The sequence below is a fragment of the Dromaius novaehollandiae genome, chromosome W, assembly GCF_036370855.1.
Source record: "Dromaius novaehollandiae isolate bDroNov1 chromosome W, bDroNov1.hap1, whole genome shotgun sequence".
Lineage (NCBI taxonomy): Eukaryota > Metazoa > Chordata > Aves > Casuariiformes > Dromaiidae > Dromaius > Dromaius novaehollandiae.
The window spans coordinates 67,622,024-67,743,919 of record NC_088130.1 but is presented as its reverse complement, the minus strand read 5'-3'; the positions used below and the strand labels follow the sequence as shown (position 1 = coordinate 67,743,919).

At 43.3% G+C, this 121,896-nt stretch overlaps 1 protein-coding gene across 4 annotated transcripts; it reads left to right on the top strand.

The window, feature by feature from the left end:
- The first annotated feature begins 13,471 nt into the window (after positions 1 to 13,471).
- Positions 13,472 to 64,725, top strand: LOC112994477 (mothers against decapentaplegic homolog 2). 4 transcript variants are annotated; one of them, XM_064500959.1, is made up of 12 exons: positions 13,475 to 13,541; positions 14,187 to 14,247; positions 24,831 to 25,123; positions 49,048 to 49,137; positions 50,278 to 50,471; positions 50,990 to 51,124; positions 54,326 to 54,400; positions 55,704 to 55,757; positions 56,922 to 57,134; positions 58,928 to 59,065; positions 59,280 to 59,424; positions 62,798 to 64,725. In XM_064500959.1, exons 3-12 carry the CDS (start codon positions 24,888 to 24,890, stop codon positions 62,919 to 62,921), a joined length of 1,404 nt encoding a protein of 467 aa, XP_064357029.1. In that variant the 5' UTR covers positions 13,475 to 13,541; positions 14,187 to 14,247; positions 24,831 to 24,887; the 3' UTR covers positions 62,922 to 64,725. The 4 variants fall into 4 exon arrangements, with proteins under 4 accessions (XP_064357028.1, XP_064357030.1, XP_064357029.1 ...); XM_064500958.1 differs by lacking the exon at positions 14,187 to 14,247 and having other exon boundaries at positions 13,472 to 13,541; XM_026118844.2 differs by lacking the exons at positions 13,475 to 13,541; positions 14,187 to 14,247 and adding an exon at positions 15,332 to 15,442.
- Positions 64,726 to 121,896: the final 57,171 nt, after the last annotated feature.

Sequence of the window (121,896 nt, the reverse complement as noted above, 5' to 3'; positions counted from 1 at the left end):
ACTAGTTGTCATACTTGCCCATTTCTGTCATTTTGGTGCTTGGGGAGCTCCCCAAAGGGCTGCCTGTTTCTCCTTGTCACTATTAGGGCAAGCAGTGTTATATCTGCAGGTGGCCATGCGAGGTGGAAGATGGAGTCAGTGAGTTCAGTACAATTTATACAGTCACAGGAAAAATGTCACGTCACCTGATTCTGCTTGCACATGTCAAACCCGCAAAGTACTTTGGGATCACGGGGTTTCAGTTCACAGTAATTTCTACATGCTGGCACTAGGATATCACCTCGAGACAGGGAGTGAGGAGTTAAACTCTTGCCCGCAGAGACCAGGCTGTAGGGGATGGTGTTTAGGCAGCTCCTGAACCGTGGCCATTACCAACCTGCCCATTAGCATTGCTGGAGAAGGCATCCACATTTTCCTATCTAAAGTAAAAATAAAAGCAAGAATTGTCTGAAAAAATATGCTTCACCTGCAAAAAACAGTCCAGTGGGAGATCTAACTCCAGCCCTTTTGGTTTTCTCGCTGTCTAAGTGGTCAGGGCGCAGAGGGAGTGGTTGGGTGCTGCTAGCAGTCATAACCACACTGGTTAATGTTTCAGTGCTCAGTCACGTCTGGTTTCTAGCTATTACCTGCTCTCCCTCAACTGATTTTTAACTCACTTGGCATTTTCTCTGTGTGCAAGATGTTTGGTTAAGTTCCTAATGCTGAGTGTGTGGAAATAAAAGGCCAGTTAAGAACAGACAAGCGATTAGGCATTAGGTGAGGTATAATCCTCCCTAATCACATTTCTAAACCTGGTAGTTGGAGGTAGGATTAGAGTTATTAACATGCGGGCACAAGAGCATATAATTTATTTAACAATTACTGGCTCCTTGTGAAGGGGGGGCATACACAAGCTGCAGTCTCAGTTCAGCTCCTCTGTCTTGCATAAGGTAAAGCAGAATAGAAGCAGAAAGAAATCGGAAGTCCTATCCCAGGACCCCTATGCAATGCTCTAGGAGCATACCTGACATGCAGATGCTAAGCTGGGTAAATATAAATAAATAAAAAGAGGATAAGGTCAAGAAATGTCCCCAGTGTTTCTTAGTCCTCTCTTTTCCTGAACAACCTGTCATGAGAAGGTACAACAGGTTAAAAAGAAGGTCGGATGAAAAGCGAGAGGCAAAGGCGGACAACCGGCAAGCAGTGACGTTGTGCAAGAGCAGCGGGGAAGGGAATTCCACAGCTCCTGCACCAAACCCTGTCCTTGAGCACGTCATACAGTTTTACCAGCGTGGTTGGGTGTTACACCAGAGATTTGCGTGCCAGATAGACATCCTGGTAGTTTATAGATCTGTTTTAATTCTTCAGTCTACTATGCGGTGCCTGTCTGCCTTAGGAGAACTGAGGTTTGACTTTGTGATTTTGCCGAGCTTGTTTGGAATAGCAAGTTCTCTTCCCAGTTTGTAAAAAAACGGGGTGTGGACAGCCCACCACAGGTATAACTACAAAATCCCTAGCTCTTCCAGTCCAAGGCCCAGCCCATTAAGCTACTCCTCTTCTATAAATTTTGGATGGATGAAGGATAATTTCAAATTGCAGTGTCAGGTTTCCTTGGATTTGCGGAAGATGAGCAGAAAGAGAGGATGCCAAAGCCTGGGGGGCTGCTTAGTCTGATCCCAGAGTACCCATAGACACCAATGGGATGTTCCAGGGAACAGCCCAACGCGCTGCAGCTCCGTTGTTCACGCTCTTCAGCCGGACCGCTCCTACCAACAGCTTGGCCCAGGGCCAGCTGCACTCTCCCAGACAGGTCTTAGGCATAGTCTGGGATTTAGGTCAAGCGAGGGACCATTCACAACAACCATGTGCCCGCCCTGTTTTGAAAGCTGAAAGTCCAGTTCTCTGGGCGTTGCCCGTTCCATGCTCACCGGCATCTCCAGCCATGGCCAGCTGGCATGGTGCAAACACCATGCATGACTCCGCACGGGTACGGCTGCAGCGAGAGCACTGGGGGGACCTTCCCGTGGCACTGTATGGAAAAGAAAACAGTGGTATGGTCAACGCAGAGGGTTATTCATCCGATCCTAAAGTGAGCTCTAAAATAGGCCAGATGTACTGTCCTCTGGAGATGCCCTTTTTTCCCTGTTGACTGTAAGGAAAGCTTAGGATGACTAACTTATGCTCAGACATTTAACTTTTAGAAATCTAATATTTGGTGAAGTGCATCCCACCACCACAGTCTGCAGGGACAAGGGGTTGGTGCTGAAGGCAGCCTCAAGGCACGCCCTCAAAAGACACCAGAGATCTAGCATATGAAATCATGCAAATGCCTTTATTTGGATGCATTGCAGAGCAAAAATACGTTCCAAATATTCTTTTCCGGGGCTGTAAGTATAACAGCATGGCTAGAGAGGTTGGCCCTGTTTCTCTGTTTTCCCTGCTCTAGGTTTTGTTCTGCCCCAGCCAACAGCCCTACAACAGCTCCTGTCTCTCCGGGCTCAGAGAGCTTCCAGGTAATGCCTCATCTGCGCAGCTTGATGTCCTCACCAACATTTCGAGCTGAGACTGTAATCGGGCCAAGTCACAGACTTCAGTCACATCAGCCGCTGTTATGTTGTCATGCTCCAAAAAGAGCAAAATATCAGGAGGGCCTGGAAATGGCAAGATTCCTTTATGCGGACAATCTTATCTTTTTGGAACTGTAAATGACCCTGGGACCATTTCTGGCAGTTCCCTTTCTCCTTTCCATTCCTCATTGTTTTTCTGGGATAAACAACCTAAGAAGAAAAACTGATGATGTGTTTCAAAACAGCTGTTTTTCCAAGCAACAGGCCTTCATTTTTAAATTTAAGCCAGGCGTAAAATGTCTTGGCTTTTCTTCTGGCTTTATCTAGCAGCAGGAGACCATTATCTCCTGACATTACCAGTTAAATAACTGCAAACTACCTGTAACTGCAGCATGCAGCGCTTGGAGGATTTATGTAAGCCTCAGCTTATGTCATGGGTGGACTTTGGAAAAAACCTAGAACATCTTAAAAAGGCAGAGTTGATTAATCAAATCATGTCTTCATCTGAAAATGTTGTACCTGCCACTGACACAAATAACCTCTGAGATGACGACTGAAAGAGGATTCACAGGGAAAACATTCTCCCCTATCATTTTGTTAACTTTGTGCATTTGACAGCACATCACGGCGTCTAGACAGTTTCACAGGTAGGCTGACAATCAGCTGTCTCACACTGACACACAGTAGGTGAGAAACTACATATTCTTTTCCTCTGGATCAACTGGAAGAGAAATAACAGGAACATCAGCTGAAGGATGAGAAGATAGCAGCCAGGACCTGATAAGCAGAGAGAAGAAATCCCAGCACGCTGGCTATCACTGCTCTGAGCCTTACCAGGAGAGGGCAATTTTACAACCGGAGCGTCGTAACCGCCAGGTCCCAGCAGTGGGGTGACGAGGATTTGTGCTGGACACTTTTTTTGGGCAGAATGATGCCTGGACTCAAAGCCTGCTCAAGGCAGGTGTCCACTGTGTGTCTCAAGGGTGGACAGAGTTCAGACTGACATTCCTGCTTCTCTCACTCCCAGACAGGGGAGTCACCTGTAACACCAAGTTTGGTGGATTGCAAAATCCACCCAAGACCTGGGTAAGCAGCCAGCCCTAAACTCTGTGCTACTCTTGTTACAGCACTCACAAAGCCTGGGCTATCGAGTTCAAACCAGGAGGTTTACACTTCTGATTGAAATATAGACATATGCTGGAAAGGGCCTTCCAGATGCTGCTTCTTTCTTTAACTCCAGCAGGGCTTTTTTTCTCACTTGTGGGCCATACTCAACACAGTTAGGGTCAAAACTACACACAGATGGCAGCTGGATCCTTTGACTCCAAAAATAACTGCCAAAGCTTACCTTAAATCCTTCCATCAGATTTACCTTTTGTGTTTTTGCAATGGACTTGCATTCATTATGAAAAGGAAGCCACCATGTCCTCGTAACATCTCTAATACCATGTCACAGAATCACAGAATAGCTGGGGTTGGGAGGCACCTCTGGAGATCATCTGGTCCAAACTCTCTGTTCAGGCAGGATCAGCTAGAGCAGGTTGCCCAGGATCATGTCCAGTTGAGTTTTGAATATCTCAGGGATGGAGACTCCACAGCCTCTCTGGGCTATCTGTTCCAGTGTTCAACCACCTGCACAGTAAAGAAGTGTTTTCTTATGCTGAAGTGGAATTTCCTGTTTTGTGGGTTGTGCCCATTGCCTCTTGTCCTGTCACTGGGCATCACTGAGAAGAGTCTTGCCCTGTCCTCTTGACACCCTCCCATTGGATATTTATGCACATTAATAAGATCCCCATAGCCTTCTCTTCTCCAGGCTGACCACTCCCAGCCCTCTCAGCCTCTTCTCATATGATAGATGCTCCAGTCCCTTACTCACCTTTGTGGCCCTTTGCTGGACTTGCTCCAGTAAACCTGTCTTTCTTGTGCTGGGGAGCCCAGAACTGGACATTGATATGGCCTCACCAGGGCTGAGTAGAGGGGAAGGATCACCGACCTGCTGGCAATGTTCTGCCTAATGCAACCCCGGATACCATTGGCCTTGTTTGCCGCAGGGGCACGTTGCTGGCTCATGGTCAACTCGTTGCCCGCCAGGACTCCCAGGTCCTTCTCTGCAAAGCTGCTCTCCAGCAGGTCAGCCCCCAGTCTGTACTGGTGCATGAGGTTATTCCTCCCCAGGTGCAGGGATTTGTTTTTGTCGAACTTCACAAGGTTCCTCTCTGCCCATCTCTCCAGCCTGTCCAGGTCCCTCCGAATGGCAGTGCAACCTTCTGGTGTGTCGGCCACTCCTCCCAGTTTCGTATCATCTGCAACCTTGCAGAAGGTGCGTTCTGTCCATCGTCCAGGTCATTAATGACAATGTTGAACAGTATTGGCCCCACTACCAACCCCTGGGGGACACCGCTAGTGACTAGCCTCCAGCTGGACTTTGTGCCACCGTTCACAGCCCTCTGAGCCTGGCTGTTCAGCCAGTTTTCATGTCTTGCTAGTGTCTGAGGTGCAAACCACTTCTTTTGCTCTATTCTTCAAGCCAGCGTATGGGGAGCAAGACATTTCTCCTGAGGGATGTTTTTGTGGGTCCTCAGCTGCTATAAATTACAAATCGCTGTAGATCACAAACTCCTGTTTGTGCAGGTTTGCAAAGTGATTTCTCTTGAAATAAATGTATACAGCACTTTAGCATCTTTCATTTCTTCCTTGCTCTGCTTTGCAGGCTACTATTTCTATTTCAGTTGGTGCTGCTATTTATTTGTGCATGATGTGTATCTTCAATGTTTGCTAAGACTTCCATTTTTTGTAGCTCTTTCTCGCCTCGTTCCCTGCTGTAGGATATATCAACAGGCTGATTAAGTTCTGAATCTGACTTTTGCAATGTATGTGCTCTGTCTTCACTATCTCTAGTGCTTAAAACTATATGATCTGTAATATGTTTTCCTGCAGTTCTGTCAAACTTGCATGAAGAAGCTAACTAGTACAGACTGTAGTTTCACATTTGGTTTGGTCACATACATCAGAAGACATACCTCTCTGCACTTTCAGTGACAACACTATCCTAAAGCATTTAAGATTTCGGTACTGTCTGAACTTTCTTCACCTGTTAGTGGTAGGGTCTGACAAATCAGAAGCTGTCTTTGCCTGTGGCTGTAAGCTGGGAGGCTTTTCCTGCTGCCATGTTTCATAAATATTGACAAATTACTTTTATACCACGCTCTGCACAGTGCAGTAAATGTGGTAACTCAGTGGTGTTTTTAAGACAGCTGTCTCAAGGAATCAAGAATGCACATCTCAGTTTTAAGAGCAGGGACTGCGTTCTGGAAAGCAGCGACTCTAAAAAGGATTTATGGGTCACTGTAGAAAACGTTGTGAACATATATTCCCAGTTTTACATAGTAGCCAAGAGAGGAAATGAGGCAAATGAATGTATAAGCAGAAGACAACTGAATAAAGGTGGAGAAGTGTTACAACACTGTAAACACACTAAAGGACTTTTTGTGGTTTCAGTGTCCACACTTCAGAAAGGAAGTTGCAGAGCTAAAGAGGATTGAAAGTAAATGTTGAAATTTGGGAACTCACCTTATGGTGAAAGACCAAAGAAACTCAGTCTAGTTCACTTATCTAAGAAAAACACTGAGGTGCAGCTTGCTCCAACTCACCTTGCTCCTACTCTCCAAACACTTACATGTCTTACTAAAGACATCAGTCTCGCAAAACACAGCCGAAAAAAAAAGAAGGTATAATGAGATCTAATGGCAGGAAGTTGGAGCTAAACAAATTACTTACAGATAAAAGAGAAAAGCACTCATTTTCATGGGAACAACCTGCTAGGCAGGTGGTGGATCCGTCCCACCGCAAGCCTGCAAGCAGAGCTGAGTTGCTTTTTCCTTTGTTGATAGGCAGCAGCTCACAGCAGCAGAGGTTATGGCTTGCAAAAGGATTCTGGAGGGGAAATGATTTGGCCTTTGAAATACATCACATAAAGTAGGTGGCTGTAATGCTCCTTCTTAGTCATAAATCTGAAGACTTTGGTAAAATTTTGATTTTTTTTTACCTGTCAGTTCCTTAATTCCTGCCAGAACATGGCATCAGGACCATGTCCTTACCATGTACTGGTGAGAAGCTGGTCCGGATTGCCAGAAAGGCTCTTCATGAGCCCAACAGGGCAAAAAATTATTTCTGCAGAGGGTAGATTTCAGTGTGCTGGGGCCTCCAGAGCAAAGGGCTCGTTTTTCTGTCACCCCAGTGGAAGAAATCAGCCTGCCTCCCTGGGAACGCGGGCTGGCGAAGATGGAGGCTCTAACACACACTTCCCTGCGGATTACACAGAAGCAGCGATCAGCTTCAAGCGTTGTTAGACGGATAAGAGATTTCTGCGTCGGTTATTCATCATGATAAATGTCAAGATCTGAAATAAACAACATGACAGTTTTGTGATGATAAAGTCCTGCTATATTTTTAAAGCCTAATTTTTTATTATGGCAACATTTTTAGTTTGTGATGTCTTCACCTGTGTAACAGTAATATATGTTTTATACCTCTAAATAAAACTAAGCAAGGAAGATTATTTTCTGGTTCTCTGAAATCTCGCTTGATCTGTGCCGCTCATCAGAATAACAATAGCTATTTAAATGATACTGTCAGAAATCACTAGTTTCTGAAAGCACAAAGAGAATATTCAAAATCTGTAACTAAAGCTTTGCAAGACCAACAATAACATATAGAAAACTTTTACCTCAGAGGAGTCTAAATACTTCACAACCTAATGTAGAAAATATATACAGAGATCACTTCCAACTCGGCTACCAATCTTGCACAGATGGTGTAGAAAACTGGGGTAAATCTCATTGAGACTAATCTACACAAACATATGCTTAATTAGCATAGTGCATCTTACACAGTGTAAAACAGAAACAGACTGTATTGCAATAACTGATCACAGCATAAATTGGTTTATTTTGATCCTTCCTACAGAGGCACAAACTATTTTTTTATTGTGCAGATTTCACTGTAATGATGAATTAATTTCAGCTTCTTGGAAAAAGAAAGTGGAAAAAAAGGGAATAAGGATGATGATAGAAAAATTAATCATCCCAAGGTTTACATTTATGCTGAATTTTATTTCCGTGAGTGATCCCATTGCCTTCAACCACCTAATTCATTGCATAGATTTAAACATGTACACAAATCCTTGCTGGACCAGGGCCTACTATTAATTCAGAAACAAAGCTCCTGTCCCCAAGGCCTACTCACAAATTACACTTGTTTATTTAAGACAAGAAAGATAAACTGGTGTAAATCTCTCTGCAAACATGACTATTTCACGTTAACAATGGCTTGCATGGGGTTAGCATAAATGTGTTCCTAATCAACTTCAAGTAATCCAAAATAAAGGGTGTAGGCAGATGAACAGAGTAGGATTTGGAACAAGGAGAAAGGAAAGAGGCATAGCCAGAAAAATAAGAAAGAAAACAGAAATTCTGACTACACAAAACATTTCTAATCTATGTAAAACAGGAAAATGGAGGAATGAAAAGCAAACGACTATTGACAAGCAAGCGTGGAGACCCCCGGCGAGCGTGTGAACGGAGGCGGCTCCTCGGGATGCTCCAGCCGGGCTTGGGTGGCAGCGGCAAGGCAAGGAGCAGTCCCAGCCGCACCTCATCTCCGGAGGAAATAGCTACGCGGCTGCAGGACCCAAGAGAGTTCACGCGAAACCATCTCGGAGGCTTCTGCAATCTGCTTGCCTGCAACCTAGACTGGCATTCAAGCATAATTAAGACGTGATCTGGGTTCACGCAGTTTAAGAAGTTGCCGGTCCTTAGCCATGATTGACCACACCTAAAGTTAGGCATAAAGCCGAGGCACTCAAGCCAGGAGACTACTGCAAAGTTCAGTTCAGCTGGCTTAAGGTATGTGTTTCATCTGTGATTGTATCTGAGCTACCGAGCTCCCACTGTGGATCCCGGCCTCCGGTATTTTCCCAAAGTGGGATCTTACTGCCCTGACTGTACGAGAGTTCCCGATCCAATCCAGCACAACGTAAAGCAAACTAGCTCAGCACCTCAGTCCAGTAATTCAAAAGCCTCCCAGGTGCTTGTTTGAATATGCCAAAGATGTCTATTTAACTAACCATGCTTTTGGTTTCTTAGGGGAACTGCGTTCATGCGCAAATAGGCACTAGCAATTAAGATATCTGGATAAGTTAAGACAGTTAAATCATTTGCTCATGAGAATTATGCACTGTAAATCCAGACTGTGAATGAATATATAAATATCATGGAGTTATGAATTTCTTACAATAGATGTCACTTTAAAGGATTATTGTTTACCTCTATTTCATCTGATAAATGTAATGCACTAAAATGTACTTTATAACGTAAATGCCAACTAGTTTGCATTATAGGGGGTCAGAAAAGCACTTCTTTGCTTTTAAAACATGATTCTGAATATCATTTATTTATGTCCACTTTGACAAGGGTATAGGACAGAGACTGCAGGCTTATATCAAGGGCTGAGAAGTTTTCTGCGCTGTGGAACTCTTTCCTTTTTTTCTTTTTTTGCTTTGCTTTGAAATCTCATAACAGGCCTGTCTGAAACTACAGTGATTTATGAAATATTGGAAATACTTCTGCATTTTAGAAGTGGTAGTGAACAGATTTGAGTTTCAACATCTCAGAGAAATTTATTTACTGAAAAGATAAATAGAAGAGTAAAAATACAAAAATGCTTCTTTTATGTATTTTGCTGTTCCCCTCAGCCTTCACTTGCAGCCTTTTTTACAGTTTGAGGAGTACTGGCCCTTTGCACATACTGAGTAGATTATATGCCTGTGTGACTGAGTAGAAGTTCCCGTTCATTTAGGAGTCTAACGCAATAGCCTTCTTTTCATTTATGATGTTAAGGATCTTCTCTGGTCAGTGGAAATGCCTGTTTGGACATTACAAAAATAGCTGCTAGTTGTCTTTAAAATCAACTGCTCCTCATTATTTGTTGGGAAAAGCAAAATGTGGCTTCCTCTTTAACCCCCCTGCATGCTGCCACGCAAAGTGATACGATCTGAAGTTGCTTACAAATTTCATGTGATAAAAGGAGAAGTGGCTTAAGCCCATATTTAGCCCTCTGAAACATGCGGGAGATGCAGTCTTAATCCGTTGTTCTAGATGAATTGTTTCACGCTATTACCTACATGGGGGTAGTGTCTGCAGGTACTGCAATGTTAACCCTGTGGCAGGCAGTCCTTCAATAACATGGAAAGACTGTTTTCATGCTGTTTGGCCACAACATAATGTAAAATGAAAGGGAATCAGTCGCACTCACAATTTCTAGACCCAGCCTCTCTGTGTTTCACAATCTTGCAGGCTTGTGGAAGATGGATGCCACCTTTGCATAAGTTTAGAGCAAAAATAATTTGCTCAAATGGCATTTACAGTAAGCAGGGAAGAAGCACTGTTGTAAGAGACTTCTAACAGTATATACTTCTTGAAGTATATGCTGGAGTTTCAATAGCATGGGTTGAAGAAATTTAGCAGCATTTAATAGTGGTTCTCCATGGATTTCTGGTCATTTTCAACAAATATTTTTTCCTGTCTTGAACACACTGGCTGATTTTTTTGTGTCTGAATGCTGTTCAAAGCTATTCCTTTATTTTGGTTTAACAGGTCATTCTGACATATTGGTAATAATGACTTCAATGCAAAAACTATCTGCTCGCTCTCCAAGCCCTGCCTTCCTGGCATTGCACTTCATGCTTGTCTTCTTCACATGGTGATATCTGATAGCGTCAGGTCATTTAGAAATCCTAAGTGTCTCTGAACTGATCTAATATGAGTGTTATATTTCTTTTACCTTTTAGCGGATTTGGTCACAACCTTTGGGAATTCAACACGTATCCTCTCTAGGATAGTGCAGCCAATCACAGTTTCATTATGTTTTCTTTAGATCTTAGATTATTTCCCTCATCCTTTCTAACAGACAGGTGAAACTGTGACCGTGAAATACCACCATGCTGTTTCTGTGTCCCTGTACAAGAATGCCATTTGTGAGGATTTTGAGCCCTCTGAGACCCGTTAGCTAGAGATGCTGATGCTCTTCTGCTGCAGGTTCATATCCAAGTGGGACTGTCAGCCAGCTGACACAAGCTGTACCTAACTAGCAATGTCCAAAATGCGGTGAGCTACCTGCTTGATTTACTTAATAGCATCTAGGAATACCCAGATTTGGCATCAGAGAGTGGGTTTTGCTGTTTCTTTGTTTTTGCCAAGTCGGGTAGTGTTTCTGCAGTTGCAGGAATGTGGCTGGAAGCACTTTCTAGAGCTGCGTTTAAGTTGCAAATGCACATCTCCTCTGGCTTCTCCACGGCAACCATGCTTCTCAGGTAACTTTGGGCTCTGTGATTCGTAGCACTGATGCCTTCTTCCCTTTGCTTTATTTCTCCTATTGCTTGCAATTTCCTTTCCTGAAGAAATAAGGTTTACGCAACTGCTGTTTTCTTCAGAGTCACCCACACACAAGCTTTTCAACCTTTTGGCCTATTTCAAGCCAATTTGACAGAGATGCAGAGGCTTTGAAAATACGAAGGTCTGTCAAGTTGTGTGACAAGCAGTGGCTGCACTAGGAAACACAAAACCTTGTTAGCGCTCCACTCGGGAGAAAGGCAGGGAGAGCTCAGCCCTTATCAGCACTGTTTGGCTTCCTTGGCAGTAGAGAGACAGTGGGCAGGTGGCCAGCCAGCACATGCATAGCCCTGAACCAGCCGTAGCACGTGTTGCTCCGTGCCCAGACAGCAAGCCAGTAAAAGCAGGTTGGGGACATGGAAGGGACCTGAGGGTATAGCAGAAGTCGGCCATGAGGATGTAAGAGGAGAAGGAGCTGGGGAGTTATTGCGGTGTAGAGGGGAAGGGAATGTCTGACCCAAATCCACGGAAAAAAATGACTTTAATTAACATGCTGCTCATAGAACAAATTCTCCCTGAGTGCAGTGAACCCTCCGCAAAGCAAGTGCTGCATTGGCTGAATAGCCTGTAGCTGCTTCCAGGTATAACACGCCTGGACACTTCCTTATCATTCAAAAAACACGATGGTAATCTTTTAGCAGCTCTGCATTGCCTGCAGTGGACATCTTCTCAGACTGATGGAACTGAAAAGAAAACCAACAGACTGAGTGAAATGGCTGCTTCCAGCTGGAAAAGGTTTCTGGGAGTCCACCTCTACCGCTGGGTCCGAAGGGCTGGATGACGGGAGAGGTGTCTCGCCTGACTCCTGGGCCCGGCAGGACTGTGGAGATGGGACACCTGCCCAGGACACTGAATCACGATACCTGCGTCACCGAGTGCAGAAACTGTTTGGGTCTGGAAGAGAAGCGTGTCGAGGGAAAGCAAGTTGTTATGCTGGTGAGATGGGACCTAAGGTACAAGGGAAGTGGCTTGCAGTTTTGATATATGCGGGAGGGGAAAGAACAAAAAAGGAAAAGGATGAAAAAGAAGAAGTGAAAACACAGGGCATTTCCAGCAAGCTTACAGCAAAGTGAGCACAGCTCTTTTCACCCAAAGGGAGCCAAACCAAAGCCCACCAAACCCTCATTTCGTGTTCCCCTGCTCATGCTCCAGTGAGCCCGTCGTGGACGGAGCAGCGGTGGGATGCACGGTGCTGGTGTTTTCCAAGGTTTGGGCCAACGGCCTCTAGTTCAGCTGTGGTGAGCTGGTGCGTTTACTTAGGCACAGAAATTCAGGTATATCACTTCGTTACCACATCACGGGTGGCTAAATTTGTGAAAAGCCTATTAAAGGCAACTGGAAAAAAAGGAAAAAAAAACCAAAAAAACCAGAACATGGCAAGCAAAGAACCACTCAATATATACTGGAAGCGACCGGGTGGGTCCTCGAGGTGGAGGCATTGCGTACCATGACGCCTATAGCCCGGAGGCTACTGCAGCTGGCGGAAAGAGAGACTCAGGAGGGTTCAGCACCACCTTTTATTTCAGAAATCACACCTTGGGGACCGCCAGGGCCGAACTGGTTCCTCAGGACCCATCACATCCTGGGGGCTTTATGTGATGAACAGGTAAAATCCTTTGCTTTCGCATGGCATGGCGCGAAACGCTGAGCAGCACTAGAAATGAGTTAGCCAGGGACTGAGTTTTTAGCGCTCAGTTTTCGGGTGTTGGTGGGGAGCTCTATGCCCATCCCTGATGCCCACGGGGTCCCAGGAGAGGCCACCATTTGCCCGGGGGAGCCAGGGCAGGGGGCAGCTTCGTGCCCATGGAGGGGTCGCCATGGCCGCCGGGTCGCATCGCAGCCCCGCCCAGGGAAGGGGTTTTTCTCTTCCCTTGCCCAAGGAGGTTTTAATCCCCGATTAAATTATGTCTTTATTGGCCGCTCGAGGGCAGACAGGGCCGGGGGTGTCACTGTGCTGGGGCTGCCGTGGGGCGCGGAGGGTTTACTGGGGTGTGGGGGGGCACTACTTTTTCTCAGCTCCCACCCGGCCCTACGCGGAAGGGCACAGCGCCCCGCGGAGGAATCCAGTGCGCCGCCAGGGCGGCTGCGCAGTGCGGGTCACTCAAACCGGCGCCGCGCTTCTCCTTTCGCGATCAACCGCCCCCAATGGGCGCGTTCGGCGCGGAGTGACAGCCGCGCGGCCAATGAGAGCCCGCCTCTCCCGCCCCCCCCAGCGCGGCGCACGCAGCGCCGCCGCGTGCCCGCCCACCCGGCTCCTTCCCCCTTCGCCTCGCTTCTTTTTTTCTCCTCCCTTTTTTTTTTTTTCCGCCGCGGACACTCGATTGGCGGCCCAATCCGCCAATCGGCGGCGCGGGCCGGGCCCTGCCGCCGAGCGCCCAATGGCGGCGCGCCTCCGCCCCGAGTGGCGGGCGGCGCAGCCAACGGGCCGCCTCCCCTCCCAGCGGCGGAGGCGGGGCGGCGCGGCGGCCAATGGGCGCGGGGAGGGCGGGCGCGCAGGGGAGGCCAGCGCTGCGGGAGGAGGGCGGCCGCGCAGCTCGCCGAGGAAGAGGTTGGTCCCGGGGCGGTTTCGGCGGGGCCGCGCTGTGGCGGGGAGCGGGGCGGGGGGGGACGCGGGGCGGGCGGCGGCGGCGGCGGCGCGGGGCCCGGCGGCGGCGAGGCCGGACGAGGCCCGGCGGCCGCGGCGCCCCCCCCCCCCCTCCTCCTCCCGCTTTGTTGTGGTGGGACGCGGCGCTGAGGGGGGCGGGCGGCCGCCGCGGGCCCGGCGCTCGGGGCCGCCTCTGCCGGCGGGGGGGGGCCGCGGAGGGGCGGCAGGGCGCTGCCCCCCTTTCCCGCACCCAAAGCGCCCCCGGAGCGCGGGGCTGCAGGGGCAGCGGGCCGCGGCGGCGAGGAGGAGGAGGGAAAGTTCACATTCTCCTTTCTGCCCCCGCCGGCCCCGGCTCTCTGCTCGCGGCCGCGGGGGGGTGGAACTCGGTGCCGGGGCGGTGGGTGAAGTTGGGAGCGAGCCGCGGGGCGGGGGTTGCGGCCGGTGCGCTTTTGTCCGCCCCCTGGGCCGGCCCGCAGCCGGGGGTGCGGGGTGCCTGCGGCCGAAAGGAGCGTTTTCCCTTCGCGGCGCTTATTTTTGTTCGCGCCGCAGCTTTCTGTGCCTCGTAAAAATGTAAACAGACGTCATCTGTGAAGTGTTTCATCTACCTAGATAAGCACATGGGAGAAGTTGTGCGGTGATAAACGCTGGTGGTTGGTGTTGCTGCAGCCTGGTGGGTTCCCCTTTGCCTTTTTTGGGGGGTGGGGGCATGGAGGGGAAGAGAAAAAGCGTGGCGGAGGACCGTCTCTTAGTCTTCCCTCTGGGGAAATAAAAGAAGGGGAAGAATTGCGTGGGTGAAGAGCCCTTGTGATGTCCTGGAGAGCTGTTGAATCAAACAGCTGGGATTCAGGCTGCAGCCTGGTCTCATGTCTCTTGGTTGTCCATCACAGTTTTGGACTGAGAAAACATGCCTGTTGCGCTCTCTTCCAGCTCTTTACAAACAAGCGGATAGCTTTGAGAAAAAGTTTTACTTTGCTGGCTTAGCAAGCAAGTATTTCTGAGAATGCTGCTGGCAAGTGCTGCGACGTGTGTATGTTGCATGCAGAGTTAATGTTGCCACAGCTCATGGTTATAAACAAGTGATATTCTATCTATAGCAAGAAGTTTATAATGACAGCTTATTAGGAGCCTGCACATAACAGCAGGTTTGTCTGTTCTTAAGTGTTCCCCTCTTAGCCTGGAGAGCTGTACTTTCAAACTGATTCATGACATTATTTCTGTGGGGGCTGGACTCTGTAGTGAGAGACTGATTAGGCTTTGCTCTGTTCTCCAGACTGGAAAAAAACTCCTGTTGTTAAGGCAGAAGGCTTCCCTTAGCAGAACAAGATTGCTGTTTAGGCTTTCTTGTGCTTTATCTCAGTGTTGTAGCATTACTTCCATAGTGCGTGAGTACATTCTCTTTGTGTTTCTTCTTTAAAACTTTTGTGTTTACAAGCTGCAGTGAATTAGAGGGGAGTGAGTTATAAGCAAAGGGGAGATTTTGGAAGTCTCTTCTGCCCCTCCTCCCCCTTTATTCAGCACTATCATGGTGAAAGATAACATTAATTATAAATGGTTTTAAAAAGAGGAAGGGGAGGATCTCATTTGAGGTGGCCTAAACTTAATTTAGATATGTACTTAAAGACATCTCCCAACAGTATATTGGAATGTTTAATAGAAGGACTTTGTAGGGTTGTTGTTTTGTAATTGTATGATTCAGACTTGGACTGCGCTGGAGGTCACCAAAATCAACAAATGTGTTTGAAGGTGCAGTTTTCTTTAACGAAGAAGCTAGAACTTGTGGGCAGTGTAATCTCAAAGAAGAACTTGTCAACTTCCCTGAGGTCCTGTTTGATCACTAGAAAAGAGAACACAATTGAAAAAATGAGGTATTTTGGTCTCTTAAGTGATCTCTGCTTTTCCTCCACCCAGAAGCTGGTTTCATGAACAAAATAAAATAAGCTTGAATTACACAGTGAATCTCCAAATGAAAGGCCCTCTAGGGTCCACCTCCATCTTCCTGTTCCACTTGATCTTTCAGAAGTGTTGAGCACTAGTTGATATAATTGAGTTTATTGGAGCTCACAAATCTCTGTTACTGAGTGCTACTTTAAAAAACAAAACTTGTTTCCATCTCTCTAATCCCTTTCCCACAAAACTACTGGGAGAACAGGCTTTGTAGTAGGTCCAGGATAACAATGAATCTGAGCTCTGTTTGAGAGTGAAGAGAATTCCCAAGTTTTGTTCATGTAAAGAACAGAGCACAAAGTTTTAATTATTATAAAAGTATTCTAGAGTTTTCAAATGTATTCAACACTGCCTTAATGATTTGTGCATGTAAATGCCCTGTAATTGAAAGCATCCATTTATGGGCCTGACTTGCTAAGTGAGCTGTAAATTCTGCTTTTCAGATTGGATTTAATGACTTTTATCATAAAGCCACAAACTGGTTGTGAACTGTGCCGAGAGGCAAACAATACCTAAGCTTACTTTGCCAAAATATTTGTAATTGTTGATTTGTTAAACTGAATTGCTGCAGGTCATGCGATGGGATTAGTTTTTTGTAATAGAATGGAGCGTACAGGCAGCTCTGTGTTCAATACTCTCTGGGCTAGAAAAAATTGGATACTGCTGAAAAATCTTCCTAAACATTGCTTTTAACTTCCAGTAGAGAAACTGTATTACAAAGAGTAAGGCTTCAATCCAGATGACGTTTTGTCATGGTTATGTGTGTTTGACAGTCATGGTGTGAAGACCAAAAAGAGACTGTGAGGGACTAGTTCCCGAGTCTCGTAACAGTTTAGTCTGGAGCTCGAGCTTGATTAAATTACGCTGGAGCAGTATGAGCTTAACATAAGGCACTTTTCAGTACAGAGCAAAGAGAGCTCTGCTTATCAAGGGGAGTGTTTGAAGAACATTTTTTAGGCCTGTTTTGAGAGTCGACTTGAATAAACTAATTAAATGCACTTGTTTATTTAACAAAGTGGAGAAACTGCTAAGCTATATGGATAAAAAACAAAACAGGTACTTGATAGTTGGGTATGTGACTATTCCTGTCAAGTTTATCCCAGGAGTACTTACTTTCTAAAACAATCAAACTGACACTTGCCTGTTACACATGGAAAATCTTAGTCAAAACAAAAGAAGTGAGAAGACTTGTAAAACTGCTGTGGTTTGGAATGCATATTTAGTGCTTTTGTGGAAATCTTAGTCTTTCAGTTTTAAGGAGCAGTTCTTGCATGTACTTAATATGAACAAACTCACAGATGTTTGTTGCTTTGTGAAGACAAGTGGATTGGCTGACTACATTCTTGCTAGTATTTGTCTTTTGTAATTCTAGGAGAGTTGGTAAAATGCTTCAGTCCTATTAGTAGCTTAATCAAAGGTCGTTAAAATTAAATTCTCCTCTTTCTCATGTCTCTAGTTGCACGCAGTTTTAGTATACTGTGAATGCTTGTGCTGCTTTCAGTGTGCTAATGTCCTAATAGCAATAAAGCTTTTCATTATTACATTTGACTGTAATTTGCAGTAGTCCTCAGTAGTTGAAAAAAATCCGGCTTCTGAAGCTTTCGTAACATCATGTTGGTGCTTATTTTAATTCTGGATTTGAGAAGCATAAGTTTCCTCACTTGATTCATAATCAAACTTCATGAAATGAGTGAGAGGAAAAAGTCTACTTTCGAAGGAGGTGGGCAATTCTCTTTTCAATGAGCTATATGAAGATAATAGTTATGCAGAATTTTGAGATGCATTACAATACTAGAGCATAATAAATTTAAAGAATTAATGTGTCAAATGAGTTTCTAAATTGGCGTGTTACGAAATCCTAGTTCTAAAGCTGTCCCAGAGGGAGAATTTTCTTCCCTCCTGTCCCCTAAAGTCACAAGCAGCCTGCCTTGAACTTCGTCGGCTCGTGTCGGAGCTGAACAAGGACGTTGGCTTTTCTTCGTGGAGCTTTGGCCCGAGAGCCGGCCAGATGGAGCCGCGGGCCAGATGGAGCCCCTTGGGAGGGAGCTCTTCAGAGCCACTCCCCACTGCTGGCCTAATTGGCTGAAAAGCTGAACCGGCGAGCGGGGTGGATCTGAGGGCATTGCTCAGTGGGCCTGGATTCCCCTTCCCTCTCCTCTTCACCCCCACTGCCAAAAGCGAAAAATCCTAAGCACCCCAAACCCACTGAGGAAGTATTTGAAGCCGACCTACTCCACCCAGCATATGGGGGGAGAAGGATGTGCATCATCTTTCGTGTGTGGTGGTTCCTCAAATGTACAGAAGCAGCAGCAGTTTTGAGCTTCTCCAGTTTGACAAAAACAGGTGCCTTTAATATGTGTTTGTAGAAGAAAGAATGAGCCCTTCTGGAAGGTCAAAAGGCAATTTTTGGAGGGGAGGTGAGTGCAGGGGTAGAAGTAAAATGTTGCCTTTTGTCTGTTCCGCTAAATGTATTAGCTAGACTGTATTTTGTCTGAAAGTGGAAAGAGTTGCTTTGATTTTTGGTTTGAACTTCATACAGAATTTAGGTTTCCTGTGAGTTGAGATCGTTAACATTGGGGAAAACTTTCTCAGGTTCCACTGAAAATGAGTTGTCTCATTGCTGTTTAGAACAACAGTCTAAACAATCTAGAAGCAGATCATAAATTTTGTTTTACTTCTGTTCAATGCAAGATGAAAGACTTAGCTTATCTTTTCTCGAAGTTTCTCTAACTCTTAATGATTTTACATTAATATGGATGACATTTATAGTACTACATAAGCTATGCTTATGTACTTGTTTAATACTTTCAGTATTGTTGTATCTTGATATTGCCTTAAATAGGCTATGCTTCAGTAAATGTTACCTTATTCTGAAGTGACTAATGTCACAGGCAGGCACGTGAAGGGAAAGGGCATATATTCCCTCCTCTCTTCTAAGAGATCTGGAACAATGTGCACTTGGATGAGATACTTCATCTATTCCACCAAATTCCAGGATTAATGAAAAACCATTGCTTTTTAATAATACCACAAAAATGAGACAAAGATTGGGAGGGAATGAACTTTTAGACTGTCTCAAATGCCACAAATGATTCTTCCTCGATCTTCTTTCCTCAAGAGCTTAGCTTCTGTCCTCTTTATCTGAGAAGAGCACGGACAAATAAAATTCCTGTAAGCCAGAATACTTCTAGTAAAACCAGGAAAGATCAGATTTCTTTATTTCAAGTTTAAGATGAATAAGCAGACTGATATGAAATATGTTGCATAAGGTTTTAGAATAAATTAGCTAGAAATCACTTGATATTTTTGGTAGCAGCAGTGTGTTTATAGTATGTTCCAGACACTCAGGAAAGGAAATTTTCCTTGAAGGTTTTAATTTGTTAGCATGCTGCCTTTAAAGTTTTCTTCACCTTTTATGCTCAGTTGTTGCTGGGATAATGGGCTTAGCATTTAATACTTGTTCCATAGAACTACAGTAGAATGGAATAATAGCAGACATGACTCAAACTGTGACTTAAAAAGTTGCCAACTATGACACTATGTTTGACCAACTATAGAAACATGTGTGCATCAGGAAACGGGAATATACTGCAGGGATAGGGATGAACCAGATGCCACCAAAGTTAGGCAGTTTGTTAATTTTCCAGCCTTAATCTGTTAGGAATAATTCTGTTTTTTAACTGCACATACTCCCTGTGTGCCAGCAATCTAAAGCAACACTTGTACTTCTCTGGGCAAAACTGAGTATTCAAAGCTATAGTTTTAAGGCACAACACAAGTGAATGTGGAAAGGGGCGAAATAGTAGCTGCTCTGTATTGCACTTCTGCCTTGATACTAAAAGCTCAACTGTAGTTGAGCTTAGAAAGGGATCTTGAGACTCAGTGAGGAATTACAGGGAGGTATTTGATGTGTTGAAATGTTGTGGAAATAGTTCATGGGATGGCAAAAGATCCAGTCTTTGAGTATAGTATTGGCCATTAGTAGAATATGCTGAGCAAAGGAGAGACAGTGCAAAGAATGAAAGATGGGAAAGCACAGTTGTCAAGGTCCTTAAAAGCAAAGGCCTTAAATGGGTACTCAGTATTTGGAGACAGTTGGCTGTGGACTACAGGGAATTCATGCAGATTGTATCACAAGGAAGAAGAGATATTGCAGATTTAGCATGTATTCATTTAGTCTGCAGCCATCTTCGTCATGTAGAAATGTTTCTTGCAGCATTGGCAAAGTTCGGAATTGGGGTGGGGAAGGAAGCATTTTATATCTCTTTTTTTTTTTTATGGAACAGGAAAGGATACAAGAAGAAGCAATAGTAGAGGGATGTTTTTTAGCAAGTGACAGAGGCTCGTATCAACAGTGGTGGATGAGAGGATGATGCTTTAAGAACAAAAGATTACAACTCCTTATGTTACTATATCCACTTGCAGGCAAAAATTATAGGTGATGAATTGAAATGGGATTCACTGGTCAAAAATGAGTTGCAGCAAAGTGATTCATAAATCCATGGGTATAAACATGGTACACCAGACTAGATGGACATGGTTATGAGCTAATAAAACTGGTAGAGGTGCATACAAGAAGCCACAGGGAGTGGAAGTCTAAGGGGCAGATTTCTATTTGAGCTTCTGCTAGATGTTCAGTAGCATGGATGTGCTGTCCATTCTCTAGCTACAAGTTGCTTGTGAGGTGTAGACTTCTGTTTTATAATTTTGGATAATAATGTTGGTAGCTTTAGGATAATATGGTGAAAAAGATAAGTGGCAAACATTGACTATAGTCTGATTTAATTCTTCTGTAGTCTTTGGATCAGTTCCTCTGCCATGTCTTCAAGTACTTGGAACTTAGTTGAAGAAGTAAAGCTTTCAGGCTTGGCCTCTCTCCAGAGGAGCTTCCCAAGCTGTATGAGCTATGTTGTGATGCTTTGTTTGTGACACAAGGCTGATAGTCCTCCATTTGTGGGGGTGATGTGATTCAGATCTACAAAATCATGAAGCTTGTAGACAAGATGAACATGAGCAGCTCTGCAGCAAAGCTTGCAGGAGCAGAGCAAGGGGCACTTCCTGCAACTAGGAGGAGATCAAGTTAAAAGAGCTAAAAGTCCTCCTTTACACAGTGGGCGGTAAATGTCTGGTGCTGGTTGCCACAAGAGGTTGTGGAGGCAGGTAGTATCATCAGGTCTAGAAATGATTAGATAAGTTCATGGACAACAGTCCATAAATGGCTACTGAATGGAATAGGCAAGGATGTAGCCTCTAATGTTGTTGCTGTTATGGTTGTGGATGCTTAGGTGGGGAATGGGCTGCATAAAGCAGCCAGGGTCTTGTGCTTTCCATGAGTAGCATATCCTTTTGCTGCTGTTGGGGACAGAGCACTAGGCCAGATAAACCACTCTTCTGACCCGGTAGGGTATTTCTTATTACTTACTTTATTGTTGCTTTGTCCTTGCATAGTTTAGATTTATCTAAATTGCTTAGCATTCAAGCTAACCGTACCTTCTACTTTGTAGTACCTCATTTAGGTTTGGAGGAGAATGTAACTTTTGCAGAAATAAAGCCAGCTGAAATATTCTCTTACTAGGAGTCTATCACAATCAATTGAAGCCCTAAGCTGAATGAAGTCCTGTCCTACTTGTGCCACGTTCTCTCTGCTTGGCCTTTTAAAGTTATGGGGCCGTTACTGGAATAACCTAGTGAAACTTAATGGCACATAGCATGCCAGTGACTAGAAGGAAGCTAGTTCAAGCGTCCCAGGATCTTGGACTGCAGCAGTGGTGTATGTTTATTTTTTTAATCAGCTATTAAGGTGCAATGATCAGTGTAATAAAGGACTCTTTAAGTGTGTGTATATATACATCTTGTTTTTTTAAAAAAAAGCTGTTTTCATGTGAAAATAGCTAATGTAATGGCTAATGGGATAGCAGATTTTCTGTTTTCTGACAGCTTCTACAGAAAGTAGGCTAGTAAACATGTATGTAAAAGAACTGGTTAAAACAGTAAGTAAACTATCTGGAAAATTCTGATTAGTTAGGTCTGAACTGACAGTCCTTTGAAAATGGGAAAAGGAAGACTTTTGCTTTTGAATATGTCAAAATAGCATAAGAATTCAGATATAAAGAACAACTGATACGTATTGGGCTTCTAAATTTTCTCCTGCTGCAAGAGCTGGATCACTCAACATGCATTTGAAGCAGAAAGGCAAATTTTATTCTTTTTTCTTTTTTAAGCACCAGAGAATACTGAGAACTATATCTTTATATACATACAGAGATATATATAGATAGATATATAGATCAATGTTATGTCTTAAGGGAGGGAATACTGCAAAACTGGACATCTCATCTCAAGGAGTATTCAGGAGCAGAAAAATTAGATAAAAGCATTGAGAATGTATTTAGAGGGCCTGGAAAAATAGGCAATTTATCTTGGTAGTAAATGAGACCATAGTGAAATATGTTTTATGAGGCTGACAATCAAATAACTATTCTGGGGCACTTAAAGGTGTCAAATCTGAAGCTAAAGAACAGGAAGTATGAGGATTATGTGGAACTGAGTTCCATAAATTTGAGGAGGACTGAGGTGTGAATAAGCATCAGTATTGGTCCTTGTGGTTGCCTACTTCTGTGAGCATTAAATTTGATGCTCAGACTTTAAACCATCAATTACTGGTGTTTAAATGTGGTCTTTATGGCAAAATAGGCTATCCCTCTTCAATTTGTTTTTTGGAATTTCTAGCATATGCCTCTGAAGCATTTAGTGCTGGCCCTGCTCAAAAGTTGGAAGTCTTTTAGTAAATTTCAGAGCTACTGCTATTCCAAGTCACACCTGGAACATCTAGTCCAGTTTTCTGTTTCAGAAGCTTACTATGAGTGTTTCTTAAAACAGCAGAGGCTACGTGAGCCTCCCATCTTGTCTCTGGAGACACTCAATGCACTGGGTTACGGGTCTAACTTGTTCCACTGCCTGGCTCACAAGCAGTTCAGAGCAGGTGGAAATGGAAATAAGACTGCTTAATTTGGCTTTTCCACCAGAATTAATTACCTAATGATAATAAAGCATATGCTCAGGTTGCAATTCAAGAGATGCAGTAAACTGTGAACACCACTGTTGAAGGCTGGGGCTGGAGGAGTGTCTCAGTCTTCCATCCATGCTTATTTAAGTTGCCAGGTATCAACACTGGTACTTACAGTACCCTGTGTGAGGTGATGTAACTTGTTAACCTGGAAGAAAACTAACTCGGCAAAAAAACTTGGCAATTTTCTGCTGGGTTAGCTATCTGACCCTTTGTGGAAAGGTCTAACGCATATCGGGGCTGGTGCAGAGGAGGAGGTGGGGACAAAGGAGGAAACAAGACCTGGACATCTGGTGGCAAAAAGCTCTTGCATTGCCTCAGCTCCCTGTGAGACTGTAGCTTGAGTGTCCTATTCAGGATTTAATTTTAAGATGTTGGACATTGTGTGTGTTTTTCTTATTCGCTGCAGCCAGGATTCCAGTATAACGGTTTTGCTGGCCGCAGAACCTGACCTGCGGTCAGGTTGGACACAATTGGACATAATTCTGCAATAATTTAATGTTATTGGGAGAATAGAAGTTCATTTCATATTGTAGTTTTGTATGAAAATGAATACTCTTGATTTAAGATTGATGGATTATTTTGAGTCCCTTCCCTAAAATTAGCAGTGTTAATCTTGAGTGCCTGTTAATCAGAATCTCTGTCTCCTGGAGCCTAGACGGCTGTAATTCTTGCTTCAGGAATATTTTCAAGTGGTCTCAGAAGCTATTTTGTGGAGGTTATAATTTAATTGAAAATGAATTAGTCTTTCTATGGAATGTTCTGTTTTGTGGAAATCAAAGTTACAATTTTAAGTTATTAATATAATGTATCTTCTGTTGACTTGTTGGTTCTCGCTGAAACTGCTAAGATATGACAAAGAGTAACCTAATCCTGAATACCATAGCCTTAAATATCCCAAATCAAGAGTGCTATTTTGCAGATGGGTGAAACTTTAATAAAATGGAATGGGTATATTTGGAATGGAAGTGTGAGGAGTGTGCCTGTGCAGGATGGTGAGGCATGTAAGGTACCTTGGAAGCTCTGATCAGGTAGCTTGAAGATAGCATTGGTTCTTAGCTAAAACAAGATCTTTCAGCTAACCGAACTAACTCACACAGCTACGGGTTCTGAAGTTGGGAAACAAGGTACCTTTCCGAAGTTCAAATACCCGGTTGCTGCTTGGGAATGAGTTTTGTTTTGTTTTTTGCTTTAACGCCATACTTTTGTCCACAGGACCATGATGTCCTCAAGCAAGCTATAATAGGTGTCTGCCCAAAATAATACAGCTGATTTGGAGCTTATATTTTAATATGTAAGGCTAGCCTAATAGAAGCTGCAAAACAAAGAATTTTTTTACCAGCTCTTATTTTTCTGTTGAATGATTTGAAGTGTAAGTCACAGTGAAAGCTGAACATAGCCCAAGTTTCAGGATCCCTTCTAATCTTTTGTTTTATATAGACAATCTGATCAGGTAGTACATAGTGAATGAAAAGCTATCAAAATTGAGAACAAACACTTCCACAGCTCAGATCCCTGAAAACTCAGACGCTGAATATCCTTCAAAGAATTTTGAAAGACTTCCAATGATTTCAAGTAATGCCACTTGGGAAGCTTCACTATCTACAGGCCATTGTATTCTAAATTGGGTGAAGAAAATAAGCTCAACACCAAACTCAAGAGTGAAATTCAAATGGATGTCCCCATTGGAACAGAAATTGGTAGTTGTTTAAATCATAACAAAAAAGAGAAAAGGCTTGCCAAGTGGCTGGCTATTGGAAGACTTTTGTCAGGCCATGATGACTAAATGACGTTCCAAATACAATTTTGCTTGTTAAATTAATTTGAAGTCAGGCAGAACATGCATATCTGTATTTACAAATTGTCAGTCGTTTATTAACATTTTCACAAATGACAAGTCTGCCAGGTTAGGTGCAAAGCTAGACTAAAGTAAACTCTTATATTTACTGAAGTGAGTAGACTTTAACCAGGAAAGATTTGAGGAAAAATAAAATACCTAATCGAACAGTAAACTGGTATGCTAATTTGTACAAACTGTTGAAGGAAAGGGATGGTGTGCAGAAAGCTTGCACTTAAACCTCATTGGTGACATAGCTAACGATGATGCAGACTAGTTTTGAACTGTTTTCTGGATTATTTGGGGAACCTGTGTCCTATGGTGTTTGGTAATGAAGTTCCTAGCAAGGTATTTGTCTTATGTAATACCTCAGTGCTAACGTGTCTGTTCTGGTTTGTGTTTTTAGGGCTCAGACGGGAATCTCTAATTTATTGCGTGCTGAGTGTTCTGTCTGGTGAAAATCATGTCATCCATATTGCCATTCACTCCACCAGTTGTGAAGAGACTTCTGGGGTGGAAAAAATCTGCTGGTGGCTCTGGAGGGGCTGGTGGTGGTGAGCAGAATGGTCAGGAGGAAAAATGGTGTGAAAAAGCAGTGAAAAGCTTGGTCAAGAAGCTAAAGAAAACAGGACAGCTGGATGAGCTTGAGAAGGCAATTACCACTCAAAATTGCAATACAAAATGTGTGACGATACCAAGGTAAGTGCTGTTGTGTTTGAAATTGTTATAACCAATTAACAAATGGCTAGATGGACATTTAGGCTATCTTGTGAATAAACAAATACAAAATCAGTTGCATGCTTTTGAATTTTTTGGAAAAAAACTTTAAAACCTATTTTGGTTTTAAATAGTGCTTGCTTTAGCTCTTACAACTGAATCACATGCTTTGTAAAATCAAAATTTCTAATGATTTACATTCATTTTGTGGTACCAACTAGATTACAATTTGTATATATCCTGGTGGTGCCTAGCACAGCTTTTAGTTTGTAGCACCGCCTTATGCTTTTATTTGATAACCCTGTCTATAATTGGAGGGGCTTACTTGAACCTACACTTTCACTTTAAAAAAAAAAAAGACTTGTTTTTCCTTGGTCAACACTTCAGTCACCTAATTATTATTTTCAGTTGTATATGGTAGCTTAATTTAAGTTATACAAGCTGCATCCATTCTCCCTTCGGAAGGGAAATCTTATCTTTGGAGGCAGGTTGCCTGCAGATCAATTTATTTACTGTAATTATTATTTGTTACTGGTTAATGAAAGTGCTTTTCATTTAATAACTTGGAGTATTTCTAGAAATTCTCCTCTGCCCCTTTATATGTATATACGTTTAGGTGAAAGACTTGCATTCTATCCCTTTGACTTTCTCAACTTAATTCATAGCAACTGCTGTGCGAGAGGCAAGGGTTATGTTTGTAAGTATTAATGCAATGTACTCTAGATTCATGTTGTACAAAATTCCCACTAAGGTGCATGTGTAAGCTCATTAAGTGTGCAACATAAATATCGAATCACTTCACAGGTGTGTTTTTTCTTGTTTTTCATGAAAAAGTTACAGGATCTTGTGACACAGGAATATTCTGGGCCACTAGCTCCTTGACACTTAAAATAGTTTCTAAGGGAGAGAAGCGACATGCATTTTATGAGCTTGGTTTCTATATTAGCATATTGGTCCCCGCTATACTTTTCAACTTTGTACTAATCATAGCACAAACTAGATTTAACTGGTGTTAGTAATGGTTTCCACATATCAAATGTGTTATAGCCTTTATCTAATAATGATTTTAGCATTCTCTGTTAGATTTGACATAGCTTTCTGAGAAAATCTTACCTGTGCTCTGAATCAATGGCTGTTTAAATTCTGTTCTTTTTCTCTTCTCGATTCACCTTTTGTTTCTAGCATTGCACTCTGCTTGTATTTTTTTTTTCTTCCCTAGAGCAGCCTCAAAATTCTCTGTTTCCCTTCTGCTTTCTTCCTTTTGACACTTGGAAAACAATCAGAAATGAAGTATTTGTTAGAGCTTTGTGGTCTTAGTGTGGATTGGTAGACTAAGATTCAAACTTTTTGGGATATGTGTTTCATTGAGATGGTTCTATATATTTGGCCAAATCTTTATCCTGACAAGGACCAAATACTCAACTAGAAGAAGTTTTCATGTGACAGAAACTAAATGTGCCGTACAACTATTCACTTGACACAAATGCGCATCTAACTTTTTGGCCAAATGTTAGATTTCCTAGAGCTGTCCTGCAGGGGTACTGGGGCAGTAAATACTGCTACTTCCAAAGAACTGTTGTCTAAGTATCTTGAAGCCAATGTTAGAAGATACAAACAGCATGCCAATTTACAGCTGTTTTCCTGGGGCACTTGTGTTTTGTATTCAAGTCATTCTTCCTGCCTGCGTGATCTCTTGTGCTACAGTAATAACAGTAAATAACTCTTTAAAAGAGAATGCAAAGATCTATTATACTCGGTATAATACAGTGTCCATGTTGTGATCAGCAGTTTTTGCCGGGCTGTGGCATACTGTTCTCATCTATCCCGGAGTCAGCTCTGAAAAGGGCTGGTCCTAGATTTTGCTGCTTTCTGACTGCCTTAGGAAGAAGCTGGTAGCTAGAGAGCTCTTCAAGTGGTGTTGGTTGTTACACAAGGTTTAATTTTAAACAAGGAAGAGGTTTTGGTGTTAAGAGGCTAGATGATATCCGGGCTGTGAGCAATGCTCCACAAAATACTTCAGTTTCACAGTTGGTTTTTAGACTGTTCATATTATTTCACTTTGACAGCAGTACTCTGGGTGCCCAAGAATGAACAAATCTCAGCTCAGTACTATAATGATTTTTGGAGATTCTTGTTTCTTGAATTTAAGAAGTTAATAAAACCTCCACTTGAGACCCACTTCAATAGATGACCCAAAGATATGTGGGTCATCGGGGAAAAATAACCAAATACTGAATTTGAAACTTTTCTTCCTAACTAGCGAGAAGTTTGGGGTGCAAAGCTACTAAGATGCAATTCTGACGTAACACTTGGGCTAACTTGCCAAGTGCTCTTCTGTTTTTTGTTTGTTTTGTTTTCTCACTAGCTAAGTCTTAATCACTGATGCTGTTTAACTAAGAGTAGGTATTGACCAGTGCTGCCTGCCTCTTTTCCAAACTGTTGCCTTTTTCCCTCCACAGAAATTTCACTTGCGGCTTTACAAATTTCTGGTCCTAGCAGAAATTTCCTATTTGATATAATGTTTAACTCCTGTATATCTTTTCATCGTAAAAATCCAAAGCAACTGACAGCACATAGGCTTTTCTCCAAACTGAAAGAAGCTTTGACAAAAGTTGAATAAAATTCCCTCCTCAGAAATTTGCATGTACTTTGTCATTTATAATCCTGCTGCGATTAGAATTGTTGTGTTTCTGCCCTGTCTGTCAAGGTGACCACATACTAAGTAAGGCTGATACTGTGTGTACTATTCAAGCTGCTCATGTGGTAATTAACACAACTTCTTATGCAGTCTAATAGGGGTTCTGAGAAAGCAGAAGCAAACAGATGGAGTGGGTGTTGGCTCGGCACAGCAGGGGTGCTTAGCGCTTCCTAAGTGGGTCAGTAATCTAGAGCAGAGGCTAAATAAGTACAGCGGTCCTTTTGACACTAGCCCTCTAAGTAATTTGTAGTTATCTTGCTGAATCCTCCCAGCAAGCCAGTGGAATTCTAATCTCATAATCCCTATGTATCCTCAAACTAAATGTTGGCACTTGAGTTCACTTTTCTAAAATGTGTAATGAGTTCAGTTGAATATAAGAACATGTCTTTACGCTCTCCCTTGCGGTTTTGATACAAATATAGCCCAAAAGCAGTCAGTGAAGGAACAGAGGACATGAGCATCAGTTTATATAAGACTTCTTCCAAAGGAGCTGTTTGTAAACTATTTTTTTTTAAATAGCAAAAACTGAAAACAAACTGTTTTATGTTTTTATGTTAAAACAAACTAACCTTTAACAAACTAAACTATGCCCTGTAGTGAATAATCAGATGGCATATCCATAGTCTGTATTCTTTATATAAGAAGTCCTTTCAGTGATGACAGTGCAGGGTATTGTAATCCAAAGCAGGGAAACAGAAATCACTAGTTTTAGCATCCCCATAGTATGATGTGGTCAACTGTGTGGCTCTTCTGTCTTAAAAAGAATATAGATGTAGTTCATGCTGTCGTCTTGCTTCCTTAGTAAGACTTTTAGAAATGGAGTTGCATTTGAATAATACCACATATGTAGAACTACCATCAGAGGAGGTTAACTGGAATGAGTTAGGGGATCGTGTTGAATGGAGTGTTGTAGTTACTCTTTAAAATAAGTTATGGGAAGAAGGGGAATCTTGCATGGAGTTCAGACGGCCTCATGATGTCCATATGTTGCTCCGGAGCACACATTTCTGAAAACTAATGCAGGACTAATCATGTCAATCTTGAGCTGTAACCGAATGAATCCATATCACAGGTTGAATTCTGCTTCTGTGTCAACATTTTGGTAATGTGGCAACTGTAATAGTGTCTTGTCTTATGTGAAAGGTGAGTGATAAAGGAGGCGACCTGCCCGTATTGAGTATTCCCTAGGTACGACTCTAATCCTTGTTTGTTATACATCGTAATCCATTCACTCTCCCCCAGAAGATGCCATCTTGTGCTGTGCTTTCACTTACCTATTGTTGAACCTGCAGAGCACTCTTGTATCTCATCTCGTTTCTGGCAGTTTCCCTGCTCTACGCTGACACAATCTGCACAATGCAATGCTGAAGAGGCATACTGTATCTCTCAGTGTATACGTGCCCTTTCTTGTAGTATATGCGGGATGATAAAGAACACATAGGCACCTCCCGTCAGTCTCAGAACCTCTAGCTTTTATTCATTTTAGCTTTGCACAATGAACACTGCTTTTGTGTATGCCCTGACGTGGCTATTGCCAACTGAGGGGAAGGAGAGGAGACAGCTGAATGATGCATATGTAACAGTATACCTCTATTTCCTCTTTCCAGAGGTTTGTATACTCATCTCAGTACTCTAGAAGGGTTTGATACAGCACCAAATAACTTCCTGATTACTAACTTAAAGAACAAACTTTCTTCTTGAACAGACGATTTTTTTTCGTTGATTCTAGTGGTAGTGGAAATAGATATGTAAGTTTGCTTTTGATACGGTATGTAAAACAATACTTACAACTTGAACCCTAGTTTTCATGGGAGACCTTGATTTTTTTTCCTCTGTGGAAGAGGTGAACTTTCACTGCTGCATAAGAGAGAGAGGTAAGGCACAAAGGAAAAGTGTTATATCTGGTAGGGCACTGTACTGGATGAGGTAGGGGTTGGAGATCAAGTTCCTTGAATCCATATTTAGGGATTCTTAGCTAGGGTGCTAGTGCCATGCAAGTGCATTAAGAAGGCTTCAGTGAAATGCAACAGTGGTTTAAAGCACAGAGTAAAGGCTAATACTTGCCAAGGCTTGCCTAAGCCTTGGTTCCCAGCCTGCTGTGCCATTGCGTTGTGCCATTACAACTCTAGAAGGTGCATCTGAAAAATGGCTGTTCTTGCTTAACAGCTCAATATGTACGTGGAAAATGTAGTCTTATCTGTGCCCGCTGTCCTTCTTGCTTAACAAGAGGATAGCATCTCTGCTATGTTTCGTGGTTTTCAGAAGCATGTTTTTGCTGTGTGTTGAGCAGCCTCCCAGTTCTGAGTGAAATGGGAGAGATAACAGGAGGGGCTTAAATCCTGCCTTTGTTTTTGGAGAGTCCAGCTGACCTGTTTATTTCACAGTCAACACTTAGACTTCTGAAGCACCTGGCTTCTGACTTCACGTGTGAGATGAATTCTGCGTTGTTACTCTCCAGAGGCAAAGAAGAAACCTTACAATAGGCTCCATGGTTTTGAGAATATAGAAGATTTGGAGGGAGTGTTGGATTAAATGCAAAGTAGGCAACTGCAAGTGAATTGGTTGATTAGGCTTAAAAATCAGGAACCACCTACTGATCACATTTCGGTAACGGTGCTGTCATGGAACTCATCCCATACTGATTCCTGATTCTTCAGAAGAAGCAGTTTAAAAAGTTATCAACCTTCACTATTATCTGAAGTGAAAAATTATGGAACAGGTATGGCATTAAAATCCTCTCTCTTCATCAGCCTGATCAACCAATTCACTTGCAGGTAAGCAGCCTAGGCACGGCTTATTGCACATACTGAAATTGTTTTCTGGAAGCTGGTGCTTGCGTTAGTTATCCTCCCTAAATGGAAGTAAATAATGCTGGCCAAAGTATTTAGGAGTGAGCAACAGCAGAAGCAAACTGGGCAAAGACAAGACTTTTTTGAAGGTGGGGCAGGTGAATTGGAACTGCTGTTTGAGAGCAAACAAATCTTTTAAGATGAGACAATCTGGGTGCCTTTTTCTTCATGTAACAGAATAAAAGGTCATGCCTAATTTACGTCTAAAGTGCGTGTTTTTTTCAACAGAACCTGTTCTATCAGTTAGTATGGTTATTTGCATTGCCTGGGAATGTTTGGCAGGAAAGTGATTGCATAGCTGCATGCGGTAACCTCATTTTAAGGGTGCTTTTGATCACCACTACAGCTAACCTGGCTTCTAGAATAGGTTGTTCCCAAGCTCTTAAGATTCTTCCCCACAGTAGGTTACTTCAGTGGACAGCAATACAGAAATTCCTGTGCTCTGTTCTTCCCCAGGTTAAGGCCATAAAAGATGGTTGATTTCCCCAACTAAAGTGGGGAAGAAAAAAAAAAAAGGTTCCTCTGGAAACTGTTACAGGAGAGTTCAAACATCTGCATCTCTGCTAACAAGTCAGCTAAGAGGACAACTGCAGGCAGTTGAATTGGCACAGTAGATACTAAAATAATAGTGCTATCCAGACAGAGGTGAAGTCTGTTTTCCCAGCAACAGAACTTGGCACCATCTGTTAGTTTGTAGCAGAGATGCAGTCATTTGCTAGTAGAGTTGAGGACGGACATTAATTCTTAATCGTAGCTCGCAAGTTGAGGGCTGCTGCTGCTGTATCATTTGAGGACATGCTTTACATCACTTAATTCCATACACATTCACTGAGACATAAATTAAAATGATTCTATAAATGTTTGAAGATCTATAGTTGAACATCTTAAGCATCCTAAAATATACGTATAGATGTTTAAGTACATCGGCATACACTGAAGCACCATCTTTATTGCTCGATTACAAGAAAAATGCTTGTAAATTGTTTGCTGATGAACTGACTCCTTTTTCTCATGATAGGATTATTGAGAGTGGGCTCTGCTTCATCCTCTTTTTCTTGTGTTGGAATTTAAATAAAAATGATGCCTTAGGACAACAAAGAACAGCAAGTGATGGCTCAGAGTTTGTGGGTTTTAGGCAAGAATCTTCAGAATCCCTCCCTGTGATAGCTGATGCTGTGAAGACTTTGGATGTCTTCGCTGGAAAGGTGTAGCAGAAGGAGGATCAAATTGCACTTGCCCTTCTCAGTCCTGTAATTATGGTGGGACTCGAGCACTGTCTCTAGATCCTCTGTAGAAGACTGGAGGAAGTTCTTGGTGTCTTCTAAATGCTTTGGGCCAGGCTCTGACCCCTGCAAGGCATTGAGGGCAGGACAACTGCGTGCTTTGCAGCAGCTTCCTGTGGGGTATAACATCTCTGCATCTCATGACTTCTTGTGGCAGGTCTTGTAGCCACTCTGAATTGGCCCTGTGTGCATGTACTCTTTCAGCTGAGGAGTCCACAGCATGCTCTGGAGCTTCTCGACTTCCTCTTAGTAAAAGGAGCTGTACAGCCCCAGTGCCAGGCCTAGCAAGCAGCCAGACAGCTGCTTGCTGGATGACTAGAGCCCACCTACATAGCCTGTCCAGAAAACACCACTGAGAGATGGTTATGCCAGATGGACCTTCTGTGTTATTGCTGAAAGTGGCATGGCAAAGCAGTTGGCTTTGGGGGGGTATTCTTCTCACGTTTCGCAGTGTTTTCTGATCCGTGTTGAGAATTCTGTTTCAGACGTTTTATGGTGACTGCTTTCAACGAGACCGTGTACTGTAGTGCTGCACAGCACAGTTTGGATTGCTGTGCGGAGAAAACGCAGCATTTCGCTGAGGGACTGTGCTAATTTCCTTGGGGCTTTCCTCAGAGCCAGGGTGGCAGAAGTAAGCACCTGGTATTCCAAGACAGTCTCCCATTCAAGAATAAATGGCCCAGCCCTCCTTAGTTTCCAAAATCAGTCATGTTCTGGATGGTGTGGCTGTAGACAAGGGGGTGCTGACCCTAACTACATGCTTGAGGTTGCAGGACACCTTTAGATGCTGCATGGATGATACATAATAGGAACTCTGAATTCATGTCAGGTTTGACTTCTGGTCCTTGTGAAAGCTTAATTTCTAAACTCGAGTTAAGCAATCATTGATGATGTTGGTAACACTGGTCACACCTGTTATTTGGAACTTACTCTTATGTGTATCTTTCAACTACAAAGCTATTTTAAAAATCAATTTAATTGGTGTATTATTGCAAAACTAAACTTGGAAATGGGATAATTGAAGATCTGCTGGTGGTCATTCAGGAGCTTCACAATTTCTTTTAAGCTAATGAAAGAAAAAGAATTTAAGTTAGTTCAGACCAATTAAAAAAAAATAACAATGGAGGAAATATCAGTTTGGCATTAATACTCCTGAATTATAATTTCTTTAAATGCTTACTCGGTATTATATCATACTGTATAATTATACAACTTTTGTGGTGCTTGTTTTCAGAAACTGACTTTAACTTTTTGAAGCTTTGTTGTGAAAATAGTAGTTTCAGCGTTCTGTAGGAAAAGTGTTCTGGTGTAAACTAGTCAGCACTGTTTTGTGGTCCTGTTTTGGAGAGGAGCTGCCATGGGTGGAGGTGAACGAGGTGGGATGGAGTGAGTGAACGCCCAAAGCAGTCACATTTCGGAATGCCTGATACAAAGTTCTTCAAAAACCTCTCTTTGAATTAGATTTTAAAGGAATAAGCTCAGAAGTCGAATACCGTCATTCCCCTTTTCCCTAAACCTTTTTGTGCAACTTTCATGTTACAGCCTGAAGTTAAATTTTGTCTTTTTTTTTGTGTTTGATTCATAGCATTAGTGCATTAGACAGAGTACAATGCAAGATTAATATGAGCATAAAAGAATATATATTTTTTTCTCATAGCCTATTTTTCTTCTACCAACACTCCCTACTTGAATGGTCACTTTGCAGCAAGCCCTTATTCCTAATATCTGGGTACAGAAGAATGTATGTACGTGTGTGTGTAGGGGGCCCTTCGGAAGGTGTGTGTGATGGTGGTCAGGGCTGTGCTCTAGTATATATAAGTCATTCTTTAAAAAGTTGAATTTGAATTGAAAACTTCAATTGTCTAGCCTTCTAAGGCAGTGCTAATTGAAATAAAAAGTAATGACTATTCAAGTGTAATTGAGGTTTTATTAAATGCACTAAAACATAGCTATTTTTAACTTCTCTGGCTTTGCGCACAGCTGTGGCTGCTGTTGAGAATTGAAATCCTGTTAACTCAGGTTAAGCTTTAGTGCAGCAGTCGTTCAAGTTACAGCAACTTATAACATCAGTGTCATCCTGAAAAAGGAAGTCTTAAAGCATTAACAATGAAACTTAATGCTGCCAATTTTAAGCTGGTGCAATTCAGGAAGTCACGTGACTTGCCCACATCACTTGTTGCAGAATTGGTACGCCAAGCAGAAAGTATTGGCATGTCCGTTGAGGTAGAACAACATGTAAAAGTTTAAATGCGCGAGATATTTAGCCAACAGTGTAGTTCAAAGGAGCTCGCCTCTTGAGTCAGGAGGAAGAAAATGTTGAGGGTTGAGGATCCTCTTGTATACGAGTTAGAACATTGGATCAGGGCTCTGGAGATGTGGATTTCAGTCTTGGCTGCTGCTTTTTGCTGAGTAACCTTAAATTGTTTTGTGTGTGGTGATTTCTCAGTCTGTAAGTTGAGATGAATCTTTGCAAGGTATATGTGATAATGCTTCATCTTCACCTCAGTGACATGAACTGAATTATTGGTTATGGAGTGTGATTTTAGTATGTTTTTCTTGTTGGAGTATCAATGATGTAGAAAGCAGATTCGGGCGTGAAAAGTTGTTTAAATCTGTGAAAGTTCCTTGGCTTCAACTTACTGTTGCTTATTATTATTATTGCTTTAATGGTAAGAAGCAGCACTCTACTCAAGAGCCTGACTCAAGAAGTATTAAAGCTCACTTGATTTATGCGCCTTGACTGACTTGTCCCAAGTTAACAACTGATGTTGGGGCTGTTGATTTTTAGACACGTGAAAAATAGCTATTTGTGATTACTTTAGTGGCTTAGCTGCTCAATGGATCCCAGTACAGTGCTTTAACTAGGAAGAATAATATCTGTATCTGACACTTTACGTTGCCATTAAGAAGATATGTTGGTCACTCAAGACAAATACATTGACTATGCTTTGTTGTCAATATTGAGCCCCAAATGACCTCATAAATAGTAGTTATTTTTCTCCAATTAAGGAATCTGGTTACAGTCAGCCCATGTCAGTGCTGAACTATTCCCTGGCTTACTGTAGTAATTAGTGTCTTTATATCAGGCCAGCGATGCAGTGTGAAGGTTTCTCATTATATTCTTCTCGTGTACAAGTCAGCCGATTTACTTTTCTTGGTACTATAGCAAAAAACCTGAGCACTATTTTCACTAATGTGATTTTTTTTTATGACAACCAGAGCATTTTTGTAGAGAAACTTCCCAATTGTGTAGCTCAGGCTGTTAGCCTACGAAGTATTTATAGGATAAAAAACATGCTGCAGCTCTTTTACTGCTGCAGCTTTGAACACAAATTGCTGGTTAACTGGTTTCCTACTGATTTAATCCTGTTTATAATCTACACCTGCTAATTTAGTAAGAGCAATTTACCATGCTTTGTTTACTACTTGTTACTGTTGGCTTACTCTGACTTGGTTGCAGTGTGGATTGGTAAAAGAAAGCTTTTAAAATTTACTGTATACAATGCTGTGGTCTGAACGTGTTGAAGCGGACCAGCAGGATACAAGAGAGCAATTGGGGAGCTGGAGTGAGTTTGCATCTTGCTGCAGAGGCTTCAAAATCGGCAGAAGAGCAAGCAGATTGGGGGAGTGCCCTTGCAAAAGTGCTACACAGTAATCTGACTTCAGAGTTTGTTCAGAAATGACTCCCCAGATTGTGGCTTTTTATTCCAAAATGTACAAACACATTTCAGTAGGTCAAAAATCGAAAGTTTTCATTTGGAGTCTTTGCTTGTAATTGTTGGTAAACTGAACGTTTCCTGGGGTGCTTGGAAATCTTCTTTCCTAGAATACTGGGTAGCTGAAAGTCTGATACAAAAGAAAGAAACTTGGAGATTTGCTTAAATGCAGAATTTCAGAGTTACTGTTTAGTTGATTTGGTGAGTTGTGTCCCAGAACTGGTATTCACTTCCTCTGAATTTGTGGGAGGCTTCAAGTCAGGTTCCTCTGTGATATTTGAAAAACTTTAACTCATGCTGTCGTTTTGAAATTTTGAATGTGAAGGCCTAATAAACAGCTGATGTGGAATTTTTTGGCTCTAAGTGTAGTGGAAAGTCTCATATGTTTGCAGCAATGTTCAGCTATCAGGTGTTTGGTTGAAAAAGTCTCTTTAATAACTCAAATGCTATTTTCATGGACTCAACTACATTTTCAAAGAGCACTTTCTGAACTTTGAAGTTTTTGTGTAAGCCAACAGCAGCATAGCATCTGATCACCAAAGTGTATTGATAGTTCTTTGCTGTCTTTCCAAAATAAATGTTTGCTCTTCTGCATTAGTGGGGGAGACTTGGATGTAAACTTAACGGCCATAGCAAAGAAAGAATTTAACTATATACATCCTGATGAATTCCACAAAGCCGAGGATGAAAATCCCCTTTTGGTTCCTTCATATATAAATTTTATGAATGCCTAATATTGTGCTTATGCCCGGTGTACCTGTCTTGCAAGCTGATGCCTTGTAAAAGCATAACTGGGATTGAAAAATCAATGTTCCACTGTCCCCCATATGTCTCAGATGATTAAAGCTGGAGAACATATGGCCCATCAATGTGGTTGTGTCTGCTGCAAATTGCACTGGTGGCAACCACTTAAAAATGCTGAAATAGCCTGGGAAGGCAGTATCACTGCAGCCTGTTGCTGAAGTGTTCGTTCAGCTTGTGGGAACTCTTCAGTGCTTTATTCAGTAACCTAGCAAGAAGGATTTAACCAGCTTTCGTTGCACCAAGGAGCCACAAAAATGTTAACTTGAATGCTAATTTTCTCTAGCCTTTGAAATTCTGATCTTGTGCTGCAGTAGCACAGAGAGAGAGCAGGGTAGCTGCTACTGGAGCACAGGGCAGTTGTTTGTTACCACTTTTCTTTTTGGGTGAGGTAAGTCAGGGTCAACTCCCATCAGTGGAGCAAGGAAAAGAAGCTGTTGGATGTCCTGGGAAAGTATTTTAACTATTAAGCAATTGTATGTGAGGCAAGAGTGCTTGTGGGCATTATCTTCAGGTGAGCACTCTGGGTGTGGAGTATGAGCGAGATGCCTGAGACTTCAGGACTTGTCCATAATCTTGACACTTCCTTTTTGTCTAGCTCTAGGCAGTGAAGCTCAGTAAATAGGTTTCCATCCCTATTCCAAGGGATCTGCCACTCTGCATGCTCAGATTTTCTGTGGATGGTATCTGGTATCGTGTCCCATATCCTGCTCCGGTCTGAGGAGAATAGAGGCCTGTAGTTAGGCAATCTTGGTTGTCAAACTTTAACTTCATTCGAATCCATTTGCTTACTGTGTGCACTGTGGACTACAGTTATGTAGTACTTGATATTTCTTTGAATTTTTGTATGCCTAATCTCTAAAGATACTCTCTCTTGTCTGGAGGTTAATCAAGGTCAGTGTATTCTCTCAAGTCACCAATTTTCATGTTAGGTATGCACCAGTAGCTGGTTTAGACTGCAGCAGTTGTGCTGGCATGATGCAGGGGCTTCCTTGCATCGAGCACTTTATAATTAATATATCCTGTGTTCACTTGTCTTCCTGGGCCTCTGTCATTGAGTTTCTCAGGACACATGGGGAATTCATAGGGAAGGCTATCCAGAAGCACCTTTGGTTTGAAATGAGGGTAAAAGGTTTGTGTAATTCTGTTGTTCTCAGACTTTTCTGCCAAGTCAGCATATTTTTCAAGCAACACAGACCAGATAGGTGTCTTGCAGAGCTAACCCTCCTCCTCACCAGCCCAAATACCCATGAGTTTGAGACAGTTTATCAAAATGTCAGATCTCAACTTTGTCTCCTGTCCTCCGGGTTACAGAACAGCCTGCTCATGCAGTAGTATCAGCTGCTCACTTGCTTGGAGGATGACAGGCTTAGCCGTGGGTTGCTGTACTTGTTAACTCTTGGGGAAAACTTTTACCAGTGTGGAGACTGACTCTGCACCTAGGATGACTAGCAGTGGTTGGAGAACTTAAGATAAAGATCATCTTTAAATGTTTTATGGTGCAAGTCTGGAAGAGTGTATGTGAGCTCTGTCTTTACCTCTTTTGAAAGCATGACCTTCTGTGAAATTATCTGCCGTTAATAAACGAACTTGTTGTGGACAGATCAACCAGTATTGTGATAGATGTGTCTTTCTGTAAAGATACTTTGTCCTGTGATACTCCTGATTCTGTTTAGGTCTGTCTTCATGTTAGGGATGATACAGAGCATTCATTAATCTGTGAAGCTCTGTTGGGTGTCATCTTAACTTACCGCATGGCCTTACTTACTAATAGAAACTAGAGAAGAAAAAAAGGGAACTGCAGGTTGTATGAAGTGGAATGGAGATGATCCCGTAGGTTATTCATTCCTTATGTAACTTACAAGTAAAAGGAAAAAGATATTTAATGGCTTGACATTGCTCCTGTTCTGGAAGATGGTGCTTTAGTTGGAGCCTTTCAGTGGAGATTTAAACATTAGAAAGGAATTGTTCAATTTACTGTTTTAAAAGACATGCTAAAATGAGCGAGTAGAGGATAGATGGTGATTTCTCAGCTAGACTTGAGTCGCTGAACATGCTTGTTTCAAAACCGCATGCTGCGTGATGTGGTGCAACATCTTACTAGGTACTCATTGCTCCAAAAAATTCTTCTCCTAACTGGATATTTTTGGAGTGTGTGTTCCTGGATATCCTTCCTCTACTTTGATAATACAATTTTTTTTATGAGGTGGTGGTCTTGTGTTCTCTGAAAAACTTTTATCAGGAAGTCCGGAGATGTTTTCAAGTGTGATGTTCTCATTATATGAGATGGATGTTTTTATGTTCAACTTTAGTTCACTCAGTCATGTAATGAGCACGGTACTTTCAGCTTTGGGAACTTCAAACTTGCATGCTTTTATCCCAGTTGAAGTACTGTGTTCACATTTCTGTGAAGATGATGTGAGAAGCTGCAAAATAACATTGCAATCAGAAAACCTTTATTGCATATAATAGTGTAACAAATGAAAGCAGTGCAGCAATTTGAAGTTATTTCCAAGAAGCCATCTTAACACACATCCAAAGCCCTGAAGCTTGTGGGGCCACATGCTGGTCTGTCTCTCTTTCTGCCTGGTTATTCTCTTAGGAGTTGCCATTGCAAACACAGTTGTACACTTGTCTTCCACACTGGATGCTGGATTTAGTGGTCACTGTTCTTGGTGACTGTTTTGAATATGTGATTTCATGGGGTGCGATGGGGGGATGTCTGTGTTGTAGTTCATCTTATCGCCAGTAAGATTGCTTCAGAGTTCATATATATATACATATATATATATAGCAGCTGCTCAAACTGTGTTATGTTGGGAGAAGGGAGCTGTAGGGCAAGTTTTCCAGCAAAGCCGTTGGGTCACGGTTTCCTTGGCTGATTTGCGTGCTCCCTGTCGTCTTCAGTCTCCCCACCAACTCTTAAGTGAGGCTCAGTTGTATTGCATCTCTTGTACCACAGTCCTGAAAACAGTCCCTGTGCGCTGCCTAGTCTTGCTCTTTGGAAGGAAACAAGTTTGCAGGATGTTCTCCCTGACTTTGGACACTGATTGAAGACTCTCTGATAGGATCTGCATCTGAACAGTCAGTGGGGACAGCAAGAAAAGAAATACTTTATTTTTGCTTGATTTCCGTGTCATCCTGGAAAGGTTAATCTTGGACTTTAAGGTGTTATCCTCCTAGTATTTCCTAATTTTGAGACAAAATAAAGGTAACAGTGGTTGTCATTGGCCACTTTATTTTGTCTGACAGCGCTGGGCTAGCATGTCAGGATTTGGGAGAAGGGCGGAGGAGAAAATGCTTCGAAGGGGCCTGCCTTATATCTATATTTTTGCCTTTGTAAGATGTTTTTTGATCATATGACCAGGAAGAAGTGTGCTTTTAGTAAAGGCAAGAGAAGCATTATACTGTTCATCAGGATGACTTGCTGACCTGGCACTCTGCAGAACTGGAAGAAACTAGCTCCTTGCCCTGAAATGTGCAATGGGCAGCTCTGATGTCAGGCTGTAACAGAGCATCCTTTGTACCTCCCCTTCTACTTGTGCGTCCCCTGTGGACATCCTCAAAGTTTAACATGAAGTAAATAGAGCTGTTTAATGACTTTTTTTTTTCCTTTCCAACAGTGTTAGAGAGGTTAATTGCATCCTGTGTCTCCTGCTTTTCTGGCTATTTTGATGTGTTAATTTTTTAGCATATATCCATTTACTAAGGAAGATTACTTAAGTCATTTTGCACAGTTGAAATGCTGCATTTTCTATTTGATGTACTAATTTTGACTGTATTGCATAAAAGTTTACATAAACTTTATTCTTAAAAGGCTGCTTGATCAAGAGGAGTCACTTAGTGGTTCCTGATTTGTATTCCACTAAACATGCACGTTTAAACATTTCTTCCTTGGATACAGTATGTCCTCAATATGTGTGAAAGGGGAAGCAGGGAGAAAAGGTACAGTTACTGTTTTGAACAAGTAGTCTTTTTGTGTATTGCATCTGCTTGAAAAAAGTCTGCTTTGGGCTCTTGGGGAAGAGCAGAAACAAAGCCTTTCTGTTATGTGTATATAAGACCAATTACTGAAGAAAAAAAAAATCTAGTAGAAAACAGGTACACCTGGAGAAGTGTCCATAATTCTAGGAGCCAAGTACCCAGCTGCCACTGTTACCATCATTTTGTTAAGCTTGTACTGAGAGTACAAATTGCACTTTCAGTTATGTAAGAGCTTTCTTTTCTGGAGTCCAAGCTCTTTTAGACATTACTTAATATCCTTTTCCTAGACTTAACAGGCTCTGCTACTCCTTTGAAAAATAGGAGAATCTGTTAGCAGACTAATTGCCCAACTGTATTTGACATGTTCAAACACCCATTTACTCTTGTGCTAATACTACTCTAACAGAACCTGTCCCCCCTTTTTTTCTTTCCCCGCTCCTTTCATAGTAATCTCCTTTTCTACTGCAGTGTCTGTCACTGACAGCAAAGGTCTGCAGGGAAGAATCTTGTCCAGCTCCTACCAAGGATAAGTGCAAATGCAGAGCTAAGTCATTTTTTAAGAGGAATTCAGACTCATGCTTTTTATTTAGCATTGACCAACATATTAGCTCATCCCTCTAGCAGATACTTAAAAAAAAAAAAAAAAAATCCCTGTTTCCTACTAAACGGTTACTGAACCTCTACATTTTCCCTTTTAAAGAAGGGAGATCAAGACCTGCATTGCTTCTCATGATTCATAAGCAGGAACGTACTGCTGTAATGCTGGGTTGTGCCATTGATGAATGTGCACATCTCATTATGTGCATTTAAATGAAGAGATGCCATCCTGTCACTATAATATGGGATGATGGAGATGCCAGTAAAAAGATTGGTCAGTTCTGCTGGGACACAAAATGTTGTAGGATTTAAAAAAGGGGTAGGGTAGCTATTATCTTGTGAAGGTAGCTTAAAAAAAATTGCATTGTTAATGCAGATCTCTTTTGATGTTTTCTGACTGAGCATAGTGCAGGTAACCTTCTCCTCTGCCACCCCCACTGTGGGGGAAAATAAACCCTAAGCAACATACAGTTCAGAAGTTGAGACATTTAGGCCAGCCAAACTATGTTTTGCAGCAAACTTCTGTATATCCAGTTGGCTGAACAGCTGGCTGAGATGCTATTTGCAAAGACAGGTAGTATAATTAGCATTACTACTGTACATAGACATTTCAGACTGTAGTAAGGAGAAATGCTAATTGCTAATGTAAAGAAAGGATTGTCAAGTCAGAGTATAAAAGTAGCTAAACACATAGCATATTTTCATTTGAAACCCAGAATTAAGAAACTACGATCGGGCAGACTTGGTAAGAACTGTCTTCTATGCTGAATGTAAGCAAATGAATCTTTTTAATTACTGACTTTGGTTCATCTATAGTCCATCTGGACCTGTCATTTTCAAGACCTTCTGAGCTAGTCCCAAAGGTTAGGCGTATCCTTTTTGATCTTCCTTTCAGCTGTATGGGCTCTTGAACCTCCTTGTCATCTGGAAGAAGAGGTTGGAACAAGAGGAAGGATTGAGTTCTCTTACCCATCTCCAGGGTCTTAAAGTCAGCATCAGCGGTGTAACGAGCAGTGACTTCACACAAGTGCAACTTCAGTCCAGCTGTGCTAGTGATGAACTAACATAAATAGCTGTGTTCCTGCCACAGATTTCTGCCTAGTGTGTTGCTATTTAAGGTCTTCGATCTAAGTTTTTATATAGTAAGATTTTGAAAAAAGATAAAAGTTGCCGTGCAAGATAGATCTTGAATCAGTAGATTTATCCTGATTTCTCAGGCAGATCTCACAGAAGCAGCCATGAGCTATGATAAAACAATGTCACTTGGCCCTTCCTTATGAGAAAATGAGCTCTCATAAATCTAGTAACTATTTCTCACTGCTTTACCTCAAATTTGGATTGCTTGGTGTAGCTCTTCAAGCAAATTCTGTACCTCTTGGCTGCCTCCTTCCCCATACCCTCGACAAAATCTCAGTTAAGGTAGTAAGCGCTGTGACTGTTAAGCTGGTAGCTGTCTGATGCTATGACAGTGTTCCAGTGTGTGCCTGTACTAAGTAACCTTTTTAGTTCAAGTCAAACCCTGATCTTCCTTTATTCTTACTGTGTTTTTCTTGTTTAGGCTTTGAGTGAAAATGTCAGGCTCACATCTGTACAGAAGCCTTTGCATGAGAGTTTTAGAAGTTGAAAACTAACTCTGATTTTAAAATAGATAAATGAAGTACTGTTACAGTTTACTAAAACTATTTTCAGTGGCACCTCCAGCACTGCGACTGTCTCAGAATAGGTGGGGGCAGAGAAACTAGATTCAGTAGTAAAAAGGCTCGTGAATGTAAGATCTGGGAGAAAGAAGAATAGAGAAGACATAGTCTTGAACGTTCACTTACAAACATGTTACTGGCTGTAGATTTTGCAGGATGTGATAGTCACGAAAGATGTTAGGGATTCAGTGTTTTACTTTACAAATAAGCAAGTTAAATGCCTGAGACCACTTTGTAGTAATCCCTGAGTAATACAGGCTTTGACTAGTGTGAAGCGATTTGCTTTTGTAGTTTTATTTGTTCTCTTGCTAGTACTTCTGCTTCAGGTAAAAAGTAGATAGTCTACTGAACTCCCTGCTTTTTAGCTGCTTTACAGCCATTCCACTCCTTTGCAAGAATAAAATGGAATTCCGGTTATCTATGAAGTGTGACAATATTTAATGACTTCTGTGTAGAGTTTCTGCTATTTTATATACCACTTTGAAGTGTATCATCTTTGAAGTGGTTCTGCCTAACTTGCATCTGATGTAGTATTGTTGCGAGCACTGCATTTAGTACAAAAAAAGTAACTAGAGCATGCAGCCTGGCTAATACCATGAACAGTTTTAGTGGTGGGGTGGTTGCTTTGTTCACTCTGTCACTGTAAAAAGTAGTAATAAATTTACATTAGCAAAGGGATGCCAGCCTAAGCATAAGAGTGACAGTGCTCTTTGATTCCTTTGGGTTCACGCAAAGCACTGTTTAAAATTGTGCTGGCTTCAGATTCTTTCAGCTATAACCTCGATCACTGACAAGACTTATTAACTTAATCCCTACTTTTATTTGAACAGTCCTTCTGCTTTGCAAATGCACTAGGGGAAAGTTACAGGGGTGTCTTGGACTATTGGCAATGCAGTGCCACATGTAGGCAGCAGTTTGATGCTGTAGCGTAAGTGCTGTCTGAACAGCAATGGCATACTTGCTTGGATCTGCAAATCAGTACATCTAGCTCTTAGCTGTGCTGAGAAACTAAACCTAATTAGGAGACCTAGGTTGAGCACCAAGCTGAGGTGGCTTTGTTAGTTGGCGTTTGGGTATCCATGAGAGCTGTGGATTGTCCTGGGTAAATGCATCTCCAGTTACTGAAGCTTCTAATTTGGAATCAGTGCCACTGCAAGCCAAAACCCAAATGGTTGTCTGTATTCACTACAATGAGGTTGTACTGTCACGAATTATCATTAATATGCTGGTTGGTAATGGTCATCTTCCAAAAAACTGAGAATGGTAGCCTTATCCTGTTGCTTTTTTTAGTTAGATGAGTCAGTGTCCTTTGTCACCTAATTATATTCCAGATGCAAGAATCTGTTTTTCACCAGCATGTTCCCTTTCAGATGTTGTCCATCTGTATATTTGGACTGCTGAATGTAATTCCAGTAGGCTACTTCAGACTCTTCCATCCTGGGTAGTTTATATCTAGCTAGTATGGAATTTCATATGGACATTGATTGTTCAGATAGGGATGTAATACATCAAAGCAAGCAATTGTATTGTATACTTAGCAGTATGGCTCAAATCATATTTGTCCATGTCCATTCTTTACTGGCAGAGAAATAACTCTTCTGTATTTGAGCTGGGACTTCATAGTTCAGTTCTGTAGTAGGCTTATGGATATTACTCCTCCAGTATGGTTTGCATTAGTGATGCTGCTTGGTATCAACATCCATAATATGTAGACTTAAGTAATACAAATACTTTTGGGGTTTTCTGTGATATTTAGGTTCTTCCTGTGTCCTGATTTTTCTTCTGCATATCACTATTTTCTATCTTACTAGAGGAAGGCAGATTTGGCATTTTGTCTCAAAATTGTGAAGCATTGCTACAGCTCTTTGCTGTTTAGGTAATTTCTTGCCCAGAGTAGGGTTTTTTGGAACTCAGATTTTCCTGTTAAAGGAAATGATGAAATGGAAGAATTGAAGGCATACTCTGTACTATTGCATGCTGATAGCCACATTAAAGATTTTTCTTGCCAGAGCTGTATAATATCATCTGAGATGCTGCTCCTTATAAGCAGATAAAAAGTCAAGTTGCAATGCCAGCTCTTGCAACCCTTTCCATTTAGGGAAAGGCTCCGACGGAAGTTGCTTCGGTTCCACCCAGTAATAACTATCTGACCCTTTATTCACCACATCTGTCTTCTAGTCAGTCCAGAGATTTGAACTGCAGGACTAAGTTGTCCCAGGTTTAGTGTAACAGCTTAACCAGATGTTCGCTAGAACTTTGCCTTTTCCCTGAAAATCCCTCAGTCTCTAAGAGTAGCTGTTTTTCCTTGCAGGTATTCTTTGAATGTTTCTCCTTCTTCCAGGAAATAGCTTTCTCTTGTTAGAACTTCAGGACATCTGGGAAATTGAGCCAATTTCATGCTTTAGATCCCTAAAGTCCCTTATAATAAATTCACCAATTCTGTTGTGTCTGCAAAAGCAGCAATCTAGTATTCAAGCGAGCTTGCTCTGGGAGTGCTGGCAGCCACAGAACGTGGTGATTTGCTAATCTGAACCATTATTGAAAAGATAGAAATATTAGCTTTCGTCTAGTTGAGACCTTGTTTATATCAACAGGTCAAATTGTTTTGAGAGCAGCACTGAAAATGCTCCTTGGAATTAAAGTGTCCGTTCTGGTTGGAGGAATTATACTTATTTTAAACTTGTAGCTTGGAATATATTTAAGCCCTGTCTACACAGGAAAGATTTAAGTCCATCTTGGACGCAGGAGTCAAACTGTATTTTGGAAACAGTGGTGGCTCAGCAATGCTGCAGTATACAGTGGGCTCAAAAACTAAAGTCCCTGTTCTACAAAACACAAAGCCTGAAGTGTGCTTCAGGACATTGGTTTGAGGGCAGTCTGCTTACTAAAGGTTAAATGGCGACATGTTTTGGCTACTTCTCTTCTAATAAATTAAACGTGCCTGGGAATGTTCCCAGGCACTGAGGCCAACTGGCTTACAACTGCCTGCATTCACACCCTTAAACTCTGCTTCCAGGGCAGGGGGGCTGCGTCTGAACTGCCCGGTGCCAGTGGTCCCGATCCTGTGCCGACTCTCGAAGCTGGGAATTGTGTGGGAGAACGCTCATTGGCATGGGCCGATGCTGGGGAATGTACTTTCAAGCGTACGTGATTATGATCAGCACCTGGGAATGTTTCCAGATGATATTTAGTTTATGCATACAGATGTTAGTCCTTGGTTCTTCCAGATTCTTTATGGACTAAGGCAAAGACTGACTCTTCATCTCGCAAGGGATTTGGAACAATTTAGAAAGGCAGGTTTAGGAGAGAATGCCTCCTATTTATTTTTGGCCCTCTACTACATAAAGAGGAGATAGGAAGCATAGACTTTCAGATGGATGGTTTTGGTGGTGGTTTAAACATCTTTCAGAATCCACCTTTTGGCCACCAGCGTGCTGGGATGGCTAGGAGTGTCTGCCCTTCATCAAGCCGTTGCTTGCATACGAATGAACATACTGTGTCGGAGTAGCAACTGTTGCCTTTCGTGGAAGTGCTTTATATGAAGTATGCTTTTTATGGTTGTGAGGAATTTCATTCTGATTTGGGGTCTGTGTGAATGTTCAGAGTCCTAGTTTACTGGCTGGGTGGCATGGGAGTGGGAGGAAGTCTTGAACTTTTTGGGCAGTGGATCTTTTATGTGAGCAGGAGAGTGGGGAGACCGCTTTATTTCTTCAGATGTTTCTTCTAGTGGACAGGAAAAGCTGTGTGGAGCTCACTTTAGTATTGCTCATACAGGATGATTTCCAGCAGGCTCTTTAGTGTTTGATCGTGAGTTATTGGAATGGGAGTAAAGCCCTAGTGTAGATGAGCTAGTAAAAACATTGATACTAATCCCAGATCTAAGCAGACATATGTCCTGGAAGACTGCATATATATATAGGCTGCTGAATAATGGAGGTTGTGCTCTCCTCTTTAACGGATCACTTTTTGTGTATTGTTTTTGTTCACCCCTTACTTCCTTACCACCTTCTTTCTCCATGGTGTCCTGGGTTTCTTTGCAAGTTATGGCACCATCCTGCAGTCGCTTCAGAATAGTGTTTGTCTTTTCATAGGTTTGGAATATACTGTCAGTTTTGCCAGCTCAAATATTGATGAGGGAAGAGGTTAACAGTACAAAATACTGTTCATCAGGTTTTGTCAAGGGCTATAAGGCTTTACTTTTGCATGTATTGTCTTAGCTGTAAAGCAGCTGCGTGGCAGGGTCATGCTTGCACCAATGATGCAGTCAACAATTTGGGACCACGTGCAATCTGTGTGACAGTATGAATTTAGGCCCTCGAGCTGCCTGTGTGTCTTCAGGGCAGCTATTTCAACCCTCACACAGCTTCTGGCAGCCCACTTCCCCAGAAGCATTTTAGGAATATGAAAGGGAGAGGTTGCAGGCTCTGCTGATCCTGTAGTGGTCAGTTCTCCCTCTTCTGACCGCTCTGTTTCTGGAGAGTGGTGACATTATCTGGGTATCAGGTTGAGGCGCTTGTTCAGAATAGTTGGCTCTTGTGAAGCCTGGATACGTGTCAGAGAACGAACCTTAATATGTGTCTCTGTCCTGCCAATGCAAAAAGACAAGAAGTCATCTGGCATAAGATTTGCTTGTGTTCATTATCAATGACGTGTCAGAGGCCATAGGTTTTTTTGTTTTGGGGGGTTTTTTTGGACACGTTCGTGTAGCTCCACAGGGAATAAAGGAACTGATCTGGCTGAGAAGCAACTCGCAAAACGCTAGTTTTCTGCCACGTGTGTTCTGGGATCAGATGGGCAATTCGCTGATGTGGCTCGCTGCTCTATTGCATGAGTGTTCCCGCCTCCCTTGGCGTGGTGTTAGAAATAAGGATGTGGCCAGGTCGGAAGGGGACCTGAACTACTCATTGCATTTGTCAGTAGCCCACGCTTATGTATTATTGAAGCAACCATGGAATTAAGGTAGTTGTCAACCCTAAAAGTGGTCTTAAGTACAGTACTGTGCTGTCTTCTCTTTTCTAACTCTAATGAAATCCATTAGTGAATTTCCCTGTAGAAGGAAGAGAAATAAAAATGTCACTTCTCTTTATTAAAGCACTGAATCCAACCTCATAAGTATATAAACTAAGTTTAGGAGCTTAAATTTAAATATCAAAGCTTGTATTTATACCTAAGAGTTCGGCGAACTTGGCTGCTTTTCTTTATGGTAAACTTTTCGGAGACTATGAACTTCAAAGGTAATGTATCAGCCAGTCAAACCTCAGGTGGTGTGATTAGCTAGTGGAGTTGTAAGGGGCTTGTCAAACAAACTCATTTCTGAGATGCAAAGTCTAGCTGTGTGTTACTTAGGTAAAATAAGTTAACATTTCCAGTGGTCACAGAACAAGTCCATGACAGAGCCGAGCTTGAGGTATGGTTTGAAAACATGTTGACCATTTACAAACCCATGCTATTTTCTTGCTTTGCTTAAATCTGCTGCTCTTAGTTTGTGTCTGTCACAGGCTCCTTTTTCTTTACTGCTTTGATCTTGTCATTGAAGCAGTTCTGTAAAGAAATGGGTTGTCTCTCCTTCCCGCCTGCTTTCCTGGTCTGCTTGATTTACCGGTTAAAGTTTTGTTATTCTATAATTAAATCTTAAAATACACTGCTATAAAACTGTGTTAAACATTGCGTTTTGTGGAAAATAGTGTTTAGTTTTTTAATCAAGGGGAATAAAGAAAACGGTGAGGATTACCAGCTGTAATGTGTTCTTCTTCAGAGTCCAAATTTTCCTGTGTTCGGAAAAGCAGGAAGTTAGTATCTGCATGGAAAATGAGATTGATACTGAAGTGGTGGTACCTGAAAGTTAGGCTGTGACAGTTCAGTTTCAGCTACCCACGGTGTCTGTTTGAAAGCTTAGATTGGTTTATGTTTAAAAACAAACAAAAACAAAAAAACCTCCAGAAACTACCCTTTAAAATTGAATTTTGTTACGAGCTAGGCTGAGGAAGTTTTGCCTGTTTTAAGGAACATTACAACTGTATTGACTACTTAAAACCAGAGAACTTGTTCACCTTTTAAAAACATTATCATTTACCTTGAATCACGTGTTCCATTTTAATAGCCTCCTTCATATAGAAAATATAGCATTAGATGCCAGTTTAAATGGAAACCTGACAATGCTCTATCTTCTATGTGGAAGGACGTATTCTGTACATTTTTCCATGTTTGACATCATGGTGTTTTGAATAACCATGTTCCATATTCATATCAATTTTTTGTTTTTGTTTTCAATTTATGCACAGCACTTGCTCTGAAATTTGGGGACTGAGTACACCAAACACGATAGATCAGTGGGATACAACAGGCCTTTACAGCTTCTCTGAACAAACCAGGTGAATATTCTGCCCTCTCTCGCATCATAGAAGTCTTGTGGGAGGGATTGGCTTTGGAGGGTCTGTAGTGGGATGCTTTAGCTGTAAAATAGACTAAAATGCTTCCTAGGCCTCTCATGGTACAGCATTTTAAAATAATTGCTTGCCAGTATAGAAATCTAAGTGTTCTCAGCTGATGTTTTGACCAATGAAATTCTGATTCTGGAGTACTCCTTTTTCATGCCAGTGCCATTGAAAGAATGGGAAGACTTGTTAAATGCAAGCCCTAATGTGATTTGGTACTTATATTAACAAAGTTGAGATGCTTAATTCCTTAGACCTAATCTTACAAAGTGTTTAAACTGCTTTGTATGCCACAAGCTTTCAATTAAATCCTGCTAATTGGATCCGATACAAGCTGCTAAAGAATTGTTTGTAAATTCTTCAGTAGTTAATGGTGGGCAAATTCTAAACAGGGTCTTTATTTCTTCATGTCACATTACTTAATTTGTGTATTGAGGTTTGTCTCCCATCCCATAACAATCATGAACATCTGCATTTGTGTAAGCATATGCAGTCTGTCTTAAAACTAGCAAAACATTTTCAGCTGGTAGCAAGGCAGATGAAGTCAAGAAGATAAACTGTACAGCCCTTACAAGATGTGCATTCGTGCTTTTTGCTTCACAGTTATACTGCCATGTGGATCACTTGGGCAGCTGACTGCTTCTAGGCTTATTTGCAGTGCTGTGGGAATTTTTATGCTTAAAGCCATAAAGCATCCATGCCACAGCAAAGCTGCGGGGCTTAGAAACTCAAGGGAGTATTAAGTGTATGATTTTTTTAAACAACTGTCTTGTGCATTAAAAAAAATGTATATGAAGCAATCATCATAAATACTTGGAGGTAAAGTGGCTTTTCAGTGAACCCCAAACTCACTGGCAATAATTTGTGCAGCTCAAAAATAAGTTAAAGCACTGTTTGATGTCACCATTTTTCTTACATTTGAAGCCTTTTACCAAGCATATAAATGTCACTAGCAGTGCCAATCCACTGAATTCTGAGAATAAATAAACTACCCATCCCTTGTATGTACACTGTTGCTTAGGTGATTAAGAGACAGCATGCAGTCTATAAATACTTCTCAACATCTTTCCCATATAGATCTCTCGATGGCCGTCTACAGGTATCTCATCGTAAAGGATTACCGCATGTTATTTACTGTCGTTTGTGGCGCTGGCCAGATCTTCACAGCCACCATGAACTTAAAGCAATTGAAAACTGTGAATATGCTTTTAATCTTAAAAAGGATGAAGTATGTGTAAACCCTTACCACTACCAGAGAGTGGAGACGCCAGGTAGGAAGACTGCTTCGGCCATTCTGTAGCAGCACCTGTCCGTACTTATTCAGCATAATGTCTTAAATGAAAAATAGAAAAGGGTGATGTGTCCTCTTGCCAAAACTGCAAGACGACTGAAAATACAGATGTTGAGAATTCCATCCACTGAAAGTTTTTAATAGTGAAGCTACTGAAAAAAAATCCATATTTTACAAATGTGAATGCCTTTGATAAATGCTTTCAGTATTACTAGCAATTTCCAGTTGGCTAAGTATAATCCAACATGAAAATGAAAATGGAAGTGACTTACCTTAGCTGATATGGGGTAATCTTACTTAACAGGGACCTCACAAATCTGTTTTGGGTAGCTAGCAGCTCTGTAGCAAACATTAATACCGTGACATTTAGAAATCTTCAAGGAATCTAAAGACATTTTTAGACTACTTAGATTTATTTATTCTTTTTGGCTTTTAGCTCACAGAAGTAAAGTGTATATTTTCTGAGTCTAACTAATGCTTTAAAATTTTCTTTCCCAGTCTTGCCTCCTGTACTAGTGCCACGGCACACCGAGATCCTCACGGAACTTCCACCTCTCGATGACTATACCCATTCCATTCCTGAAAACACTAACTTTCCAGCTGGAATTGAACCACAGAGCAATTACATACCAGGTATTTTCTTAACTTTCACTGTAAACAGTGTGCTTAACGTTGTACCATTGGAACAAAGATAGTAACTTCATCCTCCTAAGTGGTCAAATGGCTTGGAAGACACGCAAATAAATTAAATGTTTTCTTGTCTTGTTGATTTTGTGGATGGATGTATTCCTGTCGAAATATCTGATCGTAGTTATTTGTGAAGTGCAGTCCTGTGTGAAACCACGTGTGCGGTTGTGTAAGTACCATAAGCTAGCTTATGATTCAAAATGCTAGTGAATACAAAGCAGACCTTTGCCTCATGCTTTAAGCCTGTTTTACAAACATATAGGGGTTGCCAAATGCTATATATTGGAGACTGAGTAGTAAACTGCTGCTCAATTTCTTAGTGCACATGTATGATTTGGAGAAAACCTTTTAGGTAACTGTTCTGGCAACTTAAAGGTTTTGGGGCTTTTTGTTTTTGTTTTTTAAACTGTAGGTTGCAACTGATCAAAGTTTGTTTTGCATATTTGTTACTGTTGTGTCCATGCACTTTTGTCCTTTTTTAATATGAAAGAACAATGTAACAAAATTGAACTGTGAAATAATTCCTCCTCTATCTGTTTGCTGCTTTCCCACCCTGAACAAATATCAAGACTAAGGTGCTACTGTGCACACATAGGTATGCATCCATATTGTGAAGTAAAATGAGCCACTGTTGTTTCCTGCCCTAACTTCCTGTTTCCTGTCTCTTCAGGAAGTTGCCTAGAGTGTAAAACCATGCAAAGCTGAAATTTTCTCACTCATCTTTAATGCAACTACCTTGCAGCTTCCAAAAACTGATGAATAAGCTAAAAATTCAGATCCTGACTCTAGAAAAATAAGATTACTACCTTGAAGCTCAACATGCGTAGTATACAAAACATCTACATGTTTTAAACAGAATGTTGTTTGCATTTTCTTAAATATATTGCAGAATGAAATGGCACCTGGAATCTCAGTGGATTTGATATCTGGTCTGTTTAATTAGTGGCACATTTGTTGCTGGCTAAGGAGAGCAGGAGAGGAGAGGAATTAAAAAGTGACACCAACTTCCAAGATTGTAAAACTTTTTTTTCCACTCAAGTTTGAGGGCTTTTGATAGTGTTTGCAGACAACTACTGGAAAGCAACCATTTGAAAATTGTGTTGTGTAAATGATCTAAAGCAACTATAGATAGTAATTTGCAAGCAGTCTGTTGAAGGTGATTGTGAGTATTCACGTGATCTTCAAATGCTTGTGCAGCTAACCACAGTTTGAATTTCTGTAGAGTTCTTTCCTCTCTTTGCCATTAACCCCCTTCTTTTGAATTTGTATTGTGGAATCTTACTTTATTTGACCTGGCTAACTAATCTTGAATGCCTGACAGGTTCTGATAAGTCTTGTGTGTCTTCACAGCCTGCTACAGAGAACCTTTTTCTTTAGCTGCAGACCAGAGTAACAACCCTGGTAGTATTGCACTGCAATACTGTCTCGATACTCAGTCTACAGAGAGACTGGTTTCACCTATGGCATACGTCATGTATGCTTGCTGGGCGGATGGTGACCATGGAAGGCATAGGATGGCCTTTTGGGGCTTTGTGTTCCCTTCTAAGTTCGGGATGCGCTGAATGGCATTGTCCAAACTTCTGGCAGCATTCACTCTGCTAAGGATTTTTAATGTTACAGTTGAGCATTTATTTCCAGCTGTGGTGGTGTTCAACCTCTGACCCAAAAGCTGTATTAATAGTACTAGGTGGGGGAAATCTCTGTTCAGAGAGACTAGATATGGAAATTATCTGTGCCAACGAACCTAGATTAGTAACTGGAAACAGGAGGTGTGGGTTAGATTGGAAATGGTTACTGACCTTTACCATGGCTGTGGGCTTAGCTATAATGAGTGACTCAGAGATGGGTGGAGTCCACTTTATCACAATGAATTGTATAAAAATGTTCAAAACAGTAAGATTTTTACCGTCGTACTTCTTGCTGGTAAAGGTTTTCCTTAATCTTCCTTTTAAATGCTCATTTGAGTTTTCTTTGTCACAAATTTCTAATATTTAGCATACTAGTTTTACAGAATGCACCAAAGAGATAATTCTTCAGTTCATTTTTATTTAATCAATTGATTTTCCTCCTGCTGACTTCATTCTGATCTTCTGTTGCTGTGAATCTCTGACATATTGAAATAATTTTATTTTAATTCTCAAGTAAAAGGCTTTAGCTTTAAATTTCTGCTTTTTGGTAATACTGTAATTAAATGTATTTAATCTCTCAGATGTCTCAAAGACAATTCTATGGCAGTAGTAGAGATTAGTTAGCTTCAAGCACTTTCACTAAAGAAATTGAGGTTTTGCCTTTAATTTATAGGAAAAGACACTTGTCCGGTTCAAAGACAATTATTTCCTGAAAGGCAGCTGGTTAACTCATTATCTGAATTGCAAAGTAAATTTTTGAATGGAGAAAAGGAACAGCCATTCTCTCTATTTTTAGATATTTCTCTGGAATTAGGCACAGTTTCAAGTATCACAATGCTTTAAACTTGTTACGGAGTTTACTTCAGTCTGTGAAACACCTTCTTTAAAGAAAGCTAGTTGAAAGAAGAGGTGATTGTTTTTGTAGAGCTTGGAAGTTAATAGCAATAATAGGGCTTTTGCAGGGAAAACTGGTTAGATAATATAGCTGGAGTTAATGAGTGAAATCAACTGTCGGGTATTAAAGAGAAATGGATTTGGGGACTGAATTGAAAGCTAGCCTTCATTAAATCTAGCAGCTTCTAAACTGTGGGAGGGTATCTGATCCTACGGTTATACTACATAAGGCAGCTCATATTTTTCTCTGGAAGTCACCAGATGGTTTTCTTGTTCGTAATTCTGGTAAATGTGAAAGCTGTTGATCACAATTGCGAAATTGTTACTCATTGTAGTGAAAGTATCTTGCATTGTGTGGAATAAACAAGTATTGTCCATTAATTATATAACTTTGCCCAGTAAGCAATTGACAGGCATACAAGAGAGAATACATTTTACATAGACAATAAGATGTTTAGTAGGTCTAAAGTCCTACTGGAAGGAAAAAGGGCCTGAAAAGTCAAATTCTAATTCAGTACTCAGGTAACATATGAGGCTCGTGGCAACTTGAGGACAAAAACCCCAAATGCTAAATCTTATAAATTTCTCCAGTCATTGAGCCAATAAATGGATACTTTTTTGACAGAAACACCACCTCCAGGATACATCAGTGAAGATGGAGAGACAAGTGACCAGCAGTTGAACCAAAGCATGGATACAGGTAAAATTTTTTTTTACCACTTTCAAGAATAGGGATTGCTAGCTGGGGTCCATCTACACAGTGGCATGAATTCAGCTCAGATGATGATAGTAGTAGCGCTCTGTGTAAGCTGGTCTTTTGTCTTTAAAATACCACTATCAGTCTTTTGCGGACAAAATAACTTTTGCTAGGGGAGTGTTTTTAAAACATGTTGTGCCATGTTAAGTCCATTTCATTTGGTTCATAACAAAAGCATCCAAGTCTAAATAAGTCTTCACTGGAAAGCCTCAAAATAGATTTTGAAAGCTGACTGTTCTTAACCGATCCCTGACTTTCCCTGTTGAAGACAAGCAGGAAGGTGTTAGGTTCATTGGAAAGATGTCTGTTGGCCTAAAAAGGTTGCAGAAAAGCTGCTTTTTGAGAACCTGTCTCTGATACTTTATCATTTCTGCCATATTTCAAATGAGCTCTTGTATAGGAGGGTCTACTAAAAGAATAGTATTGTCTCTGTGTGAAGGAGTTCCTAGATAATCTGTTTGACTTCAGGCTTGGCCAAAGAATAGTTAACGTGTTGGATAAGAACCTCCTGCTGTGTGCTGCCAGACTTGAGAGAGTTTTTGGTTAGCTAATGTTAGCAACCTTTTTCAGTTAATTGGAATCAACTGCACTAGCTTATGTAAGAATTGCAATATTTTCCCACTATGTGACAGTAGGTATCTTAATTAAAAGCCTGACTTCAGGAGTAACTGTAGGAATGTTTCTGTGCAACCCCTCTTTGCACCTGAATTTTGCCTACTAGTGCTCATGATGCATTGGACAGTCCATGTTTTTCTGAGTTTTTTCTTCCTCTTTCCAGGAAAGAATAGTTTCCTCAAATGAGGAAGTTCAGCTTGTTCTTTTCTAGCAATAAACCCTCTCCTTTGAGAATAGAGAGGTAATATCTTGATTATCTTGTCCACTTTTTCTTAGCTTTTCTCACTGAATCTAGGAAGAAGTCACTGATTTCTCACTGGTTTCTAAATATTGTGCATAAGTAGAGATATATTCACATAGTGTGCATGAAGTGAGATCTCTGCCAAATACAATACTAAGATGTTAATGAGATCTTTACAAGGACGGGCAAGTTCCCAGGTGTCTGGAAAATTAAATGTAATCTTAATTCAGAATAAGGATGTGACATGCTGGAAAACTGGTTGTAGGATTTGTGAGGTTTCTTATTTCCAAAGAATTTTAGTATAAAACTAGTACCTAGATAATGGTCATACCTTCCCATCTGAAATACCAAGAATCATTTGCTCTGAAACAATCTGTGTTGCTCCAACAGGATCTCCAGCAGAGCTGTCTCCTAGTACTCTCTCTCCAGTTAATCATAGCCTGGGTAAGCTGGAATTACTTTCAATTGTTTGTGTGTGTGTGATCACTTCTCTTTATATATGTAATTACATTAAAAGTAAAAATGTACTTTTGGAAATATAAGACCTGTAGTAGGAGGAGGCTTCTGGGTTCACTTTCTGATAAACATAATACAATTGGGTTAATAACCAGTGCTAGTCTACCTCTATAACGGTTGAGCTTCTAGCAAAGAGAAGGGGTTATACAATTGTGTGTGCAGAAAGTGCATTTATAACATAAATCCTTTAAAGGACAATAGCCTCTAACTAGTCTTATGGGTAGATAACAAATTTCAGGGGCCATCAAACCTCCTCAGCAAACTAGTGCTCCCCAGAGTTGCTGTCTCCCTCTAAACATCTGTTCTGCCGCACTTCTAATGCACTGTTTCACCCGGGACCACAAGACAGTGGTTATTCCCATGTTAGCTACCCACCTGCTTTGATCAGATGCCATCACTGTGTGTGTATAAATGCCTAGGGAAGATCAGATCGCCTGGGATTTGTGTAAGGAACAGGGAGCTGGTAGGACAGGAACACGCTGTTCAGAACATTGAGTGAGTAATTAAGACAGGTAAAAAGGAGAAGTAACATAGCAAAAGCTGAAGATGCACAGGGAAGTTACTCAGGTGTGGAAAGGAGAATAAAAGGAATTTAGAGGTGCCTTTAAAGAGAGAGGAAAAGCATGGAAATAGTGTAAAACAAGGGAACATCATTTGCATATTAATCACTTTTTCCTCTGTGTGGTTCAGTGTTTGATAATTTCACTTTAATATTGCCAAAATCCTTGCAAGTTACAGAAAGGCAACAGAATTGCCTCAGTGTCTGGCATTCACTAATTTTCACTGTGTTTAGCTTGACTGTTTTGCTGAGCAAAAATACAAGTACTGAAGTACCCAAGCTGTTGTCAGATTAGGTCACCCCTTCTCCCCCTTCCCTCCCCCTCCTTGTGTGGAATATTGAATTCCATTCTGTTTACTGGGGGAGATAAAAATGATGGCAAGCACAATTTAATTTGAGTAGTTTGAGAAGGCTACAGCTGTCCTTCCTGGAGGAGACAAGTAACAGGGCAGAGAGGTTTCTTTTCAGCCTCAGATTCTTGATTACTCTTATTTTATTGTTTTTTTGTTTTTCTGTTCTTTAAATTTTTTTAGACTTGCAACCAGTTACTTATTCGGAGCCTGCATTCTGGTGTTCAATAGCATATTACGAATTGAATCAAAGAGTGGGAGAAACCTTCCATGCATCGCAACCCTCACTGACTGTAGATGGCTTTACAGATCCATCAAATTCAGAACGATTTTGTCTAGGTCTGCTTTCCAATGTAAACAGAAATGCTACAGTGGAAATGACAAGGCGGCACATAGGTAAAAATTGCTGATCTCTTAACTATTTAATTTCATTTTAGCCATTAAGCTGAAGTGATCGAAGCAGGATGGGCAGAGCTGTGCTTTGGGCTCATCTCACCCTTGTGCAGCCAGCCATTGAACTTCTCCCTTGACACTTGCCAGAGGGAGCATGACTTACTCCTGCGAAGGACAGAAGTGGAAAGATGCAGAAGTCACCGCTGCCCAATCCAGAGAAATGTGTAGCAGCTTCTGGCAGCCAGTTGCAATAGGGAGGAGTTGTAGTGATGGCTGAAGGTGAAAGGAGCTAGCTGCCTTTCCTCATTCTGTGGTCTCTATAAGTTGGTGGCAGCAGCAGTGTCACAGCTGTCAGGCTGAGAGCAGGCACAGGAGGAAGTACTCAGCTCTACGGGTATTTTTGTTGCTCACGTAGCTGCTCTCTGTCTTCTGGAAAAAGATGATGTGCTGAACAGAAGCATCCTGTGGGCAGATTGTGGCCTTCAGGCTCCTAGCTGGACCACGCTGCCCTGGGTAGCATTTAAATTCAGCATCGTTTATAGCTGACACTTAAGCTGTAATTAGAAAATATCAAAAGGTTGCTCAGTTTATTCTAATTTTTAAAATGCAAATTGGACATAAATAGTACTTCTTGACTTTTCCGGAATGTGAAAAGCTGCCATTGGGGTAATGTGCTGTTTTGACAGGATCAAGGTTTTCTTTGAAACAGTTAAAGAGTATCGTTTACCACAATGCAGCATCTTGCTTTTAAGTTCTTTGTTAAACTGTATTTTAATTTTTGCTGGATTCTTTTTTCATTTAGCAATGTTCATTAGTGTGTTCATTTGCTTCTTACTGAAACTCTTTAATAGAAGCTTCTGACTCCTCCCACCCCAAATCCAAATGCTTCTGTTATAAAATTTAGATGTGGAGAAACCCAGGATATGCCTCTGTTGACTGATTAAAACAGTCAATGATGAGGAAAAGCAAACATGTAAGGAGTTGTCTTTTTTTTTTCTTAAGAGAATATCACATTTTGTTTGAAAAATATTTTTCAAAAGAAGAGGGAGAGGGATTCTTAGAAACTAGGGCCTTTAAAGGACCTGTTAATTATAAGTAGTTTTCTTTTGGAGATCAATCCTGTATTATTTCTCTTTTTTGTGCCAGAATAACCCATCTAGATTTTTTCCACTCAGAAAAAGATCACAATTTAGAAGTGAACAATAGGGTGGCTTTGGGGTTTTTTTGGTAATGGGGATGAATGAAGTCCTGTTGTTTTTGTCAAAGTAGTAGGGAAGAGAGGTATGCAGTGGCTTGCTTAGTAGTGTGGGTGCATGTAAGAGGAGTCTGTAGAGGGAGAATACTTGTTTTGCTTTTTTCCCATTGTCTTAGTGGCATGTGCTGCTTCAAACACAACACTTAGTGCTGGCATAAGTTTTAATAATGTTAAATCTAATCCCCTTTTTATTCCAATTCCAAGTATTTCTTCAAGTGAAAAAGTTCTTTGGGAATGAATGCTGCTTCCTAGCTTGGACTTGGTTGCAAGCCATTACGTGGCTAGAAAGTTCTAGCTCCCTCTTGACCAAATATTTTTCTGCTTTTCCTTCAAATGGTGTATGTTTGTGGAGCGGGGGGGAGTTAATCATGTTCTGCTCTCGCTACAGCTGTCAGCCCAGCAGTATGGTCATCTAGATAACTGATTTCTATTGCCATTGTAAAGAAAAACCTTGGCCTTCTATGGAGAAAAAAACAACAACCTTGTTTGTAAATCTACTTGGGTCATATCATAACTGGAGTTCCTTTGGGTTTTGTTATAGGAAGGGGAGTACGCCTCTACTACATTGGTGGAGAAGTTTTTGCTGAGTGCCTCAGTGATAGTGCAATTTTTGTTCAGAGCCCCAACTGTAATCAAAGATACGGCTGGCATCCGGCGACTGTGTGCAAAATTCCACCAGGTTAGTAGCCTACAAAGGTCTTTTACCAAAAAAAAAAAAAAAAAAAAAAAAGAAAAAAAAAAAAAAAGAAAAAAAAATCCAGTAAATGCATTCATTTGCTTTCCTTTGGACACCTAGGATGGGGTTTCCTCACGGTTTTGGGCTTCTGTGTAGCAAATGCGAGTATGTGTTAGTTGTACCTGTTTAACTTTTTTTTTCTTTTTTTTCTTTGTAGGATGCAATCTAAAAATTTTTAATAACCAGGAATTTGCTGCTCTTCTGGCTCAATCTGTGAATCAGGGTTTTGAAGCAGTATATCAGCTTACTAGAATGTGTACCATAAGAATGAGTTTTGTTAAAGGATGGGGAGCTGAATACAGGTAAGAAAAAAGTCTTTGCTTTTAAATTTAGAGTTGATCATTTGCTTGTTTCTTCAATGCTCTGTTTCTGGCTGGCTCAAAAGCCATATGTACAGGCTTCTCGCTGCTGTCTGCAGGTTGAATGCATGAATTTTTCTTTCTCTCCCCCTCAACTGTGGAGCTCCTAAGTCATAAGGACAAGTAACCTGATTTTAGTATTGCATGGAAGTTAGCTGTTGAGCAAGGAGTGTCATCAAAGTTCACTTCCCTGATCAATCCTGCTTGCTTGCTTACTGTGGCGAGACCACTGACTACATCCAGAAGTTTCAATGTTTGTGCTATGATTATTTGCTGTTTGTTAAACCTACCATTGTTTTAGTCTCTGTGCTGTTCCATATAGAGTGTAAGGAGTTGGTTAGGATATGATGTTGGAATCAGTAGATGGTACCCAAGGGAGAAAATTGGAGCGACTCTAAGGCCATTGTGCAGAATAAAACAGCTGGAGAACACACATTTAAGGAATGGCAAATACTTTGGAACTTGTAGCGGAAAAAACTTTGCAGGAATAAGATGACTCTCTGTGTGTATGTGGTAAAACTGCTAAAAACAGTTTTTGAGTGGAAAAAATAGTCCTTTTTCTGCTTTTGAATGGATTCCAATTGTATTCTCTACTAGCAAAACTAAAAACTAACTTAGGATGGGGCCTGTTTTTAATGTAATATGGGAATTTGGAAAGAAAAGCATCTGGACTTCTACTAACTGAACAGTTTTAAAGAAGATTTCATTATTTTGGAGAGTTTAGACTTGTGGTTTAAAAAAGAATCCCTTAAACATCTCTAGAAAATGCTCACTGAAAGAACAGAAATCTGACATCATATCCTATTGCAATACGTACTGATTTTTTAAGTCTAAATCATTCCTGATTTTGAAGTTGAATGATGCCATGTTGGCTGCACTGTAGATCCTGAGTTTTAAATTCTTTTATCTGCCTTGTAATATATCCACGTAGATGTGAGCATCGGTATGTGGGGGAGGACTCTCGCCTAAGTGGAGCCAGTTTTGTAAAAGTCTAATTACATGAAATGAGAAATTTGAGTAATGGAATAAATTGGTACCTCTTTGTTAGCAAGAGGTACAGAAGAGAAAAATCTGGCTCAAGTTTAAAGAACTGTTGGATTTGGCTCCAAAGGAGTATGTATACACTTACGCATAATTAAATACAACATTCAAATCGGAACAGAAGAAAGGCTTAGACAGTCAGATGATACGGAGACAACTTGAAGTGAATGGAGTGTTAGTGCTGGGGAGGCTTTGGGTAAAGGTTACTTTTAAGAAGGGAAAATGTTGGTTGTTAATAGTCTGTAAACCCTTCAGAGATCAGAGGGTTGAAAAAGCTCCAGTAGAAAGGCTGCCAGAAGAGAACAGAAACTGGTTGCTGACATAATGCCGTACTAGTTTCCTTGCATCTGTTTAACGTGCTGCTAATAAATTATCAATGCAGTAAACTTCTAGGTTATGCTACAGTTGTGATTAAAGCAAGAAGAGGTTGCTACTACACGCATGACTGAATTTAAATGAATATAGTCTGAATTGTCAAAATAGATGAAGTGGGGTAAAATCAATCGTTCTTGTAAAAACTCTTATGCTTCATTATTATGTCAGAAATGTTTCTCATAGACTTTGGCAAAGCCAAACCAGTACTTAATTTTTTGTTTGATATGTATTGGCTTGAATTGAGGACTAGGTTAGAAGTTCAGACAGAATCATCTTCTGAAGAAAGTTAAGTAGAGGTAATTGTAGCAGAGAGACGTAGCGATATGTGGACTGGAAACTCGGGGTAAAAAAGCTGAGTTTTAGCTTTGAGCAGACTGTTAAGGGACTGCCACTATTTTCTCTTTTGCCAATTTAGTGAAGAGCTAGGGCTGTTGAACAAAACCAGTTACAAAGTGTTGAGGAAGCATGTTATGGAACACATCGTAGGGGAGCTGACAGCGGTGGAATAATGCGCTTCCTTCTTTGGGAGAGGATTCGGGACTAAATGGAATTATATTTCCTGTGGTTTAGATTGTTCTTTTATTGGATCACTTTGTTTTGGCACAAGTATTCAGTACTGAGATAACAATGTTTTTCAGAATGCTGAGAGCGCGCAGACCCTGGCCGCTCGCTTGTCCTAGAAAATGTAAAAACCACAGACAACTCTTGAAATCCGTCCTCTCGTTGGCTTAATTGTTTTGCCTTTACAGTTCCTCTGTTTATATAAACAGATTTACTTAAAGCAGAGGGTTGCAGTGCCAGTGCTGAAAATGAAGGGGTTGTGTTTGTGCCTGACTAATCTGCTGTCATTGAATCTTAATGCCTCCCTCTTTGACTCTGGAATGGCCAGAATTACTAGGAAAAACTGGCTTAGCAGCAGTCGTCTTGCCATTCTAGTTCAGGAGAACTCCCATGCCTGGCGTGGGTAGTGTGATATAGCAGGATTTCTCAGGTAGAGAATGTCCAATGCTGATTTCTTTAGTTTGGAAATGGGAGGGAAGATTTCTGAGTAACAGATCCCTAAAACAAGGACACATGGGAGAATTAATGAAGGTTGTCAACACTTCAGCATTACTGAGGCTTTCTGTGATGTTTAATTAAAGGCTTCAATCCTGGAAAAATACAGTGAAGTTTATAGAGAAGACAAGGGAAACACAAAAAAAAAAAATTACTTAAATAGTCTGCGTGAGGATGCTACAGTACAAAACAAATGTAGAAGTATAAATACAGGAAATCGGAGACAAAGTTTGGTGTTCCTTTGAGATAACATCACTTAACACGGTGTAACCACATACTGTGGTACAATGCAGTGTTTTTGACAACATTTAGCACAGTTCCCTTATACGTTTCTCTTGTCTAGCTTTTCAGAGCAGTTGTCCTTATGATAGCGATAGTATTGTGCTATTCAGCCTTTCTGACTGTGCAGAGCAAAGTGCTTCTATTCCTTCTTTTTCAGTAGTTGTCTTCTAAATTCAAACCCACTTATGCATGCAAACTCTTTGAAGATCTAGATGTTAGCTGTGTGGGGCTGACTGGGGTATGAACACCAGATCAGCTTCAGTTTTGAGTCTCTTTTTGAAAGTAGGACTTTTGGTGTGGCACTTGAAGCAAATGCTGCAGTTCTAGTTTAAATCTGCAGAGTAAAACTATGTTCTGGACATTGAAGATATACCTGTAATTATTGACAAGGCTTACAGATGTGGGGTGTTTTTGCAAACAGAAACCTTAGTACAGTTATGTAATAGTTGCAGATTTTTATCTTTGTGTGGTACATATGGATGGAAACACTTGATCAGGTGGTGGAGGACTTTACGGTAACCAAAACTGCTCTCTGACTTTTCTGTTCCTCTTCATTTTCCAGGCGGCAAACGGTAACAAGCACTCCTTGCTGGATTGAACTTCATCTGAACGGACCTCTACAATGGTTGGACAAAGTATTGACTCAGATGGGCTCCCCTTCAGTACGCTGCTCCAGCATGTCGTAAAACTCCTTCCTCCGTTACCAGTGGGCTAAATATCGAGTCCAGTCAACAGACTTAATATAACAGCTCGTCTGTCGTAGTATTTGTGTGTGGTCCCCATGAACTGTTTACTATCCAAAAAGGTTTTTAAAAAAAAAAAAAAAAAGAAAAGAAAACAGCACTTGAGGTCTCATCAATTAAAGCACCTTGTGGATTCTGTTTCCTATACTCTGATACTAGATGAAAATTTAGTGTATAGAAGCGCCTTCTTCAGAAGGAAGAAGGGACAGTTCTAAAGACTCTTAATGGTGTTTTTATTGGGTATATAATTGAGTGTCCTAATGGTTTATCAATAACATGAATAGTTAAGTATATGTACAGGTAATGTATCATGATCTCAAATATCACAGTATTGTGCTGTTCTACATTTTAGTTCCCATAAATAGATGTTTGTTTTTTTGATTGGGGCAAATCTCTCAAAATTCCAAGACTCTACTCCTTTATTCTTTTATATTTTTTTATATAAGCAGGTTTTCGAGTTGTCCTAAACATAAAAAGCAGACTTTCCTTGTAGAGAAGCTTAACTTTTTGCTGCCTTCTTAAAGAAAAAGAAAATCCCTCCATTGGAAGGGAAAGAAATGTCTGAGATTCGTCTCTGAAATCTTAAGACACGTTATATGCTTAATGGGGCCTAAAATGAGTTCATATTTTAAATTCCAAGTATCCATCACACTAGGAGTCTACTTTTCCCTACCCATCTGAGTTGATGCACCTGTTGTCAGAAATAGATGCGCTGGCATTGCTGGCACTGATGCATTTGGGACTTTTTTTTATCTTGATTCATTGAGATCAATGTTTTTCTCATGGAATGAGAATTTTGTAGTAGCATTGGATACTGGATTAAATATACAAGGTTATTGGCTAACCCCTTACATCTGTATATTTTAATTAAGCAGATGTCACTAAGAATCTCATTTTTTAGTTTTTGAGGCCAAATACCTTGAAAAATTCTCTCCCAGGGTAAACTAGACTCTTTCGTATAGGTTTTAAATAGATGCAGCTTCTTAACATATTTCAGTAACAGAACTTAAATTTCTGATCTGAGTGGCTTTGTATAGGTTACTTACATACCAGATCATACGCATTCATTATGTCATAATGGGCCTTGTTATTAAAAGTAGTTGCTTCTGCAAAACCTCTAGGATAGTGGTTGCTGAGGTATGACCAGCGAAGGAGGACTTCTAGGTTCTTCATGACAGTGCATGTTATTGTGAACCCTTGGACACTACAGCTGCACCATATTAAAAATACTCTGAAATATATTCTACAAATAAGTCTGGGTTGGGGAAGGGTTGGGAAACTGTATAGAAGGGTTATTGACTTGAAAAATATACATCTTACTAACAATCTTGTGATCTAGCTGTCTGTCATTCTTTTGTTATCGTGGCAGTAGCAGGATTGCCTTTGTCTGTTTTTCCCATTGTTTCATCCATTACACTAGTACTGTACTTTGTAAGTACAGCTAGTGATAACTTAGCTTTGAGAACAAAAATGTGGCCAGTGTTACAGCTTTTAATCAGTTGACTGAATTGATAATAGTGATGGATATTTTTATGCCGTAATGACTAGGGCATAGAAGCAATACCAAAAATCAAGCCTTGAAAAAGTGGGCCAGACAACTCTTAAAAATTGGCAAAGCAGTTACCAGTTTGTGCTAGTTTTACCAGTAGACTAATGTATTGGTAGAACTTGTGAACCTAAGAAATAAGCTTCATGCGTGTTGCATTTGCCTAATATGTGAATACACTAATAAAAGTTTTAATTCTCATGATGGTTGTTTTTATTATTATTAATTGTTTTATATATATATTTCCTGTTGAAGGACAGGGACTAACCAGCCTAAATAAATGGCAAGTTTCCTGCACGTTGTGGCTAGAAAGGTATAATTTAGTTAAAATCACTTCTCGTACAGCTATCTTGAAGGCTCTGGATCTGTGTTTATTTAGCGATACAGGCTTCTACTCCAAATCAAGTTTATAAAAGCAGTCACTTTTTTTACCAAACAAATTACATCCTACTAGCTCAGATGTTTACTTTCACCTATGAAACAGTTAGATAAGAGTGACTGGCTGGGTGAAAGGCTCCACTGCATTTATGAGCAGGTTGCAACTTGAATCAGTTGGGTGACCTCATTCTCTAGCCTCCTTGCTGCAGCTTTCTGTGTGTTCTCTTTCAGCTGTGGCAATACTACTTGCTTTGCCTTGAACATTACAGTAACCTTGATAGTAGGTTTTTTTTGGTGTGTACTCCCAAGTAGTTAGTGTACAAGGACGCTACAGACATTATCTGTGGACCTGTGGCACTGCCTGCATGCAAGGTCATCTCGGTCTCTGTAGAAGTCGGGTTTTTTGGCTTTTGTTAGTGTCATATAGAGTATTCTTTTGTGCCATGAATGTTTCTGCAACAGGTTTGTGGAACAAGGGAACTAATATGCATTTGAAATGTTTATCTGCCTGTATTTCATTTAAATGCCTTTGGCAGTCCATGAGTAACTTTAACCTACTCCTGTTTCTAAATCCAGTGCCTTTCTGACTTATCCCACTGCTGTTCTGCTCTTCCTCAAAATGTGACCAGTGCCGCCTCAAGCACCTTAATACAGATTTCTGCCTGTGGTATGTAATGAATGTGACTTCATCCCTCTTTTCTGCCAGTCAAAGTACCTAAGTCCAAACTGCAAGTGAAAAGTGATTTTTTTTTTTTTTTTTTTTGATGAGACTGTTTTGCTCATAAACTCTTTATCAAGGAAGGACTAACCAACTTAGGTACTCTTAAATATGGCTAGCCAGATGGTTATCTGCATCACAGAGCTTGGAAAAATTCTCTATATAATGACTATTGCCGTAACTTTGGACTGGGATTCCCCGTGCCTGGGTTCTGATCTCTCCCTTGTCACTAGCCCTGTCTGATCTTGATTTTCATAGTCCTACTAAAGCTAGGTAATCAAAAGTCAGGTAGCTCATGTAAGCACTGAGGCTAAAAGTGTTTTTGAGTTGCCTCTTAGCTGCTTGGATGCACTCGGATCAAGTATCAGAACCCTTCCTCACCCTCCGAAAATATCCAAAATTTTATTTAAATTTCTACTTCCAGTTACATGGCTGGACTTCAAGGACAATGTCGAATACCTGGCATCTTACATCTTTAAACTGTGAGGATTGATACTGGAACAACCTCTCTGTAATTCCCCCTTCTTTTGTGCATGTTGCCTATTTAGGTGGTGAGCTCTCTGCAACAGGATTTCATTGCTGGTATTGTAGTGTCTTGCACAAAGTGCTTCAACCTCATTTGGCTTCTAGATGCTGTTATACAAATCTAGAATATAGTGAAATTTGTAGTGTCGTCTTGTTCTTATTCAGGGCATTGTGCTTAATCAGTGCTTAACCTCTTTGAGACTGACTGCAGGCAAATAGTGTAAATAGTTTAACTTTAGACTGCCTGTAATCAACAGGGAGAAGTGAGCTCTGAGTGTAGTTGATGCCCTGAATTGCTTTCCAGCAGGGAGCCTAGGCTGTTGGCTAAGGTGCCTAATCTAAATGCTTAAAGCAAGTATGAATGCCTGCTTTATTTAAAAAATAAAAAATAAAAGTCTGGGTGCCATCAAAGCAGGCTGCTTAGATGTTCAGGAGTATAGCTTTAGAGTAGTTTGCACAGTAAAAAGTGGAAATCACACCTAACGTATTTCACTAAGCTTTTTTTTTCTCTCATGTGTCCAACTTGACTTTTCATGTTAAAGTGGGAGGGTGTGAAGTTTGGGGGTTTGATAATCATCTGCCTCCGTAGCAGCTCTGAATTGTTGGCACAGTGAGTTGAAAGTGTTTTGTTTAACCTTCAAACTTGTCATACTTCATTGTGGTTACAGCTTTTTTTAGCATTGCAAACTGAAATTTTAATGCAACTGGGTTTTGAGTTAAAATATTGTGAAATACAGGATTTCACTATACTCTGCCCACACAGTGTTATACTTGAAGAATGAAGCCGTGTTCCTTTTACCAAAACAAGTTTGACTATAACCTGATTTTGGGGACTCTCAAGCTTCATCACTATTCTGAAGAGTTGATGAAGTACTGTCTTTGTTAGAAGAAATACACATATCTCAACATGCCAGCTGCATTAGAAAGTACTTCTAGGAGGAAGGAATTAATCTGTTGCTTGCCTGAAGGTTTATTACCAGTATGAAAATACTAATGAAATGTGTATTTTCCTGACCTCTTAAGCTTGGGTACTAACTAACCATCACAAACTGTTAATACTAAAGTAGTTCATTTAAAAATAACCTGTAGCTGTGTTGGTCCTCTTCTACATATCTCTCTTCTGTATGAATTCCTGTAGGAAAGGCTGATAGTGTTTTTTCCCTTGGGAAAGCACAGTTTGCGGAGTAAGTTTCTAGTAATACGTTGTCACAGCTACAAAAACTAGAATGGAGGCTTCAAAGCTGAGAACAGCCTTTGATGTTACATTAGCTGTTGTTTCATTAACTGTAGTCAGGATTAAATCTAGTCAGTTGGCAGGAGAAAAATGGATGACAAATAATGGATATGCAAAGATATGAGACCTGGATGCTCTTGATCTTCTTCCCCCATGTAGAAGATCTAGTCAGAAGGGATTGTCATAAGGTCCAGTTGCTTGTTCTGGTCCTTTCGAAATAGGTTCCAAAGTGGTAGTGGACATAGGCTCCTGCACGACTATTTTTTTTCCTTATAATTTGCAACGCTGAAAGGTGAAATAAAGCTTCAGTGATTCTGTTGGTGTTTCTGTGTGAACAGTATCTAGCTATGGGCTTGTCTCAAGCTTTAGTAAGGTATCTTAAAACTTATGTATGCCTTAGGAACTAATTGAACTTATGAGCAATGTGCACCTTTGAAGAGTAGAAGATTATTAAATTTAGCTTTCAGCAGTTGCAGTTTCTCTTTGGATAAAGGGGTGGATTCTCTCCATCAGTTCTTATTTATCTTTTTGAGAGTTGTTGTCTAGGCAGTTGGTCACCTTGGATCCAGGGAATAACTAGACAGGGTGGCTGGAGGATCTAAAGCAGGCAGCATTTTACAAGGAAGCTGGAGCAGAGACGGTTCTGGTTTTAGAGGCCCTATTCTGGAGCAGGGAATTCCAGACTCCTCAGTTATTTGTCATATACTCCAAATTTTTCAGAGATATGAGGCAGTTTGACAAGGAATAGAATACAGATAAGCTTAGCTTGAGATTCATGAGTTGCTTTGAAAAAAAACTGATGCATAGTTAATTCAGAAACACTTCAGAAGTCCTCTCTCTTCTGTTTGTGTTGTGTGCCTTTAAAGAGTTGATCTTTGGACTTCGCAGAGTGAACTTGAGAAAAAGATGTACTTAGGCTATGGAGATTTGGGGAAGGGGAATTCAACACAGATTCCACAGGGCTTTCATGGCTGGCTGTTGGTGTACTGCTTTCTGTGGAATCACCGCTGGAGCCTATGGTAAAAGATGCCTCAGGCAGGAGAGGCAAGCTTCTCGGGAGAGAAACAAGACTATCCCCCTGAAGCCCTGAGAAGAGCAAAATGTATCTTGCCATGAAACAGCAGGCAGTGCGGAGATTCCCAAGACAGTGGAAATGTGAGTAAGACCACATGGAGAAGGACTATCATCAGAGGAGCTGTTAGCTCAGGTACGGCTCCTAATGAAAGAGGCACTATTTCTTTTGGACCTGAGCTGAGTTGTGTGCAGCTGCGTTAGTTGTGCTGTTTGTCTGACCTGTGCCTCGCCATGTGCTTGAGTCCAGGGTCAGCAAGGGCAGGTGATGCTCGGGTTTGTTCCTTCTGCCAGAGTAGATTGGTAAGAGCTCAACAGAGTCCACTGGCTCGACTGTTGTCTTAACAGTGGAGAAAGGACCTTAGAATTAGTTGCTATATTTTTGCAAGTGACCTGTTGAACAGCAACTAGCATTGACATTGAGGAAAATCCAGAAATGATGGGATTTGTAGCAGGGAACAAATGATGTTACTTTGGATGAGGGCTGCTGTGCATCTGAGGAGCTAAGCAGTCTTGGGTCTGGGAGGACTGTAGCATGCTAAGGCAGGCTGGGGGAAGAGGAGCCTTGAAGAAATGAAAATATGTGGCAGTGAGTTGGTAAGGAAGAGAGAAAATAGTCTGAGATGTGAAGACTGGTGGAAAAGAGCTGTTGGGATGTGCAGCTGAACAATCTGAGGAGAAGAGGAGTTTGAGGTCATGTTGTTGAGGGCCTTTGGATTGGGAAGGGCTCTGGAGGGCATCCACACTCCAGACTGAACATACCTAACAGGGTCTGGGCTGCGGAAGAGACAAATGTGCAGCACTGAGCTGTACATTTATACACCAACGTAAACCCACCCTCCTCTTCTTTAGTTCGCCTTGGAAAGATAATGCTAACTTAAGAACAATAGTTCCTTTCTAGATAAGTGTGCTATTTTTTCTTTTACAGCTTCAGGAGTCTGATAGTCCAATGGGAAGAAAACCCACAGCTATTAGCAAGGCTGATGTTAGTACCGATGTGAGGGAAAATATCTTCATAATGTGCTCAGACTTTGAGGTGTGTGCTGCGTAAGAAGTTAAAATGGGCAAAGAGCCAAGATTGAGAAACACTGAAGTTTCGATAGAACAGGGCAAGTGGTGGAGCTGAAAAAATGGGAGGGTGTGTGATGCTCAGCTTCAGCAGTGATACTCGTCGTTTAAAAAAAAAAAACAGTATCTGAGTGCTTTTAACATGTATTTGCTAATTAAACATCACAAACCTAACTTTCCTTTTCTTACAGTACTGAAAGAGGAGTTGGAGCGCAGGAGCAGGGTTAATGGATTAGGGGCTAATGGGAGCACAAGTCTGGTTTTGCATCTCTCTTAATGCCAAAGCTAAGGCTCAGCGTAGTCCCTTTAGAAGCAACACGAGCTGAAGACTGAAGAGCTGACACAACTTGTGCTGCAGCCTGGCACGGCATGGAAGGGGCTGTTACGTGTCCACGGGGAGAAGCAGTCCTAAAAGGACTCTGTGGGAAGAGGTTTGCTTATGTATCCATATGAATTTTGATTCTGGAGAAGAGAATTTTGCTTTTTCTTTAATGAGAATGCTCAAACATGTCTTAGGAATGTTCAAGTGCTCCTCAGCAAACAGGACACCTAGTCCTGTAAAGACAGTATTTTATTTTGTAGGGACTTGACAGAAGGGTCTGACTTACTGAATCTCTGCAAGACTTCTTTTGCATCCTGATTTCATTCTAAAAATTGTTTAAATCCAAAATTATTGGATCATTTCATGACAAATAGCAGTCATGCTTGTTAAAGGTGTAGAAAACACTGCAGGGATCTAGAGGTCCCTGAGTAGAATATTAGATGAGATTTTTTTCCAAAGTGTTCCTGTGCCAAGAATAGGAAGTCATATGGGGGGGGGGGGACATCTTCAAAGTTGCCTACTTGTTAAAAAGGGGGTGGGGAGAAGGAGATAGTGTCTAACAATCTAAATTGCTAAACTGCATTTTGAGTAAGAGTACCGGGTTGAAACTTGCCTGCTTGCTGGTCCAAAGCCTGGTTTAACGTGTTTAAACTTAGTTAAACTTGAAGAGGCTTAAGTTCAAGTGTTAAGTGTAGGATGATTGATCAACAAATGTCTATTGTATTTTTGATTTACTGCATCGGCATATGTCGTTGTTTCATGTAGATTCCTGTAAGTAACAAACAGCATAACAAAAGTATCCTGGCATTTAGACTCGCAGGAAGAAGGATTTATTGTGACGTTGGTAGAACGAGCAGGATTTTGTTAACGTGAATCTCTGACCTTGGGTGGGCAAAGATGCTTCCCCCCTCCATCCCCCTTGGTGTCTGGCACTGTCAGCAGACTTGCGTGCGTGCAGCCCTGCAAAGCTGTTAATGAGTGCTGCAGCAGGTAGCCCTGGCCACGCTAATTGCTAACATTGCGACTGTTACGTCCAACCGTGCGGCCAACAAAATAAAGACAGATGGCAATGGATTAACTGACGACTTTGATTGTGGCTGGCTTCAACAGCTCCAGTCTGCCTCGTAGGCTAAACTTGCTAGGATCCTGTCAAAAGCCAGCTTAATGAGTTAGCTAGGTACTGAAATGCATTTGTATGTCTTTAATATTAGGCTCAATTATTGAAAAGACATCTATTTGAGAAGACGTGTGGCTGAATTATAGCAACAGGGGAGCAGGGAGGAGTTGGTGGACTTCTTTCCAAGTCATGGCATGTTTACGTGGCTGTCCCAATTCAAACAAATTCATCTTTTGGATGCTACGCAGCCATGGATGTGCAGCTATGAGACTTTTTGGCAGCAGGGATCAAGCTAATACCAAACCTAATGACATCGAAGCTCTGCCTTTCTAGGTAAATGCGAGCTGTTCCTCCTCCTCTGCTACTCTTAAATGTCACATAGTGTAGCTGGTGTTGATGACAAACCTAGCCTTTCACTGAGCAGTCTGGGATCTTTTGTGTGTTGTGTCGTTGCTATCCCTGCGGTCAAAGCAGTATGAACCCTATCATAAGCCAAATCCCTTAGTGGCTGTTTCCTGCAGAAAAGAACTAATTAAAAGTGAAAATTAAGTGGGATGAACTACTTACATCAGTGCGATAGAGATAACTTTACCATAATTTCAGAAGTTTTTTTTAAATAATGTGGGAAGGCTCTCTTCTCAGGTTCACTCTGCTCCCTTAAAAGGTACTTTTGGGGGCTGTTTTATGCAACAGAGGCATCAGGTTCTCGACACAGGCACCAAACCTACACCACTGTGGAGGAGTAGGGGGAAAATGATCTGCTAAAAGTCTGTGTGGAGGAGGGCCAAGGCAGACAGAGTCAGGGTATGATGTGTGTAGAGATGGAAAGTGGTAAGTGCAGTCAGTGGATGGTATTTTATGCCCTTATTTTGCTGGAGTCCTCAGGCACATCTTGTGCGTGTCAACACTACATACTCTTAATTAATTTAAGCTCATGGGTTTTTTCTTGGTCCCTGCTACCTGATGATGCAGCAGCAGAGGCAGGATTAAAATCCACACCTTCCTGCCTTCCAGCCTCAGGCTTATTTCACTGAGCCACAACAGTTTTTTGACGGGGTACCACCACTGGACAGCCCATAGCTCTGAGTCATGGAAAGTTTGAAGTGACTTATATAGGACAACAGATAAATGTATTGCAGTCTGGTACCCTTCCTTTCTCCTGTGGAGTGGGTTTGGTTTCAATCCAGTGGGACTCAGAAGGATGGCTCTCTTGCCCTTAGGTAAGAAGGCAGTGATGGTGGTACTGGGACCAGGCTGTAACTCCGGATGGGGTTGGCCATTGGGGACCAGCTGAAATCAGGAAGAGTCTTCTTCAAAGACACGGGGTTTTTTTGGTTTTTTTGCTTGCTTTGTTTTTCTTCAAAGGAGGAAAAAAAAGGACCTTTGTTAATCACAACATGTTGAGGGACTTAAAATATCAAAAAAGCTGTTGTTGAATAGTGCCAGATGATAGAGTTAGTCTGATCTGTACGAAAGAGGCCACAGAATTTTGTCAGCTTCAAAATAAGAACAAAAGAAAGCCAGGCACTTCTGACAGAGTTGAGCCGTTGCATGGAAATGTGTTGATTACGTAGCACTGCTGAATAAAAACAAAGCAGGTGAGTTGGTCCCTTGGTCATCTTTCCAGCCAGGCAACCTCCCTAGGCTGATGTCACTCTGAGACTCTGGCTCTTTCAAAATTTAATTTTTTTGACAAGTCTTCCGCAGAATATTTGTTGCTCCAAATTTTCCTTTCCCACATAGTATGAAAGTAGTTTGATTCCTTCCCCGTAGCGTGGGCATTCATTCTAAAATCCCCCTAACTGTTGTTATATACAGCACAATAACTTCTGTTTGGACACAAGCAATTCTCTGTCTTAAAGCTGTTGTATGATTTCAGGGCACTCAAACCCTTTTCCCTACCTCCTAATAACAGGCCTGTCTCTTCTAAAAAATTGTCTGTGCTCTTTCATCTCTTAGTTCTCCACCCTCATTATTATACAGCTTAGGGAAGCAAAACTTGTGGTCTTGGGTAGGTGCAATCTCCCATCCTTTGGTTCATCTAGAGCGAGGCAGGTTTCAGTTGAGGTCCTCTGTGTGACACTGGACTGATGAACTTCCTTCATGAGGAGATTCTTGGGGATCTGTGACAAGGAAGAAGCCTCAGATACAATTTTGCAAAGGATAGAGGGCACCAGTAAAGCTCTTGTCCTGGAAGCCACTACAGACTCCAAGACCTGGTTGACACGTCTCCTACCAGCTTGGCGCTGACTCACGTCAGCTATTTGGGTGCTGAACTGGGACTGCCTTGTTACCCCATTCTCCTTTCCCACAAGAATCTACTAAAGGCAGATACAAAGGCTTTCACTGAACGCAGTTCCTGTCCTCTTGCAATGGCTATTGGTCCCAGTGAAGGTGGGAATCCAGAGAGCTGAGTGAGGCCAAGTTGGAGTGTCATTAATAATGAGCGTTATTCTGGCCCTTCGGAAGGGGGACTGCTTCCTAATGGCTGATGCTCAGGATGCCTATCTTCATTAACAGACGACAGTCTTGCTGATACCTCAGCTTCTTTCTCAGAGGGGATCATATCCCATTCAAGATCTTTCTGTTTTGATCTTCCTGCAGATTCTCAGATCCAGAGAGCTGCTGTTTATATTAATATATTGGGTTGCTTTTAATTTAAGTGATAAGGACCTTTCTGAGAAATGAGATTACTCAGTCTCTGAACACGGCTTGGCTTTTGTATGTTCATCTAGGTTTAATGTGCAAAGGCTGCATCACGTATCACTGTGAGCGTGGGGTATGTTAAAGCATCTTGTGACTCCCTGGCAAGACAACCTTGACTTCGTATGAGCAGGGTATCCGCTATGCCAAACTTGCTTCTGCAGTTGATGTCCCAGCCAACCACCATGGTCAAATGGTGTCTATCCCTCTTGGGCACGTGGCCTTTGTTCTTCGCATGAGGTGTCATGTATAAGCTTTGCTTCAGGTGTTCCCAGATGGAGCTGCGCTCTCGCTACTCTGCTGCCAGGCTTTCCCACAGCAAACTGGTCACCCTTCATGCTGTGTAAGACTCATTCGCTGGTTGGGAGGGAATGCCTGTCTCTCCCCGGATTAGCGTTAGCGAGCACATCTGGCTGGAGCAGCTCATATAGGCAACTTCACTAGTCTTGGTATAGTCTCAGTAGAAACAGAAATTTCACACTCATGCCCTAAAGCTCTGGATTATTTTAAAAGGCATTCATGCAAAGCTTTCTGGTCTGTCAACCACTGTTTGCTATATCAGAAAGATTACTTTTTCCTCTGTCAGGCACTCCCGATTACCCTGTGGGTCTGGTGCAAAGACAACAGGATTTGCTTGTTTCAGCAGCTCCCCTCCTGATTGCCCTTGAGTGCTCTAGGAGATGAATTGAGTGGAGTTTTGCTCTTTCCCCCAGGTAGGAGATCTATTTTGAAATTATTTCAAGGACATATTAGCCCAATGTAAATAAACCCGGCCTGCTTATTTCCCATGTGACCAGGAAAAGTTGATGCTTCTGCTTTTGAGTAGGTTAGTGCCCAGGCACTTTCTCAGATGTTTTCAGATTGCATGGCTGAGCGCGCTTGGAAGTGCTCTCCTGAGCTTCACTATTTCTCTGTGGAGTTTTAAATCAGCTCTTCATGATTCTGCTCACTGGAGCAGGGTGGAGGCAGTTTTCATATCAGTCTGGTAAAAATTGTGGAGGTCTCTGAAATCCCTCTGGGTGTCCCCTGGCCTGCTGAGACAGAGATTGGCCCACTTGACTCATTGCAACTCTAAAATGCTGCTCCTCACGGCTGGGATGCTCTTTGCTTGCAAACACCTCTGCCACTGTTGTGAGAGGTCAGAAGTAGTGGAGAGAGGTCTCCTAGGAGCAGCTAACTGAATCTTCCCCCTTTTGTGTTACAAATTCTGACTACCTGGGGATATTCCATGGAGCCAGGGGTTTGGGATTCTCCCTTGACTCTAAGATCCATTTTGTCCCTCTGCCTGCTTGTGGACTGGGCATCTGTTTCCTTCATCTGCTTTCTTAGCCTATGGTGGGAGGAGAGAGGAGATATGATCCCTTATGGCTGACACAGCTCAGTTTTGAAGAGTATTCCTTCAGGCTCATCCACATTTTTCTCTATAGACGGTGTATGATTCAGCCAAGAGATTAATCTGGTTCTCCTTCCTAAGCCCCACATCTCGAAGGGTGTGAAGAAGAGAGCCTTCGTGTTGGGAAAGTTCTCCCCTTCGAAGGACTTTCTGCTAGGCCATTGGCCACTGTTGCTAAAAGATAGGAATCTGCAATGCCAAGTGAAGATCAGCAGATTGTACTGAGAGTTGCTGTGATGTTGCTGACGTGCCTCCACTTGCTGCCATCAAGGTCCTCACATTGGAGGCAAAGGAGCAGTGGTGCCCCCTTCTCTCGCAGCAGCCTGGGTCCTCTTCCATACTTTCTCCAAGCAGCGTACCGGCTCCAACGCCTTGAGCGCAGGTGCAGCGTTGGGTTGAGCACTTTCACGGTTGCTGTCTGCATGAAGGACCAACCCCTGCTGTTCAAATTAATGGCATAGGGAGATGGTTTGGATTAGGTGCAGGTGCCACTTGAAGATAAGCTCAGCATGGGTGAGAAATAAGTGTATAGAGAGACCATGCGTGATGGTTAGCCATTTCCCCCCTGCTTTCCTTCTTGGGAAGTCCTCTGGAGTTGTATTTCTGAATTTAGATGAAACTAGAAGAGTGGCTTTCGCACGGGTGACGCAGGGTTTGGGAGACAAATCCCGTGCGATGCGGAAGATGCTGTGACAATGCATGTAGATCTATAAAATATCACAAAGCACAGCACTTCATCTGCTCGGGTAATGATATGAGGCAATTCCACCAAGCAGTAACTGGGGAAAAAAAACAGGAAGTAGTTTGTGAAAATGCTTTCAAGATACAAAGTACTAAGGGCCACCACTATTTCTCCCCACACACAGGGAATTTATGGAAGCAAGGCACACACAGGAACAGTCTATAAGAAAGGGATCTGGGTCATGTTTGGTTATTTAGTATGAATCTGGCCAACTGTTGTTGGTATTTAAATCACATTTAAAGTGAAGAAAAATTTGTGGTAGCCCCAAGCCATGAAAATTCAGATTTTTTAATTCTTTTTTTAAAGAAAGCATACGGCAGAACTTGAAATGAAAAAGCTAATGAAGTCCATATTCCGTGATGCGTTTGCGCTGCAACTTTATAAACATGAAAGGAAATATTCCTAAGTAAGCTAATACTCATCGCAAGAGAAGGATTTTCTATCATCCACTCTGGTATGGCTTGAGCCACACTGTATTTCAGGCTGTTGGCAAGGTAATGAGATTTTTATGCCAAATGATATTTTTCATATGTATTACTTAAAGCAATTCATTCCAGACATTGAAGGGCCAGCTTCTTCGTCACGGGTGCTGCCTCAGTTTTATACTGACTGCGAGGACCTGGCCTCCAAAACTTCTAGGGTTTTCTTTTTCTCCCCCCCCCCCCCTCCCCCAGTTAAATGTTAATTTAACATGCAGTGCTTTTGTTGCAAGTGGAAGGGTAAATATGTGAAGGTTTCCCAGGAAATTTACTGCGCTGCAAAAAGATGAAACCTTGAAATGTGCAGGCATTAGCGGCGCAATGTTATGGATGGGAGAAGCCATCAAACATGGCTAAATGCTAGTTAGGAGCGGTGATTTTTAAAATTCTTGTCAGCCGGGACAAAGTTATGTCTAAGCTCCCCTATGGCCTTGGCAAGCCGTAACAGCCCGCAGAGGAACGTACATGTGGCGCAGCACATAAAAACATGCCGGCTCCGATGGCACTGGAAGTAAATTAAAGGAACAGGTTTGATCGTAAACCTCCCGGAAAATATGAGGATATCAAAGCAGGCTGGGTAATTAGCATAATTACATCATAGCAAATGCAAAGGAGCTCGTATTAAGGGATATTGTATTGTGGGAGCTCGGCTTCAACCGGCAGTGCACGTTGAGCGGCGGGCTGATAGACCGCTCCGGGGAACGGAGCAGTAAAATCTCGTTATGAATTTGTTTATCAAGAACGCAGAGATAGGAAGGAACAATGATGGCAGTTAACCGGCTGAATTATTGCTTTTTTAACCTTGCTTTCTGCTGATAGTCTTTTGTCAATGCCTGAGCATCCTATTTACAGTAGGGGCAGAGGAACAGTAGGAGCCCCGGGAGGTCTTTCGGGCCACCAACACGTTGCGTACTCCAAAGTTCAGAGCCGGCTTGCGTGATTGCCCTTTGCTTTCTCTCTCCTGTTCCTTCACCACGTGCCGTGTTGGGCTCTGTCACGCCTTAGCTGCCCTGCTAAATCACTTCACCGATATAGATTTTGGCAGGCCTGAGCTCCTCCCTCTTGAAAGCAGATCTTGGGTGCTGCCCTCTGTTGCGTTGGATGTTACCTCCTCGGACGGAGCTGCTACCACATCAAGAACGGTTGTGGGGCACCAGGCCAAGGGCTGGTTTTCTCTCATCATCCTCTCTCCAAAAGGGCCGGCAGCAGATGCCGAAGTATGGAGCGGTGATGCTTCCTTGGAATATCCTTGGTGCAAATCATGCCTAATTACCTGTGGTTTTTTCCCTTTCCATGGCGTTTTGTTTGCAGAAGTTTGGCATGACCTGCAGTTAGTCCAGAGCCCGTGCAGCCGTCACGCCAGCACGCTGGCAAGGCAGGACCGAGGTGGTGCTCACATGGGAAAACCCAAAGGTGACGGCAGAGCTGGTGCATCGAGAAGCGGTGCTGTGTCTTGGGGCAGTCTCCTGTGCTGGGTGGCTTCCCCTTCCTAGTCCCCCTTTCATGCAAGGCAGGAAGAAAAGGGCCTGACAGCTCAGCGATGGTAAAAACACAGCACTGGGGGTGGATGCTCAGCAGTGGTGAGAAAGTGCTGTATCTAGAGCTAGTTTTGTGAAGCCCTGTGAGGTTAGCTAACAGCTTACTATTGTTGTCTGTAATTACTTTCTGAAGTAACACTTGGGCTCCTTTTATAGAGAAAAGACACTTTGTTGCTTGTTGCGTCAGCACCGAGCATCTTGGTGGTGTTTGGGGTACCAGAACGGTGAGGATCAGCTGGACTGACTCCTCCACTGAGTCCCCAAAGTTTTGCTGTGCAAATGGGGTAGGAGATAATACTCAGGGCTTTTGGTGCTGCTGCATGGCAAAGAGTGATTTCCACCTCTTAAATGAGCTCCTGCTTTTCACGGTAAGTGCCAAACCATGCCTAAACCCCTTTGCAAATGTTGTTTTCAGCAATTCTCAGGAATTGTCTGGGAAGGCACACTGATGAAAAATTGTGGTATTAGATAGGAACAATCCTTGTCCAAGACAGCTTTCAGGCTGGACATTGTCTTTGCCGTATGGATTGGAGATCCAGCATCCCTCCCATCCCCTACGCCTGAGGTATCTTAACCCTCTCTCCAGGCTCCCACGGAAAATTTGCCTGTGCAACCAAAGGGACTGAAGCCTGGGGAATCTGGTTCCCATGCATGAAATGGCTAAAACCAGCAGAAAAGGAGAAAACACCCTGGAATTTTGCAGCTTTCACCGGAATAAAATCAAACATCCACCTGATGGCAGCAGAGGACGGGGAATGGAGAGGACGAGGCTGTGGCCGCCCAGCTGCCCAGCCCGCCTGGCACACTCGGCGATTCCCGAAATAGGGAGCATCCCGGTGCCAGAGCATTTGCTGCCTGCGTCCTTCCTGATGGTGTATCCCTGGCCGGGAGGAGGTTTCTTTGAGGATGAGGGTTTGGTGTTCCCACGTGCTGGTGGGAGCTGGGGCTCTGCGATGCCCCGGTACCCGGCTATCACGCTCATGCTGCTGGCTGAGATGACAGCTCCTGCATCAAAAGCCCCTGAGTTACCCGTCTTTGAAGAAGGGGAAAAAAGAAACAAAAAAAACCCCAGAAGCTTCAGTAAAGACCTCTATTAACAGTAAGGTTTTGTGCTCTGAGCTTGGAAAGGCAAAGCCACCGTCGAGTTTTTCTGCAGAACACAAAGTGCGTCCACGTGGGGAAACTGAGGCACAGAGTGGTGAGCACATCTGCTTTGCTCCAGAGGGGCAATGTCAAGCCAGGGGAGGTCGTGGGTCCTCCGCGGCTTGTTGCAGTCTGGGCACGTTCCTATTCACACCTGAGCTCCAAAGCGAGAGCTTGGGATCCTCCGTGCTGTGCGGGTGTCACGGCTGCAGCCGTGTCCTGCATCTCTCTGCTCCACTCCTGCACCGTGCCCACGCGCCGGCTTTGCTCTGCGCCAACCCTGTTCCCCCTCGGCAAGCAGCCTGCTGTGGGCAAGGGCGGTAAGAGAGTGCTCGACTCTCAATTTAACTTCTAAACTTATCAATTACCTTTTGCTCTTACACCTGCAGCTACTTTTTTTTTTAATTGCTTGTGAACGGAAAAGTCTGCTGCACATCTGCGATCATCCTCACTGCCGCTGGGACCTGATGGCATATCGGGCACCAAGCAAATGGATATTGTGGCAAGAAGCGAGGAGATGGAGTTATATGGAGAAGGAGGGCGGCAGGGAGTGCAGAAGGACCTTTCAAGCTGGCTTCGCTTGGAGTAACTTTTCTTTCCCGTTGCTCCACGTAGATCTGGAGAAGCTGTCAACCAGGCACCTGCTGGCTGGGCTCGAGGATGCTCGTTTTCTCTCATGGGCCAAAACAACAGACGCTGGAAACCGTCATGCTTCGTAGAACCAGCCTTCAGCAACGGTCCAGGGCTGGTGGCGGTGCTGGGAGGGAGACCTCGGCCCGGCCGCTCGGTCCTTGGAGGACGAATGCTGCCACCAGCGGGCTGCTGTGCGCCCGGGCTGCCGCCGCGCTCCCCGAGAAGGCCTGGGGAGAGCCGCTGCCAAAGAAGGCTTTCTCCAGGAAAAAAAGGCGGCATTTCCCAGACTTCCCCCCAGACAGGAAAATTAGCTCTGCCCTAATTATCCAGAGGCAATCGGGAGAAATCGCGTTTGTTTCTGCCGTGTAAAAACAAGCATTAAAAGAAATCTCTAGTAGAGAGGAGCGCTGCGCCTTGCCAGCTGCCGAGCTGTGGGCAGCCCTTTCCTTTTAGCTGAAGGAGCCGGGTTTAGATGAGAAGAGTCTGGATTTCATTTCTAGGCAGATTTCTATCTAGGTAGACAGGTTTGGAGAGATATCTTCAAGAATGTGTTGCCTGTCCCGGTTGCTAGCAGGTGTTTGAGGAAACCTCTGATGGAGCCTGAGGCCGAAGGCAATCTCGCGCTGAAGTGGCATTACGTGCGTGCTCACGCTGGCGTATGCCTGGTCCTCTCTTACTGGTTGAGACGTGACCTGGCCAATACACAGGAGCAGGGAAACCAGGCTTCTCTCGTATCCGAAAGGCATCTCTGGGCAGACGGGTCAGATGAGGCGAGAGTCGGGCTTCAGCAGGGACACGAGGGGCAGCTGGCTTGTAACCAGGCACTGATTTGTACCAAAAAGGGTTGAAGTTAGTGGAAAGCCTCGGCTTAGCCGTATTGCAATCTGTTGCTGAAATATTAGCCTACCTTTCTGTAATTCGGGCTATTCATCGAAGCTGAATTTCACCAGCGGGAAGTGAAATGCTTGCTGAACGAAGAAGCCAGCTGGAGAAGAAAGTTAATGCCCGATTCACAGGCTATTTCCAAAATCCAAGTTTAAATTTGGATTGAATTAAAAATCCCCCAAACTGGATTCAGTTCTCAGAAAAAGCTGGCTGGAGACCACGACCTGGAGCCTGGTCTGGACTTCTGCAGTGCTGGGGAGGGAGATTTGTGCTTTGTTAGGACAGGAGTCTCCCTTTGGTCCAGGCTGGACATGTACATAAACAACAGGGAGAAAAAGTCCAGAATCTCCTGAATTGATTACATGCTGGCAAAATAACCCAGATGTTACATGAACTTGAAAACTTAAATTCTGACGTCCGTCACTGCTGTTCTTGGCTTTAAAGAGCCGGCTGGGCTTTGCGTGGTTACCAGGCCGTTCACCAGGACAATTGGAGAATATTATTTATATTCTTGTGACCTTTCAGTGACCAAGTAACCAGAGCGAGAGCATGCCGATGATTTGGTTTCAGGTGAAAAGCGGGTGGCACAAATAGGCCCACGTCAAGGGAATGCAGAAGCAACGGGCTGGAGGGCAGCGTTGTTTGAAGACCAAGGAAAGCAGAACAAGCCGATTTCCAAGGTAACCTCATTCTGCATTCAAAGCAAACCTTTAGCTAATAATATTAAATGCCAACAAAAGAGGCTGTGGTCAGTTACGGGTAATAAACTATTAATTAGAGCTTTGTCATAAACGACTCTCGACCTTTGAGCCAAGACAATAACCGATTGGGGATCCTTTGTTCCTTTTCTCTTGACTCCAGCAGTGTCAAATGTTGGATACAGGTGAGCTATGTTGTTCTCCCCCTCTGGGAAAGGTGATGCCCGGTAATTTGAGGATATCCAGCAACTTAGAAACTAATTAGTTGAAAATTATATTTTCCACTCCGCCAGACCAAGCACAATAAGGCAGGTCTTAAGACACCAGAGGCCACTTGGGAAAGGAGTAAAAGGTGAATGGGCAAATGAAGGAGTCAGCGTGCACCTCATGCGGATCTGGCAGGGCTAATTACATGGAACCCAAAACCGTTCCCTGGTCCCGTAAATCTGAACTTCTCCCCGCACTCGTGTGGTCTCCACTGCCTGAGGACCACTGGGGTCAGGGGAAGGCCCTGGGCTTCCTCCAGGGTCCCCTGCTCCCTGCGTCCTCTCCATCCAGCCTTTCTATCTTCTCTTTCCTTTCCACCTCCTTCCCTTGGGCTGAGACTCGCCTAACACGTGTAGCAAGCTGAAAGGTTAAATAACCTCAACTACCCAACTGGAGACTCTTAAATCTTGTTAAAAATCATCTAATTGTGGAATGAAGTGAGGGGCTTGCAAGATGCTGCCGTGCCTGTTGCATCCCATCGTTGAGCTAGCAGTCATCTTTGAAAGAGGACGGCCAAATTCCCGTAGTTTCTCTGACATTGGGATTTTTTTCTTGGTGCCTCTCGCCTGGGAAGAGCCTGCTTGGGTAGACCCATTGCTCTTTGGTGGCTCCCATCTCCACGGTCCCATTGCCACCCTGGTTTGCTGGGGAGCATCTGGGGGCTCCTTCCCGCCCCGGGGCTGAAGGCAGCTGAGCAAGTCCTACAAGCCAGGAAGCCTTGCTCAAGTGCAATCCGGTTCAGGCTTTTGCTATTAATTTGGGTTCCTACAAAAAGTAGTTCTTCTAGTTTAAAAAAAAAAAATAAACTGGAAAAAAAAACCCCTTCTGAATGTCCTCAATGTTTTTAAATATACAAAAATAGAAAGCATTTCCACAGGGTAAATTGCGATTGCTAAAAGCTCCTCCCCGCACCCCCAAAGCCCCCAGCCCCATGTCCTCAGCCAGCTGTGTACCACAGTCCTGGTGCTCATGGTTAGCTCTGCTGAGTGCTGGAGAAGCTGTAATTGCTCATAAGTGAAGTAGCACTTCCCAAAGTACAGTATTTGTTTAATGGATCATTAAACCAATATAAATAGCACCGAAGCATGCATGGAAGCAACAAGGACTTAAGCATAATTACAGCGGGAAACGCAGAGCTCAGTTGTCCTCTGTCAGAGGCTGCAGGGCAGCGTGAGTAACATCACCAAAGCAACGGGGTAAAACCAGGCCCAGGAGGGCTTAGACCCTCCACGGTGCTGCTTTAGCTTTCTGTTTCCTTCCTATTTTATGGGAAAATTCTGGGACAGCCTGTAACCTTTTTACTTTATTCCAGGAATAATTTCCTCTGTATTGATTCCATCAAGATCAGTGAAATTAAATCAAAAAAGACCATCTCCATTACTGTCGTGGGAGCTGCTATAAGTAAAGCGAATTAAGATGTCACGTTGTTGGGGGCCAGTCTAACAAAACATTTTGAGCTTGTCCTTATATGTCTGGTATCTGTAGATTGACGCTCCCGACGACCATCCAAACCAGCCTGCCCAGGGCTTGGTGGACCAACCAGCCTGGAGTAAGCGTTCAGGAGCGTTTTTGCAGATGCCGGTCAGCACGGAGCTGGGAAGAAAGAACGAAGTGTTGGGTTGCTCTTGGCCAACTGTACCCAAGACCTGTGCCACCATGGCTTGGGCACCGCGTTTCCCGTTTTTCTGCAGCCCCCAGCATGGCAAAGGCAAAAGGTCCCAGCTGGAGGTCACAGACTGCCCGGAGAGGTGAATATTTCTACTTTAACAGTTCATAGTCATGTGTCATTGCTTGTAGCTTAGTTGGGAAAACCAATATTCACGTCAGCCTTCGCCGGTCAGCGTGAACTTGTCTGAGCTCCTTTTGCTGCAGAAGGAGGTAATTTGCTCTTCTGAAAACGCCGGTTATCCACTGCCGTGTAAGCCACACTGGCTGTTACGGACGCACGATCAATGAAAGTTTGTTGGTCTGTTAATTATTACTCAAGTTAGTGCAAACAAAGATGCCGACAAACGAAAACACTGTGCAAGGGAGAATCGTTAGACTAATCATTTGAATGTGATACGCGCGATGGGGGTGGCACCCAGGAGGTCCCGATACCTAAAATATAATCTAAATTGTGAAAAAAGTAGTGGCTAAAGAGTCCTTCAGTCCTTTCCATAGTTTGGTACCCTCAGTCAGGATGGACATTTCATTTTCCAGCGCTGCTTAGCCTTGTACATGCGTGCTCCGATGGGGACACGTGGTGATGGAGGGTGGCTGCATGCTGGAAGCGCCAGCGGTCTTCTCCCATACTCAACTGGGGCATCTTCCTACCCATGAGTTTTCAAATATGATTAAAAGCCCCTCCGAAGACAGGGCCGGCTCTGCCTGAGCGCCGGGTGTCGGGATTTGGCAGGCAATATGAGCGGAGTCCGTTCGGATCCGGGGGGCTTTTCCAGAGCACGGGAATGGGCCAGGCGATAAGTGGACGGATTTTGGGAGGGACTCGCCAAGCCGCCTCTCTTCGCCCCCGCCGCAGCTCCCCACCCCGATACTGCATTTCGGGCTGGGTGATGCTGCAGAGCTGAGCCCGGCTGGCTCGGTGCACCCAAGGGTGCCGGGGGTGGTGGATTTTCCCCTCCCTATCTCGGGGATTTGGCAGCTTTCCCCCCTTGGCAGACCTGGAGAGGGCAGCAGAGAAAAGCAGAGCGGCGGCGGCTGCCAGCGCCGGGCTGCAGCAGGAGCAGCTGCGCTTCGGCATCCGAACACACTTCTCTGTGAGGAGGGTAATTTAGAGCAATTACACCGATTATTATTGCTTTTCTAATTAGTGCTTTTCCTACAGAATTAGCTGAGTGTTTATTAGGAGCCGCTTGTTGCCAATAGCTTAACTGCTTCAGTACCAGCTTTTGCTGAGCGTCGGAGGGGTTTCATTTTTATTTTATTTTATTTTTTTCCTGCGTGTAACCGGTTTCGTTAGCCGGCCTCACATAAAAGCGCCAATTAAATATTCATTTTGCTTTGTTACACATGGCATTAAAATTTTATGAGCTGTATGTTCTCCTTGAAATTTGGGAGGGGGCGAAGTAACCAGCGGGCTCTGAAAGGAAGAGCTGTGGACGCTCGTTTTGGCGACAGGGCTCCTGCGGGTGCTATGAGAGGGGAATGCAGGGAAAAAAGGGGGGGAAAAAAGGCAGAAAAAGCCTTTCTTCGATACTGTTGAGATTCAGCCTTAAACCCACCAGCCTAGGAGAAAAAAAAATATGTGAGGCAGGTGGATTTTCAGTCCCTGCCCTCCTGCATCCAGCAAGTTTCCCGCACCCCGTAATCCGTGTAATTCTTCCTCAGTCCAGCCAGAGCGTAAACTTTTCCTGGGAATTTTTTTTTTTTTAATTTTATTTATGTCTATGGAAAGTGGTGGGGATGATCTGAATGGAGGAGTAAAAAAATAAGCAGTGGTGGGAAAGTATCTGAGCCCCTGGCTCGGGTGCGGGGTAAGGATCCCTTGCGTTTCCTTTCCCCGGACCGTGAAATGTGTTTCGTGGAGGAAGAACAAAAAAGTGTGCTCTGAAAGCATGCGTATCTAAGGAATATATTCAACTTGTAAGCCAACTGTGCAGGAAATGGTAGAGAAAATGTAAAATTCTGATATTATTTTTTTTTCTAATTTTCTAAACTGGGAAATTCAAATGAAAACAATGAAAAATGAAACTCCGTTTGAAGCAGATGTGTTTAAAACTGTCCTGCAGAATTCAAATTAAATGTTGTTTCCTGGAAGTACAACTCATTCTTAAGATACTTCAGGGGTTTTTTTTGTTTGTTTGTTTTGGTTTTTTTTTGCTCGAGGGGAAAATATGTTTTTGGTTAATTTTTAGATTGATTTCTCTTTGGTCGGTTCTCAAGCAGTGTCAGAAATTAGCTAGAAAACAACCCTCTGCTCCCTCTAGGAAACAGCAACAGTTCCCACCTATTACTTGGAATTAAAAAAGAAAAAATTGCAAAATTGAAGAAAAGCATGATTTTCAGTTTTTCTTCGTATGTTTGCAGAAGGCAGATGGGGGGAGGCAGGACACAGGGTCCCGTGAAAGAGCAACCCCCTTCCTCCTCCTGTCCTCAACGCGGGAGAAAAGCCACTTACTTTCAAAAAAGCTTGTAGTAAAAATATCTCTGCGGCCTTTTTATTGCAATATTCCTTCTGCAGAGTGGGTGTGTGCTGGGGCCAGCTTCCCAATAATGGGATTAAAACCTATTTTCTGTGATTAAGACGTCATGCCGTCACACCTGGGTGTCCAGCGTGAGCCCTGCCCAAGAGCTACCAGCTTGGAGAGCCGTTGCTACGTATTTTAGGGTAAAATAGGCTCAAAATGCTTGTGCGGCACGGGTAGGCAAACCAAATATCCAGGTGTTTCTGAGTGTTTGCATTTGGTGAGGCTCTGGTTTGATCTGCATCGAAGGCATTTTTTCCGCGCGCGCTCGGGGCTGGCAGAGTAACGACCGCACGCGATGCCGACGGGAGCGTCAAATCCGCCGAGCGATGCCGTACTTAGGGGTTTCCGAAAGCGAGCTTTAGAATAAATTCCCGGGGATAAGTAGGATAGGAAATACCCAGGCTAATATGTGCGCGCGCATAGCGAGCGACACCGCTGTAACTGCTCGAATGGAGGAAGGCAGTGAGAAAAATGAAATTTGTAGCTGTATAGATGGGTCATTTTTTGTAGGTTCAGGGTTGGGTTGAGGGGGGGTTGCTTGTAGGAAGCAGTGATTTCCCTGCAAGCATGCAGGTAGGACAGGGACCTCGTGGGACTCCGTTTGGAGCATTTGGGATGGATTTTTAAAGTGGAGAATAGGTGAAATGTCTGCAGGACAGGTTAGACGGGGCCGTTGGACAGACAGATGGACCATGGGCCAGGTGGATGGCTCTTATCCCATGGCCTTCCTTTTTGGGGACTTGGGGCACATCTGGGTTTCTGCAAGGCATGGAAAGTTCCCGCGAACTGAGGTTGAGCCATGGATAATGTCATAAATGTGTGTATATACATATATATATATATAAAAAATATATATGCATATATATATATCTACATGTATGTATAAAACTCTCTCTGTATATTTGTTTTTGAGATGAATTATTCATTCCTCCCTTTCTCTTCCTTTCCAATAGTATATTTTAAAACAAGCTTTACTTAAGGAAAACTACGGAGGCTATCAAAGGTGAATGGAAGCTGGAGATGGGAGCAAACAGCTCCCACGTCGAAAGGAGTACTTTTGGGGACCCAAACTTGCATCAAACTAAAGAGGTATTTTGTCTGGGAGGGGGAAAAAAAGCCCCCAGATTTAGAGGCAAAGCATCATAAGTTAATCTGAATGGGATATGCGTGTTTTGTTTCCAAATAGCATTTTGAGATTGCCCACAACTAATTTAGAAATGTCCAACCCTTGCCCCCACCACCGTCTTTGAAAAAACAAAATTAAGAAAAAACAATTAGGGTCAAATCAGACATTCTTGTAATGGAAAAATACATGTTCCTAGGGCTTCAGCTTTGAGTGAAAAATTTCAAGAGCTTTCCCTTTGGGTTGGACAAGCGGTTTCTCCCCCAAATTTTTGGAGCAGCCAAAAAATGCTCGGTTTTAAAGAGGTCTCTACAGCCGTGCCAGCCACTGGGGCAGCGATGTAGAGGCCAGCGGGTGGGAAAGGTCAATTCAATTCCCTTTTTTTCCCCTGGATCCAAGAAGCGAGGGATTTAGGTCTCTTTTTGAATTTTGATTTTGATAGGGGAAGATTTTGTTGGAAAACGTTTACAAAAAAATCATTCACAGACACATTGCTCTGTTTGTGGACAGCAAGCCAGCTTCTTTTTTTTTTTCCTTTTTTTCATGGTTTTGAGTGAATCAGGTGAATAACAATCCACAAAGCGGTTTTGGGGCACTTTGTAATGCAGAATGGCTTCAGGTTTCCGATGTTGCTGTAAAACCAGGTCTTTTTGGACCATGAGGGCAGCGTGCACGTTAGACCCTATCGCTGAGCACCCGTTGCTCCCCCAGCACTTTTTAGGGCCACCGATGAGTTCGAGACTTTGAGCTTCATGGTCTCAGCAAAAACCACACGGCCTCATTTCATTCAAACCCATTAAAAATTTCACGTATCATGTTTTTGGAGGCAGGAACCAATCTGGGGTTGATTTCACTCATTTCCCAGCCAGCTTTTGCAGTTTCCCCCCGAGTAGGCTGGTGACAGCGTGAGAAGACTCACTGATGGTACCTTGGCTGCAGGACTTCCAACTTTTGGGGCCAAACTCGGGGATTTGGGCTGCAAGTAGGAAACCAAGGCAGGTTTCTTAGCTCATGGAAGCAGAAACGCCCCAGCAGATTATGAACAGGCTCTTCCACCTAAAGGATGAAAAGAAGGAGATAAAAAAAAAAAGAGAGAGAGAGAAAGCGAGAAAGAGCCACTGCCATTGAATAATTGATGAGTTTCAGACCAATCAATGCTACAGCAGAGCAGGGCTAATTAAAGGTTTCTAAGGAATCCCTGTAGTAATTTACTTGAATGTAAGAAGTTCATTCTCTCTCTCTCTTTTTTTTTTTCCCTCCCCGTTCCTAGGAAATTCCAGTTTTAGGCTTCGGCAGTCTCTAACCACCGCTCACTTGTCCCCTCCAGGGGGGTGTTTGCTATGGAAATATGCAATTAATATTGCAGCGATGGTAATTGCTAATTATTAAAACAATGCTACCCCCTTTTTTCATGGCCTACTTTCTCGCTCAAAATCATTTAAATAACAGGGAGAAAAGGAAAAAAAAAAAAAGAGGCAGCGAGACAAGGTGGCTGGGGCTCGGCGGAGGCAGGATTAAGCTCGGCATGCGGCTGGGGGTTTGCCATGACGCCGCTCGCTCCGGCACCCTCCCGCCGCGTCCACCTGAAAAATCAAGGCAACGCGGTGCTGCTGTCACCTTGCCGTCACCGCGCGACGTGTCCAAGGACCTCCTTGCACTGCCGGCACGATCCTAACCTATTTACGGAGCAGCCCGGCTGGACGGTCCTATTTATTGGGATCCCTGGGCCTCTTTGAGGGCCATCCTTAAAAATAGCAGTGGAAACGTGCAAAGAGTGCCGTTTCGCCGCAGAGCAAGGAAGGAAGAAAAACCTGCTCCCGGGGATGCCGACAGCGGGTCGCGCGCAACGGATTGCGCACGGCGCATTGGACTGTAGGAATCCAGAGGGGTTCTGCTGGGGGGGTTGGAAGCGCTGTATGTGGAAATAACGTTAAAAAAAGAAAAAAGTCCCCTTGTGTGTTGAGCCATCTTCTCCCGCACATAACTGAAAGCAAAAATCGGCAGGGTTATAATAAAACATGAAAGGCTTATGTGTAAGCTAGGAAGCAAGGCTTTGAATGGGTTCCTGGTGGTCTCAGGTGGTTGAAGGTGTATCTATAATGCAGCAAGCAATTAAAAACAGGTTTTCTATTAACCAGCTTACTTTGCTGGCTGCTTTGATGGAGTTAACCTTTCCCTCCCGGCCAGTCCTGGAGCAGGCGACAGGTTGGAGACCGCCTGGCCCTTACCCCGCTGCGTTAAGCACAGGTTTCGGTCCCGCATATCTTATCTTTTCCTGCTAGAGGAGAGTGATTTGGTGTCTGGAGAGTTGGCTGTGTGCCGGCCAGCTCCGATTACGGCTCGTGAGTGGTGCAAACAGGTAAATGAGAAGGCAGGAGGACCAGGCTGGGCCTCTACTCATGCCATTGGAGTGACTTCCTTGGAGAAGGTCCTGGTGGGTTTGGGTCTTTTTTAGGAACCTTTTTTCTTTTTCTCGTTACAGAGGATGCTTCATCTCTGAATATTCCCATTTACTTTGTAACACTATCAAAAGTTCCTTACAGGTAGTGCTGCTAGCACCAACTTGCTGATTCGCCTGGATCATTCCCATTCATCCCAAGAGCAAATGGGGACTCTGTCAGAGACGAAAATTTTCCTGATTGGCAGAGATTTCATTTTCAAATGATTTGAACTGAGTAATCTTCTCCTGCAGCTTGTGAAGCTGCATTTAACTGATCTAGTTTCAAACCCAGAACTGCCCCTACTGGGATTTGAGCCGATTATTTGAAGAAAAGCTTTCTGTCACTTATCCCAGGTGTGCTCTGCTTTTCCCCATCAGCGGTCTTGTAGGGTCGTCTGTGATGAACAGGAGAAGCAGTTGGGTGGTGGGTTGACTGCTCAAAGAGCAGCAGTGGGCATCTCTAGACAGACTTACGGTTATAGGTACTTGGTTTCTTTGAGTCCACAACGCAGAACGGGAAATCTGGCAGATCCCTTTGCTGCCAGGGTTGTGCTGGGTTTGCTCTTGCCATGGCTTTCCTTGCCGTGGTAGGCCACCGGCAAGGAGACACCAGTCAGGCGCAGAAGCCAGGGCTTCACAGGCGCTGTAAGGCCATACAGCAAAAGTCAACTACTGAGTGGCAGTAAAATCTATGTAGACATCAGCATATATTCGTATCGCCCTCTACCTGCTTCTCCACTAGAGGACTGGCCTCTTTTATGCCTGGTTCCAGCCTCTACCATTGCCGCAATCTCTGCTGGGCACCGAAAGCCTTCATCTCCCTAAGCAGCGCCTCTGGAGCAAAGTCACCAGCTGAAAGTGGTGAGAAACCATCTCCCTCGCACCATCTGAGAGCAAAGGAGGAGAAGGTGAGTGCTGGGTGATGAAATGCGTTGCGTTGGTGTTGAGGACATTTCTAGTTTTTTTTTTTTTTCCTATGTAAAACATCTTCCCTCGTTAGGAAAAGAATAGAAAGAAAAACATGGGAAGGGAGAGAGGGTTAGAGACAGGGTCAGAAGGGGCTGGTGGACGTCCCCTTTGGCCCTGCTTTTGGTTATTTCCTCCCAGTTGGCTCTTCCAAACGTGTCGCACTCCCGGGCGTTCTCGTGTGCCAGAGCCTGTCTTAACTCTGCGACCTCTTCCCCGTGTCAGAGGGATCTGGGGAATGTCTCTGCCCTGGGGAGCTGCCCAGGGCAAATGCCCAGGATCCTTCAGGTTGCTCTGCTCCTCCTGAGTTTCCCAGCAGTCGTGAGTTGTCCTCACCTCTGAAACACACGTGCCAGTCAGGGCAGAGGGAGGATGGGAATCACTGCCAGCTCCAGTTCATAGGAGTAAATTGGTTTTGGACTGAGAATGGCAGAGGTGGAAGAGAGGCACCTCCAGCCAGGTGGCTCCTTTCCCCAGGCTGACGTCCAGGTCTGTCACACCTCCTAAAGCTGGGCCTTTTTATCCTGAATACACGGAAAATAAAGACACAGAAGCAAGTGCTAGGAATCACTCAAGACGGGTGAGAAGCCAAGAGGCAAACAGAGCCTGCTTCAGATCTCTTTTCAATCTGCTGTTAGTCAAAGCTTTGACCAACACGTCTTCCAGATCTGCTCCCACCCCCTCATGCATTCCTCATCTCCATCATGCTGATGACCCCCGCACCGTGGCACCACAGGATACCTCCTTAAGGACCGGCCTTCCCAGCTGCAGGTCTCCCCTCCCATGGATTTGGGGGAGGTTCGCAGACCTAGCCTTGACCTCTGAGGACCTCAGCGCCCGTTGCTGTTTCTTGGGAGGGAATCCAAGTGCGGCCGAGGGCTTCCCCCGTGTCAGGGCAGGCCAGCCCGCTGATCGGCCTGCGTATGCTGGGAACCGACTCCGCTCTTGGAGAGCGGCAGATGGTCTAACAAACTAGACCGTTAATCCAGCCAAATTATGGCAACAGATGTTTGAAGATGTTCACATTCAAATTCAAACTGTTAGCCCTCTTGGATGAACCAGGCGGAATGAGGATGCTTCTCGTTAATTAAAAGGTGGGGAGAAGGAAAAAATAATTTAAAAAAATTGGTGGTTGTGCAAAATCGCCAGAAGGCTTTTCACCACCTGTCATTGAAGGCTTGTTTTTCTCCTCCAGGTGTAGAGGGAGACTTGGACCTTACACGGCAAAAGACAGCGCGCTGCACGGCTTTCCTCTCCCAACCTCCCAGGACGAGCATCCCTGAAGGACAGGAACTGGTTAAAAGCCCGGCTCCCGCGCAGCAGCGGGATCCACGGCAGGAGCCATGGAAGATTGGTGGGCTGTAATGATGTGCTCCCGCCGTATGGAAATGCCCACTGGCCGTCGGCGGTGTCCTCTCCCCGGCGCAGGAGGGGGACGCGGCTCCGCCGGGCCGCGGGAGCGTTATTGATGCGCTCGCCTCGGGGCGGGCGGCGGATAATGGATGTGGGATGGAGGCTGGGCTTTGTCATCAAACGAGGGGCCTGAACGATGGCGCGCCGGAGTATTATCAGTCATTCCTTGATCAAGATGTAATACCGCCGGGGTCCTTTTCTTTTTCTCTTTCTCTCCCGGCGCGGCCAAACGCTTTCGGTTTGGAGGCTGTGGCACTCTTTGACCTATTCGCTCTCGTGTTCGGGGCGCTCAGACCCGTTCCCACCTCAACCAAGAACCCACCACCCTCCTCTGCCCTCCCCTCTCCCTTCCCCGCAGCCTGAATACATCAGTGTGAACTCAAAGAAATCACATTTCCTGATCTGCGTGGCCTCATCTTGCAAGCTGAAAGGCCTCTTGCTTTTTATTCCCCCACCCGTTAATAGATTATGTGTATGCATACACATACTTAAGTTTTATTTCTATGGTGCTATAGGTAAGAATAGTGCTTTGTAAACAAATAAAAAGGTCAGTCCCTGCTTTGAGATTGCCATAACGCAGCAAGGGATGGCAAATAAGGGGTTTTATTGCACCTCACCTGTATTTAGGCAAATCAAACAATTGCATTTTTTACAGCCCTGTGTAATGGCCTGATGCAACCAAATGAGACCTCTCTCCCAGGGAGTTTAAGCAGCATATTAGCTTTATCACTTGATGACCCATAAAATGGTTGTGCACCCCTTAGTGATTACCTGACTTACTCAGCACAGCTCTGCAGGGAGGATATTTAAACATTTTTTGCATTATCAATTTAATAATGTCATAGCTCCAGTCATCAGCCTTTTAGAGGCAGCAGCTTTCCTTTTCAGCTTTGTACGGGGTAGTAAATGAAGAGAGGCAGGAGCGAGAAGATAAGTCCAAGGTTTCACGGCGTCGCGGCAGAGGAACTAGAATTTGAGGCATAATCTTCCTCTACTGCCTGCTCTGGTGACATTTCACTGAGCCAGAAACTCCTTCAGTAGCCGTCAACCCAACGGTGACGATGGGTGCAGTAAACGGAGAGCGTTTCCCTCCCATGGGAACCGTCGGCACTTCTTGTAGGGCGGTACTGGAGATGCCAGACAGAGAAGCGGTCAGAGGAAATCCTGCACTTCACCTCCGCGGAGCATAACAATACTAAGAAAGGACAAAATCTAAAAATAGGGCCTTGAGACACATTTCTGATGACAGTGTTTCTGGTCATCTCAATTTTTGGGACTTCCTTTGTGTGTAAAGCAGGTTGGAAAAAAATATATATATATTTTATGCTGTGAAAAATTTCAAGGTTTCAGAATTCACATTTACCTAATTAGGATGAACAGCCCATATTCTGCTACCTTTTAGAAATTAAGTTTGGGAGAGAATTAGTTCTGACTGTGTTTCATTGAAAAAAATTTAATATAGTTTTTCTTAACTACTGGAAAGATGACATGAAAGACAGTACGCTTCAAGATGAAACGAAAATGTTCAGAAAAGAATTGAAATGAGATGCTTCAGTATGCTAAAATTTTATTCCATTTCTTTATAATAAATCTTACTGCAACCAATATAGTAATGAGAAACTCTTTCGTACTGTCAAAACTGCGTTGTTCCCGGAAAAGCTGCTTTAATGACAAACTTGTAGACCTCTCCGTTTTTTAACTGTGATGTAGGCACCCAAATTCAGGCATCCAAGATTTTACTAGACAGTTTTGGAAACAAAAATCTTTGCTTTATTGATTGTGTGGAATGGAGATGAGACGGGGAACCTGGAGATTTGCTGCCAGGCCGGAGGAAGCAGTTGCTTGGGAGTGGAAAAAGCACTCACTTTCACATTTTGCAATTGTTTCTTAATTTCACCATAGATGCTGGCAATTCCCTCGCCCCAGCTGCAGTTTTTGCCTGCAGTCACCTGGATCAACTCTGTGCCGTGAGACTCCAGCATGGCTGAGAAGTGATTCTTGCAAGCAACAGGTCTTATAATTTTACTAGAAAAAATAATTTGTCCTTTTTTTTTTTTTCCACAGCTTGCAGGCTGGATCCCAGCTGGGAGTTATCTGATCTGGGATGGGCCTCTCACAGGTGAACTGCACTGATTCTGCGGTCCAGGAGTCCCCCTATTTCTCCTACTCACCACGTTTGCGTGGGCCATCAATGCACTGGGATTTGCAGGGCCTGGGGTTGAATTCCGGTGATAATTCAGGAATTCAGGCTCATTTGAGATGCATGAACACATCCAGCCTGGTCACAGCTGCTGCATAAGAGGCAGCTATCTTCTGTAGGTCATGTCTTATATCTGCCACCCCTTTAGGGATGTTTTGGATAGTCGTAAGACATCTAGCATGAGATACCTGTGTTTAGGCACCTTGTTCCCACCGCTTTTGCTAGTTTGGCTGAAACATTTATCTCCATCCACACAGATGTTCTTGAATGAGCTCTGGATGCTCCTGCTTAGCCACCTACCTTTCACAACTTTCTGCTAAATTCCAGCATTGTACGTTTTTAACCCCACATTGAATTGGCAAACTGTCCAGCCCTGTGAAACGCCTCTTCAAATTCATTCCCAGTTCTAGTCCTTCTTGGATATGCCACCAGATCAAAGAATAGTTATGAGGGGTGGGTTTTTTTTTTTTAATAACTCTGAAACTGTGCAGACATCCCCATTTTCACTGATTCTCTTTCATAAATCACAGTGAAACTTGCGCTGTTTCTGTGGGAATGCAATAAGTAGATATCACAACGGGTTTGCATGGCACAGTGATAGATCATCTATCCTGAAGTATGCGCATTGAGCATATCAGTAGTAAGATTTACTCCCAAGAGCAGTCCCCAGAGATAGCTCTTAGGCCTTAGTTAAAGACCACTGTCTCCATTCATTATCTTGTCACTGGTTCCAGCGTCGGTTTGATCTATAGATGGTTCTGCAGGGAGCAGAGTTTAATAACTGGAGAAGGAGAGTGCCCTGGGGATTTGCCACCGGCTAGGTGGAGTCACCTTGGGCAAGTCACTTACTCCTAGCTAGTCAAAAACAGGTTATGCTTCAAACTTGTCGAAGTGGGCAGGAGATTGTGGTGTTTTTGAGGTTGTGGGCCCTTTGCTGGGTTGCGATGTACCTCTCGCTCTGCTCCCAAGGTTCAGTCCGTGTGAGCTGAGGGGAAGGAGGTGGTGAGGCCACGGCTCTCATGCGGGGGCGGCAAGAGCAGGCATCCCTTGGAGGCATCTGGGGCAACGTCGAAGACAGTAGCATGTTGGAGCAACGCACCTTAGGGCATCTGGGGAAGGATTTGTAAGAAATGTGTGCCTGGGATCTCATTTTACTTGAAGGTTTTCTGCAGGAGTGGTGAAGGGGCGATGCTAGCAACTACTTACTTCTTTAACAAATGTTTTTTCAAAACCATCTCTGACCCACAAGGTAAGGTCTTTGAAGTCCTACTTTAGTTTAAACCTATCATTTTTATACCTGTAAAATTCACAGTAAACACACAAACCATCCCACTATCCTAATTTTTCTTTCTCAGGAAGAATTTTAAAGCACTGAAGACTGTTATGGGTAAGTCACCCATTCAAAAATACTCAGTGAATAATGGAGGGTGAACAGGAGTAAATGGCATTGACCCATTTCTAATTAGTTCCTGATATTAAGTGTCCTTTTTTCATATATATCAAAGACTAAAGTTTCCTTGCCTTTTTCATTTATTGCTACTCCATCCAAATTGCCTGTCATGATAGGAATTACATTCACACCATTCTTCAGCTTACTTTTGGATGTGAAACCAAACAACAAGCCGGACTTCTGAGATAAATGTGTCTTTTTAAGCAATTTTTTGTTAGGCTTTATAATACAGCTTCATCCAAATGCTTCCTGAATCAGGAATCTGCTTTGGCTTTGACAAGTCTTCTGTGATTTCCGAGACTTATAGAGAATAATGCAGTTGGCTGGTGGGGGGTCTGCTGTGGGTGTTAGTTCGTGGAAACAAATTCCTAACTATCCTGGTCTATAAATCCTGAGCATAATGCTGTGAGACTTGCATCACTGAGTTCATGCCTAGCATATTGGCATTTCAAGTTTTGACAATCCTGTTTAACCATCTATTTTTATTGCAGGTTTGAGTATATACAAAAGAACCTTTCTGGGGGGAAATTTGAATTACATTGGAGTGGAAGAAAAGCCCTTTGCATTCCTGGGATAGTGTAGCTTCAATTAAAGCAAAGTCATAGCACATACCCTGTCCACAGACGTGAGATCTTGCATAAACATGGCAATGTTCAACTGTGCACAAGAACGGTGCATGGTAAAACAAGCTCAAGGTATCAAGTCTGCTTAAGGCACCATTTCCTTTTGTTTTTTTTTTTTTTATTTTTTTTTCCTGTAGTGGCTTTACCCACCTGTAATTGCAATAGAAAGAAGGAGCTAGAGATATTTCTTTGCAGACGAGACAGTGGTTGTATTATTATGGTGTATTATGTTACTTTCCATTAGACCAAAAACTTTTCATCTCTAACCCTAGGAGGTGACCTACAGTAAATACAGTGTCATATTTAGCTTTTGTAAATAGCTTAGCTCTCATGAATGTTTTATAGTGGGGTAAATATCACATTCTCTCCACTTATTTACATCCGCACAGCATCACAGAAGACTTGTTGGTATTAAATATTAATTGTAAGCTTCAGTGAATCTATGCTTTTGTCAAGAGTGCACTGGGCCACACATCTTTTTTGGCCTCACACATCAAGAAACTACACGTTCTCCCAAAGAAAGAACTGGAAGTTCATTATCAGTGTTTTTACCAAAATTCCCCTCAATTTGATGGCTACAGCTTCTACCAATTTACCTCAGTTGTGTGGTGGAAGGAGGGAGAAAAGTCTCGGACAAAGATGTACATGCCTGACCCAACACTTTGACTTTAGTCTGTGTATCTTTTTGATCCCAGGGCAAGCCTCTGTGGAAGGATTTCGCAGATTTACGAAGGCGAGAAGGGATCAGCTAGCCTCGCTTGCTCTGTATCTCTGTCCAGTGACCCCTTGACTGAGCCAGGACCTTGTGTCTACTGAAGGTATATCTTCCAGAGAAGCAACCAAGCTTTTGGCTGGAAGACATTAATCAATGGGGAATCCACCTTATCCCTTGGTATGTTGTTATTGCTTGATACATGGTTAATTAATTTTAGAATTACAAGTCATTTCTAATTTCGTGCTACAATTTGCCTGGTTTTCACTTCCAGCGACGGCTTTTGTTGTGCCTTTTCAGGTAGATTTGCAGATATTGCCTAGTACCCTATAATTTCTTCCTTGGGAGGGCAGGTTCTTGTTCTTGTGATAATTTCCTCTCTTTCTTTTGATATGATAAATGCATGGAACTCTTGGTCTTTGTGAGAAATTGCCTCCAGTCACAAATTGTTCATGGCACTTTTTTGCATCTCATTCAATTTTTGCATCTTGTCTGTTTTAAAACCGGGGCAGCAGCAATGTACTGGGTACCCAAGGATCAGCCTCTTATTGGCGTATGAAACGCAGTCCTCCAAGTCCGGGGGGCCTAGGTGTAAATGTGGGTTGAGGACAGGAGAGACAGGGAAATTGAGGCACTGAGAAGCTCAAGGTGGCTTTTTCAGCATTGAGTCTTCCTCCAAAGTGACCATGACTCGTTAGAAGCTTTGGTTTCCACAGAGTATCTTTTTTTTGTCCAAAAACATAGTTTTTTCTTAGAGTAATTCTTGAGAAACTACTGCAAAGCGAGGCCCAACTTTAGACCCGAATGGGAGCGTGAAAGGGGATCGTTACTAGCCTATTGCTTCTCCCACCGAGCTCTGCAGAAGTTTTGCAGTTACCACCGATGACGATGAGGTTGAACTAGCCCTGAGCACTTGTAGAAAACCCCATGGTCCCATGAGCCTCCTTCTGTTGGGGTGACCCCACCACCCGACTCTTGCGTCCTGCAGCGTTTCACCATCCAAGAGTGTCACCTACCTCTGTCACTGGCATAAATTAGGGAGACTACAAGGTGGGAGAGTGCGGAAGGAAGGAAGGGGATTGACTTGATTTTCACCGCATGCCCCTAACTGTCATGTGTGAATGCAGAACAGGATGGAGAATTTATAGCAAGTAGTTACTTTGCAAGAGTCTTACAGAATTCAATAGATTAAAGTATCCTTTTGCAGGAATTTATTTCGAAAGGATGCCTTTAGAAGAGCTCTCCTGGATCATTGGAAAGGAACATTGGAAAGTATTTCACTCTGCATAAATCTCTTCAGCAGCATGGAGCAATTTACAACTGGATCTCCATTTTCTGTAGAACTTTTTTAGTTCTTCCTTAGCAGTTCTCCAGGGCTTTTCTACAAAAAAATGTAGATGTCAGTAGATTTCTTCTCTTTCCCTGTACACAGAGATTGTCCATGAACACAGCCTAGGTTTCCCACAGATTGCAGAAGAACTTTTTCTAAGACGATAAGCTTGGATTATTGGAGATCCACAGGCTTTATATACCCAAACATATTTGCACCAAATGCTGTGCTGTAAGACTCTCTTTATGTAGTTGACTGCAATGGGCTTCTCACTGGCTTAACGTCCATTGATTTCATATTTACCGATGCTGGTGCATCTCCATTGCCTTCACTCAAGTCTCTGCTGAATTACACAAATGTGGGTGAGTAGAAAGTAGGTACATTGGCCTGTGGAGGTTACAGGCCTGGTGTCAGAGGAGGGGACAAGAGATCACTTGCTACGCATGCATACTAGGAGCTTTGATGTCTTCGAGGTATTCACTTTAGATAATCCTCCGGAACGGTTCATCTGAAAGATGACTTCTCTCCTTCCCTATCTGTTCCCGATGCTGGTTGGGGCCACTATTTATACTCTGGCTGTGTATCAGAAATGTGGTTACTTAGCCATGGAAGAAAGCTAGTGTAAAGGAGTTTAACAGCACTGATTTTACATGGAAGGCTCATTCTGCACTTAAACCCCTCCTCCCCCCAGGAATACCTTATTTAAATGGTCGGTATATAATTTTTTAATGAGATGTTCCCTAACCAATCCAGCCAAAGACTAGGAAGACTACAACTGTACAAGAGGGACAGAAAGCTTCCGGTTTTGTTAACTGTCTTTAATTTTCGGATTCATTGACCCTGGTGGCCTGACTCAGCAAGAAATGCCTTTCCTGCTCCGCCTGACCCAAACCTGTTAAAATGATTGTAGAAATCAGAGCAGTTGTTGGTACATGCTGGAATTTGTCAAGTGGCCGTTAGCCCAGAGTAGCAACCTAGTTATTTTTCATCAATGCAAATCAAATTTTGAAGCATCCGTTATGTCCTGGACCAGGGGCAAGTGTATGAGGCCACTGAACTACATTACAAAACACTTAAATCCTGTAAAATTTCCCAACCTCTGAAATCTCTTACGACCTAGTTGCAGCTTCACCATGCCAAGCACTAATCTCTCCATTAAAGCCTTTTCACCTATTTCCTAAACTGCGTACAATGTATGTATTTAGACAAAAGCAGCGGCTTTCAGAGCCATTAAAGGCTCAGGCCAAAAGTAAAGATGATTTTCTTATGGCTGAGGATGTCTGACAGCCGGGGGGAGCGGGGGGAGGGATTCGGACAATACTATATTCTTCTGTTGACTTTTATTTAAGATAGCCTGTGAGTGTCAGGATTACAGTGCTAAGATTACTGTGGTATTTAAATATTATGTTATTAGTCAAATGCTGGCATGTATAAACCCGAGGTTTTTTTGTTTTTTGGTTTTTGGGGTTTTTTTTTACTATCAAGGCTCTGGTTTTAGCTGTTAGATTCAGCTCACAGCTGAGTCTTAAAAAAGAAAAAAAAACTTCCCCTCTTATAAACAACTATTTATGTTTACATTGCCAAATTAAGTCTTTTCTCTCTACTTTGATGACCCTGACATGCTTTCTTTTAATTTACTGATCACCAAATTACCTTTCTAATTAAATCACGTGTTCTGTTTGTGGGAGATTGTATTACATCTGCCTCCGAACCTTCCTGTTGGGATGGAAGTAGAACCTGAAATCTGTGTTAGCGTCTCCCAGTTTTTAATTCCTGACTTTCCCCAGCCCTCTTGTAAAGGACAGTCAAGAAATCCCCACAACTTTTCTTTCCCAAGATTCATCAGCAGGAAGAGGCCAGCTGCCTACTGAGGAGGTGATTCGCATTGCTGTGAGGAGATGGGAAGAAAAACCACATTAGGGTTCTCCTCCATACTCACCCTGCTCCTTCCATCTTTTAATGGTAGTTCAGGGGACGTCAAATAATATCCTGGGGTGAAGGGAATGTTTCTCTTTGTAATAGAAGAAATTTTGCTCTTATCTTCACAAGGATGACTCATTGAGTTGCCAACAACTGGGCAAGGGGAGGGCAATGACCCTGCGATGTCTCTGACTCTGCCCAAGAGAGGGGCAACACAGCCTGTGACTACCCAAGGGCTTGCTCTGGCCACCGCAAGCATGGCTGCTTGCTCCTGGCCGATGTCCTGCCCCAGGGAAAAGGGGAGATAAGGAGCATCTGTACTCCTGACAAGCTGCTCCAGGACAGAGTCTGAGCAGCCCAAGCCTCAGAGACTCTCTGGACAGGGTTCACCTGATTAAATGTTTATCACAAGGATGAGCACATCCAGCCCTTCATTGCACTGCGGTCCCCGAGGAGACATGCAGATATTTCCTGAAGCTCAGTCTATCCCCTCCTAAATCAGACACTGATGTAAGGTCAAAGGAGTCACATTTAAGTGCCCCTTTTTCTCCATTGAATGGGCAGAGTGATTAGTCCAGCTCCCAGCATCTTCATCGTAGGTGTCTGAAGGTAGGGGGGGATCCATCCCACCTCAGTCCATGCAGATTAGTGGCTTCACAAAATACTCTTACAGGAAAACACAATCCCGTTCATTCTTCAGATTCACTAAATAAGGAGCTCACAGCCCCGTGGGATGTGAGTAGTTGGGTCTGCACCACCTTGCACGCCTTCCACGGTGGAGAAGCAGGACCTGCCCAACCCTCGCTAGATTCACTGCAGCTCTTCTTTTGGGGAGAGCAAGCACAAGCGCAGCTTTCAGTGGCAGCTGCTTGAATGGAGAGCGAGTCGGGCCCGGATGCAACACATTTTGCAGTGCTTCAGAAAGGAGGTGTCTTCTGGCCTCCTCCCTCCTGCATATGCTCTTTGTAGCAGTTGTGGGAGGCGCAGATGGGAAGGCACCTCGTGGCCGAAGCCAATATTTAGTACGTCTCAATACAAAGGAGATCTGTCTTTCTTTTTTCTTTCAGCTTTGACGCCGTCCTTTGGGATGACCCTGGATTGCACGCTACATCCCTAGGAGCCTTCCTTTCCTCCTCTATCAAATGGGGATGGCTGTAAAGCTCCTCAAGACCTGCTGGGGCAGAGGGCTAGACCAGATCGAGTTATTCTGGAGCAGCAGAAGCAGGCTCTGCTCCATGGAAAGCACAGTTCTGGCAGCACGGAGGTGGGCAGAGGGTTTCCCGCGGGAAGCTGCTGGCGTTGCTTGCACTGCCTGAGGTTGTGTCGTTTGTGTTCCCTTAATCTCCCGCTTTTTATTGGAGTTTTTTTTTAGTTGTCATTCTTCACAGCGCTGTGGTCTCAGGATCCAGTTAAGCAAACCCCGCATTAGCCACACTACCTAACAGTGTGACATCTGTGAATGGCTTTCTAATTACTCAAATAAATCAGCGTGATTGGAAATTCTTGAGATTTTATTGGGAAGGAAATTTATAGTAATTAAAGCCAATTAATTTTGGATTTCTGTGAATCCAAAGAAGGTTTCGGAAGCTTTGGTTCAGACCTGCATTGTCTCCAGGAAGTGATGTGGGTGAAGGAATGAGAAATTAATTGATTTTGGACAATATGATGATAATAGGCAAATTTTTCAAATGAGTTTGTCATGTGTCTTGCAACCAGCGCAGAGTCTCTTTTCTGACATCTAAAAATATCGTTCAGGGCTTTTACTGAAGATTCAAACAGACTGAAAGGAATCTTTTTTAATCAAAATAAAGAACCCTTTTTAATTACTCAGACTCCTTCACAGTTGGAGGTAATAATTGTCTTACGTTCTTAAGTAGCGCTGTTATTAGCCTGCCCTGGGGCTCTTCTATTTTCCAGAAGTTAGCATCGCTGTCTGTTGAATGCCAGGGTAGACTGTGCGTCAGCTTAAGTATTTTTGTGTATTTGATGCTGGGAATGACGTGTGCTGAACCCAGCCTCTTCCTTCAGTGCTGCAGTTCCCAAAACATCCATACAACACTACAGGAGCCTGGGAGTACCAGTGAATACCAGGGGATGCTTAAGCTCATGTTTTTTAGAACTGCACATCTCCAGTTGCACCTATAAAACCATTGTCTTCATTTTTTCCTATTTTAGTTGTAGGGTGGAGGGTTTTTTGGCAAATAAGTGCCAGTTAGGTGAGTAAGCATTTTAGCTGTCTGGTTTTTGGTGTGTGCTTTGAGCCGTCCTTCCAACACCGATGGAGGGGAAGGAAAGTCTCTGGGATGTGTCGTGGCCCTTCTCCGCAGCAGCACAAGTGGAAGTTGGTGGACTGCGCTACAGCATTATCGGGATGGGAGGAAGAATTCCGGAAAAAAGAAGGGCATGATGGGACTGGGGACTGCCCGTCCTCACCCATGCAAGATGCCCACTAGAAATCTGGGTTTTAATAACACATCAAGTTAACCGCTTCTGATTGAAGGAGGGTATTGCAGACCCTGGGAAAGCTTTTGGACATTTATGGAGATGTCTGCCTCTTTGTCATGTCCTCAGCATGGGATGTTGCTCCTGTGCATATCTGCTTTTTTGTCAGGACATTTTTCAGTCAATACTTCAGTGCCTGTTGTTCGTTGTGGGCTGCTGCCGTTGCCTGGCACGCAGCTACTCCTGATGGCAACTGAAGTCAGCGAGAGCAGAGCCAGCCATCAAGTCCTTGTTCCTGCCACACACCAAAACTTATAATACAGGTCCAATATAGATCGATGCCATCACAATCTCCTTAAATTCACCAATATTGCTAACTAAGCCTGTTTCTCATCTCAGTGAGAGAGTGCCCTGTTTTCAGTGGAATTGGCCAAGGGTGACTGAGATCTTCCTCTTGCTGTTGTCACTGTAAAGGTGTCACTGTACCGACCAGCTTCACGGGCATGATAGCAAAAGTGCCTGAGATGGCTTCTTGACTGCTTGGCTCCAAGGATAGCCAAACTGGTCATGTAAAAATGCAGAATTCAGGGGGAAGAAGTAGGGACTGAGATGTGAATGATACTTTTAGCAAAGGGGAGGGAGGGAAAAGATGAAGTAATAGCAAGCTCATGACTGCCTTGCAAACAAACAAGGCAGAAGTAGGAAGACCTTGCTTTTTGCCATTTCCTTGCTGATTTGCTTTCTTGGGCAGATTTTCTAAGCAGGCTTGGGGGATTGGTCAAGAGAGATACAAGATCCTTGTCTCCTTCTCTGCCTGCTTGAGCAAGCTACCTAAAAGTGAGATACCTGCCATCGACTTAAACATCGTCTCTGCTGGGGTGCCCACTGACCATCCTTCCATTTATATTTATTTAATTTCAAGCATCAGCAGATCAAGTTCTGCAAAGGGCAGGTGGCTCAGAAGCACCCTTACCACTTGCTCTGTAGATCAAAAAGTGAGTTGAAATAAAATGTGCTTCACCTCAAGCTGCTCACAGATGAAGTTGGGTGCAGAACCCAGGTATCTTGACCCCCATTTTGCTGCTGTAAACCCACCAACTGTCCATGTTGTTTCTTCCTGGCTCACGCAGTCTATCTCCTATAGCCTGTCTTAAAATCACAGAGTAATTGCAGTTGGCAGGAACCTCTGGAAAACTCAAGTCCAATCCCCTGCTCAAAACAGGACTAGTTTCAAAGTAAAATGAGGATGCTCAGCAGCTTGTGCAGTCATGTGTTGAATATCTCCATGGCTGGACATCCAAGCACTCCTCTGGGCTCCTGTCCCAGGTCTGCACTACTCTCATTGTGAAGGATTTTCTTGCCTTATGTCATCTTCTTTATACCCACCCCGCTTAGGTAGCAACTGTCTTCTACAGACCATCTTCATCTAACTGGAAGGTTTCCACTGGGGTTTTTCTGTTTTTCTGTGGGAGATGCAGAACCAGTAATGGTGGACAGGGCCAGACAGCTGTGCAGTCTCGAACCCAGTAGCACCAGGTCTGCATTCCCATCAGATGTGGGCTCAGAAGAAGCCTCTTCAGCATCAGGTCCAAGCACCACATTTTATAATTGTTTTCATAAACTGATCAAACTGTCTTAAAAAGGGAGTTGACCCCACCACCACCATAGACAGCTGCTCCAGAATTTGAATACACTCATGATCAGAAACCACTTTCTGGTTTACTCTTGCTCAGCATAAACTTGCTTACCCTGATGCCACCACTGCCCTTCAAATATTTTTCATTGCCTTGTGTTTACCCTCCCGGCAGCCACGGAGAGCAACCAACTCTTCCCACCTCCGTTTGCAGGACGAAATGAGGCCAGCTCTTCCCATCTCCTCTCCTAATGTGGATGTTCTGTTGTGTGCTGTCCCAGGGGCCCTTCCCAACGGCTGTCCCACTTCCACCGTCCCTGCACAAGGATGGCCTGCACTGCCAAATTTTACTCCAGGTAAGGCCTTATGGGAGCTGGTCTCACAGAGAACAGCATTAGGGAGGTAAATAAGCATTTTGGATTTTCGTCCCTGCTCTCTCCAAGTTTTTGCATGCAGTATTACTGTTTTCTAGTATTGCATTCAAAACATCTATGAAAGACTGTGTTTTTCCCTGCTAGTATTTCCAGATATCCAAAATGCCAGAGCATAACTGATGCCATAACTGATGGGTGATTAATTGTCCTTCGCATCGCAGCAAAAGTAGATGCCCATATCGTTGAGTCCAGATGCTACTAGATAATCTCTCTGGTTGTTGAGGCAAGTTCTGCTATGATTAAAAAAAAAAAAAAGGAATAGTTCAGGCGTTAGTCCAGCACTCAAGAGTCAGGCAGGTTAGTTTAAACTTTCCTCAAGCTGAACTGATCAACTGATCCTTGATTGTACTCAATGGTACCAGTCTACAATGTATGACACTGACTTTAGTTCGTGTCCTCCTAGTATGGAAGGTGACTCAGTTTTCATCTGAAGAACCCATGGCAAGAACAAGTACAAAAACTGAGATTTAATATATGACCTGCTGACACATCCTCCTTTGGAGTCAGGTGAATATCAGATTTTCTTAGTGTGTTCTCAAATGTTTTATGTGTGACATAATTCATAGTGTTCACGTGATGCTATTCACCCTTACTTTTACTTTCTCTCTCAGCATTTAATAGTGAATGCTGTGAACACAAATGACCTAGGAACCATTTTCTGTGCAAGCTGAGGGTTAAGTAAGCTGAAAGAAGAACTTGCTAGTAATACCAAAGACTTTCATCAGCTGATGAATCCTTTGCTTGCACAAAGTTTGTTTCTTTTAACTGGCTGCCTGGAAACGGGAACACTTGGTTTACTGGATCTCTATCATCTGCCATTTTATATGCTTGGATCCTGTCTCAGAATAAGCTTAAGAAATCAGCTTATTCCTGGGTGAATACATCTCAAATGATTATTAATCCCTCTCCCCAAATAACTATTTGTCTTATTTCAGACCTCTGACAACCAGTTTAAATATCTCCCTGCAATTACTTTCTTGTGCTCATGTTCACATTGCCTTTGAGAAGTTGTGCTCCTTTCTAAGACTTTGCTGAAGTTGTGTGCTCGTTTTTTTCTTAGACGACTTGCCCCTGATATTTTAGCCATACTGTTGTGTTTTCCCCAGTGTCTCTGTTTCCACATTCAATTAGGGATATATACCTTTTCGTGTTGTTTCATTACACTTGCTTAGCTGAGAATATGGTGTAAATATATAGGTTTTGATTTTATGGATTTTCTTGAGTGATTTTCTTATTTTTTAAAATCCCCCTTTCTTAAGTTCAGTGTTTCATATTTACTTAAAAAAAAAAAAAGAAAAACAAATTTCTGAGGGTGTTGTCATTCTCTTAGTAAGAGTTTTGGTGTTTTCATCTTAATCCAGCTCCTGCCTCTTTTTCAGGCCCTAAGAGCCTCTTCTCTTGTATTACCTGGTATTTGTAGTTTGAAGAAACTTCTTGGAAGGTGTCTTGAGATCTTTTCTCTAACTGGTGTCAAATGCCGCACCTTTGCACATGGTATACTCAACTTCCATACAGACCAGTAAAATTACTATTAGGGTGTTTCCTTGCCCTTAGAAAAGAGGATGCTTTCCCTGGCTGGAAAGCCCTTCTTATGTTCCTTCTGATTTAGTTGTCTTTGTAGTGTTCTGGCTGCTCAACATGGACCCTCTAAGGTGGTTTTTTCCTCACTGAAGAGTTTGTATTTGAGAAACAAGCAGACCAGCTGACCTGGTCTTATGATCTTCTTATGCCCAAAGAACTATTTTCTGATGCTTTCCCTCCTTTTGTTTTTTTTCCAAAAGACTTCAGTCCATGTCCCTGACCATTGCTGTCCTTAGCCCGTATGTTACATGTGGTGACTATCCATTATAGTCCCCCCATACAAAAAAAAAAAAAAAAAAAAAAATCAAGCACCGAAGACTGTTGAGGAAAACAAGTAATCATTCATATACAGCAAGACCCTTTTTTGTGCATTTCCTGCAGAAAAGAGCCAAGACCACCTGTCAGGAAGGAGACTGCACAGCCGAAGCCAGGAGCCTGGAATTGGCCCTCCCGGGCTGCCTGCTCTCACCAGCTGCATCAGAGCATCTTCTGAGGTCCTGGCACCCATCGGTGAACAGCTGAGTTTGGTGGAGGGGAAGTTTCTTTGAATTAATGCTTACCAACCATCTTGGCCCTTCTTTCATTGCTCTTGAGAGTTCAGTGCCACCCAGACTTCAAAGACAGGCTGAACTGCTGATATTTCCATGTTTCCCATCATTAGCCAAGAGCAGCCTTGTGCTATATTGCCGGAAGGAAGGAAATGGTTCGGAAAACATCCTCAACTCCACATGCGACAGCAACAAGTGTAATTGCTGCATTGCAAACACTTAGTATGGGTGAGCAAAGACTTTCCACTAAAACAGCTTAATATTACTTGAAGAAAAGCTGCATCTGGGAACACGATCCATGTGCACTTTTAGTATCTCTGGCTATAACGAAGATGAGGTCTAGGTCAGGAGCTGAAGAGTTAAATTGTGCATCCCAGGTACTTTCCACTAAAGAAGCATCATAGCAGAAGGCAGTATCTTTCTGAAAATGACTTTAGACTGCTTTTGTGCTAATGCATTTACATTGTGATTGTGAAAAGCCTTTTTTAAAGAGGACGATAAATCTTACCCAAATCTGATAATCATTTTTAAAAATCTCTGCTCTGCGATTTATGTTGCTTTTTTCCCCCCTCCCCTGAAAAAAAAAAAGAAAAAAAAAGAAAAACAGCAACCCTACTGCATCAAAGACAGAAATAATGGCTTGTAAGTACTTAAAAGCTTATGGATAGGAAACTTAAAAAACTGGTCGGATTCAAACCAAATCCTATCAGATTTTCTTGGTTCTCATAAACCTTTAATCAGCTCCCATGGGGCATTTTTGCTAACCATAAAACATGTGATTAGAAGGCACATGAACTACTAGAATTATGACAGCGAGATGGGCTTTAACTTTAGTCCCTCTTAAGAACGGGAATTTAAGAAGCCGTTCCAATGATAGCCCAAGGGGGCCGCCCTGGGAAGGGGGTGCAGAGCGTGGCCGTCTGTGTCACAAGAAGCCAATCCGGTGGTAAGAGTCTCATAAACGGTGTCCCGGCACTACTGGAGGGCCCCATAGGTGGGCAGCATCCTCCTCGAGACCATGGCATGTCCAGCGTGGGGACATACGTGTTTCAGAAGACCTGGTGGTCTCCTCCTGCCCACTCCCTTTCATGGGGCGTGGGAACAGGAGAAGCCAGAAGTGGTCATCACATGGTGGTTTCAGCAGAGGACCAGGATGACCCCAGTTGCAGAACATGTCTTCCAAGCGCTGATGTTGGGGGGCTATTTGACAAGGGCAAGGTTTGGCCTCGGGTGCCCGGCAGCTTCCTGCCCCATCTTCTTGCCCTAAAGCTGGCCCAGCCCATGAGCTTGGCTCAGCTGCTTTTCATCTCAGTTTCTTGTGGGCTTAAAATATCAGTTTTCTGGAGCATGAATTCCCTCTTCTGAGGTAGGGCTATGGAGTCAAATGCAATTCAGTCAGGATCTCCAGGCGCTTTAGTCGTAGAGATAATACCTGTTGGGGCACAGTCATGAGAATCTCAAGAAGAGATTCTGAATTAGACTGGAAACAGCTCCTTGGTCCCTTTATGGGAGAAAACAAGTATTTCATAATCTATGTGTGAAGGTCCCAGGTATCAGCAGGGTACAAATGTGCTGTAAGTAGCATAGAAAATACTAGAATGCTAGACGTAGGCTGGCATTTGTCTGTGTTAGATGTTACTTACTAAAACGTTTGGTTATCATGACAATTTGTATTTCCGTCATCTGAAAGATGCTTCATTTGGAAAAGACAGTGGCTGGATATGGATGAAGGGATCTTTACGGGACCCATTCAGGTTTGATCTGGGGGAATATGAGATGAGTTAGGGGGTCTCAACTCTCTAGTGACTGCATCTGAAGTCTGCATGAGTTGATCAGGATAGTGGCTGTATCTGGAGCAGAAGTGGTTTTAGCCTCTAGCAGCATGAAGTCCCATGTGGTGCACCACCAAGCTGCCCACTGAGCCCATTGCAGAAGAGCCCTCATTGCTTTAGAAAATGCATTTCCACTCTTAAGCTGGGAAAACTCCTGTGCGGGGTCTTGCCTGCGGAGCTGGGATGGTGCAAGGTGGACACCTGGCCATGAGGACACGCATCTTCCATGCAGGCATCAAGGGACCACAAAGCTGGGGATCAGCAGCAGCTCTCACACCCCGCTCGGTGCTTCTCACTGCTGTCCTACAGGCAGCCACCACACGCAGCTGTGTGACTTCCATAGGAAAACACGTTTTTTTTCCAGGTTTCTTCATCTTTGACGTGAACATGAAGAGCCCTCAGAAACCTGAATGGGCATCAGAAAGCAACAGGTAACATAAGAAACTGTAACACAAGAAGTGGAAGGTGGTCATCAGCCTGAACTGGTCACACAACGCAGGTACTGGAGAAGGAGCTGCTGACAGGTTTTTCCACGAGGAACATTTGATTCTGAAATTCACTTTGCTGGATCTGCAATTACCTCACCTCTCTTAGTATTTAGGAAATGCTGCAAATCCTGTCTTTTTAGCTGGGTGGATACTCAGGGTTGGTATTTTAAAGAACAAGTAAATACAGTTTGTATGGACCTGTATGCCTGCTTGGGTAATTTCAGATGAAGAAAAAATACCGATCTTTTAACTGATGTCATTGCAAGTTAAAAATCACCTCACAAAGCACATTTGTTTTTTATATGGAAATACGATAAAAATTCCACTTAAATAAAAAGACCCAGCACAATATCTCTGCTAGGATCTCAGGAAACAACTCAAATCTATTACCAAAACCCAACTTAACATAATCATTTTAGCCTACCATACTAAAATAATTTTAGATAATTCTGTATATATGATACTATTTTACTCAGCCACTAGGACACTGCCCAAATAACGTGGCTCATCAGCTCTGCTCTTTTCCAAATTCTGCAGGAACTTTCCTGAGTGTATCTGGGAGGATTATATAGGTTTATGTTACATGGGCTACTGTGATGGTCTTTACTATAAGATAAATTTTTAATTCCTAGTGCTGTAATGTCTGCTGGAGGATTAGTGTATGTTAATGTGATTGGACTGTATACTAGCTGGAGCAATATGGAAATGATAGAAGAATCTGATACTGTGAGTTGCAATATATGGAATTACTGGTACAAATGAACTCCTGAAAAAAATACCAAATTCTACAAGCGTTATTTAGAGCAAAGACGAAAGGAGAAACACAGGGTTCATATCGGGACCGAGGTCTGGCTCAAGTGCTTCCCTAAATTGGGTATTTGGCCTCAGGACTTTGCTCTGGATGCCAAAATGTTGCTGTCGCTGGACAACGTTTGAGAGCTGGTGGGATCTTGACTTGTCGCGGCATGAGATCCTCGAGATCTGGTTCTTCTCGATCCCAAAGTGGTTGGGAGGACACCCCGCTGGGGAGCATCGCTTGGTCTGCACCCAAAGCAGCGGTGGATTGGGGCAAGCTGTGGTCGGGGCCCGGCTCGTAGCAGCAGGTGAGCACGGTGGTCAACATCGCCATGAACCCCCAGCCCGTTGGGTTCATCCATCTGCCAGACCAGTGAGGAAAGGGCCGTAACTGGGAACCCTAAGCAAAGGCCACGCACGTGTTTCTCGGCAGCGCAGAAAACACCCGGCGTTTTATTTACCCGGCTATCGCTCCCGCAGAAATACTTAGGTCACTTGGATGGGAGTCTTCAACTCGCAATGACTTTTAACAGGCAACATCTGACAGTACCAAAGCCCTTTGCAGCCCTGGGTGAAATTATGATAACAAGAGAAAAAAGCTATTACTGCCACCATGCTTTCATTATGCAAATGATATTAAGATAGGCTGTGCAGATCGCCTGTGGCTATGCTATAATCTCCATGCAGTGATTATAATGTGTCAAACTTAGTCATTTTGATTATGACATGTTAATTACATGCCATCCTCATGCAGACATGAATATTACTCGCAGTCAAACAAAACACAAATTGGGGGCATTGTTTTTTTTCCCCGTTTTGTCTTTTTTGTTTTTATTTGAAATTTTGTTGATTAAATGGATTAAAAGATAAAGAGATCCGTAACATTGTAAACTCATTAACTATTGGCAAAGTCCTCTCTGGCTGGCTGGTTAGAAAGTGGGGCTTTTTTTTCACCAAATCGTTCACTAGTGTCATTGTTGGGTTTTTTTGTCCCAGCAGGGGCAACGTTTTAAAAAATACATATTTTGTAAAAATCCTCTTTGGATTTTTTATGTTTTATCAAAGTGGATAGTCAGGCAGCGTTGAGGAACGTTTGCTCTTTTAACTCCTTCTGATGCTTCTCAGGGAAAAGCACCGCGCGTCAGGGAGCGTGGGAACGGACACGTGGTCCTCAGCGGCTTTGCTCGGTTTGGCTATTGCTGCCCCAAAATGTGCTGCCGTCAAACTGGAAATCAATGCCTCACCTGGGGCGAACACAGGTAAAGACGAAGAAGAAATACCAGCAAGAAAAAGAGCAGCGGCACCAGGCGACCGATACTTCCCCGTAGCTCTGCCTCCAGAGCGGGACCCAAAGGATCCAGTCGTCGGCTCTGCTGCGGGCGCTTCCCATCCGCATCCCCATCCCCAGCTCACTTCGCTTCAGAGGTCAGGTATAAAAAAAAAAAAAATCTGAAGTTTTCTGAGGACAATCCCTTTTTTCCCACTCCCCAACCTTCTGCACATCCTGCTTAATCCCCCCAGAAAAAAGGGATTTTTTTTTCCTTACGCTTTCCAGTGAAAGTATGTTTTTAAAACTCTTGCGGTTTCAAATGTAGCTTGGTGTAAAAATACAATTTCATGGGAGATGGTTCAATAACATATTCCCCCATGATGAAATATGCCATTAAATATAGAAACAGATCAGATACCAGATCTTCCCACCGAGATTCCCTGGGATGAGCTATCTAGGTAAGAGGCTGAATTACTGAGACACCTCCGTAAGTATGGAAGGGGAAAAAAAAGAAAAAAAAAGAAAAAAAAAGACACCTCGCAGGGGAGCAATACTTAACTAGACTTATAAATAGCTGGGACTGCAAGTTGCCTGATTAATTTGGGGAAATAAACCTCGTTGAAAGTGTTTTGCAAATTCATCAGATTTCCTGACTTCTTTAGCACTCGCTAATGTTCAAAATAAAATATTAGCATCCGCGCTCAGAGTTTGTCTTAGGCAATTAAATGCTTCGAGTTACTGGTTCGTTAGCAGGGAACTCTCCTAGCGTTTTCTCCTTTGAATTAAAAAAAAATAAAACGACGACGACAAAACAAAACCGCGCGGGGGGGACCGCTCGCGCCTGGCGCTCGCGATGGGCCACGAGTCGGGAAAAGCGGCATCCTCCGCCGCGCCGGGTAGCGAAAAGCCTTCGGAGGCCATGGGGGAAACCGGTCACTGGTGTGATGAGCGTGGCAGGGCTGAGCACGCCCGGCGGTGCCGCTTGCCGCAGTCCGCTGGGCCTGGGACTCACCATTTCATCAGTGCCGGGGCAAGCTGGCAGTTTGCTTTTAATGCGCGGAATAGATTTTAACTAAAATAAAAGGCGTTCCGCCCTAAACAGTGTGTTTTTACAGAGGGACATTTCAAGGCAAGTTTTACACAGGTTTAGCCCAGAGGGAAATTAAACTCTACATGTAAATGGAGATTACACACAAAGGAATCCATTACTTTCAATATTTCTCAGCAGGAGGGTTCAGAGTTATTTAAATAAGTTTAGATATTAAACTTAAAGTAGCCATTAAAGGAATGTGGGTTTGTTTGTCTAGTTGTTATAGAAATCTTTTTTTTTTTTTTTTCCAGCTGACTGAAAAATCCATTGCGTGCATGATGGTGAATATTTTTAATGCATAAAAAAATCAAAGAACTTTCAATATAGTACTTCCTTTGAATTTTTAAGCACCAAATTACAGAATACTTATTATAGCAAAATGTCTTCTTCAGGAGAGATTGAACTGCAAACATTTTCCTTACTTTTTCCCCCTTTTCCATCTATTCTTTAGAAGAAAGCTAATATAAACACTGACATTAAACCATATTGGCTATGTAAGGCACTTTGATTGTCATTGAGATTATTTTAAAAGTTATTTAGGTCCCCGCGTTACATCTTTGCAACAGCATGGAAAATGTTTCACCATGTTTCTCTTTGCAACATTTCTTTGGGGATTCATAAATATTGATTGTACCGTAAAAAATTGATGGAATCTTGAAACAGACTGCAGTCTTGGTAGCTGGGGAATTTACTCAATTTTTCTCAATAGCTGTAGTCTATAAAAAGAGGAGATTTTGCAAATTGTTTCTCACCTTGTCTTTTTAGTATTTAATAGCTCTCAATTCTGTAGCCTCCTGAACCATGCACCGGGTAGGTTTTCCATCAAAACTGTATCAGGCCTATTCAGAGGGAATTAAAAGGCAGGATGTCACCAAGGGGTTAAACTGCCTTCTCCGACGGTTTCCTTGCTGGTGGCAGTGTGGAGCCATCCTGGGGCTGGCTGTGTTAAAACTTTCGTTCAAAAAAACCCCCCAAAAAGTCCTTAAATGTTAACAGTTTTACGCAGAGGTGGGGAAAGAACGAACAGAAATGTCTGTCTGTCAATTAAAAAAAAAAAAAAGCATTTCCCCGGATGCTGAAGAATCCCTCAGCGTCTTAGTATTAAGCACAGGAGATACAGGGAGAAGTGCAGCAGGATTTTGCCCTTTTGGCACAAGGAATTTTAAGGCCATTTCGGTGGGATCTGCACAGGGCTGAGTACGCGCCCCACACAAATGCGTATCAAAAAAACTTTGCTGTGCTCCTTACTGAATTTTTGCACGTCCCATGGATGCATAGGAATAAACCGGGGCAGGAGATGCTCTCCAATGCTGGACCTGCCTGGTGGCAGCACTGGTGGCACTGGCCAACTAATTCATGGGCTTCAACATTTTTATATAGCCAGCCCTGATCTCAGCAAGACTGGAGCAGAAATTACCACCTGGGTGGGTTTTTGGTGATTCTCCTTCTCCTTGTGCTCGGTGAGCGCGGCACCCTCCCTGCTTGCCAGCTTTGGAGCTCGAATCCCTCTGCCTGGCTCGAAATTGGCTGCCCAAAGCTCAGAAATGGGTGAGGAAAAGAGAAAGAAACTGCTGAGGGTCTGGATTTGTGTGATGCTGAATTTCTTGCTTGGTTACTGGTTTTTTATTTTCTTAATGCACCGATTCTCTGCTTAGAGATGTGCATTGAGTGAGTTTTGTTTTCTCCTAGAGACAGAAAAAACATGTTCCTTAAAATCTGCTTGGGTTTGCTCTGTGCAATCTGCCAATCCTTGCTGAAGTGCCGCGATTTCGGACACTTTCCTCAGGATGTTTTACCCGAGTAAAACAGCTCCTATTTTTAAATATTTTCTGCCAAGCCCGACTTTTCCAACGCTTATTTCCATCTCGCTGCACTTCTTTGGAAGAGAGATGGAAAAGGGCCACTAAAGCTCGGCTTTCACGGTGAGCAAGGTTGCACAAAGCGCGGGGCGAGCCCCCTAAGCTCGTTGACCGATATCGGGCTTCCCCCACATGCTCGGTCTTGGCGTGCGATAAATCACGCACGTGGCTTGGGCTGGTCTAGACCGAGCTCATGGCAAGTGCCCCAGTGGAGCCAGCCGAGGTGCTGGGGCTGCAAAGAGCAGCTGGTGGGATTTATTTTGTGCAGGACCCTGCTTTTCTCTCCCCTGTGCTCACGCAAACCACCCTCTTTCCCATAGCGGGCTTCCCAGGTTATCCAGTTGGAGAACTGCACAGGTTAAGGTTGGGAAAATGAACTTTCTTGACCACTGCAGAGCTTCACCCAAGATAGTCTTGGATGATGATGGAGTTTTACAGGTTCTCTAAGGAACTGGCATGTGTCTGATGTGGGAAAGCATATCAGGTGAGAAAGGTTTTGCTGCTATTTAGCCTAAATTTCTCTGTATTTAAAATTATTCTTAAGGTTAAGGGCCAGATTTTCTGGATTTTTGGCATCACTCCACAGACAGCCAGGCCCACAACTCCCCAGCCTCAGCACAAAGCAGGTCTATGCTGAAATAACTCCAGGGAGATGATGGAAATCACAGGGCGGTGCTGCTATCGGATCAGCTCTGAGCAGCAAAAGGAGAGACAGGGAAGACTGTGAATACCGGGATTAGAGGAGGAAGCAATTCCGTCCAGCTGCAGTGAGATTTCCCTCAAATATGATGTAAAGGAGTTTGATCCTGAGGAACGGGATGATTGCAGCAAATCTTGGCAGCGCAAATGCAACATGAACGATGAAAGGTGAAGGGCAGGTGGGATGGGCAGGTCCTCAGAGATGCTCCAGCCTTCCCGTCTTGGCACCGGCTCACCCGAGCTCTAGCAAGCAAAGGTGATCTCATAGCCAAATCCCCGGTCTTTAGCTTCCTTTCCTCACCTCTCTTCTGTTGGGATTGGGGAAGAGACGGGTCTTTCGCACAGCACCCTGTGCTGGGCTCTGCTCTCCCAGTGATAGGCACCACAATAGTCTCTTCCTCGGCTGGATCCTCCCCTCCAGCTTGCTGATGAGACGGATCCTCGACATTTAACATTATGCTAATTCCTCCCTCACTTGGAACCTGGCCAGTTCGTTTTCATGCTACACTGCTTATTTCCGGCTCCTAACGTAGTTCTAAAGTTGCATTAAATAAAGAATGGATGTAAAAATCAAATTAATTACTGGACACTCCATGCTACTTAATTTTAATGCTCCCATTCCACCAGTATTTCTTGTAAGCACAACAAGCTTCGGCGTGCCAACATGGCCATATTGCTCTTAAATACGTTGATTAGAGACAAATATAAAATAGGGATAAGTGTCAGAGCATTGATTTGCAATATTGTTTGGAGCAGTTACTTGCAGTTTTCTTCCCTAAATTACACGGTGTGCAAGCTGAGATCGCACACAGCCATCGAGCCCCCTGCTTGTCACCCCAGGAGGGTGGTGTGTGACAAAGGGGACCCCGCAGTGCATCACAGCCCAGGTTTGCCAGGACGGAGGTGTCCGTACGGCTGTCCAGTCTGTCCGTCGCTCCGTGTCCCAGCCAGCTGCCATAAAGACTCATATTAGCAGAGTGAAATGATTTACGTGAAGCTCTTCATCTGCCAGCTCCCAGGCAGACTCTGAGAAATCCTTTTTGATGGGGGAGATGGTTCAAAGTCAGAAGCAGATACGCGGGGGAAAAAAATGCACTTGTACATATGCTTGTTGGGAGGCAAGACAAAAGCACCTTGGCTGACAGGTGATGAGATTCAAAATGCAGTTGATGTTAAACTTTGGGGGTTCTCTGAGTGCTAAACTGGGATGGAGATCCTGGTCTGGAGTTGCATCCAGTGCTGGGGGGTTCTGGGAACTGCTGAGATTGCCAGTCTCAGCTCAGCACTCAGGCCATGGCTTTTCCCTCCGTCATTCCTGCTCTGAGCCCACAGCTTGCGGCTGGGCTAGCGCAGCTCTTTCAGAAGCTCATCAGGGCTTGACTTTAAGGAATGAATTTGGGGATTTGCACCTAGAATAAAAATTAAGAGTCAACAACGCTCCTGTAGCTATTCAATGCAAGGTTCAAGCCCCTTTAGGCAGACAGCTGCTCTGCTCTTTCATTTTTTTCCCAATTGATCCACAAGGATTTGTGGCACTTAAAATTTGTTATTTTTATTTTGAAAGGAAAACTTTTTATTGTCATGTCTTTGATCACTACAAAATTCCAGTACTGGGTTTTTATAGCTGGGCAGAGAGTTGGAATTTGCCAGATGCGGGCATGTTTCAACCTATGTACAGTTTTCAAAAGCAGATACATGTTCTTTTGGTGGGAAAAGCCCCATAGATAACATCGCTTGGCAAGTCATAGCCGTGTCAGGTGGCCTGTTCTATCAACGCCGATGGTCATCTAGACATGTACGATGGGGAGCCCTGAGAAGGCAGATGAACTGTCTACTGCTACAGAAACAAGGACAAAACTAGCCATGGGGCATCATCATCTTCTCCCCTTCTCCCCTTCTCCTCTTCTTCCATCCTTTTCTCCTTCCCTTCTCCTCTTCTTCCCTTCTCCTCTTCCTCCCTGCTTCCCTTCTCTTTTCCTCTTTTCCTCTTCTCTTCTCCTCTTCCCTTCTTTCCTTCTCCTCATCTTCTCTTCCCTTCTCCTCTTCTCCTCTTCTTCCTTCCTCTTCTCCTCTCTTCCTCTCCTCCCATCCTCACACCGGTCCATCACTACAGTGTCTGAGCGCCCTGCAGTAGTGCCGTGGGTAACGTGAGTAGCACCTACCATGTGGATTTTTGTGCCATGTTTTAACCTCTCCTATGGGAGCATGTCCAGTGTAACCTCTTCTTTTGGAAGAGTTTGTTTTGTTGTTGCCTTCTTCAGAACTAACCATTTTGGGACTGGGGCAGGACAGCTTGCTTTTTGTGTTTTCTGCTTGAGCTAACTTAATCCTTGAAGTCCTGTATTTGATTTTTTTTTTTTTTTAATGTGTGCCACTGCTGGGTGCTGAGGGCCTTTCTGCAGAGCCCGCTGCCAAGGAACGGGGCTGGTCCTTCTGCACATGGATATTTTGCAGCCTCCCTGGATCTTTCCTGCGACTCCCTGCAGGGACTGGTTCCCACATCCGCACCCCCGTGTGAGTACGCGGCAGTGGGTCGCTCCCGAGGCACCTCCCTTGCAAACACCAAACGGGGTGTGGAGGATGCCTGAATATTTCAAATGAATCTGCAGGCTGGGGAGGAGTCAGCTAAGCCCATGCAAGTCGATTTTATTTACTAATTTTCTTGCAAGAAGGGGAAGGATAGATGCTTAAAAACGCAACGGCAAAAATAGGTTGCTTAAGTAACGGCACAGAAGGGGTTACACCTTCCCAGTCATCCTTCACGGTGCAACTTCTTCCAGGACCCACACAAAAACTTATTAAGCGGCTGCCTGTCACCTCTCCTTAATAAATAAGAATCTCTTTTCAGCCTCTTTGTCTCCTTCACCTCTGGGGCCGGCGTCCTGTAAACACACTGCCAATTAAACCTCACGTCTAGCAAGGCCACAACTAATGAAAAGCAATAGAGAATTCACTGCCTTTTAATGAGGAAAACATTGCTTTTTACAGGGAACAATTTATTGGGCCAATTCCCCCCGTCCATCACCCTGGGGAACTGCTGCCTTTTTTTACCCCCTGTTTGTTACTTTGTCAAGCGCGTGTAAAATTGCACGCTGAACACAGAGGTGAAGGCTCTGACTCAATTTACGGTGTGACATCTCTGATCTTGCTCCCCGGATCAGTAAGCGATCCTGGCAATGATATGCATGGAAATTAATTACTGTGCCCGCCAGCGCTACAGCAGGCCCCTGCCGCTGCTAATAGGTCCGTTTGCAGGAGTTTGTTCGAGGGGCGGCTGCGGCTGCATCTGTTTGCAATGTCAGCTCGGCGCAAACCACCACCATCGCTGCGGTCTACCTGCGCGGGAGGCGAGCGCGCGGCCCGCGTACCCTTGGAAAAGACAAAGCAGGAAAATGCAGTGCGTTTGGGTCTTCTTTTTTCTTTTCAGAAAGCAAAAAGGCAGTGTTACCCCATAAAAAGAGCATAATATATAAGCGAGGCACACTTTCATCAAGCCAGGACTATTGGCGTGATCTATATTTAAATGCAGAGCAGACAGAGAAGTTGAATTGAAATTAAAAGAAGTTGGGGGATAAATCCTGGATAAATACCTCTGGGGCCATCTCATCCCTGCGTATAACATGGGTTAGCTCTGTCAGCTTTATGGCCCCCTTTTTCTAGCTCTTCTGCTTTAAAATGCACTCCTAAGCTCTTCGCTGTAATGCTTTGCTCCTGCCGAACAGCTAATTTCTTTGCTGGTGGCTCGGCACCGGAAAAGATTCCCAGGGCATCCGCAAGGAGCGAAGCACCTCCCCACCGCCCCGCTGCCGCACCGGAGACGCCTGACCCTGACTAATCCCGATGGACCTTCTGTTTGATATTCGACATAGTTTTATCATATTATTTCTTACCCCCTTAGCAACTCCTTTCTCTCCTTGGGTCTCACACCATTCCCGTGCTGGTGGGATTAAATTGAAATTACGCTCAGGTCGGGTAGCCCCTCTGCCAGCCTCCTGCTTGTCTCGTCTGTGGGGCTGCAATTTGGCCACCACTTCACCAAGCTGTTGTAATTTATTTCTCCTTTCCTCAAAACTGACCCCCTTCAGCCCCTTAAAAACAGCAGGAGTTCCTTTACTTTCCTCACCACTTCCCTCACGGCTTTGTACAATTGCTCTTTTATGGCCAAAAGAAGGTTTTGCGTTGTCTTGTGGATGACCAGGCAACTAAGATGTGATGCCTGGGGTCCTCCCTGGCTCGAAGCCCAGAAGATAGATGAGGGTGGTGCAGCACTTGGTCCAAGCATGGTGGGATTTCTCCTGTAAGACACAACTGGAAACTTTCCCCGTCTCCTCCGAGGAGTCGAGTGGATGGAGATGGGGCAGGCTTTTAGTGTTATTACTCTTAAAAATGGGTAGCTTGCACCTTCTAAATAGGATAGAAAAGAAGAGCGAGATCTTAACACACACATATTATAATTGACATTTAACAAGACAAGCTTAAAGTCATTCTGATTATTTTTTTCCCTTAGGAAAATCCCACATGACCTCTCAAGGCAGTTAGGAAAAGCAGGTTTGTTTTGAAATTTCTTGCAAATAAACTTGAAGCTGCTCCGGAGGCCCCTGTGGAAAACCTGTAGCTTTGGTAAGACAAATTCCTGAAAATTTCAGCTAGATCAACCCTATTTAAGAAGTTCTATATCACTTTTAAATTCACCACGCACATCTGCAAACCTATCAAAGATGCATGCATGCCTCAGAGATACGGATGAGGGGGAGCCCAGCACAGGCTACTTTCGAGCCAAGCTGCGTCCTAGTCGCAATGCAATTTTTTTTCATTGCATACTCACTTTGGTTGCTTCTGTTTTCAACTGGCCACCTTAAAAATAAGGATATCAGTCTTTCTCAGGAAGAAAAATGCTTAAAAATATGTTTATTAGAAAAAAAAAAAGAGATAACACTTGGAAGCTGGTGATAATGAGGGGTTTGGAAAATCAGGCAGACAGAGAGGGAAAGGATGCTCTTTAGTTGGCTTTGGTGTCTTGAATAAAGGCGGTGCTTATTGCTTCCATATCTTGCCGCAGAGCAGCTCACGGGCTCAGTGACCCAGTCTGTGCTGCAGCTTCATGTTTTCTGAACATTTCAGAAAAAAATAGCAGTGGGTGAATAAAAGAACAAGTTCCACCTTTGCATTAACCTCAGTATCTTCTTTGACCCAGTTTGCATACATATCAAAGAGCAAAATCCTGTTCTTCGTATTTACCCCCTGCTAGTGAAATCCAGAGGCTGCCACGCATATATATATCCAAAAACCCCAAGATTATTTCAAAGTTTAAAAAAAGGGGGGGAGGAGGAGGGAGAGCTGTGAGAGATCATTTCTTTCTTAATGCGCCTGTTAGATTTGGCTGCTTTAGCAATTAAACTTTTCCTTTATTTGTTACCCCTGCAGACCCCTGGTTAGAATAGGATCCTGCAGTTGAGTCCGCCAGAGCATTGGGCTTACATGATTCAATTAACCTTTAAGGTAGCTCTGGAAGTTGGTACTCTAGGAGATCCTTTTGTTAATTGGCAGCCTGACACAGACAATTAAGTTTGATCAGATGAAGAGGGCATCAGGGACATCATTAGCATACTGTACTGAAGACTACGTGGTGTGTAAAAGTTGTTTAATTTCTGCCAAGGAAGAAAGCGGGGGGCTGGGGGAGCCCTCCTTGCACATACAGCGTTTTGCTTATTAAATATTTCATTTCCCTTGCTGTAAGCCTCGAACGTTCCCTATTTTTACCCCTCCTTTTTGGTTTCTTCCCACTGCAGCGAAATCCACTGGACGGTCGTTCCTCTCTTATTAAAACTTCTGAATTTCACTTGAGGTATCGCGTGAAGAAAAAAATGTATATATATATGTATATAAAGAGAGCCCAACAGGGAGCTCGGGTACTAACCGCAGCCATGAGGCAATGCCAAGGCTTTGAAAACCTGCTTTTCTAGCAGGTCCTGCTGTGGGGCAGAACAGGGATGAGCCACGTTACAGCCCTCTGCAAGGTTTGCTCACCACCATCCTTTCCTGAGCAAAGCCGTACAGGGAATGGGAGGCATCCTGGATTCAAATCCTATTGGTGAGTGGGCAGCACTTAACTTTTACAGCTTTGGTATCTAACGCAAAGCACAGCCTGCCTGAGGCTATCTGTTCATCTGCCCAGAGCAGGGGGACTGCTGGGATGGTGCTGGCTGAGCAACCTGCCGGGATGGTGCTGGTGGCACCACCTGAAGTGACGAGGGTTTTCTCCTTGTCGATACGGCCTGCTCTCCACTCCTCACCATGCTTTGCCACCACAGGATCTGTGGGGGGTCGTTATATCGTCACAAATGGAAGAGTTTTGGCTCAGAAATAGGTAAGACCCGCTCCTCCCCTCTTGCACCTTGCTTGCTGACCTCTTGCCCCAGCAATAGCAGTGCAAGCATTGCACCATCTTTGCTGCTTGCTCGCCTTTCTCCAGCCCTCTTTCAGGGAGCAGGGGAGAAGGCACCTGGAAAGGAAGCTGGACACATAAAGACTAATAGGTACATGCTATCAGGAGTTTCCATCCTAATATTACATAGGCAGGCTCTCCACTTTCTCATTAGCCTTGCACAGTTGCTTCAGCAATTATGATATATATTGCATAACTCCTATAGCATTAGCCTTCCTCCAAGTCATTAATGTGCTAAGATAGCGATAGGAGCAAATGTAGACTCTTATGCTACACAGTGCTAATAATATCTATGAGATTTTAGTCCTAATCCAGCGAGACTTTTTTAGCCCTCTACTGCCATAGAGTTGTGTAATGGAAAATTAATGGGAAGTTGTGAGTGCAGAATGAGAATGTTTTGCTCTCTTGCTTGCTAGACACGCTGCCTAGCCAGGTGTAACGTAAGAACAAAAGACTGGCTATGAGAGCGCAGACAAAAGATTAATCCAGCCCACTATGCAAGAGTGACCAACGCTAAATGCCTCAGGGAGAACACAGAAACACGGTGAGCGTGTAGCAGTTCCTCCCCAGGATGCTCTGCCAGCCTCCGCAAACTTGTGGCTCAAGGACTTCCCTTGCCACCGCTCCAGCCTTTTTATTTAATAGGTCTCAGCGTGTTTGCCTTCCGTAAATTTTTCTGGTCTCTTCTGAACCTGCATAAACTTCTGTTTCAAGGTCTCAGCTGGTAAATAATAGAAACAGTAAGTATCCGTAGCTATCCCATGGCTGTCTTCTGCCAGCACTTCGTTTTAGGCAGGCTGCAAATCGCCGCCGCACTGGAGCCACATCAGTCGGGTGCACGCAGGCTCGGTCTGCCAAATTTCCAGCCCACACAGACTCTGGGAGTCCCACATCCACAGTGTTGTCTTTCCAACCTCTCGCTGCTATCAAGTCTGCCCCGCAGAAGGGAAGTCCAAGATTTGTGGTTGTCCCATC

Excerpts from the sequence above, each read along its gene's own strand:
- LOC112994477 (XM_064500958.1), top strand. The coding sequence starts at position 24,888 with ATGTCATCCATATTGCCATTCACTCCACCAGTTGTGAAGAGACTTCTG. Across the intron at positions 59,066-59,279 it reads TGTGTGCAAAATTCCACCAG|GATGCAATCTAAAAATTTTT; the intron begins GTTAGTAGCCTA and ends TTTTCTTTGTAG. Across the intron at positions 59,425-62,797 it reads GGATGGGGAGCTGAATACAG|GCGGCAAACGGTAACAAGCA; the intron begins GTAAGAAAAAAG and ends TTCATTTTCCAG.